Below are 108,258 nucleotides of genomic sequence, written 5' to 3' on the forward strand. Positions count from 1 at the left end.
CAAACCCGTGAAGGAATTCCCTCAGATTCCCAGGGGGCTGCAAGGCAGCATCCTACTTCCTAAAAAGGAAGTGTCTTAAAAAGAAAGAATCAAGGAAGTTGTTCTGTTTCAGACCTCATGTAAACATTCTATCTTGCAGTGTTCTATCGTCTATAAGCAAAGATAGTTAAATCAAAGATCCTGAAATATACAAGATTTAAATCTCGAATTTAAACCTTATTTCAGAAGTTTTAATATAATCGTCGTTGATATTTAATGAATCTCTCATTTAGGCTTGGATGTCTGACATGTATGTGAAGTACACAGTCAGAATTCAGTAGTTAGTTCCATGTAGGGTAAAATACATGGAGTTGAAGAGTACACTGCGTCCCTCGAACACTGCACTATAACATCATATAATCACTACAGGATTACTGCCATATAGATGAATGCAGCCATTTCAGTTCGTCTCCAGGATCACTGCTATGTAGCCATTTCAGTTCTTCTTACCTCATAGCCACTTCTAGTTTCACCGACCCAAATCAGTCAATATTTAAGGAAGCAGAATAGAGTTTGTAAATATGAGAAATTAGGTTTAGGCTCTGTAGCCTTCGAGTACTTCCCTTATTACAGAATGCCTGAAAAGCTGATGATATTCTTGTGCTGTTTTGTCTTCTACTAGTTATTTGATGTGCAAGCAACTGCAAATCACTTCTTTTCTTTTTGCAGTATCTTTCCATGCTACCACTCTTACTTAGATGGATCCATAATAATGTGATCATACAAAAGGCCCATAGAGAATGGAGACGCTATAGAATAGGCCTAGATGACAGTACACCAGGAGGCCCATCTCTCTCTAGGAAGGCATGCCTGCAGGTAAGATAACCAAAGAGAAGAAGAGTCCATTCTAGATATAGAAATCAAAGGAAAGCAGCAGGCCACTGCACGGTCCTGTGGGACAATAGGGAATAGGGTGCAATTTGAGACATAGCCTTCCTTCTTACTCACTACAGCTGATAGAAGAACGGAGAGACACTGTCTGTCCACACAGACCTGATACAGAACTGTTGATAGTTTGTATTTAGTTCCTACTCAAACATGCTGTTGTTTGCTGTCTCAGGAATTGTCCTGATATTGCTAAAAGCGTTTTTTTAGAATGCAGTGTTTAATTGTTAAATTGTAAATTACTTCGCCACTATGGCCTATTTATTGCCTTACCTCCCTTATCTTACCTCATTTGAAAACACTGTATACAGACTTTTCTATTGTGTTTTTGACTGTATGTTTGTTTATTCCAGGTGTAACTCTGTTGTTGTTGTTGGTGGTCACACTGATTTTGCTTTATCTTGGCCAGGTCGCAGTTGTGAATGAGAACATGTTCTCAACTGGTCAACCTGGATAAATAAAGGTGAAAAAAAGAAAATAAAAGAAAATAATAAAAGATGCTTCGAGAAAAGGCTCTTTTGAAGCCTCAACACGACTCTGTCTGTACAAAGGCCTTGCAATGCCATGAATAGTTAACACCTGCCACCATCTGGTGGTGAAATGTACTAAATACAATAGGTTGAAATAATTGAGGAAATTCGACACTCACTATCATGCACCAATTAGAACCTGTACTACATTATTATACCGGAAAATGACTACGGAGGACTTTCAAAATGTTTTGTGTCAAATGTAAATCATACAAGCTTCTTAAGTTAAAACGAAACAACGGTTTAACTCAGCTAGCCACCCCAACTTCACTAAACTCTTATCATCTTTGTATACGTGGTACTGCACAGAGGTAGCATGATAGATATCTCTGTAGGTATCACTGCATGTCTTGGATTTTGCTTAATGTTTGTTACTCATCCCGTCTCAAGTTCTCTGGTGAAACCCGGAACCGGATGATGTAACCGTGGGGACCCCAGCTCTGAGTATGTAATTCCTGCCGTGGCTGATGCGTTTTCCACACCCCTCCTTTCCCACACTTTCCCCTCGATAACATATTCCCAAAGCTAGCTGTTAAAACAAAAATAACACGATGGGTCAGGGACAGCTGCCGTGGTGCTGCTAGCTTCCTGTGAGGATGGCTTCCACTAATCCCTACACTGCGCGTCAAGTTCTCCAGCACAGACAGACACACACACACACACACACACACACACACACACACACACACACACACACACACACACACACACACACACACACACACACACACAGAGCAGTGCGTGTCAAGTCCCACAACAATTGCCATGACTTCACTACCAGGCTGAAGACAAGGTAAGCCCCCTCTTCTCCCCACTCTGTAACTCACCACGCAGACCTTTAAATGATCTGGAGAGACAAAGTGGGAGAGAGAGAGAGAGAGACCATTGTGCATAGTAAGTATTAGAATATAGTGGACTATATTGCATGTGGTAATATATATAATGACTAGGTATGCAATAAATATGTAAAATAGTTTTAGCTAAATAACCCAAAATAATAGTAAATCTAATGTAATTCATTGCGTGAAAACCCATGACAAATTAAAATAAAGATTCTGTTTTACAAGCAGATAATATTTCTTGCCAATAGAGATGGAATTCGTCTTTCAACAGCTGCAATTCAACACCAACAAGTCTCCTTTTATGGGTTGAATGGAATGAGTTGGAAAACTCAGGTTCACTACTATAGGCCTCTCATCAGGCACTAATACCACTGAAGAATTCCAAAAACATAGGCTAAATGTTTTGCCATTAACTGACTAACCTCGCCCCAGGCTAATTGCTACCACATACAGTAGAAGCATTGGTTCAACAGAAAGAGAGCTGGCTAGTGGACAAGACTGTCAACTGACTGACACCTCACAAAACCACACAAATCGTCTGTTATTAACAAGACCTGTAATTGGAGATATGAAGCATTCCTTTCATCCAGGTGACACATTTAAGGCAAAACTCTAGCCTTAATTACGTTTAAATGGCCATCGGGTAAAAGATCTCAAACCTTGTGGTTTAAGGTTGACCACCGGTCCCTTCAGAATCCAGATTCATGACGAGGTCGAGGCTCCTGCGTGGTGAGGATCGTGTGGGTGTTGTGGGTGGATTAACCTAGTGGTGTATGTTATTAGGTAGTATGGTAACCACAGTACAAGCTGTCACTGGTGAGATCTTCCCCACATTTGCTACAGTAGACGTTCAAGGTTAGAAGTTGGAACCGTTTTGTAATAACATTAGATTTGTGAGTAATATAAAAATGATTTATTGTTGCCCTTTTTGAAAAAGACAGAAGTACAAAAATATGTTTACATTTCAGTAGTTAAAATACTTATATTCCTATATGTACAATTATACAACATGATATAGTGTCTATAACAGACCATAAGGAGGTTATTTATGTGGGTACATAGACCCTGAGGGGGTCATTTCTGTGGGTACATAGACCCTGGGGGGTCATTTCTGTGGGTACATAGACCCTGGGGGGGGGGGTCTTTTCTGTGGGTACATAGACCCTGGGGGGGGTCATTTCTGTGGGTACATAGACCCTGAGGGGGGGGGTCATTTCTGTGGGTACATAGACCCTGGGGGGGGGTAATTTTCAATAACAGTGTGATATAGTGTCTATAACAGACCATAAGGAGGTTATTTATGTGGGTACATAGACCCTGGGGGGGGTCATTTCTGTGGGTACATAGATCTGGGGGGGTCATTTCTGTGGGTACATAGACCCTGGTGGGGGTCATTTCTGTGGGTACATAGACCCTGGGGGGGTCATTTCTGTGGGTACATAGACCCTGAGGGGGTCATTTCTGTGGGTACATAGACCCTGGGGGGGTCATTTCTGTGGGTACATAGACCCTGGGGGGGGGGTCATTTATGTGGGTACATAGACCCTGAGGGGGTCATTTCTGTGGGTACATAGACCCCGGGGGGGTCATTTCTGTGGGTACATAGACCCTGAGGGGGTCATTTCTGTGGGTACATAGACCCTGGGGGGGTTCATTTCTGTGGGTACATAGACCCTGGGGGGGTCATTTCTGTGGGTACATAGACCCTGAGGGGGTCATTTCTGTGGGTACATAGACCCTGAGGGGGTCATTTCTGTGGGTACATAGACCCTGGGGGGGGGGGTCATTTCTGTGGGTACATAGACCCTGGGGGTCATTTCTGTGGGTACATAGACCCTGAGGCGATGGAGGATAAGCCTGTTTTTTCTTCTATCCACTTGTTGTAGTTGGTCACTGCCGTGTACACGCCTGGCCGTAATGCTCTAGAACACCCCTCGCCCCAACTGACGATTCCAAAAAGGAACATTCGATTATCCACCTCGCACACCATGGGTCCTCCGGAATCACCCTGGGAAAGAAAGACAAATACTGTATAATATACGGCGAGATATGTTTTTTTTAAATTGTTTTTATATCATACCCCCAAGACATGCTAACCTCTCACCATTACAATAACAGGGGAGGTTAGCATGTTATATCATACCCCCAAGACATGCTAACCTCTCACCATTACAATAACAGGGGAGGTTAGCATTTTATATCATACCCCCAAGACATGCTAACCTCTCACCATTACAATAACAGGGGAGGTTAGCATTTTATATCATACCCCCAAGACATGCTAACCTCTCACCATTACAATAACAGAGAAGGTTAGCATTTTATATCATACCCCCAAGACATGCTAACCTCTCACCATTACAATAACAGGGGAGGTTAGCATTTTATATCATACCCCCAAGACATGCTAACCTCTCACCATTACCAATAACAGGGGAGGTTAGCATTTTATATCATACCCCCAAGACATGCTAACCTCTTACCATTACCAATAACAGGGGAGGTTAGCATTTTATATCATACCCCCAAGACATGCTAACCTCTCACCATTACAATAACAGGGGAGGTTAGCATTTTATATCATACCCCCAAGACATGCTAACCTCTCACCATTACCAATAACAGGGGAGGTTAGCATTTTATATCATACCCCAAGACATGCTAACCTCTTACCATTACCAATAACAGGGGAGGTTAGCATTTTATATCATACCCCCAAGACATGCTAACCTCTCACCATTACCAATAACAGGGGAGGTTAGCATTTTATATCATACCCCCAAGACATGCTAACCTCTTACCATTACCAATAACAGGGGAGGTTAGCATTTTATATCATACCCCCAAGACATGCTAACCTCTCACCATTACAATAACAGGGAGGTTAGCATTTTATATCATACCCCCAAGACATGCTAACCTCTCACCATTACAATAACAGAGAAGGTTAGCATTTTATATCATACCCCCAAGACATGCTAACCTCTCACCATTACAATAACAGGGGAGGTTAGCATTTTATATCATACCCCCAAGACATGCTAACCTCTCACCATTACCAATAACAGGGGAGGTTAGCATTTTATATCATACCCCCAAGACATGCTAACCTCTTACCATTACCAATAACAGGGGAGGTTAGCATTTTATATCATACCCCCAAGACATGCTAACCTCTCACCATTACCAATAACAGGGGAGGTTAGCATTTTGTGGGGTTATGACATCTATGATAACTTTCTCACTCATCATTATTCACAAGTAATTCATAATATTTTTCAGGTACAGTAATACTCTAAATACAGAATATTTCTCGTGGAGAAAGAATATCCTTATATTGTTCTTAAATGTCGTTCTGTTTTTACTTTGAATTTAAAAACAAAATCCCTAAATATATATTAACTGCTGAGGAGAAATTGTAATGTCACGTCACTTCTGCATATTATACCTTGCAGGCATCTTGACTCCAGTCCGGTCTCCCAGCACAGAACATGTTTTCTGTGATCAGGTTTCCGTAGTACGCCTTATCTGAGCAGACGCCATGGGCCAAAATGTTTACCGTTGCCTCCCTCAGGTACTGTGAATTGTACCATAGACCTTAATGGAGAAGGGACACAACGTAAGAAAGCACTCAACAGGTAAATAAAAATCAATGTTAAGTAGGCATGAAAACAAGTCCATTTATCATAGGAAATGGAAATGGATCATTTCAAGTGATTGATACTTTTAAAATAAGAGGTCTAGGAGAGTATTGTAAAAGTGTCTCAGACTCAGAGCTCCGTATTTCACTATAAGGAATATTATATGAACCTGATCCGAGCTCAGCACTACTACTCAGGGTGGCAGGTAGCTGAGCGCTCAGAGACTACTCAGGGTGGCAGGTAGCTGAGCGCTCAGAGACTACTCAGGGTGGCAGGTAGCTGAGCGCTCAGAGACTACTCAGGGTGGCAGGTAGCTGAGCGCTCAGAGACTACTCAGGGTGGCAGGTAGCTGAGCGCTCAGAGACTAATCAGGGGTGGCAGGTAGCTGAGCGCTCAGAGACTACTCAGGGGTGGCAGGTAGCTGAGCGCTCAGAGACTACTCAGGGGTGGCAGGTAGCTGAGCGCTCAGAGACTACTCAGGGGTGGCAGGTAGCTGAGCGCTCAGAGACTACTCAGGGGTGGCAGGTAGCTGAGCGCTCAGAGACTACTCAGGGGTGGCAGGTAGCTGAGCGCTCAGAGACTACTCAGGGGTGGCAGGTAGCTGAGCGCTCAGAGACTACTCAGGGTGGCAGGTAGCTGAGCGCTCAGAGACTACTCAGGGGTGGCAGGTAGCTGAGCGCTCAGAGACTACTCAGGGGTGGCAGGTAGCTGAGCGCTCAGAGACTACTCAGGGGTGGCAGGTAGCTGAGCGCTCAGAGACTACTCAGGGGTGGCAGGTAGCTGAGCGCTCAGAGAAGACGGGCCAACAACCGGAGAAACCAGGTTTGCTGGTTAAAATCCCAGCTCAGAAAAATCTGGTGCGTAGTATCATCTTATATAACATTGCCTTCCATTGTGCCCTTGAGCAAGGCACTTAACCACCTATAATTCCTCCAGGGGGCGGTGCAATGTGCCCAACCCATTGCTTCCAGCACTTCAGGGGGTGTATGTGTGTGTGTCTCAGAGGGTTGTGAGCATAAACTCACATGATCTATTCTCTGTAAGTTAATGGACAAATAAGGCACAGCGTGTCTTCTCACATGCGCGTGTCTTCTCACATGCGCGTGTCTTCTCACATGCGCGTGTCTTCTCACATGCGCGTGCCTTCTCACATGCGCGTGCCTTCTCACATGCGCGTGTCTTCTCACATGCGCGTGTCTTCTCACATGCGCGTGTCTTCTCACATGCGCGTGTCTTCTCCTGCTCTGAGATGCTTTATGAACACGGGCCCTGGTATGTTGTAGATGATCCTCCTTACCCTCCTTCTGTCTTCCGTAGCCAGCTATCTCACAGGAGGATCCCGCGCCGAGGGCCTGGCGTGCCGGGGGCAGGCAGACCGTCCTCACAGAGCTGCTCTCCACTGCACACTGACCATCTACAGCCTTTAACTTCAGTAGAGCTGTATGAGGAAAACACATCAACCACTCTGCGTTGTTATCATGACACTCTCAAATGCTATGACACGTATACTGAAGTTTCAAACTTTACATTCACAGAACATACAAACTCAACAAATCAATACCACAGTGAGATTGGAATTCAATCGCCTATTACCAGATGTGTTTGTGCCGTCTGTACCAAGTCTTCTGGTCATTGGCGTGAGAGGATTTGGCACAGACAGCGCAAACAGATGGAACATAAAAGCAGTGTTCAGTCGTACCGATGTCATTGTTGAAGTTGCCTTCGCTGTTTTCGAACTCTGCGTGCACGATGACTTCTTCCACCTGAAAGGTCTGTTCTTTGGTGTCGTCAGTCTCATTGATGGCACTCTTCCCCAGAGTGACGAAGAGGCTGCAGGCTTTAGTTTGAGAGCTGTGTGTGGAAACCCAAATATTTGTTTTTTTACACTGCTGCTTCTCGCTGTTTATTATCTACGCATGGTCACTTTACCCCTTCCTACATATAGAGATTTACCTCCACGAACCTGGAGCCCCGCACTTTGGTGTTGAATGTATTGGTTGGTGCAATCACATATCCCCTTTAAGGGATTAACTATTTACTGCACTGGGCTAAATCAGGGTTTCTTGGTAGTCTTAAACAAATGTACACACCTCACACACATGGTTATGGGCTTAAAAAAAGAAGACATCTTTACCATGTATAAAGATGTAGAGATATGGAGTTGAAATGTATTAATGTTGAGTTTTGCATCCTAATATTACACTTTATATACACACACATCACAGAAGACTGAAATATAACAAAACAGTTTGACATAGAAACACCCGATTTTCGGCATAAAAAATAAAATGGGCCACCCGAGTAGTCATAGGCGCTGCACCACTGTGGTCTGAGGCGCTGCACTGCAGTGCCACAAGAAATCCTGGTTCGAGTCCAGGCTCTGTCGCAGCACACCGCCACCGGGAGACCCATGGAGCAGCACACAATTGGCCCTAGCGTCGTCCGGGTTAGGGGAGGGTTTGGCCAGCAGGGATGTTCTTGTCCCATCGCACTCTAGTGACTTCTGTGGTGGGCTGGGAGCAGTGCACGCTGACACGGTCGCCAGGTGCAAGGTGTTTCCTCCGACACATTGGTGTGGCTGGCTTTCGGTTTAAGCGGGCATTGTGTCAAGAAGCAGTGCGGCTTGGTTGGGTCGTGTTCGACCTTTGCCTCTCCCGAGTCCGAACGGCAGTTGCGTCGATGAGACAAGACAAACTACCAATTGGATACCACGAAAAAGGGGTAAAAAGTGAAACAATTAATTAACATAATTAATTGCAAATATGTTAATGCATTATGTTAATTAATTATGTTAATTGTTATGACACATATAAATAACATTCCACCCATAAGGCCCACCAGGTCATTTATCTCCAGGAAAAGGGCGCTAAAGTACGATCTTATATTATTTTATCAGCCAGAAACAACATCTGACGAGGGGCCCGGGTCCTATCATAAAGGACACTGGTACTGTACACCCTCACTGGCTTGTTACCGTAGAGAAATGTCAGCGCTGCCTCTTACAGTACCTGTCGGGGAAGCAATGGGCAGCAGACAGAACCCAGCAGGGAGAGATCAGACTTCCCCCACAGCGGAACACGTTCTCTTTAGACTGACGACTCCTCCAGAATATGGCAGCCATCCACGGGTGGGATTCCACAGCGGCAACTGTCCCTCCTACGATCTTCATCTGCTTCCTGGTACGCTGGCCACACGCGGACTCTGTCAGACTGGACGCTGTGACAGGGGAATCAAACCAATTGCAATGAAAACAAGACTGAAAGAGCATTGGGAAAAATGTTAAGTTGCTTTAATGTATATTCTTTCATGTATATTTAATGTATATTCATATTGCTATATGAATTGAACAGAATGAGCATGGAAGAAGGATAGTTACATATTATATTTAGAATTATATTAATTTTGTACGGTAGCAAGACCAAGCAAATTGATCTCACCTGTGTCTGGTACAGCGGGCTCAGTGGGCTCGGTGGGCAGATCATCAAGTGGACCTGCAAGATGTTGTGAAGTTGATACCACTATACATTACAGCCCAAAATAACGTTGTAATACCATGGTGATAGTATGGTGATACATGTTACTCACAATCAAAACCTACAAGTGATGAAACAATCAAAACCAACCGTTAAGGAGAGAGAGAGAGAATGAAAATAAGGTAAATGTACCTGTCTCCACAGGTACGCCACAGCGAGGGATATCACAGTATTCCTGTACCTGCTCCACACCCTTCATTACATAACACCACGGACGACGTTTGTACTCCAGATTCCTTAAGTTAAAAAAAAAATGGATTTCCTCATAACACACTGCACATTTGCATTTACGAACAACTAGTCCAATATCAAATGGCACCCTATTCCCTATATTGTGCCCTGGTCAAAAGTAGTGCACTATATAGGGGGCCCTGGTCAAAAGTAGTGCACTACAGTATATAGGGGGCCCATTTACGAACAACTAACTGTTGAGTGAAACATCTGAACAGTCCAATATCAAATGGCACCCTATTCCCTATATTGTGCCCTGGTCAAAGGTAGTGCACTATATAGGGGGCCCTGGTCAAAAGTAGTGCCCTACAGTATATAGGGGGCCCTGGTCAAAAGTAGTGCCCTACAGTATATAGGGGGCCCTTGTCAAAAGTAGTGCACTACAGTATATAGAGGGCTCTGGTCAAAAGTAGTGCACTACAGTATATAGGGGGCCCTGGTCAAAAGTAGTGCCCTACAGTATATAGGGGGCCCTGGTCAAAAGTAGTGCCCTACAGTATATAGGGGGCCCTGGTCAAAAGTAGTGCACTACAGTATACAGAGGGCTCTGGTCAAAAGTAGTGCACTACAGTATATAGGGGGCCCTTGTCAAAAGTAATGCACTACAGTATATAGGGGGCCCTTGTCAAAAGTAGTGCACTACAGTATATAGGGGGCCCTTGTCAAAAGTAGTGCACTACAGTATATTTGGGGCTCTGGGCAAAAGTAGTGCACTACAGTATATAGGGGGCCCTTGTCAAAAGTAGTGCACTACAGTATATAGGGGGCTCTGGGCAAAAGTAGTGCACTACAGAGTGTCTGCTAAATGATTTAAATGTAAATGTACAGTATATAGGGGGCCCTTGTCAAAAGTAGTGCACTACAGTATATAGGGGGCCCTGGTCAAAAGTAGTGCCCTACAGTATATAGGGGGCCCTGGTCAAAAGTAGTGCACTACAGTATATAGGGGGCCCTGGTCAAAAGTAGTGCACTATATAGGGGGCCCTGGTCAAAAGTAGTGCCCTATATAGGGGGCTCTGGTCAAAAGTAGTGCACTACAGTATATAGGGGGCCCTTGTCAAAAGTAGTGCACTACAATATATTTGGGGCTCTGGGCAAAAGTAGTGCACTACAGTATATAGGGGGCTCTGGTCAAAAGTAGTGCCCTATATAGGGATTAGGGTGCCATTTGAGAGTGGGATAAAGGCCCCTACCTGCAGTAGTTGTGCCTCCCGGAGTAGACGTCAGACCCCATCAGGCGTTTTCTGGTGTCCAGGTCCCACCCCACACACCTGCGCCCACTCTCTGACTGAGACACTTTGCCTCTGTAGTACATCCCAGTTCCCGTGTAGCAGGCGGCTGCTGTATCTGAAGGAAAATGCAAAAATAATTAACCATATTGATCGATTGACTGATTGATGATGTTCTCCGTCGTGAAGAAATTAATTCCACAGCTCAACAAGTTAGATATGTACACACACACACACACACACACACACACACACACACACACACACACACACACACACACACACACACACACACACACACACACACACACTTAACAAGAAAAAGTTTCTTCCCCCCCCATCAATTCAAAGTGTCAGAGGTACAGTAATTGTTAAGTGTCCGAATGTGAAAGAGTGTTTCTTACCTAACTCACAGTGTTTGCCACCATAACCGACTGTGCATAAGCAGAACATGTGTTCTCCGGACAGGGCAGGGACAGAGGTGCCACCATGACGACAGAGGCCACCTAGAAACAGTAACAGGTGAATACATTAAAACATATATATATATATATTAAAAGAGTGAGAAGCTCTGTGTACATGTGGTAAAGATATATTTGATTGTTGTATATTTGGATGACGTAGAGCTGGATTGAGCTCGATGTACCTGATCTTTTTCGGTAGGGGAAATTAGAAATCTGTCTTTTCTGTCTCAGCAAGCCCTGTGAAGAGCAGAAATCCGTTATGAAAAGCATGGTGGTATGATACAGCTCTACACGGATGTTCTGACAGCAGACAAACGCATGGTTATGTTCAGTGGTGTAAAGTACTTTAGTAAAATACTTGAAAGTACTACTTAAGGTCTGTTTTTTTTTGTTTCTGTACTTTACTATTAATATTTTTTGACAACTTTTACTTTACTAAATTCCTAAAGTGAAATAATGTATTTTTTACTCCATGCATTTCCCCTGACACCCAAAAGTACTCGTTACATTTTGAATGCTTAAGCAGGACAGGAAAATGGTCCAATTCACACACTTATCAAGATAATATCCCTGGTCATCCCTACTGCCTCTGATCTGACGGACTCACTAAACACACATGTTTTCTTTGTAAATTATGTCTGAGTGGTGGAATGTGCCCCTGGCTGTCCCTACATTAAAAAAACAAAACAAGAAAATGGTGCCGTCTCGTTTCCAGACGGATTATATAAGGATTTTTAAATGCTTTATTGATACTTTTACTTTTGATACTTAAGTATATTTAAAACCAAATACTTTTAGACTTTTACTCAAGTAATATTTTACTGGGTGACTTTCACTTTTACTTTAGTCATGTTCTATTAAAGTATCTTTATATTTATTTATTTATATTTATATTATTTACTCCAGTATGACGATTGGATACTTTTTCCACCACTGACCACGTTTTCCATTCCTCTGACAAATACAGGAAGCATTCCTGAAACTTTGGTAATTAATCTTAAAATACTAATAGACATGGCAAAAAATGTGCTGCAGTGTAAAACACAACTCCAGTTTTTTAACTCCTTACCGTCTCACTCTGTGACACGCCTGCCAGGGTGCTTGTCAAAATCAGCAGCAAAATACTCCTTCCCATCTCTCTCTCTCTGTTGGGTAAAGTATCTATTGTACTTCTTGCACAAAGAGTTTGGAGAAATCGTGTGGTTCAGGACTTGCAGTGTTTCTCAGTAGTCGTCCTCGGATCTCACGGACGGGCAAAATGTTTCTCTGCTGCTTATATAGAGTGAGGGACAGATGTGATTGGTTAGAAGGAAGCACGTTGACAGGTTGGGCATGTCTCAACCGTGTGAAGAATCACTGTGGGATTATCACAGGAAGACACAATCCTTTTTAATGATTCATGTTTGATTCTACAGAATGAGCCGCACTCCACAACTGTCAGGAAACATGCCAAAACACATGTTGATGATTACGAACAGATGTAAATCAGTTCACTGAATATGACTGTTACGCACTATGGACTGAATATCTGAAGACCATATTAAGTAGAATAATGACATATCCCTTATCAGTCTGTTTTTCTTTGGGTTCCTTTCAAAAAAAACCAAACCTCTTGTTTGGTTTTCCCAACCGGTGACTGTAGAACCAGTCACACCAGTGAAACCATGACAACCACCTAACCGATACCAGTTTGACAACTGGCAGTTTGGCAATGGCCACAGCCAAAAATGATGTTGAGCATTTGTTTTATTCCACTCCACGACATCAGGGAAAATTCTGTTTGGATCCAGGCTGGCTAACCTCAACGAAATACGTTTTTTTTAGAATATGTAAACTGGTGGAACGCAGGCATTCAAATACAGGAAATTAAACTCTTTAGTGTTGTTTATGAGGTTGCTGCATGATTGTAAACATATTTCCATAGGCCACAGAATGTCAAAACAATCCACTCCAACCTCTAAAAGGAGTATTTTTTTTAATGTACCATATTGAAAGAGTTATTCAACCCAACTTTATCATTTGTTGCAGATGTGATCTGCAAGATCACTGCATACGGTCACAGTCTTCCTCCTCTTCGTCTGAAGAAGAGAGGCGAGAAGGATCGGAGGACCAATATGCGGCGTGGTAAGTGTCCATGGTTTTAAAAGAAAACCTCAAACATGAACACAACTACAAAACAAGAACAGTGAAAACCGAAACAGCCCTATCTGGTGCAGTAAACACAAAGACAGGAAACAGTCACCCACAAAATACCCAAAGAATATGGCTGCCTAAATATGGCTCCCAATCAGAGACGATAAACACCTGCCTCTGACCGAGAACCAATCCAGGCAACCATAGACTTACCTAGACACCTAAAAGAACAACACCCCATAAATCTACAAAAACCCTAGACAAGTCAAAACACATAAATCACCCATGTCACACCCTGGCCTAACCAAAATAATAAAGAAAACAAAGATAATTAAGGCCAGGGCGTGACACACACCTAGTAGAGTTTTCTGAAATGATGGGTAACATACACTGAGTGTACAAAACATTGGACCTGACATTGGACCTGTTAAACAGTATGTTAACATTATTAAAGTGACCAGGGTTCAATGACTCGATGTCCAGAGGGCAGCAGTCTCTAAGGTGCAGGGTAGAATACCAGCAGGTAGCCGGCTAGATCAGTGACTAAGTTCAGGGCAGGGTACTGGGTGGAGGCCGGCTAGTGATGATTGTTAAACAGTCTGATGGCCTGGAGATAGAAGCTGTTTATCAATCTCTCTGTCCCAGCTATGATGCACCTGTACTGTCTCCTCCTTCTAGGTGTTAGCGAGGTGAACAGGCAGCTGCTCGGATGGCTGAGGTCCTTGATGATTTTCTGGGCCTTCCTGTGACACCAGGTACTGTAGATGTCCTGGAGGGCAGGCAGTGTGCCCCCGGTGATGCGTTGGGTTGACCGCACCACCCATGGTAGAGACCTGCTGATGCCGGCGGTGCATTTCTTGTACCACCCTTATGGGAAAAACCACATGAATTTCAAATGTGAACAATATATCTCGTGTGATCTAATTGGATCAAATGTGAAATGAATGTGACAACATGGGGATGCAAAGTTTCAACTACACATGACAAGATTTGAGCATGTCACGTTTTGACCTTAGTTCTTTTATTTATGTCTTTGTTTTAGTATGGTCAGGGTGTGAGTTGGGTGGGTTTGTCTATGTTCCGTTTTCTATGTTGTGTTTGGCCTGGTATGGTTCTCAATCAGAGGCAGGTGTCGTTAGTTGTCTCTGATTGAGAATCATATTTAGGCAGCCTTTTCCCACTTGTGTTTTGTGGGTGTTTATTTTCACCGTTCAGGACTGTTCGTTTGTTGTTTTGTTTGTTTGTGTTCACTATTCGTATTACAAATCAAGATGAACACGTACCACGCTGTGCTTTGGTCCTCTCCTTCATACGACGACCGTTACAGAGCACATGAAAACCCAGGTCTTAAATGTAATTTAGAATATTTTACTTTGAACATTACTTAATTTAAACAGTCAGGGTCCCCTGTAGGCTTCATATAGTTCCCGGTTTGGTCCAGGGACATTAGAATGTTGTGTCTTGGTCCCCTTGAGATAATTCTCTTATTGTGGTAAGAATAATGTACATCTACAAATAGTTACTGTATTTTTACAGCTAAACTTAGATGTTAAAGGATGATATACAGCAGTATATTGATTATTTGGGATTCAACCTCCCTTGAAATTTGAACTCACTGTCGTCACAACTCACAGGAAGCTACACAAACACAACGGTGAAATGGCTGCCTAAATATGATCCCCAATTTGAGACAACGATAAACAGCTGCCTCTGATTGAGAAGCATACCAGGCCAACATAGAAAAATTAAACACCTAGATAACCCACCCTAGTCATTGTCATGCCCCAACCACCATAGAGAATAAACAGCTCTCTATGGTCAGGGCGTGACACTCACAACCTTTTGGTTGCTAAGCTACCTGAAGTTTCTGCTGCACCACCGCGTCTGTGGCCATACGTGAAATTGGCAAGAATACATTTCTGCACTTTTCCTAAAGTTGCAGTAAAGATAAAGTAAATATATTTAATAACTTGAAGGTGTTATCTCTATAAAATGACAGTATGCTGCTCTATTCTTATTTCAACTACTGTAAAATCTTGTACTGTGACCACAAATGGGACTCAGCCTTAAACGGGAGCTAGACCACCAGATCTGTGAGCATAAAAGAGATATGGCCACAGAATTATTGTCAAGAATGCATTTCTGCACTTTGTTAAAAGCTGCACAGAATCAAGCAAATAATTGTCCAATTATCACCACCAATATAAACTACCATTGCTCAAGGACAGTTGACGTAGAGTTTAACATACATTCTTTGAACCTCTTGGTGGGGGAGGGGGTGAATCCATTTTCATGCAGTGCCACCAGGTTCATACTAATTGCTTGGACCATATTAATAACACACTCTCATATAATAAGGGTTTGGTTAGAGTACATGACAGTGTTGTTCCCTGGGGTACACAAAGGTCAAAGGGTACTCTTCACATGTACACATATGAACTCACGTGGTACAGTTTGGTACCTTGTAGCTATAATGGGAACGTTTTCGACCAAATATTTTGAATATAAGGTACAATCATCACTGCACTTTGATAGGTGGGGGCAATGTACTGGTGAGGCTCATTTGCATATTATGGGGCGTTGTCAAATCCTTGCTTCTGTGCCTGAGCTCCGGGCAGTTAGATTTGTGCATGTCATTTTAGGCAAAAAAATATTAAAAGGGGGCCGATCCCTTAAATGACATTTTCCTCGTTTTCTTGAGTACTTTCTTATGTCATTCTCACTAGCACGAAAAGTTTTGATAGGGGACAGAATGTGGTTGGACCATCAAATAATTGGCATGTACATTACTCTTACAGAATTTCTATGTGGGCGAGGATATTGGAAATGTAATCAAAGCCCATTGGATGAAAACTTGTTTTTAATCAGGACAGAAGACTTTATAACAGACTTTTCCCAACATAACATAGGTACAGCAGATCCCCCTTATTGTACGGGTCACTTTTAAATATGCCTTTAGAGGCCATGTGTAACGGATGTGAAACGGCTAGCTTAGTTAGCGGTGATGCGCGCTAAATAGCGTTTCAATCGGTGACGTCACTTGCTCTGAGACCTTGAAGTAGTCGTTCAGTACTCATCTTTAAAACAAAAGCAATTTAGGTCAAAATAGTCCATACTAACAAAGGAAATATAGAAATACTACCAAAAAGAACTACTGAAACTTGTTACAAATGATGGAGTTACCCATGATTCACCAAACAATACTTTGAAAGAGGAAGCAAAGTACTTTAAGCATATGTTTTTGTTTCAGTTTCTTCCATCTCCACTAACCAGAATGTATTGTAAGGACTTGTGTTCTATTAACAATGTAAAGAAAGACTCATGTGAAGGCCAAATTACAGAAGAAGAATTTATTGATGCAATTAAAGCCTTTAAGTCCGGGAAAACTCCAACTAGGTCTGATTTTACTATTACTGAAATAGGACCCAGGTGGTAATTATAAATATCCAGTCCATTTAAAACATTGAAGGCTCCTTACACTTCAGTGTTCTGACTCTACCAAAATGCATAGCGCATAGAATTAAAAAGGTATTGTCGGATATTATTCATCCTAATCAGACATATAAAGGTCAGAATAACTTTCTGGCAAAATATTTCCTGTAACCTACAGGTCTGTTCATAAATCTTCTACTCCTTTACTGTCAGTTCTGCAGCCTTGATTAATTCTGACGAAAGTACATTTGATATTTCCAGTAACCTACAGGACACTTGCTACCACTAGCAATCTTGCCCGTGAACTACTATGCTTTCACTGACTCTTCTGTTGACAACATGCACATCACATGCTGATTGGCAGCATACTGTAACAGAGGCGGCCTATCAGAAGATTGCAGGCGTGGCTTATTCGAGGCATGGCTTTCAGCTGGGTCTTTTTGGTCTCCCGAAAAGGGAGTCATCCCAGTTAATGTGGTCTGTTCATAAATCTTCCACTTCTTTACTGTCAGTTCTGCAGCCTTGATTAATTCTGACGAAAGTACATGTGATATCAAAGGACAATAGTTCAATGAAAGGTAGTCACCATGTCATTGTAATACTTAATCCCCCCCCCCCCCAAAAAAAAATCAAATATATTTATATAGCCCTTCAGACATCAGCTGATATCTCAAAGTGCTGTACAGAAACCCAGCCTAAAACCGCAAACAGCAAGCAATGCAGGTGTAGAAGCATGGTGGCTTCTACACCTACCACACTATCGGGGCAGTGAGTGCGATGGATCAGGTACAGTAAGTTACTGTCAATTTAATAACAACCTACTTCTAACTAGGTGACACTAAGTTAATGAGCAAACCAGCTGTCATTAAGCTACTGGAAAACATACAGTAACCTCGTAACACTGCAGCTCTTGATTGTCACAAAAGATTGCAGAACTGACAATGTCAAAAACAGGTGCTAAACCTTCATCAACATAACAATAACACAACTTAAACTGGTATAACATTTCCACTGAGGGTTCAAATCAAATCAAATTTTATTTGTCACATACACATGGTTAGCAGATGTTAATGCGAGTGTATCGAAATGCTTGTGCTTCTCGTTCCGACAATGCAGTAATAACCAACAAGTAATCTCGCTAACAATTCCAAAACTACAACCTTATAGACACAAGTGTAAGGGGATAAAGAATATGTACATAGAGATATATGAATGAGTGATGGTACAGAGCGGCATAGGCAAGATACAGTAGATGGTATCGAGTACAGAATATACATATGAGATGAGTATGTAAACAAAGTGGCATAGTTAAAGTGGCTAGTGATACATGTATTACATAAAGATGTGTCAAGTGTTTTAGTACTATATCTCTTGACACAATGATGAAAATAATCATGGCCTCTAAACCTTCAAGCTGCATACTGGACCCTATTCCAACTAAACTACTGAAAGAGCTGCTTCCTGTGCTTGGCCCTCCTATGTTGAACATAATAAACAGCTCTCTATCCAACCGGATGTGTACCAAACTCACTAAAAGTGGCAGTAATAAAGCCTCTCTTGAAAAAGCCAAACCTTGACCCAGAAAATATAAAAAACTATCGGCCTATATCGAATCTTCCATTCCTCTCAAAAATCTTAGAAAAGGCTATTGCGCAGCAACTCACTGCCTTCATGAAGACAAACAATGTATACGAAATGCTTCAGTCTGGTTTTAGACCCCATCATAGCACTGAGACGGCACTTGTGAAGGTGGTAAATTACATTTTAATGGCATCGGACCGAGGCTCTGCATCTGTCCTCGTGCTCCTAGACCTTAGTGCTGCTTTTGATACCATCGATCACCACATTCTCTTGGAGAGATTGGAAACCCAAATTGGTCTACACGGACAAGTTCTAACCTGGTTTAGATCTTATCTGTCAGAAAGATATCAGTTTGTCTCTGTGAATGGTTTGTCCTCTGACAAATCAACTGTAAATTTTGGTGTTCCTCAAGGTTCCATTTTAGGACCACTATTGTTTTCACTATATATTTTACCTCTTGGGGATGTTATTCGAAAACATAATGTTAACTTTCACTGCTATGCGGATGACACACAGCTGTACATTTCAATGAAACATGGTGATGCCCCAAAATTGCCCTTGCTAGAAGCATGTATTTCAGACATAAGGAAGTGGATGGCTGCAAACTTTCTACTTTTAAACTCGGACATAACAGAGATGCTTGTTCTAGGTCCCAAGAAACAAAGAGATCTTCTGTTGAATCTGACAATTAATCTTAATTGTTGTACAGTCATCTCAAATAAAACTGTGAAGGACCTCGGCGTTACTCTGGACCCTGATCTCTCTTTTGAAGAACATATCAAGACCATTTCAAGGACAGCTTTTTTCCATCTACGTAACATTGCAAAAATCAGAAACTTTCTGTCCAAAAATGATGCAGAAAAATTAATACATGCTTTTGTCACTTCTAGGTTAGACTACTGCAATGCTCTACTTTCCGGCTACCCGGATAAAGCACTAAATAAACTTCAGTTAGTGCTAAATACGGCTGCTAGAATCCTGACTAGAACCAAAAAAATTTGATCATATTACTCCAGTGCTAGGCTCCCTACACTGACTCCCTGTCAAAGCAAGGGCTAATTTTGGGGCGGCAGTGTAGCCTAGTGGTTAGAGCATTGGACTAGTAACCGAAAGGTTGCAAGTTCAAATCCCCAAGCTGACAAGGTACAAAATCTGTTGTTCTGCCCCTGAACAGGCAGTTAACCCACTGTTCCTAGGCCGTCATTGAAAATAAGAATTTGTTCTTAACTGACTTGCCTAGTAAAATAAAGGTAATAAAAATAAAAAAGGTTTTACTGCTAACCTACAAAGCATTACATGGGCTTGCTCCTTACCTATCTCTCTGATTTGGCGCAGGCCTCCTAATTGTCCCTAGAATTTCTAAGCAGCTGGAGGCAGGGCTTTCTCCTATAGAGCTCCATTTTTATGGAACGGTCTGCCTACCCATGTCAGAGACACAAACTCGATCTTTAAGTCTTTACTGAAGACTCATCTCTTCAGTGGGACATATGATTGAGTGTAGTCTGGCCCAGGAGTGGGAAGGTGAACGGAAAGGCTCTGGAGCAACGAACCACCCTTGCTGTCTCTGCCTGGCCGGTTCCCCTCTTCCCACTGGGATTCTCTGCCTCTAACCCTATTACAGGGGCTGAGTCACTGGCTTACTGGGGCTCTCTCATGCCGTCCCTGGAAGGTGTGCGTCACCTGAGTGGGTTGATTCACTGATGTGGTCATCCTGTCTGGGTTGGCACCCCCCCTTGGGTTGTGCCATGGCGGAGATCTTTGCGGGCTATACTCAGCTTTGTCTCAGGATGGTAAGTTGGTGGTTGAAGATATCCCTCTAGTGGTGTGGAGGCTGTTCTTTGGCAAAGTGGGTGGGGTTATATCCTTCCTGTTTGGCCCTGTCCGGGGGTGTCCTCGGATGGGGCCACAGTGTCTCCTGACCCCTCCTGTCTCAGCCTCCAGTATTTATGCTGCAGTAGTTTATGTGTCGGGGGGCTGGGGTCAGTTTGTTATATCTGGAGTACTTCTCCTGTCCAATTCGGTGTCCTGTGTGAATCTAAGTGTGCGTTCTCTAATTCTCTCCTTCTCTCTCTCGGAGGACCTGAGCCCTAGGACCATGCCCCAGGACTACCTGACATGATGACTCCTTGCTGTCCCCAGTCCACCTGGCCGTGCTGCTGCTCCAGTTTCAACTGTTCTGCCTTATTATTATTCGACCATGCTGGTCATTTATGAACATTTGAACATCTTGGCCGTGTTCTGTTATAATCTCTACCTGGCACAGCCAGAAGAGGACTGGCCACCCCACATAGCCTGGTTCCTCTCTAGGTTTCTTCCTAGGTTTTGGCCTTTCTAGGGAGTTTTTCCTCACCTCCGTGCTTCTACACCTGCATTGCTTGCTGTTTGGGGTTTTAGGCTGGGTTTCTGTACAGCACTTTGAGATATCAGCTGATGTACGAAGGGCTATATAAATAAATTTGATTTGATATTTGATTTGATTTGAGATGCAGTAGATGATATAGAGTACAGTATATACGTATACATATGAGATGAATAATGTAGGGTATGTAAACATTATATTTGGTAGCATTGTTTAAAGTGGCTAGTGATATATTTTACATCATTTCCCATCAATTCCCATTATTAAAGTGGCTGGAGTTGAGTCAGTGTGTTGGCAGCAGCCACTCAATGTTAGTGGTGGCTGTTTAACAGTCTGATGGCCTTGAGATAGAAGCTGTTTTTCAGTCTCTCGGTCCCAGCTTTGATGCACCTGTACTGACCTCGCCTTCTGGATGATAGCGGGGTGAACAGGCAGTGGCTCGTGTGGTTGTTGTCCTTGATGATCTTTATGGCCTTCCTGTGACATCGGGTGGTGTAGGTGTCCTGGAGGGCAGGTAGTTTGCCCCCGGTGATGCGTTGTGCAGATCTCACTACCCTCTGGAGAGCCTTACGGTTGTGGGCAGAGCAGTTGCCGTAGCAGGCGGTGATACAGCCCGACAGGATGCTCTTGATTGTGCATCTGTAGAAGTTGACACAAATATAACATATTTTAGACCATGCCCCCAAATATACTAATAAACCCCTACCACATTACCACCACATACATTTCAAAGTACAGTGACGATTGCACCTAATGCTGCATTCGTAACCAAATGGGAATTGGGAATGTACCACATACGACTGGAAAAAACCCATGCGAACAGCCCTCCAACTGGCAATTACTAGTGGGAAACTTGTCTATCATCCATGAGCTCCGATTTCTCCCACATGCTGACCTCTGATTATTCTCTCATCATTGATTTATTTAAATTATTTCATCAATTTTAGTTTTTTCTGTATAGTTCTCTAATGTTGGTGGGTCATATTATTCCGTTTTAATGTGACACAGCAGGAAGATCATAATGCTGTGAACCAAGAGGTTGTGAGTTCAAATCGCAGTTAATTAATAATTACTTTAAATAAACATACACAATGTAGTCGTGTGTCAAATATTTAAGTTGAAATCTGCATATTAAAAGAGTTGTGTGTGTGTATCAACACAGGAATCACCTGTGAAATTAAATGTGAACATGAAAATCCACATGTGAAGTGTTCAAAAAACACATGATTTGTGGAAATATCATGTGAAATCATGTTTTTTTTCTATAAAGGCAAAAGGGGATACAGCCCGACAGCTCTCGATGGTGCAGTTCGTGAGGGTCCTTGATCGAGCCACTCATATTTACATTTACATTTACATTTAAGTCATTTAGCAGACGCTCTTATCCAGACAGAAGTAAGTGTTACTGCACATTTCCCTGTCGCTTGATCAAAATTAGAAAAAATAAGGAATCTTGACACATAGACTCCAATCGATCGTACCAATGTTGCAGAGTCCTTACCACGGGTGCTTCCTGTTTACGTTTCTGTCTATAGGTGGGGAGGAGCAGAATGGAGGTGTCATCTGATTTGCCAAAGGGAGGGCGGGGGAAGGCCTTGTAGCCATCCTGGAAGGGATATTAACAATGATTGATTGTGTTCGATGCGTGTGTAGCACACGAGATGTGTAGACATAATTTTGGTGTTGTTTTCTTATTAAGATTGCCTTTATTATAGTATCTTCATTAAGGTCCAGTGTCGTTCCTTGAGAGCCGTTGCAGCGTCGGCTTAGGGGTGAATATACACAGCAGTGACAATGACGCAAGAATATTCTCCCGGGAGGAAATGCGATCGGCATTTGATGGTGAGGTATTCCAGATCGGGAGAACAGAAAGAACTTTAGTTCCTGTACTTCATCACAATCACACCATGAGTTGTTAACCACTTCGCCTTTCTTTTTCCTGGAGAGTATTTTTATTTTCCTGCTTGTCCGATGGACGGAGAACCATGCTGGCTAAATGGACGGGGACAGTATATCCGGAGAGAGTCATGATTCCTTGAAACAGAGTATGTTACAGTTCCTGATGTCTCTCTAGGAGATCCTCGCCCTGAGCTTGTCTACTTTATACCCAGGGACTGAGCATTAGTGAATAGTGTGGTGGATGGTATGCACCACTTCTTCTTCCTCTTTGCCTGCGTCTGCGTTTATGGTACTGTAAAGTTGGCTAAGAGCTAGAAAAAGGGCAACCGTGTCTGTCTCTCTGCGCCATCTTGTTCACGGGCCATAATCCGATACGCTACGGTTCTAATTAATCAAACTCCCTTGTTGGCTTTTCAAATCAAATCCAATCAAATTGCATTTGTCACATGCGCCGAATACAACAGGTGTTGGTAGACCTCACGGAGAAATTCTTTCTTACAAGCCCTTAACCAACAGTCCGGTTTTAAGAAAAATAAGTGTTCAGAAATAGATTAGTAAAACATTTTTCATAAAAGTTACAAATAATTAAACAGCAGCAGTAAAATAACAATAGCGAGGCGATATACAGGGGGACTGGTACAAAGTCAATGTACGGGGACACCGGTTAGTCAAGGTAATTGAGGTAATATGTACATGTAGGTAGAGTTAAAGTGACTATGCGTAGATAATTAACAGAATTTGTGTTCAAACACCCATACTAACATACTGTATACGACATACTTAATGAGTATATACTACATACTATATACTATTAGTTAATTTTAGTATACTGTAAATGAACAGTATCCTTTCAGAGAGCGCTGTAAATTCAGAGGTTGTCAGATTGTCCGTTTCGGCTCCTAACAATTGCAGTCAAGCACCTAAACTAACGTTGGCTAGCTTGCTAACTACTTCCAAACACAAATGAGACCATTCTGACCATTTTACTCGCCCTAGCAGAGCCGATTAGGCAGTTTTCATGTTATCCAGAGCGTTGATGACTGTAACTGTGCTGCTGGCAACAATTTAATTACGTTTTTTTGCCCATTACTGACACCGGCCATATTCGTAAATACATATTCTCCGCTCTGGTACACTCAGACGAGAGTGCTCTGAAATCGGAGATAATTTACGAAAACACCCGAAAGTCCATTGAGAACGCACGCGGACTATACCATTTATCTAAGCTAAGAATGACAGGAATAATCAAGTCAATAAACATTAGGAATGGGAGTGGCAATTAGTTAGGAATGAGAGTGGCAACGCAAATAGTCTAGATAGCTTTTGGAGAAGGAGGCGAGGAGAGGGGACGTGAAATCAAGGTAAAGCAATTGAGATTCTCCCCAAATAGCGTGCACAGGTTCTAGGATAGGACAGGGTTGATTTAGGCTGTTGTGCCTCTGCTTCATAATAACATGGTTACCATAATTCCCTGAATAGAGGGGCACCACCACCCTGCTACAACTGTACCAGTGTAACACTGAGAGGCACTGTTGTAATACTAATGACCAACGGATAATGACGAGGCATCAAAAAAACGGAGGCTACTACATCATATTAAATATGATTGTATTTTGAAGTATCAGTCCATTCAAATGTATTGCTAAATATGTATTCTACATGGTGCAGTTTTATAGGGAAAGGTAAATACATTGAAAAAACTACTACAAAATAAACTAGATATTTCATAAATTAAAACAGTCATGGCTGGACATTGATGGACATTTCTCACTATTGTCTTGTCTTATAATTAAGATGGTGATGATAATTATTATTATTAGGCCTAGTACATGTTGTTACAGTTACAGGTTGCAAATAGCAAGTTTTAGTTGAACTGATTCATCAGGTGTTCAGGTAAATCGTCAAGGAATTGCATCAGTGAAATCCCATTAAGACGTAAATTAAACAAATATGTACATTTGGATCCCGGAAGTCGCCTTGCCTGAATCCTGTTCAACTCAAATCCTTCTGACTGCGCGTCGCAAGTGTAGCTGGAGAAGGAAGTGACAGATGAGTGAGATTATCCACGACGACGCAAGAGCAACCTACCGGTGGTTACCGTACACAGGCGATTCAGACGGAGCGAACAGGTTGGTGGCTCGTAGAAAATGGGCAACGTTGACTCCAAACTCAACTTCAGAAAAGCTGTGATACAACTGACAACCAAAACACAGGTTTGTTGAAATAATAACTCTCTTTTGGGTAGGCTAATGCAGAGTTTAAATATTTATGAACAGTTCTGTTTTTCAAGATACAAATAGCAAATCTAGTGCGCCAGATGGTAGCTTGTATTTGACACATGGATGAGAGGGTGGATAAATATGGTAAGGGCGACCGTCTGTCTAAAAACAGGGGTTACTGGTTTGTCTAAATGTAAACTTTTAATTCAAATGTAGGTATAAGATATATATATATATATATATATATATATTAGGCTATATATATGAACTGACAATTAGATTAATTGTAGGGCATTGTTATAAATACTGCCAATTTGTGTTATAGAATTGTAGACTCGTAACTTGGCAACAATGTTTCTATTTTGTAATCGAATGTGGCATTGTAATCGTAATTCTGTAGTTCCAATATAAACCCCCACCAAGAGGCTGAGGTGGATCTGATGCAGAGCTACAATGAGATGCAGGTCTGAATACAGTTCATTCAGTGCCTGCTGTTGTGGCTGGCACTTGAAGTGATCAGTTGCACGGTTTCCCCGACAATTCAGCTGTTGGAAAATACACACAAAAAAAACAGGGTAATCTAGATAACGTTACCAGCTACATTTCTGATGTTGTGGTTGTTGAATGAATCATAACATTCAGACAATGTGGCTGATTTTAATGTGGGCTGAAATACATTAAAGTTAGACAAATAAACATCAGTCTAAACTGCAGTGTATACGTTATATTTACTCTGTCATCAAGGACGTTCTGGAAAGATCTTAGAACAACTGGTATTATAATAGAATATGTAAATCAAGAACATGTGAAGTAGGCCAGTAGCTGAATATATTGTCTGACAAGAACATGTGAAGTTGGCCAGTATCTGAATATATTGTCTGACAAGAACATGTGAAGTTGGCCAGTAGCTGACTATATTGTCTGACAAACATGTGTTCCATCATATGTCTACTTCTTTGGCCGGTTTCCCGGACACTCACTCACCCACCCGCTCACTCACTCACCCGCTCGCTCACTCACCCACCCGCTCACTCACCCACCCGCTCACTCACCCACCCACTCACTCACCCACCCACCCACCCACCCACCCACCCACGCATCCATCCAACCATCCATCCATCCAACCATCCATCCTGGACTAAAAGGCAATAAAGAATCTCTATCAAAAGTTATTAAGTATTATGTATACGGGGAACTGGCCCCTGACGTTTCTTTCTGTCTATATTTAACTGTTTTCCTCCTGTAGGCTACAGCCAAGCAGGTCTCTCTCTCCTCCTGTAGGCTACAGCCAAGCAGGTCTCTCTCTCCTCCTGTAGGCTACAGCCAAGCAGGTCTCTCTCTCCTCCTGTAGGCTACAGCCAAGCAGGTCTCTCTCTCCTCCTGTAGGCTACAGCCAAGCAGGTCTCTCTCTCCTCCTGTAGGCTACAGCCAAGCAGGTCTCTCTCTCCTCCTGTAGGCTACAGCCAAGCAGGTCTCTCTCTCCTCCTGTAGGCTACAGCCAAGCAGGGCTCTGTCCTTCTGTAGGCTACAGCCAAGCAGCTCTCTCTCCTGTAGGCTACAGCCAAGCAGGTCTCTGTCCTTCTGTAGGCTACAGCCAAGCAGGGCTCTGTCCTTCTGTAGGCTACAGCCAAGCAGGGCTCTGTCCTTCTGTAGGCTACAGCCAAGCAGGGCTCTGTCCTTCTGTAGGCTACAGCCAAGCAGGGCTCTGTCCTTCTGTAGGCTACAGCCAAGCATCTCTCTCTCCTGTAGGCTACAGCCAAGCAGCTCTCTCTCCTGTAGGCTACAGCCAAGCAGGTCTCTGTCCTTCTGTAGGCTACAGCCAAGCAGCTCTCTCTCCTGCAGGCTACAGCCAAGCAGCTCTCTCTCCTGTAGGCTACAGCCAAGCAGGTCTCTGTCCTTCTGTAGGCTACAGCCAAGCAGGTCTCTCCTCCTGTAGGCTACAGCCAAGCAGCTCTCTCCTCCTGTAGGCTACAGCCAAGCAGCTCTCTCCTCCTGTAGGCTACGGCCAAGCACCTCTCTCTCTCCTCCTGTAGGCTACAGCCAAGCAGCTCTCTCCTCCTGTAGGCTACGGCCAAGCACCTCTCTCTCCTCCTGTAGGCTACAGCCAAGCAGCTCTCTCTCCTCCTGTAGGCTACAGCCAAGCAGGTCTCTCTCCTCCTGTAGGCTACAGCCAAGCAGCTCTCTCCTCCTGTAGGCTACGGCCAAGCACCTCTCTCTCTCCTCCTGTAGGCTACGGCCAAGCACCTCTCTCTCTCCTCATGTAGGCTACGGCCAAGCACCTCTCTCTCTCCTCCTGTAGGCTACGGCCAAGCACCTCTCTCCCTCCTCCTGTAGGCTACGGCCAAGCACCTCTCTCCCTCCTCCTGTAGGCTACGGCCAAGCACCTCTCTCCCTCCTCCTGTAGGCTACGGCCAAGCACCTCTCTCCCTCCTCCTGTAGGCTACGGCCAAGCACCTCTCTCCCTCCTCCTGTAGGCTACGGCCAAGCACCTCTCTCCCTCCTCCTGTAGGCTACGGCCAAGCACCTCTCTCCCTCCTCCTGTAGGCTACGGCCAAGCACCTCTCTCCCTCCTCCTGTAGGCTACGGCCAAGCACTTCTCTCTCTCCTCCTGTAGGCTACGGCCAAGCACTTCTCTCTCTCCTCCTGTAGGCTACGGCCAAGCACCTCTCTCTCTCCTCCTGTAGGCTACGGCCAAGCACCTCTCTCTCTCCTCCTGTAGGCTACGGCCAAGCACCTCTCTCCCTCCTCCTGTAGGCTACGGCCAAGCACCTCTCTCCCTCCTCCTGTAGGCTACGGCCAAGCACTTCTCTCCCTCCTCCTGTAGGCTACGACCAAGCACCTCTCTCTCTCCTCCTGTAGGCTACGGCCAAGCACTTCTCTCTCTCCTCCTGTAGGCTACGGCCAAGCACTTCTCTCTCTCCTCCTGTAGGCTACGGCCAAGCACTTCTCTCTCTCCTCCTGTAGGCTACGGCCAAGCTCCTCTCTCTCTCCTCCTGTAGGCTACGGCCAAGCACCTCTCTCTCTCCTCCTGTAGGCGGATGTACCTGATCCCTGTCTGTCTGTTCATCTCCCCCAGCCCGTGGAGGCTACGGACCATGCCTTCTGGGACCAGTTCTGGGCGGATACTGCCACTACCGTCCAGGATGTGTTTGCTCTGGTGCCGGCAGCGGAGATACGAGCTGTCAGAGAAGAATCTCCCTCTAATCTGGCAACCCTCTGTTACAAGGTAATCTAGGCTGTGTGTGTGTGCCTGTGTGTGTGGATGTGTTTAACTATACTTGTGGGGACCAGAAGATCGCACAAGAATACTAAACAAACAAAAATTTGACCAACTGGGGACTTTTTTTTTGTCCCCACAAGATCAAATGCTGTTTCTAGGGGGTTTAGGGTTAAGGTTAGAATTTAGTTTTGGATTAGGAGCTAGTATAGGTTTATGGGTTAGGGAAAATAGGATTTTGAATTTTGTGTGTGTGTGTGTCCCTTAACACTCACACCCATATACAGGTTTAAAATGGCAGATTTTGGACATTGACAAGCGGCTAAATATAAACGCGGTGGCTGTACAGTAACATGCTACACGACGTCAGAGGGTCTCCGTTTCACAGCTCTGAATGGGTTTTGACTGACAGACGGTCTGAACTGGAGCACCTCGCGCCACAAGTTGACCCATCCCTGCCTCGAATTGGACAACTCTTGCACCTTTTTTTTGGTTGTCTGAGTGAGGGAAATACTGTAAATTAAGAGGATTTGATTAGACCATAATGTATTTTGAAAGATGAGACGTTGAAGATTCTAAGAAATATCGCTTTGGTGTCATACAAGTAAGCAAAAACACCTGTGAGACCAAACGTGCACTTCACATATCAATGTCATAAAACTCATGTAATGTACAGAGTCAACGTGTATGATCTCTGTGTTTTGATGTACAGTTACATGATGACATGGTGTCATACCCTGGGTTGTCCTGTACAGAATGAGCCAATGTTTGTTCTATTTTGAAGCAAATTTGCCACGGACCAAGCATCTCAATGCACAAATGACTCCATTCTTTGCGGACCTAAAGTACGATCTGCTTCTCTGAATTCTCTACTGAAAGCCTAACACTGTAAGATGGTATTTTATCATTTAGCAAGCCATGTTGTAATAGAACAAGCTTTCAGATGATGCCCACCTGACCCAGATTGCGATTCATAATGGACCGTTTCTGGATTGCGTAATCAACAGTGGGGATGCAGGGTTGTGTTCCTAACAGAACAGCTACAAGTGTCTTCGCTCTAGTTCCTCAACAGCACAGTGAGGCCAGCTCAAAAAAAGCACCTTATAGTTGAAGACTCTTTTTATGAGTCATAAAAGTGCTTTGAAATGACTTCGGAACTGTGGACACTTTGGAGAGGTGTGTGTGTGGCCACTTGGAAACACCAGTTAGTCCTCTACTCAAACCCTTGTCATTGTTTTCGTCTTACGTCACACCTACCCCACATTTCGTCTTACGTCGCACCTACCCCACATTACCCCTTTGTTGAAAATAAGAATTTGTTCTTTAACTGACTTGCCTAGTTAAATAAAGGTCAAATTTTAAAAAAATGGTGTGATGGTGGGGCTGTGTTCCAAACTGAACAGCTACAAGTGTGCTCGCTCTGGTTCCTCAATGGTACAGTTTGGAAAGCAGCTTATAGTTGAAGACTTGCAGACCAGTTTGACTTCTCACTCAAACCCTCGTTGTTGTTTTACGTCACACCTACCCCACATTTTCCAAGAATATTCTTAGAATGTTCCTGAATGTATTCAGAGTATTTTCAGATTTCGTTATCAACACATGTGGTCGAGAAGCACAGTAAATGTCAAAATGCACATAAAATCAATAGTGTAATGTTTGGATTCAGCCTTGTGTCAGGTGAACTGTAGTATCCTCACCTTTAAGTCTAATACTTATCCCCATAATCTTTCCCTTTTGATTGTTACCATGGTTATACATATGTGGTCCATATTTCTTCGGTAAGAAACATTTCAGAGTGGGGCAGTGGTCTGAGGCATTGCATCGCAGTGCATTTTGTGGCGGGCCGGGCGCAATGCATGCTGACACCGTTGCCAGGTGTACGGTGCTTCCTCCGACACATTGGTGCCGGTTGGCTTCCAGGGGGAAGTGGGTATTGTATCACGAAGCAGTGCGGCTTGGCTGGGTTGTGTTTCAGAGGACGCGCGCGGCTCTCGACCTTCGCCTCTCCCGAGTCCGCGCGGGAATTGCAGTGATGGGACAAGACTGAAACTACCAATTCAATACCACAAAATTGGGGAGAAAAAGTAAATGAATTAAGTTAAAAAAAAAACTTTCAATGTAGCCTTAACCCTATAGGCTACTTCCCAGGAGATGTAAGGGGTTAACCTTTTGTTTGTCTACCTTGGATACAGTTTAGAATGTAGCACAATGCAAGTAGTACAGTAACATTACTGTGGACATATTCTGAGTGTGTTTAGTGGTGCTGTAACAGGTGTATTCTGAGTGTGTTTAGTGGTGCGGTGCTGTAACCGGCGTATTCTGAGTGTGTTTAGTGGTGCGGTGCTGTAACAGGCATATTCTGAGTGGTGCTGTATTGTAACAGGTGTATTCTGAGTGTGTTTAGTGGTGCTGTAACAGGCGTATTCTGAGTGTGTTTAGTGGTGCTGTAACAGGTGTATTTTGAGTGTGTTTAGTGGTGCTGTACTGTAACGGACGTTTTCTGAGTGTGTTTAGTGGTGCTGTACAGGTCAGGTGTTCCATCTGGGTTTGCGTCTAATATGTCTCTTGTGGGTTTTCAATAGAAAGAGAGTGTGTGTGTGTTTGAGCCTTTTCTGTATTTAAACAGAGTCCATTGGTTACCTTGGATACAGTTGGTGTGAAAGGAATGCTAGTGTTTGTTGTTCACAGTTCAGTTGAACGTAAAGGCTTTATTACTGCAGCAGATGGACTGAACTGTTGTTGAATGTTCTGCCTGTGTCGCGCCTCAAGTGTCCACTGGATAAGACCTCAAATGGAAACACTTGTATAAAAGCAATAAATGAAGCAGTTTGTGTGTTGTGTTGTGCTATCGTGTCCATTCCAGGCAGTGGAGAAGCTTGTCCAGGGGGCTGACTCCGGTTGTCCCTCGGAGAAGGAGAGACAGATCGTCCTGAACTGCATCCGTCTCCTCACCCGTGTCCTACCGTATATCTTTGAGGACGCAGACTGGAGAGGCTTCTTCTGGTCCACCGTGCCTGGTGCCGGGAGAGCCGGGGTGAGTGTACTGTTCTCCTCATCTTGGCTGAGGTTAAACTGACCAGAACCGGCACCCTTCCAATAGAGAGAAGAAATGCTGTGCAGATGTGTTCTGTGCTACCCGAGCCCATTGGACATTTTGAACCTTTTGAAGGTGTGATTTCATCATGTATGCAATTTGTGTATCAGAGGTCATATGAATTATTATTAGTTTGTTTGAGACTCACTTTTCGGTTCCCTTCATTTTTGTCTCCCCTTGGCAAATTTAAGAGGGATGCTCACTGCCAAGGATGCTAGCCTCTGTCTCCACTTGCTAGCCTCTTTCTCGAGCTCTCTGGCAGCTTGAGTTGAAAAGATTGCCTGTTATGCAATCCATTAAATTAACTCAGTCTCTCAGAATCAGTGTGTGTTCTCTTCTCCCTATGACCTTACATCAGCATGCCTGCTATGTCTCTACAGAGAGAGCGAGAGAGAGAGACGTGATTGGTTCAGACTAGTGAGTTCATGACTGCTTCACCATAGTCCTTACCCAGCACTGTCACTGACTGAACAAATAATTTAAATTCTGGTTGAATTACTTTATGTACAGATAGATGTGCTTGTTTACAGATCATTGGATAGAGGATTGTTTTTCTCATGGTGAAAAGCATTCTGGGAAATTAGCACCCAAGATTCACTGTGTCGTGGGTTGGAGAGCCGACAACCCACTCCGGGTTTGATCTTTCACCCTTTTCAGCTTTGTATGGATCAGATCTTCTACTTGGATCTGTGAGTTCTCCACTCTGGTACTGTCTGGACCCCACTACTCCAGCTACTGCTGTGTTGTCTGGTGGGAACTGTGTCTATTCAGGTTTTCAAAGCTCTGACCTGCCAGTGTTGTAAGATCTGACCAAGCAGGGTTGTGTTCATTAGGGCACACCTTACACACAGTTTTTCAAATATCTTGATAACACACACACACAAAAAAAAATGTTTGTTGATTTTTGGACAAGATTATGTTGTGCCTCCCCATTTCAGTCTGTTTTCATGCCTAATGAACACTATCCTGAGGTTGAGAGAGCTCTTTGAGTGGGGGATTTCCTTCTCCCTTAATGTCTGCTAATTGTTGAGCCAGCTGGGTCTCCTGTTACCTGGCCTGAAGAGCACCTCAGCCTGCCTGAACAGTGCTCATATTGTGCCCCCCTCCCTCTTGCATCCCATGCATCCCTCCTGGACAATGGTTGAATTGAAGAGGTATTGGATAACCTTTTAATTAAAGTGAGAGGCTGGATGGGTGAATGGTGAACTATTATGGGAATGGGAGTGAATGCAGAATGTCTGTAGCAATCAATGAGGAGGCATTCTGTACTACACTTAGATTTGGACTGGGTGATATATTTCTGCCACATTCTTTATGCAGTTCTACTGAGCCCATCATGTACTACAGTAATGATATATATATACATGCACTATTAGTATCTCAATGACATGTTTCCTGTGACCGAGCTCTTTCTCTCCTAGCAGGATTGATTGATTTGACAGTTAAAGAAAACACATACTTGAAAAAATATATATAAAAAAATGTTTTAAATGTGAAAATAACACAGTCAGATTTATAGTATTTCTGTTGTGGTTCCTAAAGTTTTATTTTATTTGACCTTTATTTAACTAGGCAAGTCAGTTAAGAACAAATTCTTATTTTCAATGACAGCCTAGGAGCAGTGGGTTAACTGCCTGTTCAGGGGCAGAACGACATTACCTTGTCAGCTCGGGGGTTTGAACTTGCAACCTTCCGGTCACTAGTCCAACGCTCTAACCACTAGGCTACCCTGCCGCCCCAAGTCCATGGAGTAAAACAAAGAAACACATTGTTAAAGGGATACTTTGGGATTTTGGCAATGAGGCCCTTTATCTACTTTTCCCAGAGGCAGATACACTCGTGGATACCGCTGTTATGTCTCTGAAGAAGTAAGTTAAAGGTGTTTTCATGAACCAATGCTAACTTCTGTTAGCACAATGAATGGAATTATATTTATTTATTTATTTAACTCGGCAAGTCGGGTAAGAACAGAATCATATTTTACAATGACGGCCTACCCCGGCAAAAACCGCACAACGCTGGGCCAATTGTGCGCCGCCCTACAGGACTCCCAATTACAGCCCGGATGTGATGAAGCCTACATTCAAACCAGGTACTGTAGTGACACCCCCCCCCCCCCCACAGATCTAGAGGATATTTAGAAAGCTCTCTGCCTAGGTGAACTCACATGGGAACCACGGACCGAGGATGAAGGTGGTGGTGCAGAGGAGGAGGAGGAGAAGAATTAGATTGTGTCTTAGGAGGAGAAGGATGATGTCTTATCTCCCAGCAGGATGAAGGTGATGATGATGATGATGGAGCGAGGCCCTTGGCTGAGTCTCTCCTCCTGGCTGTATCTGACCTGCTTTTCTGTCCAGACTTCACCGTCCAGAGCCACAAGAGGACAGGTTTGGTGAGTAACCCCCTCCACTTCGGACAAACACTCTTGAGAGAAATTTGTCTTGACCAGCGAGGAATAAACAGATAATATAAACTGGACAATCGTTCTGTATTTTTTTTGAGGGGCCAAATTGTAATTCAAGATCTGTGCACATAAAGGACGTTTATGTGGACATTTGCACGGAACCCAAGCTAGGATTGGTCCGTAAGTGAACACAATGTCCCAGAATATCTCCTCTGTACAGGCAGTGGTTCAGGGTTAATGAGTGACTCCAGTGCACAGCGGGAGCCGTGTGAGGTGAGGTGTGGCCCTCAGGCATGTTTGTTAACTGGGCTGAGAAAGGAGGAGGGTGTTAGACACTCCTTATCCACTGAGCAAACACCTCCATGGTGTTGTTGGCTGGACAGGGCCCATTGGTGTTAGGCAGGCTGTGAAATAAAGTGGAGCCCTTCCTAATCCCCCCCCCAGTTGATCACTCACTCACCGATACACACACACACACAGAACGTCTCTCACTTCCATGGTTAGAGTCAACTATTGAGAGTGAATACTGTCCTGCAAGACTGACTGAACAACATTGTGAACTGAACTCTCTCTTCATATAGTCATCTATGAAGATTAACGAGGCTGCTGCTGACTGTGAGGTTCTAATTAGGTTCTAGTGCAATGCATTCAAATGTCTGCCTGACTGCCACTGTTTTCTCTCTCTGGCGTTGTAGATTGGTCAAGTCAGGTGAGTGCTCCACTCAGGTGGAAGGAAGTGTATACAAAAGTTACACCCCAAATTGCACCCTATTCTCTATATAGTGCTCTACTTTTAACCAAAACCCTGATCAAAATGGGCCCTGATCAATATTAGTGCACTATATACAGATGTGGGATCTTAATTTGACCTGTTTTGTCACAGGAGGGAAATAATCCTGCAGCAGGAGGATTTTAATGTCTGAATAAATATTTAGAACCGGAGCCAAAGGGGGGCAGCTGGAAGCGGTGTTTGTATACAATGCAGTACCATATCTACATTTGACCTGAGATGGTTCAAGTAGACTACGAACAGGCTACAGCGCGTCTCTTGGGAATTCTCATGTGGATTATAATATATGGATATATTTGTAGGAGGAAGATGCATTTTTTTTTTGTTCGGGGAAATGTCATTGTTTTATTACATGTTCAAGGCAACCAATAGGACAAATACATTAATGGTGACCTCGGTGTCTGTCGCTTACAACCGCTGACCCCCGGAACACACGCGCCGGAGTTGGCATGGGTTAGAATCCGACCCACCCTCCTCCCATCTTCTCCATCTTTTCAACACTGTTCTCTCTTTTCAAAAAAAGCTTCATGAAAAATGAACTACACTAGGAGTGGGACTGAGCCACTAGGAGTGGGACTGAGCCACTAGGAGTGGGACTGAGCCACTAGGAGTGGGACTGAGCCACTAGGAGTGGGACTGAGCCACTAGGAGTGGGACTGAGCCACTAGGAGTGGGACTGAGCCACTCCTTAAAAAAATAACTAAAAGAAAGAATTAATCATTGGACAAATAACAATTCGATTGTTAGTGCACTTCCAACATAAAACATGATTTTTAAATAATACAAGGTAGGCTAAATTGATTCATAGAACATGCACCTTAGCAAGCAACAGTAGATGCTATTGCTAACTGATTCCACAATTTAAAGATTTTTTATTTTTTTAAACAATGAACTCTATGCTGAGATTTAGCTTTTAAGCCTCGAATACATTGCAACTTTGCCTTTAAAAAATATATATTTTTAGCTTTTGATTCACACTCTGAATGAAGTAGAGTAGTTTCACCAATGGATCGTTAACCTTTCAAGTAATTTAGGTAGACTAATGTAGGCTCACAGGTTGAACCTGCATCCATCCCACTGGCTGGTCCATCCGGCTGTTTGTCTCTGTTAACCCAGTAGTGTATTACTTAAATGGAGCTCCGTTTATATCAGTCACCCGTTCATGACCGACGGGCCCCGATGCGTCTTAGTTCATGATTCAGCTCTCTGTCACAGCTCTCTGTCACAGTCACAGCTCTCTGTCACAGTCACAGCTCTCTGTCACAGTCACAGCTCTCTGTCACAGTCACAGCTCTCTGTCACAGTCACAGCTCTCTGTCAGTCACAGCTCTCTGTCACAGCTCTCTGTCACAGCTCTCTGTCACAGTCACAGCTCTCTGTCACCCTCTCTGTCAGTCACAGCTCTCTGTCACAGTCACAGCTCTCTGTCAAGTCACAGCTCTCTGTCACAGTCACAGCTCTGGCTCTCTGTCACAGCTCTCTGTCACAGCTCTCTGTCACAGTCCTTTGTGACCTCAGCACTGTCACCCATTTTGACAATCATGAAGCTCTCTTCACAGTCACACTCTCTGACAGTCACAGCTCTGTCACAGTCACAGCTCTCTGTCACAGTCACAGCTCTCTGTCACATGGTTTGTAGTCCATGTTTAGTTAACCAAACAATCATTTCATTCAGTCACAGTTTTCACATGTCACAGTCACAGCTCTCTGTCACAGTCAACAATAACATTAAAATGGAATCTGTCACTCACAGCTCACTATGCTCTTGTCACAGGTCACTCTCGGTGTCACAGCTCTCTGTCTCACAGCCTCTGTCACCCAGGACACAGTCACAGAGCTCTCTGGACATCACAGTCCATAGTCACAGCTCACAGCTCTCTGTCACAGTCACATCTGGGAGGCAGGAGTGGGTCACAGCTCTCGGTCACAGTCACAGTCACAGTCCCCCACTCAACTGTCACAGCTCTCTGTCACAGTCACACCTGTCAGCTCTCTGTCACAGGTGTCACAGCTCTCTGTCACAGTCCAGGGAAGATGGAGAGCTCTCTGTCACAGGGGAGTCAATCACAGCCTGAATTACTAGATCTACTTGTGTAGGATAGGTCACATAATCAATCAATATGGTGACAATTCCACTTGATTCATCGGTCACAGGGGTCACAGTCACATGTCACAAACTGTCACAGTCACACCATGCTCTCTGTCACAGTCACAGCCCTCTGTCACAGTCACAGCTCTGTCAGTCACACAAGTGCCTGTAGAGCTCTCTGGGGCTCTGTCACAGTCACAGCTCTCGGTGATTTTAGAGATGATATTTCATATTTTTCTCTCTGTCACTGTCTTGTCACAGTCAGGACAGGAGCTGCAGTCACAGCTGCTCACAGCTCTCTGTGACTCTGTCACAGTTCTCTGTCACAGCTCTCTGTCACATCACAGCTCTCTGTACCTGTCAGCCACCCTCTGCTGACAGCTCTCTGTCACAACATCCTGTCAGCTCTCTGTCACCCCTGGCTCTCTGTCACAGTCACACTCTGTCAGTTCTGTCACGCTCTCTGTCACAGACAACAGGTCACAGCTCTCTGTCACAGTCTCTGTCACAGTCACAGCTCTCTGTCACAGTCACAGCTCTCACAGCTCTCTGTCACAGCTCTCTGTCACAGTCACAGCTCTCTGTCACAGCTGTCACTGAGCTCTCTGAAGATTGTGGTCTGAAGTCACAGCTCTCTGTCACAGTCACAGCTCTCTGTCACGCTGTAATCACTAACTCTCTTTCACAGTCACCTCCTCCCAGTCACAGTGCCCTGCCTCTCTTCACAGCTCTCTGTCCTCAACGTGGTGTGTGCACAGTCACATGACGTCACAGCTCTGTCACAGGTGTCACAGTACGGTCACATCTCTCTGTCACACAATCACCTGATGTTCTCTGTCACAGTCACAGCTCTCTGTCACAGAGGTCACAGTTGTCACAGTGGAGCAGCTCTCTGTGCTGTCACAGGCTCTCTGTCATCACAGTGACTCTGGAGTCACGTCACAGGTCACAGTCACAGCTCTCTGTCACAGCCGCAGCACAACACAGCCTGGACCATTCCACAGCTCTCTGTCACAGTGGAGGAGCTCTCTAGAGCTCTCTGTCACAAAGTCACAGTCACAGCTCTCGGTCACAGTCACAGCTCTCTGAGAGCTCTGATTCTCAAATCACCTCTCTGTTCTGTCACAGTATCTGAGAACTGGATCACAGCTCTCTGTCACAGTCAAGCTCTGTCTGTCACAGCTTTTCACATTCTGTTACTCTGTTAGCTCTTTAACTAGCTCTCTGCAAGTCAGCTCTCTTAAGAACAAATTCGGTTATTTTCACATGTCACGGCCTAGCTCTGAACAGTGGGTTAACTGTCTGTTCAGGGGCAGTCAACTGTCACAGTCACAGCTCTCTGTGTCACAGCCTCTGTCAGCTCACAGGGGTCACAGCTCTCGGTCACAGTCAACTCTGTCACAGTGCAACCTTCCGGCTCTCGGTTACTAGTCCAGTCACAGCTCTCTGTCACAGTCACAGCTCTCTGTCACAGGCCAGCCCTGCCACCTCTCACAGCTCTCTGTCTAACCACTAGGTCACAGTCCCTGTCACAGTCACAGCTCTCGGTCACAGTCCAGCTCTCTGTCAACCACTAGGTCACAGCTCTCTGTCCAGCTCCCCTCCACTCTAACTGTCACTAGGCCACCTCTGTCACAGTCACAGCTCTCGGTCACAGTCACAGCTCTCGTCACAGCTCTCTGTCACAGTCACAGCTCTGTCCACTCTAACGGTCACTAGGCTAGCTCTGTCACAGTCACAGCCCGGTCACAGTCACAGCTGGTTCACTCACAGTCCACAGCTCTCTGTCACAGTCACACTGTCACAGTCACAGCTCACAGCCCTGTCACAGCTCTCGGTCACAGTCACAGCTCTCGGTCACAGTCACAGCTCTCTGTCACAGTGTCACAGCTCTCTGTCACAGTCACAGCTCTCTGTCACAGCTCTCTGTCTAACTGTCACAGTCACAGCTCTGTCACAGTCACAGCCCTGCCACCCCTGGGTAGCTCAGGTTACTCAGTCCAACATGTTTAGCTCTAACCACTGGAAGGCTTGAAGGTCACCCTGACATCCAGTCCATAGACCTGGGTAGCTGGTTACTAGTCAACAGACTCACAGGGAAGATGGAGAGGGGGAGCTCTAGAACCACTAGGCTATTCCCTGCCATCCAGCCCCGATCTACACAAGTCACAGCTCTGATGTTATTTTTCTCTCCAGTCTTGGTCAGGACGGAGCTCTAACCGCATGTAGGCTACCTTCTTCCCTACAGCAACGCCTTTATGACTGAAGATTTGGTCTGAAGAGGGTAGCAGACGCCCTGTTACTCAAGTCCAGTGGGTCTCAACCACTAGGCTCTATCACTGAGCTCTGTCCAGGTGTCACAGTCACAGCTCTCTGTCACAGGAGCTCTCTGTCACAGGCTCTCCAGCCGCAGCCACCTCTATCCCCTTCTGATATCTGAGAACACCTTTATTTTAGGAGGCTCTAACCACTAGGAACAGTGGGGCTGTTACCCCTTGTCAGCTCGGGGTATGAACTTGCAACCGTCTACTAGTCCACTCTAACCACTAGGCTACCCTGCTAGGCCACCCTGCCCCCCCTCCACATCCTCAACCCCCCACTCTAACCACTAGGCTAGCCTGCCGTCCCTCTACCACTCTAACCACTAGGCTACCCTGCCGCCCCTCCACTCTAACCACTAGGCTACCCTGCCGTCCAACCCTCCACTCTAACCACTAGGCCACCACTGTCTGTCACCCCCCTAGTCCACTCTAACCACTAGGGCCACCCTGTCCAACGCTCTAACCCCTCCACTCTAACCACTAGGCTAGCCTGCCGCCCGGGTAGCCCCTCCACTCTAACCACTAGGCCACCCTGCCACCTCTACACTCTAACCACTAGGCCCCTCCACTCTAACCACTAGGCTAGCCCCCACTCTAACCACCTGCCTGCCGCCCCTCCACTCTAACCACTAGGCTAGCCTGCCCGCCCCCCCACTCTAACCACTAGGCCACCCTGCCGCCCCTCCACTCTAACCACTAGGCTACCCTGCCGCCCCTCCACTCTAACCACTAGGCTAGCCTGCCGCCCTCCACTCTAACACAGGCTAACCACTAGGCCTGTCCACGCTAACCCTGCCGCCCCGCCCGGGTCACAGCTCTCTGTCACAGGGGGCTCCCCACTCTAACCACTAGGCCACCCTGCCGCCCCTCCACTCTAACCACCAGCCTGCCGCCCCCACTCTAACCACTAGGCCACCCTACCACCCCTCCACTCTAACCACTAGGCTACCCTGCCGCCCTCCACTCTAACCACTAGGCTACCCTGCCGCCCATAAGCAACATGGTTGGTAGTTCCAGCTTGCCTCTGGCCACGTGGAATTGTTGGTTGTTGTATCTGTCATCATAATGTTTCCCTTCCTTGTGTTCTCAGCCTGTGGGACCAGACAACCTGTTTGTAAACTACCTGTCCAGGATCCATAGGGAGGAGGTAAGACACTAACGTACACTGTTCAATCGGTCAATCCAGAACCACATGACTCTGGGTCAATCAGACATGACATCTTTTTTAAAAACCATTTAAGTCGCAGTACATCTGAAGGGAGAGTTTGTTGTTGTTGTCTTTCTCCAGGACTTCAGCTTCATCCTGAAGGGTCTGGCCAGACTGATGACCAACCCTCTGATCCAGACCTACCTGCCCAACTCAGCCAAGAAGATCCGCTTCCACCAGGAGCTACTGGTGCTCTTCTGGAAGCTCTGTGACTTCAACAAGGTTCGGACTGGAGCCCTAGTACCTGCATCCCATCATTCCTACATTAAATAACACAACAGTGCTGTATTAGCCTTTACTAGGGACCAGTCATGGTGACCTCCTCACCAACAGTCATGGTGACCGTATTACCTCCTCACCAACAGTCACCGGTATTACCTCCTCACCAACAGTCATGGTGACCGTATTACCTCCTCACCGGGAGTCATGGTGACCGTATGGTACCTCCTCACCGGCAGTCATGGTGACCGTATTACTCCTCACCAACCTCGTATTACCTCCTCACCAACAGGGAGTCATGGTGACCGTATTACCTCCTCACCGGGAGTCATGGTGACCGTATTACCTCCTCACCGGGAGTCATGGTGACCGTATTACCTCCTCACCGGGAGTCATGGTGACCGTATTACCTCCTCACCGGGAGTCATGGTGACCGTCACCATTACCTCCTCACCGGGAGTCATGGTGACCGTATTACCTCACCTCACCGGGAGTCATGGTGACCGTATTACCTCCTCACCGGGAGTCATGGTGACCGTATTACCTCCTCACCGGGAGTCATGGTGACGGGAGTCATGGTGACCATTACCTCCTCACCGGGAGTCATGACTGAAGTAAAATTCCATTAACGGTAATCTCCTCTCATGCACTCTGGACATGTGTTGGTAGTACCCAACTCACTGATGACCATCAGGTCATGATGGCCTGGTACTGAGGGCTCTATTGTCCCTCCATCAGGTCCTAATGGCCTGGTACTCAGGACTCTACTGTCCCTCCATCAGGTCCTCATGGCCTGGTACTCAGGACTCTACTGTCCCTCCATCAGGTCCTAATGGCCTGGTACTCAGGACTCTACTGTCCCTCCATCAGGTCCTCATGGCCTGGTACTCAGGACTCTACTGTCCCTCCATCAGGTCATGATGGCCTGGTACTCAGGACTCTACTGTCCCTCCATCAGGTCATGATGGCCTGGTACTCAGGACTCTACTGTCCCTCCATCAGGTCATGATGGCCTGGTACTCAGGACTCTACTGTCCCTCCATCAGGTCATGATGGCCTGGTACTCAGGACTCTACTGTCCCTCCATCAGGTCATGATGGCCTGGTACTCAGGACTCTACTGTCCCTCCATCAGGTCATGATGGCCTGGTACTCAGGACTCTACTGTCCCTCCATCAGGTCATGATGGCCTGGTACTCAGGACTCTACTGTCCCTCCATCAGGTCCTAATGGCCTGGTACTCAGGACTCTACTGTCCCTCCATCAGGTCATGATGGCCTGGTACTCAGGACTCTACTGTCCCTCCATCAGGTCATGATGGCCTGGTACTCAGGACTCTACTGTCCCTCCATCAGGTCATGATGGCCTGGTACTCAGGACTCTACTGTCCCTCCATCAGGTCATGATAGCCTGGTACTCAGGACTCTACTGTCCCTCCATCAGGTCCTAATGGCCTGGTACTCAGGACTCTACTGTCCCTCCATCAGGTCATGATGGCCTGGTACTCAGGACTCTACTGTCCCTCCATCAGGTCATGATGGCCTGGTACTCAGGACTCTATTGTCCCTCCATCAGGTCCTCATGGCCTGGTACTCAGGACTCTATTGTCCCTCCATCAGGTCCTCATGGCCTGGTACTCAGGACTCTACTGTCCCTCCATCAGGTCATGATGGCCTGGTACTCAGGACTCTACTGTCCCTCCATCAGGTCATGATGGCCTGGTACTCAGGACTCTACTGTCCCTCCATCAGGTCATGATGGCCTGGTACTCAGGACTCTACTGTCCCTCCATCAGGTCCTCATGGCCTGGTACTCAGGACTCTACTGTCCCTCCATCAGGTCATGATGGCCTGGTACTCAGGACTCTACTGTCCCTCCATCAGGTCATGATGGCCTGGTACTCAGGACTCTACTGTCCCTCCATCAGGTCCTCATGGCCTGGTACTCAGGAATCTACTGTCCCTCCATCAGGTCCTCATGGCCTGGTACTCAGGACTCTACTGTCCCTCCATCAGGTCCTAATGGCCTGGTACTCAGCGCTCCATTGCCCCTCTGACATCAATGCAATCAAAAATCACATCAATCACTTGTCATCAAAACAGTATAGAGTAACAGTAACAGTATACCTCACTGTGATGATAAATTTGAAGAAAGAAGTTCAACAGCAGGTTGAAACTGAGTGTGAAACATGGTTGTTGATGTTGTTTCAAATCCTAACACAAAGAAATGGACAACGCTTTCTAAGGTGATCATTCATTCAAAACACTCATGCATATTAGAGTTTATGCGTGTATATACTGTATGCATATACACTGCTCAAAAACATAAAGGGATCACTAAAATAACACATCCTAGAATGAATGAAATATTCTTATTAAATACTTTTTTCTTTACATAGTTGAATGTGCTGACAACAAAATCACACCAATTATCAATGGAAATCAAATTTATCAACCCATGGAGGTCTGGATTTGGAGTCACACTCAAAATTAAAGTGGAAAACCACAATACAGGCTGATCCAACTTTGATGTAATGCCCTTTAAAACAAGTCCAAATGAGGCTCAGTAGTGTGTGTGGCCTCCACGTGCCTGTATGACCTCCCTACAATGCCTGGTCATGCTCCTGACGAGGTGGTGGGTGGTCTCCTGAGGGATCTCCTCCCAGACCTGGACTAAAGCATCTGCCAACTCCTGGACAGTCTGTGGTGCAACGTGGCGTTGGTGGATGGAGCGAGACATGATGTCCCAGATGTGTTCAATTGGATTCATGTCTGGGGAACGGGTGGGCCAGTCCATAGCATCAATGCCTTCCTCTTGCAGGAACTGCTGACACACTCCAGCCACATGAGGTCTAGCATTGTCTTGCGTTTAGGAGGAACCCAGGACCAACCGCACCAGCATATGGTCTCACAAGGGGTCTGAGGATCTCATCTCGGTACCTAATGGCAGTCAGGCTACCTCCTGGCGAGCACATGGAGGGCTGTGCGGCCCCCAAAGAAATGTCACACCATGACTGACCCACCGCCAAACCGGTCATGCTGGAGGATGTTGCAGGCAGCAGAACGTTCTCCACGGCATCTCCAGACTGTCACGTCTGTCACATGCTCAGTGTGAACCTGCTTTCATCTGTGAAGAGCACAGTGCGCCAGTGGCGAATTTGCCAATCTTGGTGTTCTCTGGCAAATGCCAAACATCCTTCACGGTGTTGGGCTGTAAGCACAACCCCCACCTGTGGACGTCGGACCCTCATACCACCCTCATGGAGTCTGTTTCTGACCGTTTGAGCAGACACATGCACATTTTTGCAGGGCTCTGGCAGTGCTCCTCCTTGCACAAAGGTGGAGGTAGCGGTCCTGCTCCTGGATTGTTGCCCTCCTACGGCCTCCTCCACGTCTCCTGATGTACTGGCCTGTCTCCTGGTAGCGCCTCCATGCTCTGGACACTACGCTGACAGACACAGCAAACCTTCTTGCCACAGCTCGCATTGATGTGCCATCCTGGATGAGCTGCACTACCTGAGCCACTTGTGTGGGTTGTAGACTCCGTCTCATGCTACCACTAGAGTGAAAGCACCGCCAGCATTCAAAAGTGACCAAAACATCAGCCAGGAAGCATAGGAACTGAGAAGTGGTCTGTGGTTACCACCTGCAGAACCACTCCTTATTGGGGGTGTCTTGCTAATTGCCTATAATTTCCACCTGTTGTCTATTCCATTTGCACAACAGCTAGTGAAATTTATTGTCAATCAGTGTTGCTTCCTAAGTGGACAGTTTGATTTCACAGAAGTGTGATTGACTTGGAGTTACATTGTGGTGTTTAAGTGTTCCCTTTATTTTTTGAGCTGTGTGTGTTATATATATATATGAGCCCAAGCCTGGGGAGAAAAAATATACTGAATTAAAATAAGGATTGTGCCTTTCTACAATACATAGCCTACCACATATTACGTATGGCAAAACATGTTTTAAGATTTCTTTGGTATGTGATTCGTTGAGTCTATTCTCCAAAATGAAACTAATTCTAGTAATTGCCCTTGTGTAGACTGTATTATTAATTATACTGGATGGACTGGTTACGTTATGCTCCAAAATGTTTATACATGAGTCTGGGAGAGAACATATAACCCTAGGCCATGCTTTTGTTCATTGATTGTGCATTGCAGCTTACAGAGTTCGCCTACAATTATAATACATTTGTATTTGATTTTGAATAGCCTTGAATAGCTTCTATTTTCATATAGGCTGGCATAGGCTGGCTACAGGATATGTCACCAGTTTCCATCTCCTCCTCTCTCCCCTTCATTCCTTTCTTGAGCACACAGAGTGACGGGCTGTCACCGGTTTTAATTAAATATATTTTGTTGTGAAAACTATCAATGTTCCCAAACAGATTTCACTTTATTTCCCAAATTAACCACTGGATAGGTGCAGGAACAAGGTTGGAGGGCATACCGAATTTGGGTGGAATAAATAAACTAAATACTAACTAAAAATAAAATAAACCTGTCGAGTAGGAAGAGGCTGCATGCTCCTCAAACAGTGCTTGGAGTGAAATAAGCGGAGTAGCCTACCTGGCATGATTTGAAAAAACTAACCAACAGGAAAGCGGTGTCGTGTCTTTTCTATGGATTAAATTATATTACATGCTATTTCATAAAATCTATTCTCTGTAATTAACATTACCTGATTAAACTAGTCATGTAAATGTAATTAACTAGGAATTCGGGGCACTCACGGAAGAATGTTTATAGAGCTGTTGTCTTCCGAATAAACTCTTAAAGACCTGGTAACGTTTCTATATCAATAGCAGTCAATTATTAATCATCACCTTATTCAGTCTAATCTGGACATCGTAAAATTCTTGGTTATCTTCACGGACCCTGGCTAACAAGTTGAATCAGCAATACAAAATTTGGTTTAATTATTTATTTACTAAATAATCACACAGAATGCAATGAAATGAAAGAGCGGAAAGACTGAGGAACTAAAGGATTGGGTCTCTATTGGACCTTATGAAGCTACGCTATCGTAAATACAGAATCTTATGCATTCTAAATAACCGCCACTTTCGGAAAAGGAAAATACAAGAAATATATGTACTCTGAGCTGCGCTTCAATAGATTGGTCGAAGATAAAAGGTTGGGTTGTCCTTTTGAAGAATATTTCTGGGCGGATACGTTGTAGTCTGTCGTCGCGTGGTAGAACGTATACGTTGTAGTACTCTTTCGTCGTGTGGTAGAACGGCTTTGTTGTAGTACTCTGTCGTCGCGTGGTAGAATGGGTACGTTGTAGTACTCTGTCGTCGTGTGGTAGAATAGATACGTTGTAGTACTCTGTCGTCGTGTGGTAGAACGGCTTTGTTGTAGTACTCTGTCGTCGCGTGGTAGAATGGGTACGTTGTAGTACTCTGTCGTCGTGTGGTAGAATGGGTACGTTGTAGTACTCTGTCGTCGTGTGGTAGAATAGATACGTTGTAGTACTCTGTCGTCGTGTGGTAGAACGGCTTTGTTGTAGTACTCTGTCGTCGCGTGGTAGAATGGGTACGTTGTAGTACTCTGTCGTCGTGTGGTAGAATAGATACGTTGTAGTACTCTGTCGTCGGTGGTAGAACGGCTTTGTTGTAGTACTCTGTCGTCGCGTGGTAGAATGGGTACGTTGTAGTACTCTGTCGTCGGTGGAAGAATGGATACGTTGTAGTACTCAAAGGATCACGTGGTAGAATGGATCCGTTGTAGTACTCTGTCATCGCGTGGTAGAATGGATACGTTGTAGTACTCTGTCGTCGTGTGGAAGAATGGATACGTTGTAGTACTCGTCACGTGGTAGAATGGATCCGTTGTAGTACTCTGTCATCGCGTGGTAGAATGGATACGTTGTAGTACTCTGTCGTCGTGTGGTAGAATGGATACGTTGTAGTACTCTGTCGTCGCTTGTGGTAGAATGGATACGTTGTAGTACTCTGAAGAGATTGTCCATCCTTTCCTAGTCCATGCACATTTTCAGCTGCTGCTGATAAGGATGTAGGGATCTAGGATCTAGGATGTATCACTTCTTTAGTGAATAAGAGTTCAGAGTTCATACCAAGTTGCCATACTATAAGCTCCATACTATATTCTAGCTGGTATAGTCGAAATTCATCCTTCCAGCGTGGCGATCATCACATCCACGTTGAAATTCGCCCTCTTAAACGTATGGACATCAGTCTTCACGTCATAGGGAACACAATGTTAGGTTGTAGTCGTTCAACCATTTGCAACCAGAGCTCACGCTGAGGTTGGCTTAGCCCGCCGTGAATTGGTTCACTCGGGCGTGGCCACTGAGTGAGCATATTTTACTTATGAAAACAATTCTCTGATATTAAAACTAAAAGTACTTTTAATCTTTTCACAAATAGTTTCATATTTAAGCTGTTGTCTTCCGAATAAACTCTTAAAGACCTGGTAACGTTTCTATATCAATAGCAGTCAATTATTAATCATCACCTTATTCAGTCTAATCTGGACATCGTAAAATTCTTGGTTATCTTCACGGACCCTGGCTAACAAGTTGAATCAGCAATACAAAATTTGGTTTAATTATTTATTTACTAAATAATCACACAGAATGCAATGAAATGAAAGAGCGGAAAGACTGAGGAACTAAAGGATTGGGTCTCTATTGGACCTTATGAAGCTACGCTATCGTAAATACAGAATCTTATGCATTCTAAATAACCGCCCTTTCGGAAAAGGAAAATACAAGAAATATATGTACTCTGAGCTGCGCTTCAATAGATTGGTCGAAGATAAAAGGTTGGGTTGTCCTTTTGAAGAATATTTCTGGGCGGATACGTTGTAGTCTGTCGTCGCGTGGTAGAACGTATACGTTGTAGTACTCTTTCGTCGTGTGGTAGAACGGCTTTGTTGTAGTACTCTGTCGTCGCGTGGTAGAATGGGTACGTTGTAGTACTCTGTCGTCGTGTGGTAGAATAGATACGTTGTAGTACTCTGTCGTCGTGTGGTAGAACGGCTTTGTTGTAGTACTCTGTCGTCGCGTGGTAGAATGGGTACGTTGTAGTACTCTGTCGTCGTGTGGTAGAATGGGTACGTTGTAGTACTCTGTCGTCGTGTGGTAGAATAGATACGTTGTAGTACTCTGTCGTCGTGTGGTAGAACGGCTTTGTTGTAGTACTCTGTCGTCGCGTGGTAGAATGGGTACGTTGTAGTACTCTGTCGTCGTGTGGTAGAATAGATACGTTGTAGTACTCTGTCGTCGTGTGGTAGAACGGCTTTGTTGTAGTACTCTGTCGTCGCGTGGTAGAATGGGTACGTTGTAGTACTCTGTCGTCGTGTGGAAGAATGGATACGTTGTAGTACTCTCGTCACGTGGTAGAATGGATCCGTTGTAGTACTCTGTCATCGCGTGGTAGAATGGATACGTTGTAGTACTCTGTCGTCGTGTGGAAGAATGGATACGTTGTAGTACTCTCGTCACGTGGTAGAATGGATCCGTTGTAGTACTCTGTCATCGCGTGGTAGAATGGATACGTTGTAGTACTCTGTCGTCGTGTGGTAGAATGGATACGTTGTAGTACTCTGTCGTCGCGTGGTAGAATGGATACGTTGTAGTACTCTGAAGAGATTGTCCATCCTTTCCTAGTCCATGCACATTTTCAGCTGCTGCTGATAAGGATGTAGGGATCTAGGATCTAGGATGTATCACTTCTTTAGTGAATAAGAGTTCAGAGTTCATACCAAGTTGCCATACTATAAGCTCCATACTATATTCTAGCTGGTATAGTCGAAATTCATCCTTCCAGCGTGGCGATCATCACATCCACGTTGAAATTCGCCCTCTTAAACGTATGGACATCAGTCTTCACGTCATAGGGAACACAATGTTAGGTTGTAGTCGTTCAACCATTTGCAACCAGAGCTCACGCTGAGGTTGGCTTAGCCCGCCGTGAATTGGTTCACTCGGGCGTGGCCACTGAGTGAGCATATTTTACTTATGAAAACAATTCTCTGATATTAAAACTAAAAGTACTTTTAATCTTTTCACAAATAGTTTCATATTTAAGCATTCAAATTGCACTACAATTCCATGTGAATCTGATGACTAGAATGTGTAGACTTTCCAAGATACAATTTATGTCGTCCTATCATCAGATATAATGTCCCAGACGACAACTGATCTGACATCATATTCTTTTTAAGTACCAACGGACACTTTCAACAGATTGAATTACCGAAATATTGTTCCGTTCCCCACCTTTTGACGTTCCCATACTCTCTCTATGTTAACACAAAGCGGTTTCCAGTAGAGCGAGAAAAGGTGGAGAGGTATTTATGGGGGTCATAAACCTCACCAACAGGGCAACGTCATGACAGCAGCCTCCATTCGCTATTCGAGTCAAACAGTTTTTTTTCTTTTTCCCCCCCGACCCCTCTTCTTGCCCATTTGATAATGGGCCATTCTAAATTTCACATACACAATATATACAAAAGTATGTGGACACCCCTTCAAATGAGTGGATTCAGCTATTTCAGCCACACCCGTTGCTGACAGGTGTATAAAATCGAACTCACATAGACCGCTGAGGGGTCGCCTGTAGACCGCTGAGGGGGTCGCCTGTAGACCGCTGAGGGGGTCGCCTGTAGACCGCTGAGGGGGTCGCCTGTAGAATAATGTGTCCTATCACACCTATCCACCTCAACACTTCCTGCATCACATTGCTCTACCCTTCTGCCCTCAGACTGCCATCTGTTCATCTGTGTGCTTCGTACACGCCTCATTGCGTCGCACATTGATTACATCCTCCTCTCTCTCTGATTGTGAATGCACTGAGGAGATCCCTATAAGCGTTTACCTCCCAAATACAGATTTGATGTTTTAATGTGTTTCATCACCTGAGTGACATTTGCAGCTTCTCTAGAGAACACGTTGTAAAAAGATTGCGACAATGGTCTTGTTTTAACATTGACAGGTATTGTCTGTGTTTGACCTCTGGGGATCTGACATTTTTAAGTACAGTATTGTTGTTCTCATCTGTTTCCACAAAGTACAAGCGAGAATATTCATATAATATTGAAGCTCACAATCTTGGTGCCTTTTGTTGATCTCGTTTAGCCTCCAAACGTTCTATTTTTTTGTGTTTCAGAAGTTCCTATTCTTCGTGTTGAAGAGCAGTGATGTTCTGGATGTCCTGGTGCCGATCCTGTTCTACCTGAATGATGCACGGGCTGACCAGTGTGAGTCACACGGAGCTGTGTGTGTGTGTGTGTGTTTCATCTTCTTATGTGTACTCTGTGTGTGTCTGTGTGTGCAGCTCGTGTGGGCCTGGTACACATCGGTGTGTTTATCCTGCTGCTGCTGAGTGGAGAGAGGAACTTTGGTGTGCGTTTGAATAAACCCTACTCTGTACGAGTCCCCATGGACATCCCTGTGTTCACTGGAACTCATGCTGACCTGCTCATAGTGGTGAGGAGAGTCTCAATGCTTCCCTGGATACCGAGGGTGGATGGGAGGGAGAGGGGGTGGATGGGAGGGAGAGAGGGTGGATGGGAGAGAGGATGGGAGGGAGGGAGAGAGGGATGGGAGGGAGGGAGGGAGGCAGAGAGGATGGATGGATGGATGGATGGATGGATGGGAGGGAGGGAGGCAGAGAGGATGGATGGATGGGAGGGAGGGAGGGAGGGAGGATGGATGGATGGATGGGTGGATGGGAGGGAGGCAGAGAGGATGGGTGGATGGGAGGGTGGATGGGAGGGAGGCAGAGAGGATGGGTGGATGGGAGGGAGGCAGAGAGGATGGATGGATGGATGGGAGGGGGGAGGCAGAGAGGATGGATGGATGGATGGATGGATGGATGGGAGGGAGGGAGGCAGAGAGGATGGATGGATGGATGGATGGATGGATGGGAGGGAGGCAGAGAGGATGGATGGCAGGGAGGCAGAGAGGATGGATGGGAGGGAGGCAGAGAGGGGATGGATGGCAGGGAGGCAGAGAGGATGGATGGGAGGGAGGCAGAGAGGATGGATGGATGGGAGGCAGAGAGGATGGGTGGATGGGAGGCAGAGAGGATGGATGGATGGGAGGCAGAGAGGATGGATGGCAGGGAGGCAGAGAGGATGGATGGCAGGGAGGCAGAGAGGATGGATGGCAGGGAGGCAGAGAGGATGGATGGCAGGGAGGCAGAGAGGATGGATGGATGGGGGAGGCAGAGAGGATGGGTGGATGGGAGGCAGAGAGGATGGGTGGATGGGAGGCAGAGAGGATGGGTGGATGGGAGGGAGACAGATGGGAGGATGGGTGGATGGGAGGAAGGGAGGCAGAGACGATGAATGGATGGGAGGGAGGCAGAGCGGATGGATGGATGGGAGGAAGGGAGGCAGAGAGGATGGGTGGATGGGAGGGAGGGATGCAGAGAAGATGGGTGGATGGGAGGGATGCAGAGAAGATGGGTGGATGGGAGGATGGATGGGAGGGAGAGAGGATGGGTGGATGGGAGGCAGAGAGGATGGGTGGATGGGAGGGAGACAGAGAGGATGGGTGGATGGGAGGAAGGGAGGCAGAGACGATGAATGGATGGGAGGGAGGCAGAGCGGATGGATGGATGGGAGGAAGGGAGGCAGAGAGGATGGGTGGATGGGAGGGAGGGAGGCAGAGGCGATGAATGGGTGGATGGGAGGGAGGCAGAGAAGATGGGTGGATGGGAGGGATGCAGAGAGGATGGGTGGATGGGAGGGAGAAAGAGAGAGGATGGGTGGATGGATGGATGGATGGATGGGGAGGAGAGAGGGTGGATGGATGGGAGGGTGGATGGGAGGGAAAGAGGATGGATGGGTGGATGGGAGGGAGAGAGGATGGATGGGAGGGAGAGAGGATGGATGGATGGGAGGGAGAGAGGATGGATGGGAGGGAGAGAGGATGGATGGGAGGGAGAGAGGGTGGATGGGGAGGAGAGAAGATGGGGGAGAGAGGCAGAGGATGGGTGGATGGGAGAGAGCGAGAGAGGATGGATGGGAGGGAGAGAGAATGGATGGATGGGAGGGAGGCAGAGAGGATGGGTGGATGGGAGGGAGGCAGAGAGGATGGGTGGATGGGAGGGAGGCAGAGAGGATGGGTGGATGGGAGGGAGGCAGAGAGGATGGGTGGATGGGAGATGGAGGCAGAGAGGATGGGTGGATGGGAGGGAGGCAGAGAGGATGGGTGGATGGGAGGGAGGGAGGAGATGGATGGATGGATGGGAGGAGGAGAGAGGATGGATGGAGGGAGGGAGGGAGGAGAGAGGATCGGTGGATGGGAGGGAGAGAGGAGGATGGGTGGATGGGAGGGAGGCAGAGAGGATGGGTGGATGGGAGGGAGGCAGAGAGGATGGGTGGATGGGAGGGAGGCAGAGAGGATGGATGGATGGGAGGGAGGCAGAGAGGATGGGAGGGAGGGAGAGGATGGATGGATGGATGGAGGGAGGGAGGGAGGGAGAGAGGATGGGTGGATGGGGAGGGAGAAAGAGAGAGGATGGGTGGATGGGAGGGAGAGAGAGAGGATGGGAGGGAGGGAGATGGGAGGATGGGAGGGAGGGAGAGAGGATGGATGGATGGATGGGAGGGATGGGAGGCAGAGAGGATGGATGGATGGGAGGGAGGCAGAGAGGAAGGATGGATGGATGGGATGGGAGGCAGAGAGGATGGATGGATGGGAGGGAGGGAGAGGAGGATGGATGGATAGATGGGAGGGAGGGAGGCAGAGAGGATGGGAGGGAGGCAGAGAGGATGGGTGGATGGAGGGAGGCAGAGAGGATGGATGGGAGGGAGGCAGAGAAGATGGGAGGCAGAGAGGATGGGTGGATGGGAGGGAGAGAGGATGGGTGGATGGGAGGGAGACAGAGAGGATGGATGGATGGGAGGAGAGGATGGGAGGGAGAGAGGATGGGAGGGAGAGAGGATGGGAGGGAGAGAGGATGGGAGGGAGAGAGGATGGGAGGGAGAGAGGATGGGAGGGAGAGAGGATGGATGGATGGATGGATGGGAGGGAGAGAGGATGGGAGGGATGAGAGGATGGGAGGGAGGGAGATGGATGGATGGGAGGGAGAGAGGGTGGATGGATGGGAGGGAGAGAGGGTGGGGTGGATGGATGGGATGGAGAGAGGGTGGGTGGATGGATGGGAGGGAGAGAGATGTGTGGATGGATGGGAGGGAGAGAGGATGGATGGGAGGGAGAGAGGATGGATGGGAGGGAGAGAGGATGGATGTATGGGATGGATGGGAGGGAGAGAGGGTGGATGGGAGGGAGAGAGGGTGGATGGGAGGGAGAGAGGGTGGATGGGAGGGAGAGAGGATGGATGGGAGGGAGAGGGGATGGGGGGATGGGAGAGGAGAGAGGATGGATGGATGGGAGGGAGAGAGGATGGGAGGGAGAGGAGGGTGGATGGATGGGAGGGAGAGAGGATGGGAGGGAGAGAGGGTGGGTGGATGGGAGGGAGAGGATGGATGGGATGGGAGAGAGGATGGATGGGATGGGAGAGGAGGGAGGAGGGTGGATGGGAGGGTGGATGGGAGGGAGAGAGAGGGTGGATGGGAGGATGGGAGGATGGATGGGTGGATGGGAGGGAGAGAGGATGGATGGGGGAGGAGGAGGATGGGAGGAGAGAGGATGGATGGGAGGGAGAGAGGATGGAGGGAGAGAGGATGGATGGGAGGGAGAGGATGGATGGATGGGAGGGAGAGAGGATGGATGGGAGGGAGAGAGGATGGGGGGAGAGAGGATGGGTGGATGGGAGGGAGAGAGGATGGATGGATGGATGGATAGAAGGATACAGTAGCATGCTCTGAAGGTCATTGGATGGATGGAGAGGCACGAAACAGTGATGGATGGATGGGAGGGAGGGAGGATGGATGGATGGATGGATGGGAGGGATGGATGGATGGGAGGGAGGGAGGGGGAGGATGGAGGGATGGGAGGGAGGGAGGAGGGATGGATGGATGGGAGGGAGAGAGGATGGATGGATGGGAGAGGAGAGAGGATGGATGGATGGGAAGGATACAGTAGCATGGAAGGATTGGACCGAGCAGAGGATGAAACAGTGATGGATGGATGGGAGGGAGGGGGAGGATGGATGGATGGATGGGAGGGGAGGGAGGGAGGATGGAGGGATGGATGGGAGGGAGAGGATGATGGATGGGAGGGAGGGAGGGAGGAGGGAGGGAGGATGGATGGATTGGATGGGAGGGAGGGAGGATGGATGGATGGATGGGAGGATGGATGGGAGGGAGGGAGGATGGGAGGGAGGAGGATGGATGGATGGAGGGAGGTTAGGGAGGGATGGAGGATGGATGGGAGTGATGGATGGATGGATGGGAGGGAGGGAGGGAGGGAGGATGGATGGATGGATGGGAGGGAGGGAGGGAGGGAGGAGGGATGGATGGGAGGATGGATGGCAGGGAGGGAGGTATGGATGGATGGCAGGGAGGGAAGATGGGAGCATGCTCTGATGAAGGTCGTTGTTTGCCAGCAGAGGCACAATTATTTTATTTTTTTAATTCAAGTGCAGATAAAAATCTGATCATAGTATGATATACAGTATTAACATAACTGTCTGAATGCTGGTGGATCATCTGCCTCATGGCAGTCTTCATATGTGATTGTCTAGATCTTCCACAAGATCATCACTAGTGGACATCAACGCCTGCAGCCCCTCTTTGACTGCCTGCTCACTATCGTAGTGAACGGTAAGTGCTCAGAGATACAATATAATACTTCTATTTAAATCTTTGGATGAGTGTCTGATTGTCATTGAAAGGGTCGCCACCTGTTGGCTGCATCTGGATATTGCAGGTTATTGACACCATTACACCACCATCCTCCACAGTGTCTCCTTACCTGAAGAGTCTGTCCATGGTGGCAGCTAACAAGCTGCTCCACCTCCTGGAAGCCTTCTCCACCAACTGGTTCCTCTTCTCTGCCTCCCAGAACCACCATCTTGTCTTCTTCCTGCTGGAGGTCTTCAACAACCTCATCCAGTATCAGTTTGATGGTAAAACCTGGCTCTCATTAGCTCAGGTCCCAGATCTGATTGTGCTTTCTTGTCAGACATGGCAATTAAGTGACAAGGAGTTGTCAAGATGGCACAAAGTGATCTGGGACCCAGGCTATAGTCTCATGTTGTCAGATATCACACAGTAGTAAAGAAAATCTAGAATGGTTGTGGTCGAGAGGCTGGCTCAGACTCCTCCGAAGACATTCCCTAGCATTGACTGGGCATTACTGCCATCTCTTGGTGGACAATGGGATTGCATCAACATGATTGCTGTGAAATGAACAGAACATAACCTGCCAGACTGACACTATTTAAAAGCTCCTTTTCCCTACGTCTTTCTGGAGTGTCTCTTTTAAACGTTGACATGATAAACCTGCCCGGTAACTGTTCTTCTCCTTCGCAGGTAACTGTAACCTGGTGTACGCCATTATCCGTAAGCGCAACATCTTCCACCAGCTGGCCAATCTGTCCTCTGACCCAGCCACCATCCACAAGGTAGAGCGAGACAACGTGCTTTCTAAATCAAATCACGTTGCATTGGTCACATGCATGTGTTTAGCAGATGTTATTGCAGGTGCAGCGAAATGCTTGTTGCTTCTAGTTCCAACAGTGCAGTAATATCTCACAAGTAATTTCTAACAATTTCACAACATATACACACAAATCTAGAGTAAAGGAATGGAATTAAGAATATATAAATATATGGTTGAGCAATGTCAGAGCAGCATAGACTAAGATACGGTAGAATAGTGTAAAATACAGTATATACATATGATATGGGTAATGCAAGATGTGTCAACATTATTAAAGTGACAAGTGTTCCATTTTTATTAAAGTGGCCAATGATTTTAAGTCTGTATGTAGGCAGCAGCCTCTCTGTGCTAGTGATGGCTGTTTACCAGCCTGATGGCCTTGACATAGAAGCTGTTTTTCAGTCTCTCGGTCCCAGCTTTGAGGCACCTGTACTGACCTCGCCTTCTGGATGATAGCGGTGTGAACACGCAGTGGCTCTGGTGGCTGTAGTGCTTGATAATCTTTTTGGCCTTCCTGTGACATCGGGTGCTGTAGGTCTCCTGGATGGCAGGTAGTGTGATGCGTTGTGCAGACCGCCCTCTGGAGAGCCCTGCAGTTGTGGGCAGTGCAGTTGCCGTAGTAACGTAGAACTCTATCTTCTTGCATAAAACAGTACAAGGAGGCTTTAAGCCAACGGTCAATCTTTTCCCCCCATAGTTAAAAAAAATAAATAAAGAGTTGATGTTGTGTGTGATCCATGTGAAATGTACTTTAATTAAATCTGACTTGACAAAACAATTGATCACATAAAACATGTAAAGTGGGTCAGTAGTTACTTGGTTCAGTTGATTTGCTGAAGCATTTTTATTTTCCATTCTTCTAACAAGGCCCTGCAGATGAAGAAGAGGAAGAAGACTACCACGGTCATTATCTCCCGGATCAACTCCCAGGAGACCATCTCCATGGAGGGGTCCCGACCGGCCGTCCCAGCTGAGCCAGGGACTCTCAAAGCCAGTCTCGTGGCCATACCAGGTACCCCCCCTCTTCTGGAGCTCTCCATGCATGCCTGTATTTTGCAAAGCACTTTTCCCTATGGTATGTTAAGGTTTTATATTTCATTATAATCAATTCTATTAACTGGGTTTGTCGGGTTTCCACTCAGCTATCACTAACTTATATCCTACTACTCTGTTTCATCACATAACTTCTGTAATTCTCTCACCCCTTTTATAAAAACAACAGCAATTGGTTTATTTTAAGTCGTACCAAAATAATTTGTTTTGTCACATTGTTAGAAACCATTGAACCGTTCCCTAAGGGTCTTTCTTGTTGTTTGGTCCCTGTAGCTATTGACAAGCTGACAGAGAAGGCCCAGGTCTCTGAGGATGGCACCATGGTCTGTCTCCAACACATGACCATTGACCAAAACATCCACTCTCCCCAACACACTCCCTCTCCGCAGTCCCTTGCCGCTGACACCAGTGGTATAGCTGGAGCCAGCGACACAGAGTCCAACTCGGGGAGAGATAACGAGGTAAGAGCTCTGCGTGTAGAGACTTATGAACGCAGCTCACTGGAAAGCAAGTCTTGTGGGAATCATTTACTGTGAAGGTATATACAGGATTAAATAACTTGTCAGAGATATACAGTATGTTACTGCTCACTGACAATAAGATTGAGCCTAGTGACTATAATGGTTCCTCTTCTTCCTATCAAGGAGGCCTTTCAACCAGAGTCAGAGCTGGCCAGAAGTCGTTTGTCCAGTGTATCATCATCAGCTGTGTACTGGAACCCCACTTCAGACTGGGTAAGAGCCATGTCTCCCTCCCTAATCTAGCCATTTCTCCCTCCCTCCCTCCCTCATCTAGCCATTTCTCCCTCCCTCCCTCCCTCATCTAGCCATTTCTCCCTCCCTCCCTCCCTCATCTAGCCATTTCTCCCTCCCTCCCTCCCTCATCTAGCCATTTCTCCCTCCCTCCCTCCCTCATCTAGCCATTTCTCCCTCCCTCATCTAGCCATGTCTCCCTCCCTCCCTCATCTAGCCATGTCTCCCTCCCTCCCTCCCTCATCTAGCCATTTGTCCCTCCCTCCCTCCCTCATCTAGCCATTTCTCCCTCCCTCTCCCTCCCTCATCTAGCCATTTCTCCCTCCCTCCCTCCCTCATCTAGCCATGTCTCCCTCCCTCCCTCCCTCATCTAGCCATGTCTCCCTCCCTCCCTCCCTCATCTAGCCATGTCTCCCTCCCTCCCTCCCTCCCTCATCTAGCCATGTCTCCCTCCCTCCCTCCCTCATCTAGCCATGTCTCCCTCCCTCCCTCCCTCATCTAGCCATGTCTCCCTCCCTCCCTCCCTCATCTAGCCATGTCTCCTCCCTCCCTCCCTCATCTAGCCATGTCTCCCTCCCTCCCTCCCTCCCTCATCTAGCCATGTCTCCCTCCTCCCTCCCTCATCTAGCCATGTCTCCCTCCTCCTCCCTCATCTAGCCATGTCTCCTCCCTCCCTCCCTCATCTAGCCATGTCTCCCTCCCTCCCTCCCTCATCTAGCCATGTCTCCTCCCTCCCTCCCTCATCTAGCCATGTCTCCCTCCCTCCCTCCCTCCCTCATCTAGCCATGTCTCCCTCCCTCCCTCCCTCCCTCATCTAGCCATGTCTCCCTCCCTCCCTCCCTCCCTCATCTAGCCATGTCTCCCTCCCTCCCTCCCTCCCTCATCTAGCCATGTCTCCCTCCCTCCCTCCCTCCCTCATCTAGCCATGTCTCCCTCCCTCCCTCCCTCCCTCATCTAGCCATGTCTCCCTCCCTCCCCCTCAATCATACAGTACATTCACAGCTGTGGTGTTATGTACATCATTGGTAAGATCCGTCCCTCCTGATAGGTCGTGACCTCTTCTCCCTTCTCTGTACTGTTCTCTACTAGGTCCTCTCCTGGAAGAGTAAGCTTCCTCTCCAGACGATCATGAGGCTGCTACAAGTTCTGGTTCCTCAGGTGGAGAAGATCTGCATAGACAAGTAAGAGACGAGGATCCTAAGGGAAATGGAGAGGTTATATTTTGTGATTTTGATTGTGGAACCCTAAGTGTTCCGAAAACTGAGAGCTTCAAAATAGATGTGTCTATGACTGACATTATCAATAGGATTGTGATCTTTCTTGATTGTGGAACCCAGAAGTGATCAGAACACAGTGATCAATAGAATTCACTAGAACTGGATTAGCATGGATGAGAGAGACTACATGCATGTATATTACCTGCCCAGGGACTGCGGTTGAATATTAGCCGGCTGGCTAAAACTGGCACCTTTACAGTAATGTTGATTTTTAAGGTGCACTGTCCCTGTAAAACTAAATGTATTAAAGTAAGTCAAGTGATATGTTTATCTCCTCCAGGGGTCTGACCGACGAGTCAGAGATCCTGAAGTTCCTGCAGCATGGGACCCTGGTGGGCCTGCTGCCTGTACCTCACCCCATCTTAATCAGGAAGTACCAGGCCAACGCGGGCACCGCCATGTGGTTCCGCACATACATGTGGGGAGTAATCTACCTACGGTAAGCAACGTGGGCCAAATGAAAAGGGAAACATTAAGATATTTACAATGGTTAATGATGGTGATAATGTCAATAGTAGTAAAATACCCAATGGTGGACAAAGGGCCCAAAATGGCATACTTGAGTAAAAGTAGAGATACTTGAGTAAAAGTAGAGATACTTGAGTAAAAGTAGAGATACTTGAGTAAAAGTAGAGATACTTGAGTAAAAGTAGAGATACTTTGAGTAAAAGTAGAGAATTTTACTTGAATAACTTTCTATTAAGGTAAGTCACCCAGTAAAATACTACTTGAGTAAAAGTATGAAAGTATTTGGTTTTAAATATACTTAAGTATCAAAAGTACATGTAATTTCTCAAATATACTTAACTATCGAAAGTAAAAATCCCTTCTATTAAGCAAAGCCAGGTGGCATCATTTTCTTGTTTTAAAAATGTATGGATAGCCAGGGGCCACTCCAACACTCAGATATAATGTACATATAGCCAGGGGCCACTCCAACACTCAGATATAATGTACATTTAGCCAGGGGCCACTCCAACACTCAGATATAATGTACATATAGCCCACTCCAACACTCAGATATAATGTACATATAGCCAGGGGCCACTCCAACACTCAGATATAATGTACATATAGCCAGGGGCCACTCCAACACTCAGATATAATGTACATATAGCCAGGGGCCACTCCAACACTCAGATATAATGTACATATAGCCAGGGGCCACTCCAACACTCAGATATAATGTACATATAGCCAGGGGCCACTCCAACACTCAGATATAATGTACATTTAGCCAGGGGCCACTCCAACACTCCGATATAATGTACATATAGCCAGGGGCCACTCCAACACTCAGATATAATGTACATTTAGCCAGGGGCCACTCCAACACTCAGATATAATGTACATTTAGCCAGGGGCCACTCCAACACTCAGATATAATGTACATTTAGCCAGGGGCCACTCCAACACTCAGATATAATGTACATTTAGCCAGGGGCCACTCCAACACTCAGATATAATGTACATATAGCCAGTGGCCACTCCAACACTCAGATATAATGTACATATAGCCAGGGGCCACTCCAACACTCAGACAGAATTTACAAACAATGAATTTGTGTTTAGTGAGTCCTCCAGATCAGAGGCAGAAGGGATGACCATGTGTTCTCTTGATAAGTGTGTGAATTGGACCACTTTCCTGTCCTGCTAAGCATTGGAAATGTAAGGAGTAGTTTTGTCTGTCAGGGAAAATGTATGGAGTAGAAAGTACATTTCTTTTCTTTAGGAATGTATTGAAGTAAAAGTAGTAAAAAATATAAATAGTTAAGTAGAGATACCCCCCCAAAAAACTACTATAGTAGTACTTTCATGTATTTTTACCTAAGAACTTTACACCACTGAAAAGACCTAATCCGTACACAGAATGAATAAGACAAGCCACTATAGAGTTCAGACTGAGTTAACACATATATTTAGGAGTAATTAATTAGAGGACTGGGGTATTCTTGAGAGCAGGATTATTAAATTGGTCAGCTGATTTTGATAAGTATAACTTGATATGCTGGTCATTATATTTCTCAACATGAAGTTATTTCAAGCGATTTTAGTCATCTGGCTAACTTATTGATCCAGCTTTCTGGAACAGGCCCCCAGCCAGGTCTAGGAACCAGGCCCCCAGCCAGGTCTAGGAACCAGGCCCCCAGCTTTTGGTCAGCCACACCAACTAGCCGAGTCGCTTAGTCCATGAAGCACACACAGGTGGTCGTTGTCATGGTCACTCAAATCCAATCTGATCTTTATTAACAATGACTCTTGTTGTTACCGTAGTAACGTGGATCCCCCGATCTGGTATGACACTGACGTCAGACTGTTTGAGATTCAGAGGATCTAAGTGGAGCTGGTGAACAGGTCTCTACGACTGTGGCCCAAATGGCACCCTATCCTGTTCATAGTGCACCACTTTTGACGAGCTCTATGGGCCCCTGTAAAAAGTAGTGCACTACATAGGGGGTAGAGCTCCATTTGGGAAGCAGACAACGTCTCTCGGGAATGGCTGGTTCGCCCTCGGGAACCACCAACCGCTCTCTCACCAACTGCCATCTTCAAACCTGAACAGAAGTGTGGAAGAGGAGGATGAAAATTTTCACCAGACACACCTGTTCTAGAAAACAGGAATTTACAGTGTTTGTTTTCTCTATTTTGTTTCTTGCGAAGTGCCAACCCGTAGAACATCATGTAACAAACCACTGTCACGAAACCACTTTTCCTACAAGCTGTCTGCTACTACAACTGCCAGAAGGTCTGCCATGTTAACCCTCTTCTAGTCATGATTTGGTGGCTTTCCATGGGTATATTCCTTTATTAATTTGATGTATTTTTTATTTTCTTTTACAAAAAAACATATATACACTACTGTATGTACACTTCCGTTCCAAAGTTTGGGGTCACTTAGAAATGTCCTTGTTTTTGAAAAAAAATATTTTAAAAAATTGTCCATTAAAATAACATCAGATTGATCAGAAATACAGTGTAAACATTGTTAATGTCTTAAATGACTATTGTAGCTGGAAATTGTAGATTGTTAATGGAATATGTACATTGGTGTACCGAGACCCATTTATCATCAACCATCACTCCTGTGTTCCAATGGCACGTTGTGTTAGCTAATCCAAGTTCATCATTTTAAAAGGCTAATTGATCATTAGAAAACCATTTCACAATGATGTCAGCACAGCTGAAAACTGTTGTCCTGATTAAAGAAGCAATAAAACTGAGTATCTGGAGCATCAGCATTTGTGGGTTCGATTACAGGCTCAAAATGGCCAGAAACAAATATGTCTATTCTATTCGTCAGTCTATTCTTGTTCTGAGAAATGAAGGCTATTCCATCATTATCAATGATCAATTAGCCTTTTAAAATGATCAACTTGGCTATTGCAACACAGGAGTGTTGGTTGCTGATAATGGGCCTACATAGATATTTCATTGAGTCAGTCGTTTCCAGCTACAATAGTAATTTACAACATTAACAATGTCTACACTGTACTTCTGATCAATCTGATGTTACTTTAATGGACAATTTTATTTTTTATTTTTTTCAAAAACAAGGACATTTCTAAGTGACCCCAAACTTTTGTACATGTTACTAAGATTGTTTTAGATGAAGATTTATTGTACTTAATATTTTCAGTTTCTATTCTTGAAATGCTTTTATGGAAAGTTAAAAGAAAATGGTATCCCTTTTATCACAGTAAGGCTCCTTTTCATTTTGGAAGATTGTGAAATAGAGACTGACTGAGACAGACTAGAGAGAGACCTGGGGACTGACCGGAACCTCTGACCTGGGGACTGACCGGGACCTCTGTGAACTGACTGACCGGGACCTGGGGACTGACCGGGACCTGGGGACTGACCGGGACCTGGGGACTGACCGGGACCTCTGTGAACTGACTGACCGGGACCTGGGGACTGACCGGGACCTCTGTGAGCTGACTGACTGAGACCTGGGGACTGACCGGGACCTCCGTGAACTGACTGACCGGGACCTGGGGACTGACCGGGACCTCCGTGAACTGACTGACCGGGACCTGGAGACTGACCGGGACCTGGGGACTGACCGGGACCTCCGTGAACTGACTGACCGGGACCTGGGGACTGACCGGGACCTGGGGACTGACCGGGATCTCTGTGAACTGACTGACCGGGACCTGGGGACTGACCGGGACCTGGGGACTGACCGGGACCTCTGTGAACTGACTGACTAACAGACAAGAAGTGATATCTCTGGAATGTATGTATTGGCTTTTGAACTGCAGGCAAATGCTATTGTATTCTGTGTCTGATTTCATAATGTCAATATTTTCAAAGTACTGGAAACATATCACATGTAATAAATAACGTATTACGAATCAAAGTACACATGTTTTTAATGTCAACAGAGAAATGTTTACATGTCTCATCTTTACAGAAATGTGATATTTAGCTGGTCGGCACAATATTTCACCCAAGGATATGAAAAGGTGGAGGGAGCTCATTGTGACCTTATGTCCCAGAGGGGAGCAGTTCGTCACTGTTGTGGTTCCTATCCCTCAGGCAGTGATGAGGGGATCCATCAGGGCCCCCCTGTAGAAGACTCCCAGAGGCTGAACCAGGTTAACCAGGCAGAGAAGAGAACAGGGGAGGAGAGGATAGGATAGGAGCTCAGCCTGTGATGAGCAGCTCCATCAGGGCCCCCACAGAGTGCATCCTGTAGAAGACTCCCAGAGGCTGAACCAGGTTGACCAGGACAAACCAGGCAGAGAAGCCAAAGAACTGCTTCCCCAGGCCGTTCTCAAACTGGGGGTGGGCTCCAAACGCTGGGATCATCCAGAGCTGAGGAGACGGGGGAGAGAGAAAATATCAGGGGACGAATTGAAATGACATATTGGAAAAGGGACAGGGTGTGAATACTAGCCTGATCCTAGATCTGTATGTTCTCCAAGTACAAAGCATAGGAGTAGGCAAACAAGCACCAACAGATCTGTCACCAGGCTAGGTAAATATTGTGTAACATGATTATTACAAGATCACAGATGTAATATCCTTGGCGTTACTCACCATGATATTGGAGAGTATGAGGAAGGCACAGATCTCCTGTGTGACTCTTTTGTACCACATCTGTTGTCCTTCCTTGACTTGGCAACCAGGTGGTGCTGTCACTGCCTTTCCCCTCTCCAATAGAGACGTCGATCCTCCTACTTTATTCCTGTCATTTGTATTCTCCATGGTCTTCCTCTTCTGATTTGGGACATGAGAGGGGTCACATTGTCAATGTATTACTATAGATAAAAGTGTAACTATACTTCTGATTGTAATGATACAGTATGGTGCTATCTAAGCGCACAAAAACGTATGAAGATGGCTGGATGAAAACATTACATTTTTACATTTTACATTTAAGTCATTTGGCAGACGCTCTTATCCAGAGCGACTTACAAATTGGTGAATTCACCTTATACATATATTCTCTTATATTTTAAATAAAGCAATTTAGTAGGAAAATCAGCTTTGGCCAGAGGTAATTGGAGTTGTCAACATTACTTGAAACATGAAATTGAAGGAGAAGAGTGACTTGCCATGAATATGTTGATCCGCTCCTTTCCTTTACCCTTGGTGAGGGCCAGGTTGGGGTTTCGGTGGAGGCCATCAATGATGAAGACATTCTGCAACAGGAGCTCCAACAGGCTGAGGAGGGAGTAGGAAAGATCCAGGCTTCCCAGTGGTCCGCTAGGCCCCACAGCCAGAGCGGCCACCAGAGAGAAATAGGACAGGGCAAGCTGGCCCAGGGCTGCCCCAACCAGGAGGGTCACATCCAGGCTACGCGTGGGGTTATGTCCCCTCTCATCCGCCCTCCTCTCCAGCTTATGGACCAACAGGCCAGCCAGGGAGCAGAGGGACATGATGGGCATCACAGCTAGATGGTAGCAATAGAATATCAGAAAGGCAGTGTGCCTGTGCTGGCCTCGGTTCACCCAAACTTGATACAGGATGAACACAACCACCCCAGCTATAAGGACCAGACCCCCGAACAACGGCCCGAATAGGATCCCACCTTCATGGACGATGCGTAGGGTAATCCTCTGGGCATGGTGGGGTATTGACCCAGGGCTCATACGCCTGCCCACGTTCTTCCACATCACATAAAGCATGCAGCCTGCCATCAGGTAGTACTCCATGTTGAAGGGATACAGGACTTCATAACCCTTCCTGGAGAACAGGCACACTGTGTCTGCACTGCACTGGCATAACGTTGCATTTCTCAGCCCTGCTGAAAGGAAATCAGACCGGTTGGTGAATAATTTCTTCATAGTATACAATAGTAATATTAGATATTGTTAGCATTTTTATAATTCAGTTGTAGGTCCTCCAAATTGTCTGACTAGTGGGCAAGCACAGTTTACCTACTTTCTTTGTGATAAAATGTACATAAATGTGTTTTAGTTGTGTAAGGATTGTCATGACGTTGCCCTCTTTGGGTACAGAAAGCCAATCCCCCTCTCTCTGTCTCCTACACTCAGGCTGTTGTGACCTCAGGTCGTAAATTCCTGGAGGAGATTATCTCCTCATGGCCACAGTATAGAGAGAGAGGGAGTTCTCATAGAGAGAACAAAGGAATTTCTTCCACCTCACAGAACTTGAGGTCCGAACAACATTTATGTTCTGGAGAAGGTATAAAAGATCGGTGAAGATTCCAGCTACGAACTGGTCCGTTTGGTACAATTTTGTGAAACTCATGGGAGACAATACGGACACATTACCATAATGCTGTTTATACAATAGCCTCAGATATGAGGCTTACGTCTAATTGTTGTACAGGATGAATGAGGAAAGATTAAACTATTTGTGAAATTATGGGATGCTATTTAATGATGTAATGTGAGAGAATTGTATTTCTGTGTAAAGTTTCACTTAATAAGTCACTGGCATGCCCCCATGAAAACAGTTAGGACCTGGCGTCATGAGACTGCCTTTTTCTGCTCTTCCGAATAAAATCCCCACCTTGAGAATTTCTCAATAGACCATGTTTCTCTCAATTACGAGAGGACAAAGGTTGCAGACCAGCTTACCTCGATAACGAGAGGGCCAAGGATTGCTGAATCTTTTAACCATCCCATGGTTAAACTCTTAGACTATCGATACCGACAGAATAAGAACAAGTCTTTGATACTAATTACTAGTCTGCAGCTAGGAATTCGGTATCATTGAACGTGAAGACCGACAACCGCCGAAACATATATTCTATAACGACATGAATGAATGTCACTCTGAACTATCCACTCTAACCACGACAGATAGAGGACGGACAGACTCCAAAAGAAACAAACTTTTCAACAGAGATCCAGACGACACACTGAGCGTAAATATATATATTTATTTCAATTATTCCCGAATGAGTGAGCGTTCATGTGCAAAGGATTAGCATTTCAATTGTTATAATTATCAACTGTGTGTTGTCTTATCTCAGTCGACCCTCACTTCCCTTTTGTACACCAAGCCACGATGCCGGTTTATCCCACTAGAGAAACTCCGCTATCATTTCCTTGTAACTATCTACTGTTTGTTATGCATTTCTGTGAATTACTTAGTAAATAAATTATTTTAAGACAATTGATGTATGGATGACTCATAGTGAAGACTGGGTTCGTGCAGATAACCAACCATTTGAGGCGTTTGGAATGAGACTAACGTAAGGTAAAGAAGAATTCATTAATCCGAAGACTAATTGATCAGATATTAAAATATCTGAAAAGTTGTATTAGGAAAATTTTAACTTTGTAATCTGAATATGTTCATTGGTGCCCCGATTTCCTAGTTAATTACAGTTACATGATTAATCAGTTTATTTGATAAATAAGTCTTCAGTTTAATGATGAAGCCAAAGACTCGACAGGATGTACAGGTATATACCGGAGTCAGAGCTATCTGCGCTGCCATACGTGGCGCGGCCATCCTCCTTCTCCATCTCTATCTCCAGATGAACTGTGTCTTCTGTCACCGCGTTCAGCCACAGCAACAGATCTGCGCTCAGAGTAACCATCAGCCCAGACCTGGCGTGGGAGCATAAACACACACACATATATCACAGTTCAAATGTATTACATAACAATATGAAATGAGATGTATGGATGATTCACTCTGAAATACATACATACATTGCATAACAATAAGCTACAAAAAAACACATAAAATCACACAATAAGCAACGAAGTGGTTCAACCGTTCACAAACACCAGCAATCCCATTATTACCTGTTTGCTTTGTAATGTATAGGTCCCTATTGGTTCCTTTAGTCAATGCAAATACCATAGATCTCTCCAATAACAAGATGGTAAATGTTTTTGTAAATGAAATTGAGAGGCATGCACCTGGTAATGATCTTGTGCTTGTGAATACAGTCTTTGGAGTGAGCCCAGAGCAAATAGGTCTACAAAAAGACATTCATTCAAATGTTAAGGAAATGACATTGTCCAAGTCAATACCAGTTTAAAATATAGGTTCAATACAGGTCTCTATTACCAAAGAGAAATGACTAGCCTGCTTTAAATAAAGGTTCAATCAAATGAAAATGCATTGAAAATATTTTAAACATTTTGGAAAATGAAATTGAGTCCAAACAAAAGCCAATGATTGATGACTACCTGTAGGCCAAGAAAGGGAGCCTCGATGAAGGGGGCAAGGACTTTAGCAACCGGCTTACACTCCTTCATCATGACATAGTAACCCATCTTGAAGAGATGCATCAGGAGACTGAAGGCGGCAAACAGCATCAGGACCACTGACATGGCAGGGAGTCAGGGGTCAACCAGAAACAGAAGTTTTAGTTTAGGTTGTGTCCCACATGCTATCCTATTCCCTATATATGTGTCCCACATGCTATCCTATTCCCTATGTAAGGCACTCCTTTTGACGAGAGCCCTTTGGGAACAGGGTGCCATTTGAGATGTCTTTCAATGAAGTATTTAAAATAATGCATAGATATCTGATAGAATGTCTAACTACAAACTACAAACTGTCACACTATAGAAATCACCCTCATTGAAATGATTGTCCCTATTGAATTACAATGACCCAATCGGCATTAAATCACTATAAAGCATTTAGGGACGGATGATGGAAATTAGTGCCGGTAAAACATTCTGGTTCTGACTCCTAACCAAGGCAACCAATCATCAGGGACGGATATGATGCTGCTGGAGCTCATGCGGGCGGCAGGGTAGCCTAGTGGTTTGACCGTTGGACTAGTAACCGGAAGGTTTTGAGTTCAAACCCCGGAGCTGACAAGGTACAAATCTGTCGTTCTGCCCCTGAACAGGCAGTTAACCCACTGTTCCCAGGCCGTCATTGAAAATAAGAATTTGTTCTTAACTGACTTGCCTGGTTAAATAAAGGTAAAATTAAAAAAAAAAAATCTGGGATGACAGACAATATATATAACATTAGATGTTTTAAAAAATATATATTTTATAAACAATACAAAGCATACACATTCAAACAACTACATCACACCTGCCCAGGCCCACTAGCACACACCCCTATCACTCTCCGCCACATTGTCACATTGGTATAAATGGCTCGGGAGATAGGTGCAGGAATGTGTAATAGTTGTTTTTTTTAATTATCCAAATTACAGTGTGCTGAGTAAAGGCACGGGGACGCAGACCAAACAAACACGATACAAAAACACAGGGTTGAAACCCAACTAAAAGAGCGAGGAGTACCTTGGATAAATAACACAAGCGCACAATCATTAACACGCCGGACGAGACCCGTAATCATCTGCACAATCCACAATGGCACGAAAGCCAAAACACACAGCACAGGTACTCACACTCACCAACGGACAATGTAACAATAATCAACAGCCCAATGGTAAACCAAGGGCACACATACAAATTCCTAATCACTGGGAATCGGGGCCAGGTATGTGTAATGAAAGTTCCGCAGGGATCCGTAACACACATGGCCTGAAACTGCACCATTTTGTTTCAATTTGTAGCCCAAGCATTTTCATTTATTTAAATACGAAATCATTTGATTTTTCCAATGTGTTAATAATGGCAGATTGATTGATTTCCAATGTTTTCAGAAAACGTTTTTGTCAAGATGAGAGATGAGAAGAGAATCATCCAACCCATCGGGTATCTCACTATACCCCATACACCATGTCTTGAAATATGCAGACAGATGATTAAAAGTAAGTTCACAGTATAATACTTCTCACAGCCAATTTTCTAGCTCCGCCCAGAACTTCCGGACTTTATAGCATTCCCAGGAAGCATGGATTATTGAGTCATTACTCTTTTTGACTCTGTACATTAGTTTATACTGGATTAAGCATCATTTTTTGTTAACTGTAATTTCATTAGTTATGTTCCAATTTTACCTCCATCTTGTGCCAACATCAGTTCTTTTTAAGTCTTGGTTCCAATAGTTGATATTATTTTCTAAGAGATTGTCAGTTGGATCTCTACAATGTTCTGTATATATTACCTATCATGTGAACATCGTTTTCTACATCATTCCCTCAAAAGTTGCTTTGATGTCCAAAAGATTTCAAATCAACATTTCGTGATATGTAACTTTTAAGTTGCATGTAATTTGAAACTATCTACACTTGTTAATTGTGTAATGGAAATACATTTATTTCCTGTTACCAAATCATTTATAGTTTCTATACCTTTAGTTTTCCATGTAGATACATTTATAGGGGATTTCTGAAAAGTTAACCAAGGATTGTTCCATAAGGTTGTGTTTTAAGGAAGTGATATTGGTTCTTGTAGAATCCGTTTCATTTTCTTCCATTTTGTTTTTAACCTTCTCCCCAGTCTGAGGTCCTGAGGACTCTGGTGTCTCACCCTGATCATGGTTTGCTTTGTATGTTTCTATGTTTTGTATGGTCAGGGTGTGATCTGAGTGGGCATTCTATGTTGTGTGTCTAGTTTGTCTGTTTCTGTGTTTGGGCCTGATATGGTTCTCAATCAGAGGCAGGTGTTAGTCATTGTCTCTGATTGGGAACCATATTTAGGTAGCCTGTTTGGTGTTGGGTTTTGTGGGTGATTGTCCTTAGGTCTGTCGTGTGCACCAGTATTAGGCTGTTTCGGTTTTCGTATATTGATTCGTGTTTACTTCAGTTTTATTAAACATGGATCGTAATAGACACACCGCATTTTGGTCCGACTCTTTTTCACCTACAGAAAACTGACATCTGGGCAGATTTCATCAAGGATCTCTCTATACTTTGCTCCGTTAATCTTTCGTTCGATCCAAACTAATTTCCCAGTCCCTGATGCTGAAAAACATCCCCACAGGCCTTCATGCGCGTTTTACTGAGGAGTGGCTTTCGTCTGGCCACTCTTCCATAAAGGTCTGATTGGTGGAGTGCTGCATAGATGGTTGTCCTTCTGGAAGGTCCTCCCATCTCCACAGAGGAACTCTGGAGCTCTTTCAGAGTGATCATCGGGTTCTTGGTTACCTCCCTGACCAAGGCCCTTCTCCCTCGATTGCTCAGTTTGAGCGGGCGGCCAGCTCTAGGAAAAGTCTTGGTGGTTCCAAACTTCTTCCATTTAAGAATGATGGAGGCCACTGTGTTCTTGGGGACCTTTAATGCTTCAGAAATGTTTTGGTACTCTTCCCCAGATCTGTGCCTCGACACAATTCTGTCTTGGAGCTCTACGGATAATTTCTTCGACCTTATTGCTTGGTTTTTGCATTGTCATGCACTGTCAACCGTGGGACCTTATATAGACAGGTGTGGGCCTTTCTAAATCATGTCCAATCAATTGAATTTAACACAGGTGCACTCCAATCAAGTTGTAGAAACATTTCAAGGATGATCAATGAAAACAGGATGTACCTGAGCACAATGTCTCTTCGTCTCTTATTAAAGGGTCTGAATACTTATGTAAATAAAGTATTTCTGTTTTTAAATTTGAATATATTTGCAAAAATGTCTAAACCTGTTTTCACTTTGTCATTATGGGTGTAGATTAGTGAGGGGGGAAAAAATGTATTTGATCAATTTTAGAATAAAGCTGTAACGTAACAAAATGTGGAAAAAGTCAAGGGGTCTGAATAATTTCCCAAAAGCACTGTATGTACCCATTGTTCCTCTTTACTGATTCTGGTGATGAGCAGGTACATCTTCACTATGTACCCATTGTTCCTCTTTACTGATTCTGGTGATGAGCAGGCACATCTTCACTATGTACCCATTGTTCCTCTTTACTGATTCTGGTGATGAGCAGGCACATCTTCACTATGTACCCATTGTTCCTCTTTACTGATTCTGGTGATGAGCAGGCACATCTTCACTATGTACCCATTGTTCCTCTTTACTGATTCTGGTGATGAGCAGGCACATCTTCACTATGTACCCATTGTTCCTCTTTACTGATTCTAGTGATGAGCAGGTACATCTTCACTATGTACCCATTGTTCCTCTTTACTGATTCTGGTGATGACCAGGCACATCTTCACTATGTACCCATTGTTCCTCTTTACTGATTCTGGTGATGAGCAGGCACATCTTCACTATGTACCCATTGTTCCTCTTTACTGATTCTAGTGATGAGCAGGCACATCTTCACTATGTACCCATTGTTCCTCTTTACTGATTCTGGTGATGAGCAGGCACATCTACACTATGTACCCATGGTTCCTCTTTACTGTATATCACTACATCTGGCAAGTAAAAGTCCTGGGTGGCAAGTTGATACAATTCCAAGTCCGGAAGGTTAAAACCAACCTCAGACCTACAGTAGGTTGATGTAAAACTTTCCTTTTTATTATATGTGTTTTAGTTTGCTATGACTGAATATATTCTTCAGTGGGGTAATTGGTATTTCTGAAAATAAATACAAAACCTTTGGCAGCCATTCTAAAGAGTTGTATTTTACCTGTAAGATTTATGAGGTAGATTATAAAATGTAATTAGATCTGCTTTCATATTGTTGAGTAATGGAATAAAGTTATCTTTATATATTTGTTGTCACTTATTAAGCATCCTAAGTATTTCATATTTTCTGTGGTCGACTTAAAGGATTGCTGTAGATAACTAGTAAAACACATTTTTTCCCCCTATTGCCATTATTTGGTTTATTATTTCCACGTAAATTTTATATCCTGAGATTTGTTTTTATTTTCTGAAAATATTTTTAGAAAATCAGGATATCATCTGCAAATATGTGTAGTTTAAATTCATGCTAATCAATACTGATAGTTGTTATGTTTGGGTCCTGTCTAATTCTTTCAGCAAGCGGTTCATTGCCTGTGCAAACAGGAGGGGAGAGGGGCATTCCTTTCTTGTGCATCTTTCTCAAGCAATTTCAGCAAATAATGTATTATTTCTGTACATATTTGCTTTAGGACATTCATACAACATTTTTATATAATGTATTATTTCAGCTGGAAAGTTGAAAGCTTCCAAAGTTTTGAATAGAAAATACCATTCAAGACAGTCAAAAGCCTGTTTCGGCATCAACAGCCATTATTGATAAATCTACAGTATATCTTATTTTTTGGCGTATTCTATTGAACTGAAACATGTTCTTATATTTGTTTGTAAGTGTCTATTTGTAATAAATCAATTCCTGGTGATTTTCTCCATGCAAATGTTTTAACAGGATCTAATATTTATTCTTGGGTGATCTTTGTTTTTAGTAATTATTTTTAGTCTGCTGACAGTTGCTTCAGAGTTGTTGAGTCTAAGAAGGCTATAGGATCCGTCCAATTGTCGTTTAATTCTGATTGATATACATTTTCACAGAAGCTTTTTAAAATGGTAATTAATCGCATTGTTGTTTCTAATTACCACTTTTCTATCTTTATCTTTGAAAATTATAACTGGTTTAGTGTGTATTCGTTTTGTGACAGCTGTGACATATTTACCAAGTTTATTTACCATTAAGTAGCATGCTGTAGTTGTTTGCTCTCTTCAAAAGAAAGACATCAATTTTATGTACAGCTTTTTTTTGATGGGCTTTATCTAAGATAGGGATTTCCTTGTCTTCTTCTTTAATTTTAATTTCTAAATCAGATTAAACTTTTGCCAAGTATGAAATAATCACCCCCCTAACGTATGCCTTAAAAGCCCAAGTCGGCTTTTCTCTATCCTCTACATCTAAATTTGTAATGGTAAAGGTTTTTATTTATGTATTTAATACATTTCGGATCCAGAAGATAAGTTATTTTCATTCTCCAAATTTTGTCACTTAAGTGTATTTTCTATTGGTGGAATTAAACATGACACCGGAGAATGAAATGATATCACTGTTTCAATCATTTTTTTTTATACAGTAAATTTGAGTGCATTTTGGGAAATAAAAATGTAGTCAATTCTTGAATAGCTTTTATTACTTTGAGAAAAAAATGGAATAGTCTTTTGCAGTTAGGAATAATATCCTCCAAGTGTCCTGTAAATAATTTGTGGAGGTTTTTCAGCCTCTTTATAGGCTTCCTAAAATGGGCTTTTTTATATACTACATCTGTCAACCTTATTGAATGTATAGTTTAAATGTATAATATATAAATGTAGAATTTATAAATGTATAATTTATATGTATAATTTATAAATGTATAATTTATATGCATCATTTATAAAATCATCATTTAAATGTATCATTTATAAATGTATCATTTATAAATGTATAATGTATATGTATGAATGTATCATTTATAAATGTATGTTTTAAAAATGTACAATTTAAATGCATAATTTATAAATGTATAATGTATATGTATAATTTACAAATGTATAATTGATAAATGTATAATTTAAATGTGTAATTTATAAATGTATAATTAAATGTATAATTTAAACATATAATTCATAAATGTATAATTTTAGTCACCTGATAAAATGATAGTTCTGGTCTGGATTTGATCTCATATAACTTGAATTGTATCTATATCTTTTTTCATCCGGTCGGATAAACATTCCAAACCTCCTACCCTTACAGCTTGGAGGCTTCCGCATGGTCCTAAAGCACACCCACTGTCCCCAGGTAAAGTTTCACCCCTGCAGTATATAGCTACAATTTTCCCCAGTTTCTTATTCAAATAAATACCACATAAGTAGCCTATAAGGCATAACCCATGACATGTGTTTCTATCTGTCTATTCAAACCCTAAAGTAACAATAAGTACCATAAATATAACTCCAAGTTTCAAGTTTTAAGTTTTATGAGTTGTATGTACAGGATACAGTTGGTATACGCCGTCCAATGAAATACTTTCTTGCAGGTTCTATCGTGACAATGCAGCAACACATAGAAATTATAAGAGACAAGAATTCAAACATAAAGTAAAATGGCTCAATAGAACAGAGTCAACATTTTGTCATAAGTATAATACAAATAGGTACAATTTATAGTCCAAATAATAATCCAAGAGTGCCTACCTGTGACTGTGATTCCCCCAGCATGGTGGTCTTTATGTGGGCATATCCCAGGTTTCCTCCTGGCCCAGAGTAGGTACCACAGCATCCAGGCCAGGCTGAGGCACATCAGCAGCAACATGAAGATCTGGGGCTCCTGGTGCCTGAGGCCCTGAGGGATGAAGTCTCAGTTAAGGGACCACACATGCGAAGAGGAATGCTCAAGCTGAAACGTACAGTATGCCCGTGCATAGACTATTAGGACATGTTGCTGTTGAGTTCATTAGAGAGAATTAAAACAAAGCTTAATTGCACATTTTATCCCAAGTGAGTGCTGGCCTTGTTTCATATTTTTTGAACCTGTGGGTTGAAGGCCTGGCCAGCTACCAGAGCTGCCCCAAGGAGGACAACGTTGAGGCCCAGGAGCCCAGAGAGCAGCCGTCTCCCACTGGGGGCCCACACCAGGACTGGGTCTGGGTCTGGGTGCGTATGGTTTCTGGATCCCTCCTCTTCCTCCTCCTCCTCCTCCTCCTCCTCCTCAGCCTGGCATTGACTTCCGGGGACCATGGTGTCAGCTGTAGCTGTGGTACCAGACTCCTGGCATTGACTTCCGGGGACCATGGTGTCAGCTGTAGCTGTGGTACCAGACTCCTGGCATTGACTTCCGGGGACCATGGTGTCAGCTGTAGCTGTGGTACCAGACTCCTGGCATTGACTTCCGGGGACCATGGTGTCGGTTGTTGCTGTGGTACCATGCTCTGAATCCATACTTACTGACTTTAATTAGTCTGACTCCTTTTACTTTCTCTAAATCCACTCTGCAGCTCCTTTTTCAACCTCTCTCTCTCTCTCTCTCTCTCTCTCTTGCTCTGTCGGTATCTCTCTCAATCTCTCTCTCTCTCCCTCTCTTGCTCTCCTTGTATCTCTCTTTAATCCATTCCGTATCCAGCAGTCTCTCTTGTTCTTTCCCTCTCCCTCATAATTCAAATCTAATGAGCGTTAGGAAGCTGGACCTACCCAGTGAGAGCGTGTATTTAAATGCAGGTGAAAACCCTAAGCTGCACTCCCATTGGTAGTCCCACAGTTGTGTAGATGTGGCGGAATCCTATATGTGGGACTAATCATGCCACGCCTTTAATAAAATAAATAATCTTCTGTTAGTCTGTGTACCAAATGGCAGCATATTCCCTTTATAGTGCACTACTTTTACCATGGCCCTATAGGGCTCTGGTCAAAAGTAGTGCACTATATAGGGAATATGGTGCCATTTGGGACACACCCAATAAATCTCAGTTGACTTATGTTGCACGTTGACCTTAGTGTTTTCATTGTTCAAATAAACCATGAATGAATAATTAAAGCCAGCTGTGCAGTGAGTGGATTTCACCATTAATCACTCTTGTAGTGTTCATATTTTTATTGTTTATTTCACTTTTGTTTATTATCTATTTCACTTGCTTTGGCAATGTAAACATGTGTTTCATGTGCCAATAAAGCCCCTTAAATTGAAATTTGAGAGAGAGAGAGAGAAAAGAGAGAGTGTGTGTGTGTGTGTGTGTGTGTGTGTGTGTGTGTGTGTGTGTGTGTGTGTGTGTGTGTGTGTGTGTGTGTGTGTGTGTGTGTGTGTATCTCAGCACAACAGGGCAGGAACCAAGAAGAAGCAAGAAGAGACAGAACAAAAGTCAATCGTTCCTTTTATAATCGTTTGTATTTAAAATCAGTTGTTGACCAATCACAGACCAAATCTGAGCAACACGGCCAATTAAATCATACCAACCAACATCTGCTAGGAGCGGGTCACACCTTGATCTGATGACCGGAGTGGTCTGATTCACAAATCATCACAGAGATATATTACACATCACACAGTACATCCGTTTAGAAGGCATCAAAGCTCCCACCGGAGAACAAGTTCCAGACAGATACCAAACATGGGTTCAAAAGTCTTATATTCTAACACGCATTTTTAAAAGACACTTCTTTGGATTCTTTGTTTTTTGCAATTCAACTATTCCAAGAATGTTTGTCAACCTCTGTCATGTGTGAGCTTGTCTCCAAAGGATACATAGAGTCTGTGTGGGTTTTGGTGAATTGTTTGTCCAACGTGTGGTTATGTTTACCAAAGGGAAAACGTCAGAGCCTGTTACTGCTTGTTTGAACACAGCCGGCACCATTCACTGACTTCAGAATGTGTGTTACCTAGACATTACCGAGATGTAGCAGGAGATAAGAACTCAAATATTCTGATACCAAAGTCATAAAAGCACACTGGTCAGGCTACTGTTGAATCGTTTCTGTGTTCTGAGCTAGTAATCTACTGTACAGTGGCACATGTTATTAAAATGCAATAATGAATAATGAATAATGACATTACTAATTGATTCAGTAAAATTAGCCGGGCCTAATTTAAATTGTTAGGCTACTATTTAGAATTGAATACTGTTAATGGATTTTAAAAAATACGTTCACAATTCATTAGCTAACAAGGTTATAACTAAAACAAATGATTACAGTGAGATCTCCATGATCTGCAAAGGTTTAAGGCTGTCAACTTCTCTGAACCCCTCCCTGTTTGACAACCGTCTGATGTGTCCCCCTGGCAACCGCTCTGGCTTCTCTCTGTCGTCCCTACCTCCTTCCCGAGGGAAGCATCAACCTACGATCCAACAGAACACCAAGCGTCTTGTACAAACTTGCCCCCTCGGAGGGAAAGCTCTTAGCACACCTAGATGCCAAATAACTGACCATGAGCCAGGCTATCAGAGCCGTAGGCACTATGAACGACAAGTACCACCGGGCAGCTCGGGATGGCTACCTGGACCTACTCAGAGAGGCCACTCGGAAGCAGCTCAACGCGCCCGATGAAGACGGAATGACACCGACGTTATGGGCTGCGTACCACGGCAACCTTGACGCGCTCCGACTCGTTGTGGGAAGAGGGTAAGTTTCGTTACGTTTCCTAAGCAGCCGATAAAGCCTATAGCTTCTCTTGCGAGGAAGTAACAAGGCAACTAATTTTAAAAATAGCTCAGGTGTCCGGATTGCAAATTGGCCTACCAGTTGAAGTATCAACAAACAGGTGTGGAGGAGCATTGTCGCATGTCAGTGCAGCGTGCGCAAAGGCAAGTTTGCAATTTATGCACAGTATCTTCTCACTTCCTTCCATACGAAAGGGCAGAGTCAGAGCAATATAGCCTAGACCAGAGACATGCAATTATGTATATGTTTATATACAGTGCAATCGGAAAATAGTCAGACCCCTTGACCTTTTCCAAACAACACAGGAGAATGGAGAGGAGCCCCAACATACAGGTGGCACTGATGATTGGATTGAGGGTTTCAGTCCTGGAGGAGAGAAGCCTCACTACTGCTTTTTAGTTACGTTACAGCTTTATTTAGTTACGTTACAGCTTTATACAGCTTTAGTCTAAAATTGATTAATTCGTTTTCCCCCCTCATTAATCTACACACAATACCCCATAATGACAAATCAAAAGCAGGTTTTTATATATGTTTGCAAATGTATTACAAATAAAAAACTGAAATATCACGTTTACATAAGTATTCAGACCCTTTACTCAGTACTTTGTTGAAGCACCTTTGGCAACGAATACAGCCTTGAGTCTTCTTGGGAATGAAGCTACAAGCTTGGCACACCTGTATTTGGGGAGTTTCTTCCATTCTTCTCTGCAGATCCTCTCAAGCTAAGTCAGGTTCTCTCCAGAGATTGGGTTTAAGTCTGGGCTTTGGCTGGACCACTCAAGGACATTCAGAGACTTGTCCCGAAGCCACTCCTCTGTTGTCTTGGCTGTGTGCTTAGGTGTTGTTGTCCTGTCCATGTTTTTATTAAACCTATTTTAGAGTAATATAACGTAATAAAATGTGGAACAAGGCGTCTGAATACTTTCTCGAATGCATATTGTATATTATATAATGTACATTTACTTATATAAGGAATAGGGCTCCATTGGGGACGCACCCAGACAGTCATGGTGGTGGGAACTGGTTGGATCAGAGCCATGACATGCTGGTCCAGGAATCGAACACGCTATCCTGGCATTGAACTGCAGAAGATCACTAAAACCTTCAGTCAACTGGTTCAGATTGCTGTCTAGGAACAACATTTACATTCAAACGGCCAGCTCGGGATTTATGTCTGCTAGTTTGACCCTCCTCTCCCCGTCCAACAGGGCTGTTAATGTGATGGACACCTCTGTGTTTCCATTTTTAACAAGCCTAATCAAAGGCAAATGTCACTGACAGAAGGATGGCCTGCTAACCAATACTCTCTCAGACACCAATGCACAACCGTGCTGCGTGAATACTTATGTACGTGTGCAAGTGTGTACACACACACACATACACACTCACTCATTCACTCACGCACGCACGCACGCACGCAAGCTCGCACGCACACACACACACACACACACACACACACACACACACACACACACACACACACACACACACACACACACACACACACACACACACACACACACACACACACACACCTCTATGGAATTAGCAGTGGAAAGGGAAAGGGGGATAAGTAGTCAGTTGTACAACTGAATGCCTTCAACTGAAATGTGTCTTCCGCATTTAACCCCAACCCCTCTGAATCAGAGGTGATAAACATCAGCTCAATTACATGAGATGCTTGTTTTCATTCAGACCGACTTTTGAAAGGGCCCACTCCTCCACCACATTGTTAGCCTGCATGTTAGCCTGCATGTTAGCCTGCATGTTAGCCAAATCAAGTCAAATCAAATGTTATTTGTCACATACACATGGTTAGCAGATGTTAATGCGAGTGTAGCGAAATGCTTGTGCTTCCAGTTCCGACAATGCAGTAATAACCAACAAGTAATCTAACTAACAATTCCAAAACTAATTTCTTATACACAGTGTAAGGGGATAAAGAATATGTACATAAAGATATGAATGAGTGATGGTGCAGAGCAGCATAGGCAAGATACAGTAGATGGTATCGAGTACAGTATATACATATGAGATGAGTATGTAAACAAAGTGGCATAGTTAAAGTGGCTAGTGATACATGTATTACATAAGGATGCAGTAGATGATAGAGTACAGTATATACGTATACATATGACATGAATAATGTAGGGTATGTAAACATTATATTAGGTAGCATTGTTTAAAGTGGCTAGTGATATATTTTACATCCTTTCCCATCAATTCCCATTATTGAAGTGGCTGGAGTTGAGTCAGTGTGTTGGCAGCAGCCACTCAATGTTAGTGGTGACTGTTTAACAGTCTGATGGCCTTGAGATAGAAGCTGTTTTTCAGTCTCTCGGTCCCAGCTTTGATGCACCTGTACTGACCTCGCCTTCTGGATGATAGCGGGGTGAACAGGCAGTGGCTCGGGTGGGTGTTGTCCTTGATGATCTTTGTGGCCTTCCTGTAACATCGGGTGGTGTAGGTATCCTGGAGGGCAGGTAGTTTGCCTTACGGTTGTGGGCGGAGCAGTTGCCGTACCAGGCGGTGATACAGCCCGCCAGGATGCTCTCGATTGTGCATCTGTAGAAGTTTGTGAGTGCTTTTGGTGACAAGCCGAATTTCTTCAGCCTCCTGAGGTTTGTAGAGTCGCTGCTGCGCCTTCTTCACGATGCTGTCTGTGTGAGTGGACCAATTCAGTTTGTCTGTGATGTGTATGCCAAGGAACTTAAAACTTACTACCCTCTCCACTACTGTTCCATCGATGTGGATAGGGGGTGTTCCCTCTGCTGTTTCCTGAAGTCCACAATCATCTCCTTAGTTTTGTTGACGTTCAGTGTGAGGTTATTGTCCTGACACCACACTCCGAGGGCCCTCACCTCCTCCCTGTAGGCCGTCTCGTTGTTGTTGGTAATCAAGCCTACCACTGTTGTGTCGTCCGCAAACTTGATGATTGAGTTGGAGGCGTGCGTTGCCGCGCAGTCGTGGGTGAACAGGGAGTACAGGAGAGGGCTCAGAACTCACCCTTGTGGGGCCCCAGTGTTGAGGATCAGCGGGGTGGAGATGTTGTTGCCTACCCTCACCACCTGGGGGCGGCCCGTCAGGAAGTCCAGTACCCAGTTGCACAGGGCGGGGTCGAGACCCAGGGTCTCGAGCTTGATGACGAGCTTGAAGGGTACTATGGTGTTAAATGCCGAGCTGTAGTCGATGAACAGCATTCTCACATAGGTATTCCTCTTGTCCAGATGGGTTAGGGCAGTGTGCAGTGTGGTTGAGATTGCGTCGTCTGTGGACGTATTTGGGCGGTAAGCAAATTGGAGTGGGTCTAGGGTGTCACGTAGGGTGGAAGTGATATGGTCCGTGACTAGTCTCTCAAAGCACTTCATGATGACGGAAGTGAGTGCTACGGGGCGGTAGTCGTTTAGCTCAGTTACCTTAGCTTTCTTGGGAACAGGAACAATGGTGGCCCTCTTGAAGCATGTGGGAACAGCAGACTGGTATAGGGATTGATTGAATATGTCCGTAAACACACCAGCCAGCTGATCTGCGCATGCTCTGAGGGCGCGGCTGGGGATGCCGTCTGGGCCTGCAGCCTTGCGAAGGTTAACACGTTTAAATGTTTTACTCACCTCGGCTGCAGTGAAGGAGAGACCGCATGTTTCAGTTGCAGGCCGTGTCAGTGGCACTGTATTGTCCTCAAAGCGGGCAAAAAAGTTATTTAGTCTGCCTGGGAGCAAGACATCCTGGTCCGTGACTGAGCTGGATTTATTCTTATAATCCGTGATTGACTGTAGACCCTGCCACATACCTCTTGTGTCTGAGCCGTTGAATTGAGATTCTACTTTGTCTCTATACTGACACTTAGCTTGTTTGATAGCCTTACGGAGGGAATAGCTGCACTGTTTGTATTCAGTCATATTACCAGTCACCTTGCCCTGATTAAAAGCAGTGGTTCGCGCTTTCAGTTTCACGCGAATGCTGCCATCAATCCAAGGTTTCTGGTTAGGGAATGTTTTAATCGTTGCTATGGGAACGACATCTTCAACGCACGTTCTAATGAACTCGCACACCGAATCAGCGTATTCGTCAATGTTGTTGCCTGACGCAATACGAAACATGTCCCAGTCCGCGTGATGGAAGCAGTCTTGGAGTGTGGAATCAGCTTGGTCGGACTAGCGTTGGACAGACCTCAGCGTGGGAGCTTCTTGTTTTAGTTTCTGTCTGTAGGCATGGATCAGCAAAATGGAGTCGTGGTCAGCTTTTCCGAAAGGGGTGCGGGGCAGGGCCTTATATGCGTCGCGGAAGTTAGAATAACAGTGATCCAAGGTTTTGCCAGCCCTGGTGGCTCAATCGATATGCTTATACATTTTAGGGAGTCTTGTTTTCAGATTAGCCTTGTTAAAATCCCCAGCTACAATGAATGCAGCCTCAGGATGTATGGATTCCAGTTTGCAAAGAGTCAAATAAAGTTTGTTCAGAGCCATCGATGTGTCTGCTTGGGGGGGAATATATACGGCTGTGATTATAATCGAAGAGAATTCTCTTGGTAGATAATGCGGTCTGCATTTGATTGTGAGGAATTCTAAATCAGGTGAACAGAAGGATTTGAGTTCCTGTATGTTTCTGTGATCACACCACGTCTCGTTAGCCATAAGGCATACGCCCCCGCCCCTCTTCTTTCCAGAAAGGTGTTTGTTTCTGTCGGCGCGATGCGTGGAGAAACCCGCTGGCTGCACCGCCACCGAGAGCGTCTCTCCAGTGAGCCATGTTTCGATGAAGCAAAGAACGTTACAGTCTCTGATGTCCCTCTGGAATGCTACCCTTGCTCGGATTTCATCAACCTTGTTGTCAAGAGACTGGACATTGGCGAGAAGAATGCTAGGAAGTGGGGCACGATGTGCCCGTCTACGTAGTCTGACAAGAAGACCGCCTCGTTTCCCTCTTTTACGAAGTCGTTTTTTTGGGTCGCCGGCTGGGATCCATTCCGTTGTCCTGGTTGAAAGGCAGAACACAGGATCCGCTTCGCGAAAGTTATATTCTTGGTCGTACTGATGGTGAGTTGACACTGATCTTATAGTCAGTAGTTCTTCTCGACTGTATGTAATGAAACCTAAGATGACCTGGGGTACTAATGTAAGAAATAACACGTAAAAAAACAAAAACTGCATATTTTCCTAGGAACGCGAAGCGAGGCGGCCATCTCTGTCGGCGCCTGAAGTACTACGAGTACTAGTTCGGACTCCTGTCCTTGTGAGCTACAGTAGTAGGCAGCTACCGCCAGATAACGGCTATAATCTTTGTTCCCCACACAAACCACTGGGCTACCGAGTGGCGCAGCGGTCTAAGGCACTGCAAATCAAATCAAAACAAATGGTATTAGTCACATGCGCCGAATATAACAGGTGAAACAGTGAAATGCTTACTTACGAATCCCTAACCAACAATGCAGATTAAAAATAATACGAGTAAGAATAAGAAATATATAAATGTGTATATATATATATATTTACACCTTTATTTACCTAGGCAAGTTAAATAAGAACACATTCTTATTTAAGAAAACATTCTTATTTTCAATGACGGCCTAGGAACGGTGGGTTAACTGCCTTGTTCAGGGGCAGAATGACAGATTTTTACCTTGTCAGCTCGGGGATTCAATCTTGCAACCTTACAGTTAACTAGTCCAACGCTCTAACAACCTGCCTCTCATTGCACTTCACGAGGAGCCTGCCTGTTACGCGAATGCAGTAAGAAGCTAAGGTAAGTTGCTAGCTAGCATTAAACTTATCTCATAAAAAACAATCAATCAATCATAATCACTAGTTAACTACACATGGTTGATGATATTACTAGTTTATCTAGTGTGTCCTGCGTTGTATATAATCGATGCGGTGCGCATTCGCGAAAAAGGACTGTCGTTGCTCCAACGTGTAACTAACCATAAACCTCAATGCCTTTCTTAAAATAAATACACAAGTATATATTTTTAAACCTGCATATTTAGTTAATCTTGCCTGATAACATTAATTTCTTTTAACTAGGTAAATTGTGTCACTTTTCTTGCAGCAGAGTCAGGGTATATGCAGCAGTTTGGGCCGCCTGGCTCGTTGCGAACTGTGTGAAGACTATTTGTTCCTAACAAAGACAGCCAACTTCGCCAAACAGGGGATGATTTAGCAAAAGCGCATTTGCGAAAAAAGCACAATCTTTGCACGACTGTACCTAACCATAAACACCAATGCCTTTCTTAAAATCAATACACAGAAGTATATATTTTTAAACCTGCATATTTAGCTAAAAGAAATCCAGGTAAGCAGGAAATATTAACCAGGTGAAATTGTGTCACTTCTCTTGCGTTCATTGAACGTATGCAACAGTTTGGGCCGCCTGGCTCGTTGCAAACTAATTTGCCAGAATGTTACGTAATTATGACATAATTATGACATAACATTGAAGGTTGTACAATTTAACAGCAATATTTCAACTTATGGATGCCACCTGTTAGATAAAATACGGAATAGTTCCGTATTTCACTGAAATAATAAACGTTTTGTTTTCAAAAATTATAGTTTCCGGATTCAACCATATTAATGACCAAAGGCTCATATTTCTGTGTGTTATTATGTTATAATTTAGTCTATGATTTGATGAGGGACTATTTTATAGAGCAGTCTGACTGAGCGATAGTAGGCAGCAGCAGGCTCCTAAGCATTTATTCAAACAGCACTTTCGTGCGTTTGCCAGTAGCTCTTCTCAATGCTTCCAGCATTGAGCTGTTTATGACTTCAAGCCTATCAACTCCCAATATTAGGCTGGTGTAACCTATGTGAAATGGCTAGCTAGTTAGCGGGGTGCGCGCTAATAGCGTTACAATCGGTGATGTCACTCGCTTTGAGACTTGGAATAGTTGTTCCCCTTGTTTTGCAAGGGCCCCAGCTTTTGTGGCGCGATGGGTAACGATGCTTCAAGTGTGGCAGTTGTCAATGTGTTCCTGGTTCGAGCCCAGGTAGGGGCGAGGAGAGGGACAGAAGCTATACTGTTACACTGGCAATACTATAGTGCCTATAAGACCATCCAATAGTCAAAGGTATATGAAATACAAATGGTATAGAGAGAAATAGTCCTATAAATACTATATTAACTACAACCTAAAACCTCTTACCATGGAATATTGAAGTCTCATGTTGAAAGGAACCACCAGCTTTCATATGTTCTCATATTCTGAGCAAGGAACTTAAACGTTAGCTATTTTACATTGCACTTTTACTTTCTTCTCCAACACTTTGTTTTTGCATTATTTAAACCAAATTGAACGTTTCATTATTTATTTGAGGCTAAGTTGATTTTATATTAAGTTAAAATAAGTGTTCATTCAGTATTGTTGTAGTTGTCATTATTACTAATAAATATAAAAAAATTGGCCGATTAATCGGCATCGGCTTTTTTTGGTCCTCCAATTAATCGGCATCGGTATCGGCGTTGAAAAATCTAAATCGGTCGACCTCTAATACAAACCCCCCAAAAATCTATTTTAATGCCAGGGGGTGAATACTTTCACAAGCCACTGTAGAGTTATTAAAGTGATTATACATAGATGATAACAACAGAGATAGTCTGGGTTTCCATTTGATTAGATGTTCAGGAGTCTTAGTAGAAGCTGTTTAGAAGCCTCTTGGACCTAGACTTGGCACTCCGGTACCACTTGCCATGCGGTAGCAGAGAGAACAGTATATGACTAGGGTGGCTGGAGTCTTTGACAATTTTTAGGGCCTTCCTCTGAGACCACCCGGTGTAGAGGTCCTGGTTGGCAGGAAGCTTGGCCCCAGTGATGTACTGGGCCGTATGCACTACCCTCTGTAGTGCCTTGCGGTTGGAGGCTGAGCAGTTGCCGTACAACTGTAGAGCCTTTAGAGTATCTGAGGACCCATGCCAAATCTTATCAGTCTCCTGAGGGGGAATAGGTTTGTCATGCCCTCTTCACAACTGTCTTGGTGTGCTTGGACCATGTTATTTTTTATTTTTTTATTTATCCGTTATTGTACCAGGTAAGTTGACTGAGAACACATTCTAATTTGTAGCAACGACCTGGGGAATAGTTACAGGGAGAGGAGGGGGATGAATGAGCCAATTGTAAACTGGGGATTATTAGGTGACCGTGATGGTTTGATGGCTAGATTGGGAATTTAGCCAGGACACCAGGGTTAACACCCCTACTCTTACAATAAGTGCCATGGGATCTTTAATGACCACAGAGAGTCAGGACATCCGAAAGACGGCACCCTAACAGGGCAGTGTTGCCAATCACTGGCCTGGGGCATTGGGATATTTTTTAGACCAGAGGAAAGAGTGCCTCCTACTGGCCCTCCAACACCACTTCCAGCAGCATCTGGTCTCCCATCCAGGGACTGACCAGGACCAACCCTGCTTCGCTTCAGAAGCAAGCCAGCAGTGGTATTCAGGGTGGTATGCTGCTTGTTGGTGATGTAGACACCAAGGAATTTGAAGCGCTCAACCTGCTCTACACTGCAGCCCCATCAATGAGAATGGCGGCGTGCTCGGTCCTCTTTTTCCTGTAGTACACAATCATCTCCTTTGTCTTGATCACGCTGAGGGAGAGGTTGTTGTCCTGGCACCACACAGCCAGGGCTTTACCCTCATCCCTATAGGCTGTCTCGTCGTTGTCGGTGATCAGGCCTACCACTGTTGTGTCATCGGTGAACGGGGAGTACAGGACAGGATTGAGCATGCACCCCTAATGGGTCCTTGTGTTGAGGATCAGTGTGGCGGTTGTGTTGTTACCTACCTTTACCACCTGGGGGAGGCCCGTCAGGAAGTCCAGGATTCAGTTGCAGAGGGAGGTGTTTAGTCCCAGGGTCCTTAGTTTATTGATGAGCTTTGAGGGCACTATGGTGTTGAACTCTGAGCTGTAGTCAATGAATAGCATTCTCACATAGGTGTTACTTTTGTCCAGGTGGGAAAGGGCAGTGTTGAGTGCAATAGAGATTTCATCATCTGTGGATCTGTTAGGGTGGTATGCAAATTGGAGTGGGTCTAGGGTTTCTGGGATAATTGTGTTGATGTGAGCCATGACCAGCCTTTCAAAGCACTTCATGGCTACAGAGTGCTACGGTTCGGTAGTCATTTAGGCAGGTTACCTTAGTATTCTTTGGCACAGATACTATGGTTGTCTGCTTAAAACATTTTGGTGTTACAGACTTGGACAGGGAGTGGTTGAAAATGTCAGTGAAGACACTTGCCAGTTGGTCAGCGCATGCTCGCAGTACACATTCCTGGTAATCTGTCTGGCTCTGCTGCCTTGTGAATGTTGACCTGTCTAAAGGTCTTACTCACATCGGCTGCAGAGAGCGCGATCACACAGTCTTCCAGAACAGCTGGTGCGCTCATGCATTTCAGTGTTATTTATCTCCAAGCAAGCATAGAAGTAGTTTAGCTCGCCTGGTAGGCTCGTGTCACTGGGCAGCTTTCGGCTGTGTTTCTCTTTGTATTCTGTAATGGTTTGCAAGCCCTGCCACATCCGATGAGCGTCAGAGCCGGTATAGTACTGTTCGATCTTAGTCCTGTATTGACGCTTAGCCTGTTTGATGGTTCGTCGGAGGGCATAGCAGGATTTCTTATAAGCTTCCGGGTTAGAATCCCGCTCCTTGAAAGCAGCAGCTCTAGCCTTTAGCCCAGTGCGGATGTTGCCTGTAATCCATGGCTTCTGGTTGGGGTATATTCGTACAGTCACTGTGGGGACAACCTCATCAATGCGCTTATTGATGAAGCCAATGACTGATGTGGTGTCCTCCTCAATGCCATCGGAGGAATCCCGGAACATATTCCAGTCTGTGATAGCAAAACAGTCCTGTAGCTTAGCATCTGCTTCATCTGTCCACTTTTTCATTGTTCGAGTCACTGGTGCTTCCTGCTTTCATTTTTGCTTGTAAGCAGGAATCTGAATGATAGAATAATGGTCACATTTGCCAAATGGAGGGCGAGGGTTGAGTTTTGTATGCGTCTCTGTGAGTGGAGTAAAGGTGGTCATCCAGAGTTTTTTTCTCCCTCTGGTTGCACATTTAACATGCAGATAGAAGTTTGGTAAGACAGATTTAAGTTTCCCTGCGTTAATGTCCCCGACCACTAGGAGCGCCGCCTCTGGGTCAATGTTTTCCTGTTTGCTTCTGGCGGAATACATCTCATTGAGTGCGGTCTTAGTGCCAACCTCGCTCTGTGGTGGTATGTAGACAGCTACGAAAAATACAGATGAAAACCCTCTAGGTAGATAGTGTGGTCTTTAGCTTATCATGAGAGACTCATGAGATACGCAAAACCTTCAGACTTCCTTATCGTGCACTAGCTGTTATTTACAAAAATACATAGTCCACCGCCCCTTGTCTTACCAGATGCTGCTGTTCTGTCCTACTTATACAGCGTATAACCAGCCAGCTGTATGTTGATAATGTCATTGTTCAGCCACGACTCCGTGAAGCTTAATTAAGATATCACAATTTTGAATGTCCCATTAAACTACCAGTCTTCCGTGTAGGACATCAATTTATTTTCCAAAGATTGCACGTTAGCTAGCCGAATGGAAGAAATGGGGATTCCCCCGAAGGCAGGCCGCCCTCCGGCCTCTTTTACTCCGTCTTCTCTTCACGCAAATGACGGTAGTCTGGGCCTGTTCTCAGGAGAGCAGTATGTCATTCACGTCAGGCTCGTCGGACTCGTTAAAGGAAAAATAGGATTCTGCCAGTCCGTGGTGAGCAATCACAGTTCTAATGCCCAGAAGTTTTTTTTTTTCGGTCATAAGAGATGGTAGCAGCAACATTATATACACAATAAGTAAAAAACAAGTTACAAACAACGCAAAGAAACAAACAAAAAAACACAATTGGTTAGAAATACGGAAAACGTCAGCCTTGTTCTCCGGCGCCATCTTGCTTCTCTGTGCTAGAGGCGTCACTACAGACCCTGGTTCAATTCCAGGCTGTATCACAACCGGCCGTGATTGGATGTCCCATAGGGCTGTGCACAATTGGCCCAGTGTCATTAGGGTTTGTCCGGGGTAGGCCGTCATTGTAAATAATAATTTGTTTTTAACTGACTTGCCTAGTTAAATAAAGGTAAAAAAAATGGTTTTAATATACATCTCCCAGTCAGAAGGTCCTGTACGGTCAGAATACACCCTCAGCAGTCTCGCAATGGTGCTTTCTGACTTCCAATGGGAAACAACAGAGACGCGGGATTTAGGAGTAAGGCTATATTATCGTTTGATAAGTCAGCTACTCTTTCAGCTACCGAAGCTCCTTTGTGCATGTGTACAGACAGTATAGGTAAAAATACCTCTTTTGTTGAAGGTTTAAATGCTGGACAAGCAGGTGTGGATGGAAGGGCTATAATGCCTATTTAGAGAGCCTTTTGACAACCCACTATGGTGGAGACAGCACCCAGGAGAACCAGAGTAGAAGAGAGGATGAGGGTAGGGGGAGATGGGACAAGAGGAAGGTAGGGAGAGAGGGTAGGGAGAGAGGACAGGCAGGAGAGGACAGGAGGAGGCGGGTAGGGGGAGAGGACAGGAGGAGGAGGGTAGGGAGAGAGGGCAGAAGAGGAGGGTAGAGAGGGAGGGTACAGAGAGCGAGATAGGGCAGAAGAGGAGGGTAGAGAGAGAGAGGACAAGAGGAGGGTAGGGGAAGAGGACAAGAGGAGGGTAGGGGGAGAGGACAGGAGGAGGGTAGGTAGAGATCAGAGGAGGGTAGGGGGAAGAAGGGAGTAGGAGGGTAGGGTCAATACTCCAGGGATATGTTAAGACCTTAGTGACAGGTTTATAAGGCATGATGGTAATGAAGTGTGGAGAGAGCCGTAGATATTGATGCCTGAAAGAAGCGGCAGTGTCAGATGTGTAAAATAGATATTAACAGCGTAGATCTTGACTGTGGAGAAAAGGTCAGGGTGAGGGAAAGGACTAATAGGACAAATAGATCCTCTAACAACTGTCCCGGGGCATTGATGCTGCAGCAAAGGCCCAGGCTGGCAGTGGCTGAGATAGGGATGGACAGGCCCAGGCTGGTGGTGGCTGAGATAAGGATGGACAGGCCCAGGCTGGTGGTGGCTGAGATAAGGATGGACAGGCCCAGGCTGGTGGTGGCTGAGATAAGGATGGACAGGCCCAGGCTGGTGGTGGCTGAGATAAGGATGGACAGGCCAAGGCTGGTGGTGGCTGAGATAAGGATGGACAGGCCCAGGCTGGTGGTGGCTGAGATAGGGATGGACAGGCCCAGGCTGGTGGTGGCTGAGATAGGGATGGACAGGCCCAGGCTAGTGGTGGCTGAGATAGGGATGGACAGGCCCAGGCTGGTGGTGGCTGAGATAAGGATGGACAGGCCCAGGCTGGTGGTGGCTGAGATAAGGATGGACAGGCCCAGGCTGGTGGTGCCTGAGATAGGGATGTACAGGCCCAGGCTGGTGGTGGCTGAGATAGGGATGGACAGGCCAAGGCTGGTGGTGGCTGAGATAGGGATGGACAGGCCCAGGCTGGTGGTGGCTGAGATAGGGATGGACAGGCCCAGGCTGGTGGTGGCTGAGATAGGGATGGACAGGCCCAGGCTGGTGGTGGCTGAGATAGGGATGGACAGGCCAAGGCTGGTGGTGGCTGAGATAAGGATGGACAGGCCCAGGCTGGTGGTGGCTGAGATAAGGATGGACAGGCCCAGGCTGGTGGTGGCTGAGATAAGGATGGACAGGCCCAGGCTGGTGGTGGCTGAGATAAGGATGGACAGGCCCAGGCTGGTGGTGGCTGAGATAAGGATGGACAGGCCCAGGCTGGTGGTGGCTGAGATAAGGATGGACAGGCCCAGGCTGGTGGTGGCTGAGATAAGGATGGACAGGCCCAGGCTGGTGGTGGCTGAGATAAGGATGGACAGGCCCAGGCTGGTGGTGGCTGAGATAAGGATGGACAGGCCCAGGCTTGGTGGTGGCTGAGATAGGGATGGACAGGCCTAGGCTGGTGGTGGCTGAGATAAGGATGGACAGGCCCAGGCTGGTGGTGGCTGAGGTAAGGATGGACAGGCCCAGGCTGGTGGTGGCTGAGATAAGGATGGACAGGCCAAGGCTTGGTGGTGGCTGAGATAAGGATGGACAGGCCCAGGCTGGTGGTGGCTGAGATAAGGATGGACAGGCCCAGGCTGGTGGTGGCTGAGATAAGGATGGACAGGCCCAGGCTGGTGGTGGCTGAGATAAGGATGGACAGGCCCAGGCTGGTGGTGGATATCAGAAGGCCTGCTAGAAGATTAGGAGGAGCTTGCATACTACTGGAACTTAGCAATGCTGATCTGCTCCTACTTCTTCTCTGCGTTATACAGGCCTCTTTCTATGTCGTATCTAAATTAATGGGGCTGAACATATAGGGTGGTTTCCCAGAACTATTAGACATAATCCTGGACTAAATGGCACTGAATATAGATGCTCTGATTGGGGAACATATTTCATACACTGAATATAGATGCTCTAACTGGGGAACATATTTCATACACTGAATATAGATTCTCTAACTGGGGAACGTATTTCATACACTGAATATAGATGCTCTGATTGGGGAACATATTTCATACACTGAATATAGATGCTCTGACTGGGGAACATATTTCATACACTGAATATAGATGCTCTGACTGGGGAACATATTTCATACACTGAATATAGATGCTCTGACTGGGGAACATATTTCATACACTGAATATAGATGCTCTGATTGGGGGACATATTTCATACACTGAATATAGATGCTCTGATTGGGGAACATATTCCATACACTGAATATAGATGCTCTGATTGGGGGACATATTTCATACACTGAATATAGATGCTCTGATTGGGGGACATATTTCATACACTGAATATAGATGCTCTGACTGGGGAACATATTTCATACACTGAATATAGATGCTCTGATTGGGGAACATATTTCATACACTGAATATAGATGCTCTGATTGGGGGACATATTTCATACAAGTGTCCTATTACTATTTCCTGTTAGAGATTGAGGGAGCAGATTTGGAAATCAGAAGCTGTAGCCTATTTTCAGATAAATGATACATGAAAACAAGAAAGTTATGAGGCTCTGTTTTATTTACATATCAACACCAGTTGTTTTGGTCTTTAACTGGGCCACATTGTAGGGTAGTAGGGTTGGCTTACTGTTGAGTCAGATCTCTTGGTAGTCCCGTTGATAGTCAGATCTCTTGGTTGTCCCGTTGATAGTCAGATCTCTTGGTTGTCCCGTTGATAGTCAGATCTCTTGGTTGTCCCGTTGATAGTCAGATCTCTTGGTTGTCCCGTTGATAGTCAGATCTCTTGGTTGTCCCGTTGATAGTCAGATCTCTTGGTTGTCCCGTTGATAGTCAGATCTCTTGATTGTCCCATTGATAGTCAGATCTCTTGATTGTCCCATTGATAGTCAGATCTCTTGGTTGTCCCGTTGATAGTCAGATCTCTTGGTTGTCCTGTTGATAGTCAGATCTCTTTGATGCACATTGATTGTGATGATGACGATGCACATTGATGACGATGCATATTGATGATGATGATGACGATGTACATTGAACCTGTAAATGCATGAATGTTCAATTTGTACAGACATGCAGGAAGTAGAAATCAGGGTCAAGTGTATGAAGAACAGCCAGCGTTCATCAGGACGCAACATTTTGGAATGTTCAGATAGAAATATGTTATGTAGAACAAACATGCCTCTCTCTGACTTGTAGAATAATGAATCACAACGGCTCTTTTCGTGGCATTTCTATCTGCAATGTTCGACAACATTTGGCAACTGAACATGGCCCAGGTGTTGACCTTGTGGCTCGCTGGGGTCACAGCTTCTCTGGGTGTCTGTGAGAGAAAAGATTCTCAGTCCATATGTTGAATAATACATGTTAACATCGCTGTAATGTTTCACCTGCACATCTCAATTATTAATCACACCACAGCCACGCTGGGCCGGATGGGTGAGGGCAACACAGGAAAGGGGAGGGGCTCTGACACGCAAAGCAGGAAGTGATATATAACTGTCATGTCATGACATCCTTGTGTTGTGTAATGTTTGCGCCTTTTCATCAAAAGATCCCTCACTGTTTGAGGGTATATATATGTCACTTTGTATTTATTTAAAGGTATAATTATAAGTTGCAGAGTCATGGTCTGTAGTCAGCACAGTATAAATGGTAGTCAGCGGTATGACATGAGGTTACCCAATTAGGTCATCTTACTTCCTGAATTGAGTGTGATGTGAAAGAGGATATAGGCATAGCAAAGCAGAGGTGGGTTCATTTTTCTCTGTTCTGTAAACCCGTTGATTTACAGACTCCTTATTAGGTCATTATCGGGTCATTATCATGTTAATGCCATGATCATTACCAGGTCATTATCGGGTCATTATCGGGTCATTATCGGGTCATTATCGGGTCATTATCGGGTCATTGGCATTATCGGGTCATTATTGGGCCATTATCGGGTCATTGGCATTATTGGGTCATTATCGGGTCATTATCGGGCCATTATCGGGTCATTATCAGGTCATTATCAGGTTATTGGCATTATCGGGTCATTATCGGGTCATTATCGGGTCATTATCAGGTCATTGGCATTATCGGGTCATTATAGGGTCATTATCAGGCCATTATCAGGACATTATCGGGTCATTATCGGGTCATTATCAGGCCATTGGTATTATCGGGTCGCTATCAGGTCATGATCAGGACATTATCGGGTCATTATCAGGTCATTATTGTGTCAAGGTCAGGTCATTATCATGTCATTATCGGGTGTCACAGACATACAGTAGGTACACACACCATGTCTCAGTTTCCCGGAACCAGATTAAGTCTATTCCTGGATGGAAATAGAGTGTGATTTTGTTGTTGCTGTCCAGAAGTAAATCTGGATGTAGGAAAGTACATGTTAACATCTGTAATTGATGGTCTCTGCTGAAGCAGCAGTAAAAGGCCTGAGTTTTTAATCCTTGTGTTCCTTCTCCTCCTCTTCATCCTTCCAGAGGTGACCCTGACAAGTGTGATATTTGGGGCAACACTCCGCTCCATCTGGCCGCCGCCAACGGCCACCACAGCTGCCTGTCCTTCCTGGTATCGTTCGGTGCCAATGTGTGGTGCCTGGACAACGACTACCACACGCCCCTCGACATGGCCGCCACCAAGAGCCACATGGACTGTGTCCGGTACCTGGACTCCATCGCCGCCAAGCAGTCTGTCCTCAACCCCAAGGTGAGGTATCAGGAGCAATGACAAGGAACAGTCATCTGATCAATTTTGACCTGATCACGGGAAGAAACTTTACTGCGACTACTAAATTACCATTGGCACGTATAGCCTACGTATCATTTTGAAATGTATGTAGTTCTGTCCTTGAGCTGTTCTTGTCTATTAATGTTCTGTATTATGTCATTTTTAATATTCAATGTGGATCCCAGGAAAGGTAGTTGCTGCTTTGGCAACAGCTAATGAGAATCCAAATAAAATACAAATACCAATTTTATACCAGTAGGTTGTAAAAAAATATATATTTTACCATCATACTTGTATCCATTTGAACAAAATATTTGTATTTGAATTATATTTCAGTTATTTGTTTAAATTATATTTGCTATACACCTGTTCTGCCAGTCACATTCTGTCGAAAGTCCCCAAAGCACACACATCCATGGGTCACTATACTTTTCAGTTCACTGCAGCTAGCGGCTGGAACGAGCTGCAAACAACACTCAAACTGGACAGTTTTATCTCCATCTCGTAAATTAAAGACTCAATAACGTACACTCTTCCTGACAGTTGTGGCTGTTTTGCGTGATGTATTGTTTTCTTTACCTTCTTGCCCTTTGTGCTGTTGTCTGTGCCAAAAAATATTTGTACCATATTTTGTGCTGCTGCCATGTTGTGTTGCTACCATGCTATGTTGTTGTCTTTAGGTCTCTCTTTATGTAGTGTTTTGGTGTCTCTCTATGTAGTGTTGTGGTGTCTCTTTATGTAGTGTTGTAGTGTCTCTATTTATGTAGTGTTGTCTCTCTTTATGTAGTGTTGTAGTGATTCTCTTTATGTAGTGTTGTGGTGTCTCTTTATGTAGTGTTGTAGTGTCTCTCTTTATGTAGTGTTGTAGTGTCTCTATTTATGTAGTGTTGTAGTGTCTCTCTTTATGTAGTGTTGTAGTGTCTCTCTTTATGTAGTGTTGTAGTGTCTCTCTTTATGTAGTGTTGTAGTGTCTCTATTTATGTAGTGTTGTCTCTCTTTATGTGGTGTTGTAGTGTCTCTATTTATGTAGTGTTGTGGTGTCTCTCTTTATGTAGCGTTGTGGTCTCTCTCTATGTAGTGTTGTGGTGTCTCTCTATGTAGTGTTGTGGTGTCTCTTTATGTAGTGTTGTAGTGTCTCTATTTATGTAGTGTTGTCTCTCTTTATGTAGTGTTGTAGTGTCTCTCTTTATGTAGTGTTGTGGTGTCTCTATTTATGTAGTGTTGTGGTGTCTCTCTTTATGTAGTGTTGTGGTGTGTTGTGGTGTCTCTTTATGTAGTGTTGTAGTGTCTCTATTTATGTAGTGTTGTCTCTCTTTATGTAGTGTTGTAGTGTCTCTCTTTATGTAGTGTTGTGGTGTCTCTATTTATGTTGTGTTGTGGTGTCTGTCTTTATGTAGTGTTGTGGTGTCTCTCTTTATGTAGCGTTGTGGTCTCTCTCTATGTAGTGTTGTGGTGTCTCTCTATGTAGTGTTGTGGTGTCTCTTTATGTAGTGTTGTCTCTCTTTATGTAGTGTTGTAGTGTCTCTCTTTATGTAGTGTTGTGGTGTCTCTCTTTATGTAGTGTTGTGGTGTAGTGTTGTGGTGTCTCTTTATGTAGTGTTGTGGTGTCTCTCTTTATGTAGTGTTGTGGTGTCTCTTTATGTAGTGTTGTAGTGTAGTGTTGTGGTGTCTGTCTCTTTATGTAGTGTTGTGGTGTCTCTCTTTATGTAGTGTTGTGTCTCTCTTTTGTGTCTCTCTTTATGTAGTGTTGTAGTGTCTCTCTTTATGTAGTGTTGTGGTGTCTCTCTTTATGTAGTGTTGTGGTGTCTCTCTTTATGTAGTGTTGTGGTGTCTCTCTTTATGTAGTGTTGTAGTGTCTCTCTTTATGTCGTGGTGTGGTGTCTCTCTTTATGTAGTGTTGTGGTGTCTCTTTATGTTGTGTTGTCTCTTTATGTAGTGTTGTAGTGTCTCTTTATGTTATGTAGTGTTGTGTGTGTCTCTCTTTATGTAGTGTTGTGGTGTCTCTCTTTATGTAGTGTTGTGGTGTCTCTCTTTATGTAGTGTTGTGTTGTGTCTCTCTTTATGTAGTGTGTAGTGTTGTGTCTCTCTCTCTTTATGTAGTGTTGTGGTGTCTCTCTCTATGTACTGTTGTGTGGTGTCTCTCTTTATGTAGTGTTTGTGGTGTGGTGTCTCTTTATGTAGTGTTGTGGTGTCTCTTGTATGTACTGTTGTGTTGTCTCTCTTTATGTAGTGTTGTGTTGTTGTGGTGTCTCTCTTTATGTAGTGTTGTGTGTGTGTGTCTCTCTTTATGTAGTGTTGTGGTGTCTCTCTTTATGTGTTGTCTCTCTTTATGGTGTCTCTTTATGTCTTTATGTGTGTTGTGGTGTAGTGTTGTGGTGTCTCTTTATGTAGTGTTGTGTTGTGTCTCTCTTTATGTAGTGTTGTTGTCTCTCTTTATGTAGTGTTGTGTTGTCTCTTGTTGTGTGTGTCTCTCTTTATGTAGTGTTGTGGTGTCTCTCTTTATGTAGTGTTGTGGTGTCTCTCTTTATGTAGTGTTGTGGTGTCTCTCTTTTTATGTAGTGTGTTGTGGTGTGTCTCTTTATGTGTGGTGTCTCTCTTTATGTAGTGTTGTGGTGTCTCGTAGTGTTGTGGTGTCTCTTTATGTAGTGTTGTGTTGTCTCTCTTTATGTAGTGTTGTGGTGTCTCTTTATGTAGTGTTGTGTTGTCTCTCTTTATGTAGTGTGGTCTCTTTATGTGTGTCTCTCTTTATGTATGTAGTGTTGTGTAGTGTCTCTCTTTATGTATGTTGTAGTGTTGTTGTGGTGTCTCTCTTTATGTAGTGTTGTGGTGTCTCTTTATGTAGTGTCTCTCTTTATGTAGTGTGTCTCTCTTTAGTGTTGTAGTGTGTGTTGTCTCTCTTTATGTAGTGTTGTGGTGTCTCTCTTTATGTGGTGACTCTTTATGTAGTGTTGTGGTGTCTCTCTTTATGTAGTGTTGTGTAGTGTTGTGTGTCTCTCTTTATGTAGTGTTGTGTTGTCTCTCTTTATGTGTGGTGTCTTTATGTAGTGTCTCTCTTTATGTAGTGTTGTCTTTATGTGTCTCTTTATGTAGTGTTGTCTCTTTTTATGACTCTCTTTAGTGTGTTGTGTTGTCTCTCTTTATGTAGTGTTGTGTTGTCTCTCTTTATGTAGTGTTGTCTCTCTTTATGTAGTGTTGTTGTCTCTCTTTTGTAGTGTTGTGGTGTGTTGTGTCTCTCTTTTGTAGTGTTGTGTTGTCTCTCTTTATGTAGTGTTGTCTCTCTTTATGTAGTGTTGTGGTGTCTCTTTATGTAGTGTTGTCTCTCTTTATGTAGTGTTGTGGTGTCTCTCTTTATGTAGTGTCTCTCTCTGTGTAGTGTTGTCTCTCTTTATGTAGTGTTGTCTCTCTTTATGTAGTGTTGTCTCTCTTTATGTAGTGTTGTGTTGTCTCTCTTTATGTAGTGTTGTCTCTCTTTATGTAGTGTTGTCTCTCTTTTGTAGTGTTAGTGTTGTAGTGTTGTGGTGTTGTGTTGTCTCTCTTTATGTAGTGTTGTGTTGTCTCTCTTTATGTAGTGTTGTGTTGTCTCTCTTTATGTAGTGTTGTCTCTCTTTATGTAGTGTTGTGTTGTCTCTCTTTATGTAGTGTTGTCTCTCTTTATGTAGTATTGTGGTGTCTCTCTTTATGTAGTGTTGTAGTGTCTCTCTTTATGTAGTGTTGTAGTGTCTCTCTTTATGTAGTGTTGTGTGTCTCTTTATGTAGTGTTGTGGTGTCTCTATGTATGTTGTGTTGTCTCTCTTTATGTAGTGTTGTAGTGTCTCTATTTATGTAGTGTTGTGGTGTCTATTTATGTAGTGTTGTCTCTCTTTATGTAGTGTTGTGTTGTCTCTCTCTATGTAGTGTTGTAGTGTCTCTTTATGTAGTGTTGTGTTGTCTCTCTTTATGTAGTGTTGTGGTGTCTCTCTATCAAGTGTTGTGGTGTCTCTCTATGTAGTGTTGTAGTGTCTCTCTTTATGTAGTGTTGTGGTGTCTCTTTATGTAGTGTTGTGGTGTCTCTCTCTATCAAGTGTTGTGGTGTCTCTCTATGTAGTGTTGTAGTGTCTCTCTTTATGTAGTGTTGTGGTGTCTCTTTATGTAGTGTTGTGGTGTCTCTCTCTATGTACTGTTGTGTTGTCTCTCTTTATGTAGTGTTGTGGTGTCTCTCTTTATGTAGTGTTGTAGTGTCTCTCTTTATGTACTGTTGTGTTGTCTCTCTTTATGTAGTGTTGTGTTGTCTCTCTTTATGTAGTGTTGTGGTGTCTCTCTTTATGTAGTGTTGTGGTGTCTCTATTTATGTAGTTTTGTGGTGTCTCTCTTTATGTAGTGTTGTGGTGTCTCTCTCTATGTACTGTTGTGTTGTCTCTCTTTATGTAGTGTTGTGGTGTCTCTCTTTATGTAGTGTTGTGGTGTCTCTCTTTATGTAGTGGTGTGTTGTCTCTCTTTATGTAGTGTTGTGGTGTCTCTTTATGTAGTGTTGTGGTGACTCTCTTTATGTAGTGTTGTGTTGTCTCCCTTTATGTAGTGTTGTGTTGTCTCCCTTTATGTACTGTCTCTCTTTATGTAGTGTCTCTCTTTATGTAGTGTTGTGGTGTCTCTCTTTATGTAGTGTTGTCTCTCTTTATGTAGTGTCTCTCTCTGTGTAGTGTTGTCTCTCTTTATGTAGTGTTGTTGTGACTCCCTTTATGTAGTGTTGTGGTGTCTCTCTTTATGTAGTGTTGTGGTGTCTCTCTTTATGTAGTGTTGTGGTGTCTCTCTTTATGTAGTGTTGTCTCTCTTTATGTAGTGTCTCTCTCTGTGTAGTGTTGTGGTGTCTCTTTATGTAGTGTTGTTGTGACTCCCTTTATGTAGTGTTGTAGTGTCTCTCTTTATGTAGTGTTGTGGTGTCTCTTTATGTAGTGTTGTTGTGACTCTCTTTATGTAGTGTTGAAGTGTCTCTCTTTATGTAGTGTTGTAGTGTCTCTCTTTATGTAGTGTTGTCTCTCTTGTCGTGATATGTGTTTTGTCCTGTATTTTATTTATTTATTTTTAATCCCAAGGGAAGCCTTTTACTTTTTAGTAGGCTGTCATTGTACATAAGAATGTTTTCTTAACTAGGCAAGTCAGTTAAATAAAGGTTTAAAAAATATAATACTAATTAGGAACAACTTCCTAATATTGAGTTGCAAACTCAAACCGACGCTCCTGGCGCCTACCCCGTTCAAAAGCACTTCAGTATGTTTCCTTGCCTATTCAACCTCTGAATGGCACATATACCCAATCCATGTCTCAACTGTCTCAAGGTTTAAACATCCTTCTTTAACCCGTCTCCTTCCCTTCATCTACACTGATTGAAGTGGATTTAACAAGTGACATCAATAAGGGATCATAGCTTTCACCTGGATTCACCTGGGTCAGTCTATATCATGGAAAGATTGTTCTTAGTGATTTGTATACTCAGTTTGAATTGTACAGCCTAAACTGCAATGGTGGATACGTGAGGGTAGCCTAGTGGTTAGAGCGTTGGACTAGCAACCGGAAGGTTGTGAGTTCAAACCCCCCGAGCTGACAAGGTACAAATCTGTCGTTCTGCCCCTGAACAGGCAGTTAACCCACTGTTCCCAGGCCATCATTGAAAATAAGAATGTGTTCTTAACTGACTTGCCTGGTTAAATAAAGGTAAAATAAATAAAAAAATATTTAAATAGTGAATAACCAGATCTACCTCTTCTACAAGCTGGTGGAGAAGCTGAAAGACAGAGCATTCCGCGCGACAGCAAGGAGGATAAAAGACTGTGTGAAGATGCAGCAGAAACACCACCAGCGGCTGGAGAGAAAGTTCCTGAAGGAGAGCGTCAGGTCGGATAACTCTGACGCCATGAGTTTCTCCAGTCATAGCAGCAGCAGCACGCTAAGCCGCAATCTTCCTCAGTTCAACACTGTCACTTCCAACATGCCATACTCACAGGTCAGAGGTCAAAAGCATTTCTTCCCTGCTACTTCACTGTCAATTTCTCATGAATGCATTTGATATTACTTTGATAGTCAACGGCAGTTTGAATAAATAATTTGATATTGTTTTTACGTTCCCTGATAAATAAGTTAAGGAGTAAGCTCAAGAAATTTCAGCTATTGATCATTGTCCTTTTTCATATGTCAAACTCTGCCTCTGCTTTACATTTAGTAAATGATCTGTTTAATGTCCTCTCCTGAGTCCAGATTTCGATCTTTTCAATCTATACAGGCCACTGTACACTCCACAGCCAAGGGGAGGACCAAGATTCACAAGAAGCTCGAGAAGAAGAAACAGGTGGACGGCACCTTTAAGATCTACGAGGATGGGAGGAAGAGTGTTCGCTCGCTGTCTGGCCTTCAGCTTGGCCAGGACGTCATGTTCCTAAAGCAGGTAGAACAAGTAGCTACTGTATGTAAAGACACAACATCCAAAACAGTTGGCTCTAACTAACGGAAAGTTAGCTTTAGAAAATAAACGCACTCTATTCTTCCAAACCCATTACATTTCCCACAGGCTTAGTGCTGAAACCTCCTGGGTTATTTCCATTACATTTCCCACAGGCTTAGTGCTGAAACCTCCTGGGTTATTTCCATTACATTTCCCACAGGCTTAGTGCTGAAACCTCCTGGGTTATTTCCATTACATTTCCCACAGGCTTAGTGCTGAAACCTCCTGGGTTATTTCCATTACATTTCCCACAGGCTTAGTGCTGAAACCTCCTGGGTTATTTACATTACATTTCCCACAGGCTTAGTGCTGAAACCTCCTGGGTTATTTCCATTACATTTCCCACAGGCTGAGTGCTGAAACCTGAGTTATTTACATTAAAATGGTTTCTCTTCATTAATGTTGTTTCAACAGGGCACTTACGCCAACTCTAAGGACCACTCGCGCTTCAACATCCGGGACATGTTCCCTCACCACGGCAACAACCACGATCACCATGACAACGACCACTACGATGACGATGAACGTGCCGACACCATCTTCCACCTCTCCCGTGCCATCAGCGACCCGGTTCTCCACGAGGCCGCCTACTCCGAGATCAGCACTGACTCGGGCCGTGACTCCCTTTTCACCCGGCCCGGTCTTGGAACCATGGTGTTCCGACGGAACTACGTCTCCGATGGCCTCTTCGCCATTGGAGCCCGGGACGAGGGTTCCGTGGCTGGCTCCGAGCCGGTGGGCCGTGCCCCTAACGTCCGCCTCCGTGGCCATCTCCCCCGGCTGCAGCCCAGCCTGGATGATGCAATAAAGATAGACAGCATCATGAGCGCCCTGAGCCTCCAGGAGAGGAACCTGCAGGAGCTGACCTGGGAGGAGGCTGACGTGGGCCTGGATGAGGAGCTGCCCTGGGAGGAGGCTGACGTGGGCCTGGACGAGGAGCTGGAGCCTGAGAGTGGACGCCTGGAGACATTTCTTGCCTCGCAGAGCCTGGGAGAGTTCGTGCCCATTTTCAGAAGGGAGAAGATTGACCTCCAAGCTCTGTTGCTCTGCTCAGACCAGGACCTGACCTCCATACACATCCCACTGGGACCCAGGAAGAGGCTGCTAAAGGCTTGTAAGAGACGGCTGGACACCCTGGAGGAACCAGAGGGCATCAAGGACACTGAGCTCTGACGGTCAGTATTACTGTACAAATTACTACATGAAGTCTATGACAGGCAAAGCACGTTACTTTGTTAATCATGGCTCAAACAGCAGAAGGAATCAAGGACACTGAGCAAGGACACTGATTAAGGACATTGAGCAAGGACACTGAGAGGGTCAGTACAACAGACTTCCTTCCTATGTGTTTGTAGCTGATAGATAAATAGGGCCAGTTTGTAGCTGATAGATAAATAGGGCCAGTTTGTAGCTGATAGTTAAATAGGGCCAGTTTGTAGCTGATAGATAAATAGGGCCAGTTTGTAGCTGATAGATAAATAGGGCCAGTTTATAGCTGATAGATAAATAGGGCCAGTTTGTAGCTGATAGATAAATAGGGCCAGTTTGTAGCTGATAGATAAATAGGGCCAGTTTGTAGCTGATAGATAAATAGGGCCAGTTTGTAGCTGATAGTTAAATAGGGCCAGTTTGTAGCTGATAGATAAATAGGGCCAGTTTGTAGCTGATCGATAAATAGGGCCAGTTTGTAGCTGATAGATAAATAGGGCCAGTTTGTAGCTGATAGATAAATAGGGCCAGTTTGTAGCTGATAGTTAAATAGGGCCAGTTTGTAGCTGATAGATAAATAGGGCCAGTTTGTAGCTGATAGTTAAATAGGGCCAGTTTGTAGCTGATAGATAAATAGGGCCAGTTTGTAGCTGATAGATAAATAGGGCCAGTTTGTAGCTGATAGATAAATAGGGCCAGTTTGTAGCTGATAGATAAATAGGGCCAGTTTGTAGCTGATAGTTAAATAGGGCCAGTTTGTAGCTGATAGTTAAATAGGGCCAGTTTGTAGCTGATAGATAAATAGGGCCAGTTTGTAGCTGATAGTTAAATAGGGCCAGTTTGTAGCTGATAGATAAATAGGGCCAGTTTGTAGCTGATAGATAAATAGGGCCAGTTTGTAGCTGATAGATAAATAGAGCCAGTTTGTAGCTGATAGTTAAATAGGGCCAGTTTGTAGCTGATAGTTAAATAGGGCCAGTTTGTAGCTGATAGATAAATAGGGCCATCTAGTGGAGTGCTATAGTAAAACACCTGTGATTGAAATACATGTAGACGATTAGTAATATTTATTCCCTCTATATAAAAAGTCCATTTTTAGAACAGAGATCACATTGTATGTATTTTGTTTTGTTCATCCACAGAGAGATGACATGGTGACATCTTTACTGTCATTCAAGATGACACACAGAGTCCTGTCTGCCTAGCAGCTCTAGTCCATGGAGAGCTGTGGTCCTGTCTAGCAGCTCTAGTCCATGGAGAGCTGTGGTCCTGACTATCAGCTCTAGTCCATGGAGAGCTGTGGTCCTGTCTTCCTAGCAGCTCTAGTCCATGGAGAGCTGTGGTCCTGCCTAGCAGCTCTAGTCCATGGAGAGCTGTGGTCCTGACTATCAGCTCTAGTCCATGGAGAGCTGTGGTCCTGTCTTCCTAGCAGCTCTAGTCCATGGAGAGCTGTGGTCCTGCCTAGCAGCTCTAGTCCATGGAGAGCTGTGGTCCTGACTATCAGCTCTAGTCCATGGAGAGCTGTGGTCCTGTCTTCCTAGCAGCTCTAGTCCATGGAGAGCTGTGGTCCTGACTATCAGCTCTAGTCCATGGAGAGCTGTGGTCCTGTCTTCCTAGCAGCTCTAGTCCATGGAGAGCTGTGGTCCTGCCTAGCAGCTCTAGTCCATGGAGAGCTGTGGTCCTGCCTAGCAGCTCTAGTCCATGGAGAGCTGTGGTCCTGCCTAGCAGCTCTAGTCCATGGAGAGCTGTGGTCCTGCCTAGCAGCTCTAGTCCATGGAGAGCTGTGGTCCTGCCTAGCAGCTCTAGTCCATGGAGAGCTGCGGTCCTGCCTATCAGCTCTAGTCCATGGAGTCCTGAGATGGTGTTAGGATTATCCACACAGAGCTGTGGTCCTGCCTGACTAACGCCACTCCCCAGGGACAGCACTCCCTGGCTGGGGACACAGAGAACATTACACTGGGGTCTGGTAGAGTCCCTAGGGTCCTGGTGCCGTGCATGAGAGGGCGTGTTTAATTACACACCCATATGGTCTGGCAGGGCTGGGTGTGCTGTAGGACGGTGCCTACTCACTTACTGTCACTGGCACGGAACAAACACACTCACATGTTTCCCATATGGAATACTGTCATTCATTTGCAACTGAGCATTTGATCATGTTTTTTGTCTATATATTTGTGCAAACGTGTAATGTTATTTACGTGTTTATTATTTATTAATAGAAAATGTTTTGTTTATTGTTTATTACAGACATTACTGTACAGTTTTGTTACTTTAGTATGTATAATAGTTGTACAGTTCTCCAGTTAGCTCAGATGAAAAGCTGATCATGTCCTTGACACAGAATATAAAAAGGATTAAACTGTTATATTTATTTGTAATGTTTATTTAACCTTTATTTAACTAGACAAGTCAGTTAAGAACATGTTCTTATTTTACAATGACATATACGTGTCCCAAATTGCACCCTAGTCTCAACATAGTGCACTACTTTTGACAAGGGCCCATAGGGATCTGGTAAAAAATACAAATAAAAGTCGTGCACTACATAGGGAATAGGGTACCATTTGGGACGTTGGCACGTTTCTGTTTTTAAGGACAGTTTGCGTGTTAATGAAGATACTGGAACATGAGGTTATCAGTCAGTCAGTCTGTGGCTACCTCCCAAATATCACTCTATCCCCTATGTAGTGCACTACTTTTGCACAGGTCCCATAGGGATCTATATAGGGAACAGAGTACCATTTGGAATGCATTCTGTCTGTGCCAAGGTAAGTGCTATCTCATGTTGCTCCGGGAATCCAGTTCGGGGTATAGTGTTTCACAAGAGTTCTGCCTTTGGACTGGTGGACTCTATTGCATGACTGTGCATGAACAACCTCTCCCTCAATGTTTTTTTTTACCTTTATTTATCTAGGCAAGTCAGTTAAGAAAAAACACTTATTTTACAATGACGTCCTAATGTCAGCAAGACAAAGGAGCTGATCGTGGACTATAGAAAAAGGAGGACCAAACGGGCTGAAGTGGATCTGGTTGAGAGTTTCAGTTTCCTTGGTGTCCACATAACCAACAAACCATCATGGTCCAAACACAGCAAGACAGAAGTGAAGAGGGCACGATATCACCTTTTTACTGAAAAGATTTGGCATGGGTCCCCAGATCATCAGAAAGTTCTACAGCTGCACCATCGAGAGCATCCTGACCGGTTGCATCAACGCCTGGTATGGCAACTGCTCAGCATCTGATCGTAAGGCACTACAGAGGGTAGTGTGTATGGCCCAGTACATCACTGGGCCCAAGCTTCCTGCCATCTAGGACCTAGGCGGTGTCAGAGGAAGGCCCAACATTCTATCAGGCACATAATAACGACACAATTCCCAGAAAATAGCCTTAATTAAAGGTCCAAGCGTTTCTCCAGCGAGATTCTCACATGCCAAAGGAATAGATTAGCAAAGAGTTAAATCAACATTCATTGACTAGAAAACATCTTGCGCTTTTTAAAATAAAAGTAGATGATGTTTTCTCATGCAACGTAGTTCAATTACAATACTACATCGCATGAATTACGCAATGATAATTAGTTTGATGGATACCCTGGGCTTTGTACAACGTTATGAATTACGTCGAGATTCAATCTTAATTCTCTCTAACTTTATGAAAAAAGGTTCATTCAATAAATGCATTAACTCCTCTCATACTGGGAAGAAAAAGATACAACACATTTTCTGTCCTCAAGGGCAGTTTTATTTAAAATGCAGTAGTACCCAGACGAAGAAAATCCAATAAGCGTTTTATAGTTACAATGTTAGTGTACACACTCCAAATCAGTTTCTGAGACAATTGCCCAGACTTGTGTAGACAGTTTAATGCTTTATTTATTTATTTTACCTTTATTTAACTAGGCAAGTCAGTTAAGAACAAATTCTTATTTTCAATGACAGCCTAGGAACAGTGGGTTAACTGCCTGTTCAGGGGCAGAACAACAGATTTGTACCTTGTCAGCTCAGGGGTTTGAACTTGCAACCTTCCGGTTACTAGTCCAACGCTCTAACCACTAGGCTACCCTATTCCCAGTATTATATTATCAAATCTCTAGTCATAGATTATACATACATAGAATTCATCACATTTTCATATATATATATATATATATGAAAATGTGATGAATATATCTATATATCACGGAATCCATATAGAACATTAGAAATTCTTTGGTACTCACATCAACCATTCCATTTGCGTTTTCAAGGACTCTCCACAGCAGAACAAAAGGATCATGGGATCCTCAACGGTTCTCTAACCTCCAAAAAATCAAGCCTCACAGGAACTAAAGACCTCCCGCTGCTTTCTAAAATATCATCCCGCTCGCAATACCACCCTGTGATGGGCATTGAAGGAACGGAACCCAAAGATAACGTTATATCAAAGCTTATTATCCAAAATTCAATAATCTGATTAAGCATAATACTATATGTTACTATCCAAACTTCAGATTAAGACTAATTTGCATATTCACACAACTCTCATATCACAGTCACACAATGCTGTTCTCAAACATACCTAATCAATTAGTTGTTTTTCAACAATATTTTAACCTGCAGGAATATTTTCACATTTCTATCTCATGATTAGTTGCTAGGATAATGCAACTCATACATTTACATCTTTCAATACTTCTTAAATGGGGTAAAATCAAATCAAATTTTATTTGTCACATACACATGGTTAGCAGATGTTAATGCGAGTGTAGTGAAATGCTTGTGCTTCCAGTTCCGACAATGCAGTAATAACCAACAAGTAATCTAACTAACAATTCCAAAACTAATATCTTATACACAGTGTAAGGGGATAAAGAATATGTACATAAAGATATGAATGAGTGATGGTGCAGAGCAGCATAGGCAAGATACAGTAGATGGTATTGAGTACAGTATATACATATGAGATGAGTATGTAAACAAAGTGGCATAGTTAAAGTGGCTAGTGATACATGTATTACATAAGGATGCAGTAGATGATAGAGTACAGTATATACGTATACATATGAGATGAATAATGTAGGGTATGTAAACATTATATTAGGTAGCATTGTTTAAAGTGGCTAGTGATATATTTTACATCCTTTACCATCAATTCCCATTATTGAAGTGGCTGGAGTTGAGTCAGTGTGTTGGCAGCAACCACTCAACGTTAGTGGTTGCTGTTTAACAGTCTGATGGCCTTGAGATAGAAGCTGTTTTTCAGTCTCTCGGTCCCAGCTTTGATGCACCTGTACTGACCTCGCCTTCTGGATGATAGCGGGGTGAACAGGCAGTGGCTCGGGTGGGTGTTGTCCTTGATGATCTTTATGGCCTTCCTGTAACATCGGATGGTGTAGGTGTCCTGGAGGGCAGGTAGTTTGCCCCCGGTGATACGTTGTGCAGACCTCACTACCCTCTGGAGAGCCTTACGGTTGTGGGCGGAGCAGTTGCCGTACCAGGCGGTGATACAGCCCGCCAGGATGCTCTCGATTGTGCATCTGTAGAAGTTTGTGAGTGTTTTTGGTGACAAGCCGAATTTCTTCAGCCTCCTGAGGTTGAAGAGGCACTGCTGCGCCTTCTTCACGATGCTGTCTGTGTGAGTGGACCAATTTAGTTTGTCTGTGATGTGTATGCCGAGGAACATGTTTAAAACAAGTACAGGTTTAAAACTATTACAGGTGCACCTTACTATCTTATATCTTATACTATATCATAAATGGCCTAGTTCACACAGATTCCGGATGTTTTAACATTAAATGGACAAAACCAGTTCACACAGATTCTAGATTATTAACGCTAAATTACCAAACCCAGTGCATACCTGGCTAGCACTGTCACGAACGTCGTTGTAAGGATTGTCGGACCAAAGTGCAGCGTAGTATGGGTTCAACATATTTATTTAGTGAACCGGCACAAAAAAAACTAACGCACAAACAAAACGTGAAGCTATGGCGTGCTCACAGGCAACTAACCTAAAAACAAGATCCCACAAAAACCCAGTGGTAAAAGGCTGCCTAAATATGATCCCCAATCAGAGACAATGATAGCCCTTGATTGGGAACCATACCAGGCCAACATAGAAATACAAAAACTAGAATACCCACCCTGGTCACATCCCGACCTAGACAAATTAGAGAATAAACTGCTCTAAGGTCAGGACGTGACAAGCACATTTAAAATTATTGGAATTCACCACTTCTGAGGATCACTTAGAAGGTCACACAGGCACTTTTCAGAAGGAGGTCCTTCTTCCAATAGGGTTTCACCAGGTACCGTGCTTCACACAGCACCCACAGCCACCCTGACCCCTCACCCCTACAGACCGCTCCAATCCCCATGTGATCAATTCAGTGTCAGGACGGCTCTAGGTCGCCTGCAATTGACCAATGATAGGTTTCTGAGTCGAATAACTCTCAGATCATCCTCCACTGACTCGACCCTGCTTACGCCACCAAGGTGCCCCCCTCACACAGGAATACACACTCAAAACCTACGTAACAGAGGCTTTTCTAAAAACTCAACTTTGAGTGTTTTGCTCACCTCTTTATTTTTTTTAAACTAAGTTTGAGATGTGGTATCCACTCGGCTCGCTGCCTCTCAGATCAAAGGTGGGTCCATCTGCTTTGTTCCCGAAGTGTAATCTCCCTGAGTTCCCAAGTTTGAGGGATCCCTCATGCACGATTTAGCAACGTCGTCAGGAGTGGTCACCAAGTGAAGATTCACATCCCATCCTCGTCGCGACCTGTGGTGGATAATTTCTTTACTATCAAATGAGGAGAGACAAACTTACCACACCAGTCAGGGTCATACTTAAACTAAATCTTGAATCACTTATTAACAAGGGAGCAGGTCAATACAACACACACATCTAAAGTGAATCGATTGAGTGCTCTACGATAATGATGGTTGGTCATGGCTGGTCGACGGTTCATGGTCAAATGATTCGCTGAGAGCCCCGAGACAAAATTACAAAGGTCTTTTATAGCCAAGATACACCCCCTTTCAACCTACATGACAAACAACAGATATATAGAATGGGTCACATAGTTAAGATTTATATGAAAGATACCTATAATACATAGCAGACAGTATCTGCTGTGTCAACAGTTTTCGTTGTATAGACCAGAGTCTGGCCCTCCTACTCCAAACTGGAACCATCTCTCACTGGTATGGTATAGAACAGAAACATTAACCTTTCTAGCGCAGTGGAACCCTTCGACAACATTCCGCTGAAAAGCAGCACGCAAAATTCAAAAAATATTTTTCCAAAATATGTAACTTTCACACATTAACAATACATAATAACAATAAAAAAAATAATAATAAATAACCAATACAGCAAATAAAATATAAACATCTTGTTAAAACTCTTTAGGGATAGGGGGCAGCCTTTTCACTTTGGATGAATAGCGTGCCCAGAGGAACTGCCTCCTACTCTGTCCCAGATGCAATATATGCATATCATTAAGGTAGCCTAGTGGTTAGAGCATTGGACTAGTAACCGGAAGGTTGCAAGTTCAAACCCCTGAGCTGACAAGGTACAAATCTGTCGTTCTGCCCCTGAACAGGCAGTAAACCCACTATTCCTAGGCCGTCATTGAAAATAAGAATTTGTTCTTAACTGACTTGCCTAGTTAAATAAAGGTAAAATAACTTTACTATTGGATAGAAAACACTCTGAAGTTTCTAAAACTGTTTGAATGATGTCCGTGAGTATAACAGAACTCATATGGCAGGCGGAAACCTGAGAAAAATCCAACCAGGAAGTGGGAAATCTGAGGTTGGTCAATTTTCAACTCATCGCCTATTGAAATCCCAGTGGAACATGGATCTGTTTGCACTTCCTACGGCTTCCACTAGATGGCAACAGTCTGTAGAACCTTGAATGAAGCTTCTACTCTGATGTGCCACCCCCCTTTTGTTGTTACATCTGCTGCTCGCTGTTTAGTATCTATG

The 108,258-nt window shown here is 44.5% G+C and overlaps 5 protein-coding genes across 6 annotated transcripts; 3 read left to right on the plus strand and 2 right to left on the minus strand.

The window, feature by feature from the left end:
• Nucleotides 1-3,194: 3,194 nt before the first annotated feature.
• Nucleotides 3,195-12,656, minus strand: plaub (plasminogen activator, urokinase b). Of its 2 annotated transcripts, XM_064950028.1 has the most exons (12): nucleotides 12,464-12,656; nucleotides 11,577-11,631; nucleotides 11,335-11,436; nucleotides 10,895-11,048; nucleotides 9,603-9,706; nucleotides 9,375-9,428; nucleotides 8,946-9,153; nucleotides 7,637-7,788; nucleotides 7,235-7,375; nucleotides 5,745-5,893; nucleotides 4,105-4,304; nucleotides 3,195-4,006 (listed from the first exon to the last, which is right to left on the minus strand). In XM_064950028.1, exons 1-11 carry the CDS (start codon nucleotides 12,527-12,529, stop codon nucleotides 4,110-4,112), a joined length of 1,380 nt encoding a protein of 459 aa, XP_064806100.1. In that variant the 5' UTR covers nucleotides 12,530-12,656; the 3' UTR covers nucleotides 3,195-4,006; nucleotides 4,105-4,109. The 2 variants fall into 2 exon arrangements, with proteins under 2 accessions (XP_064806100.1, XP_064806099.1); XM_064950027.1 differs by having other exon boundaries at nucleotides 3,195-4,304.
• Nucleotides 12,657-24,631: 11,975 nt separating this feature from the next.
• LOC135524887 (protein HID1-like) lies at nucleotides 24,632-62,348 on the plus strand. The gene is made up of 17 exons (XM_064952739.1): nucleotides 24,632-25,011; nucleotides 28,094-28,243; nucleotides 31,098-31,268; nucleotides 33,601-33,720; nucleotides 40,023-40,079; nucleotides 40,221-40,361; nucleotides 49,496-49,586; nucleotides 49,664-49,815; nucleotides 53,987-54,065; nucleotides 54,206-54,370; nucleotides 54,777-54,868; nucleotides 55,774-55,918; nucleotides 56,233-56,420; nucleotides 56,604-56,693; nucleotides 57,801-57,892; nucleotides 58,269-58,427; nucleotides 60,263-62,348. Exons 1-17 carry the CDS (start codon nucleotides 24,946-24,948, stop codon nucleotides 60,324-60,326), a joined length of 2,022 nt encoding a protein of 673 aa, XP_064808811.1. The 5' UTR covers nucleotides 24,632-24,945; the 3' UTR covers nucleotides 60,327-62,348.
• Nucleotides 61,082-62,348, plus strand: LOC135524888 (uncharacterized protein DDB_G0284459-like). Its single transcript, XM_064952740.1, has 3 exons — nucleotides 61,082-61,093; nucleotides 61,744-61,872; nucleotides 61,939-62,348. Exons 1-3 carry the CDS (start codon nucleotides 61,082-61,084, stop codon nucleotides 62,197-62,199), a joined length of 402 nt encoding a protein of 133 aa, XP_064808812.1. The 3' UTR covers nucleotides 62,200-62,348.
• A 3-nt stretch (nucleotides 62,349-62,351) lies between these two features.
• Nucleotides 62,352-74,075, minus strand: LOC135524889 (proton channel OTOP3-like). Its single transcript, XM_064952741.1, has 8 exons — nucleotides 73,707-74,075; nucleotides 73,371-73,518; nucleotides 66,613-66,749; nucleotides 66,340-66,398; nucleotides 65,882-66,021; nucleotides 63,546-64,241; nucleotides 63,032-63,171; nucleotides 62,352-62,806 (listed from the first exon to the last, which is right to left on the minus strand). Exons 1-8 carry the CDS (start codon nucleotides 74,073-74,075, stop codon nucleotides 62,636-62,638), a joined length of 1,860 nt encoding a protein of 619 aa, XP_064808813.1. The 3' UTR covers nucleotides 62,352-62,635.
• Nucleotides 74,076-76,063: 1,988 nt separating this feature from the next.
• LOC135525102 (pre-mRNA splicing regulator USH1G-like) lies at nucleotides 76,064-100,249 on the plus strand. Its single transcript, XM_064952854.1, has 5 exons — nucleotides 76,064-76,286; nucleotides 92,358-92,583; nucleotides 98,351-98,581; nucleotides 98,858-99,019; nucleotides 99,491-100,249. The coding sequence occupies exons 1-5, from the start codon at nucleotides 76,093-76,095 to the stop codon at nucleotides 100,247-100,249; spliced, it is 1,572 nt and encodes a 523-aa protein (XP_064808926.1). The 5' UTR covers nucleotides 76,064-76,092.
• Nucleotides 100,250-108,258: the final 8,009 nt, after the last annotated feature.

This window comes from Oncorhynchus masou, chromosome 31 (assembly GCF_036934945.1).
Source record: "Oncorhynchus masou masou isolate Uvic2021 chromosome 31, UVic_Omas_1.1, whole genome shotgun sequence".
Classification (NCBI taxonomy): Eukaryota; Metazoa; Chordata; class Actinopteri; order Salmoniformes; family Salmonidae; genus Oncorhynchus; species Oncorhynchus masou.

Bases quoted from the DNA above. Each gene is read 5' to 3' on its own strand.
- LOC135525102 (XM_064952854.1), top strand. From the start codon at position 76,093: ATGAGCCAGGCTATCAGAGCCGTAGGCACTATGAACGACAAGTACCAC. The intron at 76,287-92,357 runs GTAAGTTTCGTT...TCATCCTTCCAG, and splicing joins CGACTCGTTGTGGGAAGAGG to AGGTGACCCTGACAAGTGTG. The intron at 92,584-98,350 runs GTGAGGTATCAG...CTCTTCTACAAG, and splicing joins AGTCTGTCCTCAACCCCAAG to CTGGTGGAGAAGCTGAAAGA.
- LOC135524889 (XM_064952741.1), bottom strand. From the start codon at position 74,075: ATGGTCCCCGGAAGTCAATGCCAGGAGTCTGGTACCACAGCTACAGCT. The intron at 73,519-73,706 runs GTTCAAAAAATA...TTCATCCCTCAG, and splicing joins GCCAGGCCTTCAACCCACAG to GGCCTCAGGCACCAGGAGCC. The intron at 62,807-63,031 runs GTGAGTAACGCC...CCGTCTCCTCAG, and splicing joins TCATACTCTCCAATATCATG to CTCTGGATGATCCCAGCGTT.
- LOC135524888 (XM_064952740.1), top strand. The intron at 61,873-61,938 runs CTCTGTGAACTG...ACTGACTGAGAC, and splicing joins ACCTGGGGACTGACCGGGAC to CTGGGGACTGACCGGGACCT.
- LOC135524887 (XM_064952739.1), top strand. From the start codon at position 24,946: ATGGGCAACGTTGACTCCAAACTCAACTTCAGAAAAGCTGTGATACAA. The intron at 54,371-54,776 runs GTAAAACCTGGC...TCTCCTTCGCAG, and splicing joins CATCCAGTATCAGTTTGATG to GTAACTGTAACCTGGTGTAC. The intron at 57,893-58,268 runs GTAAGAGACGAG...TATCTCCTCCAG, and splicing joins GAGAAGATCTGCATAGACAA to GGGTCTGACCGACGAGTCAG.
- plaub (XM_064950028.1), bottom strand. From the start codon at position 12,529: ATGGGAAGGAGTATTTTGCTGCTGATTTTGACAAGCACCCTGGCAGGC. The intron at 11,632-12,463 runs GTAAGGAGTTAA...TGCTCTTCACAG, and splicing joins GCGTGTCACAGAGTGAGACG to GGCTTGCTGAGACAGAAAAG. The intron at 7,376-7,636 runs GTACGACTGAAC...TTCCTCATACAG, and splicing joins CAACTTCAACAATGACATCG to CTCTACTGAAGTTAAAGGCT.